The sequence below is a fragment of the Oryzias latipes genome, chromosome 5, assembly GCF_002234675.1.
Source record: "Oryzias latipes chromosome 5, ASM223467v1".
In the NCBI taxonomy this organism is placed as follows: Eukaryota; Metazoa; Chordata; class Actinopteri; order Beloniformes; family Adrianichthyidae; genus Oryzias; species Oryzias latipes.
This window is the reverse complement of record NC_019863.2, coordinates 22,422,441-22,544,336: the sequence shown is the minus strand read 5'-3', so window position 1 is coordinate 22,544,336 and position 121,896 is coordinate 22,422,441. Positions and strand designations below refer to the sequence as shown.

General features: G+C 41.0%; 1 protein-coding gene across 3 annotated transcripts; it reads right to left on the bottom strand.

Moving 5' to 3' along the window:
* Positions 1 to 2,367: 2,367 nt before the first annotated feature.
* On the bottom strand, positions 2,368 to 97,402 carry chl1 (cell adhesion molecule L1 like). 3 transcript variants are annotated; one of them, XM_020703383.2, is made up of 31 exons: positions 96,991 to 97,402; positions 40,569 to 40,751; positions 38,369 to 38,386; positions 32,978 to 33,086; positions 32,687 to 32,877; positions 32,361 to 32,483; positions 30,969 to 31,139; positions 30,762 to 30,785; positions 30,564 to 30,675; positions 30,304 to 30,485; positions 29,345 to 29,476; positions 28,870 to 29,010; positions 27,718 to 27,829; positions 27,427 to 27,593; positions 26,291 to 26,456; positions 25,807 to 25,934; positions 25,504 to 25,605; positions 24,319 to 24,516; positions 24,100 to 24,170; positions 23,235 to 23,457; positions 20,524 to 20,639; positions 20,105 to 20,309; positions 19,895 to 20,017; positions 15,466 to 15,642; positions 14,800 to 14,829; positions 9,948 to 10,019; positions 8,214 to 8,315; positions 7,926 to 8,081; positions 7,504 to 7,635; positions 6,316 to 6,388; positions 2,368 to 4,335 (listed from the first exon to the last, which is right to left on the bottom strand). In XM_020703383.2, exons 2-31 carry the CDS (start codon positions 40,666 to 40,668, stop codon positions 4,131 to 4,133), a joined length of 3,861 nt encoding a protein of 1,286 aa, XP_020559042.2. In that variant the 5' UTR covers positions 40,669 to 40,751; positions 96,991 to 97,402; the 3' UTR covers positions 2,368 to 4,130. The 3 variants fall into 3 exon arrangements, with proteins under 3 accessions (XP_020559042.2, XP_023810865.1, XP_023810866.1); XM_023955097.1 differs by lacking the exons at positions 7,926 to 8,081; positions 8,214 to 8,315 and having other exon boundaries at positions 96,991 to 97,395; XM_023955098.1 differs by lacking the exons at positions 7,926 to 8,081; positions 8,214 to 8,315; positions 9,948 to 10,019; positions 14,800 to 14,829 and having other exon boundaries at positions 96,991 to 97,390.
* Between the last annotated feature and the right edge of the window lie 24,494 nt (positions 97,403 to 121,896).

Sequence of the window (121,896 nt, the reverse complement as noted above, 5' to 3'; positions counted from 1 at the left end):
GGTAAAAAAATACATGGTCATGGTTTGTATTTACATGGGACCAAGCACAAACATTGACGACAATATTTGTTTGTAACATGTATCCTGTGAAGCCCAAAGGCACATTAATCGGATAAACAGCGCTAAGCGGGGCATGGAGCAATTTTTGCAGCCATGTTGAATATATTTTTGCAAAAGGGGGTGCATTTGACACATGGGCCACACTTTGGACATGCTAGGTGTAAAAAGTATCACATATTGGTAAGTGCAATGGTTCAAATCCAGAATTTAGAGTGATCGTCATTCAGTCCACCTATTTTGAGCTTTTCAAACTGATTCAAAACCAGGCGGACACTTCTAGAGTCCTGAAGTTCTTTGACAAACCTACAGAATGTTTACAGGTCTCTAAAAGAAAAAGATAAAACATGTTTATACCACCCTTTTTTTTCTTTTCACTTCCATCTCTCATCCGCCTCCTCCCAGAAAAAGTCGCTGCTCGCAGAGAACAAGGACTGATGGATGAAGCTCTCATACAAAGCGAGCGGCTGACGGGGGGGATGGGGGTGGGGGTTCGTTTCCAGCAGAAGTGCGATGGGTTCTGATCAGTGGCTCACACGTCCCAGACGGCAGAGTGTTTTTCAAAGGGTCTGGTAACTGCTCTGGAAAGTCAGCCGCTCTTCGGGAGCGGAGCTTTAGCTGCCTCTGAAGCCGGATTCCCCTTTTACCTGTCAGGATCAATCCCACATCCGCCGGTTGCATTTCCACCCAGAAACCTGACAGAGACAGTAGTGTTCAAAAGAAAGCGACACGTCTGTAAAGACTCCTAAACCCCCGGTGAGGAAAGGAAAACCATGAAATAAGGTGAATACAATAAACCCGGTAGTCGGGAAGAAGACTGCTCATAAGCTTTTGCTGATGTTTCTTTGTTTGTGAAACTGCTCTCCACCCATTTCTGATTATTAAAAGAAAACAAAGTCTGTCCAAAATCAACCTAAAAAGAAAATTCTGGTTCTAGGGATCTTACCAAGAGGGTTTTTGCAAAAGTATTACTTATTTATTTTTTACTTAAAGGTTTAATTGAAAACTGTTAAGATTTTTCATCAATGTTTTTATGCCAGGATGCAAAAATTTAAGCAGCTTTGGGGACTGTTAGCCCAAATATGAGCAGTTCTCTCAGTGAAACACAGGGGTGGAAGCATCATAATGTGTGATAACGTCTTTTGCTGCTCCAAGGTAACCTTACTTTAGCCACAGTATTGGCATTTTTCAAACAGTAGCTCTTCAATTGTTTACGCAATAACTGTAATACTAATGGATTCTGAGAAAAGCAACCTTTACGTTCCAAATAGGAAGTACAGTATTTTTTGCAGCACAAGTCGTGTTTTGTAGGCGTATCAGTATTTGCTACAAACAACAACAGACAACGCATTGGCTTCTTTGAAACAAATTTTAGCTTCATCATCTGGACAAAAACGAGCGGTAAGAGGTTAACTTTCTCTCTGAACTGATTGCTTTATTTAACCCGTTGTGACGATCAGCATAGCTATCGCTTTCCTTTGCCGCTGCAGTTGATCTAAACTGAAAAAATAACGGGAAGTAAGTGCAAAAAAACTGAATATTTATTTCTTTTGTAAGCGACCATGGTATAAGTGGGATAATGGCCCGCTGAAGTGTGCAATATCAGAAATTAACGCACAGTTCAGGTTTCCACTCCGTGCGTTAATTTTTGATAATGCACACTTTGTCGGCCCTTACTTGACGTGTTCTTGATAATCCTGATTTATCTCTTGTTTAAGCAAGAGAAAAGTGTGAAAATGTTCATGTCTGTCTGAGAAAAGTATATAAAGTATGTAGTTAGTGTTTGACAGCCTCTTACTTCGTGGATATTACCTATCGCAGGCTATTTTTCGACGTTACTCCCACAATAGACAAGGGAAGGGTGTGTTAGACTTCTTCAATTCAGTGGTTTTATCTTCCCCTATTTCTCTTAACAGACCCAGAAATTCTACATCTCAATTAGCTTGTGGCTCGCACATGTGGCAGTTGACATTACTGCCAGTAGATCCATTACAAACACCTGAAGGTTGAAGCCGTGGTCTTGTCGTGCTGCAGGCTACCCTTCCCCCACCCCCGATTGATGTGGTAAAAAGTGAAGCAGCTGTGATCCACTCTTCGCTCCCTTCTTTCAACCTTCAGACCGGATTTTTCATCATTCTCTCCGGCAGCCACGCAGATCAAACACGGCTGCGGCCTCAGATGGAGACTTGACCCCACTTTGACATTTGTTTAAAAGTTACTCGGCATACGGGGGGAAAACTCCAGAGTAAATGAAGACTGCGCTTTTCCTTCGCTCATGCGGCGGGAACAAAGCAAACGCACAAACAGCTGCAGAATATAAGAAAGTAAAACAATTTAATGACATTTAAAAAATAAAATAAAACACAAGGTAACATTTGCAACATGCAGAGACCTAATCTTAACAAATCCTTTTTTTTTATTGATGCTGTTAGACGAAAGGAAGAGCGGCTTTGTCAGCTGACATCAAAGCGTTTAGAGAGGATGTCAGAGTTCAACCCACACTGATTACAAAACTTTTTCATTCATTGTGTACTTTTGACCTTTAAAATTAGCCAACTCCAGTAGATTGCAGAAAATCTAACCAAACACAAACGGCCACAGCCATGTCAGTCATTACATAGAAAAAAAATGACCTGGATTTCTGTGTCGGTACATTCAAAGGAAAAATCGTCCGGTCGGATGTTCTGAAGAACTTCAAGGTCTTACGCTGCCATACAAGTAAATGTAAGAATTTGAGAATATGTCGCGTTCTGAAAACGCTAACCATCATCTAACTAACCAAGACCTTGAAAGTCTCATAAACAAAGGTACAAAAAGAGAACACTTTCCATTTTAAATACAGCATGGCTTCTCCAAGAAAGTGCAAAGATTAGTTTAGTCTGACGGCGTCTCGCTACTTTTTTTTTCATCCTTTCATGCTTCAAAATTCATCCAAAGGGTATCCCACGCTCCTATTCTCATACAAATGATCTGACAACCCATCTTTGCTCTTTTTTTAATATTAAAATGTAAAAGTTTTGAAAAGGAAAAAACATTTTTTTAGGATTATCTAAACAGGGATTTTCAAATTAGGACCAAAGGAACAAAAGCAAAGTGTTATTTAACCCAGGTCTTTTATTTATTTATTTTTTTATCAGGGATGCAAGACAACTGATTTTGATGCAATTCTTAGTCTTGACACTAGATGGAGGCAGTGTGCCAAGTGTTTTTTTTTTTTTTTGACAGCAAAACTAGCTCTGTTTTGTTTTTAAAACAATTTAAAAGAAAATTACTGTATGAAATATACACTTTTGCCATTCTAAATTCTTGCGATATGTGCCAATCATGACTTTTCTGCCATTTTCAATGATTTAATTTGAAAAAACGTACATTATAACAAAGATGAAAATATTCACAAAATTCTAGACATTTTTGCAAATGTTCTCATTGAAGCGTTACAGAAAACCGAGTAAATTCAGAAACAATTTTTTAAAAAACTTTTTTTTAAGTTGCTGCAAAGACTTTACATTTCAGAACTGACACTAAAAAAGATCTTCAATTAAACTGTTGCAGCAATAAATGTGAATATTAAAGTCCACCATGTGGTGTTTCAGTGACAACAGTTTTTCCCTGATCCATCAGATCTCAACGTTTTTTTTCACGAGTAAACAATGGATGCACAGAATTAGGAACCAACACTTCCTGTAAACCCAGTGATATATGAAGGCTCTTATTTTTCCACTGGAAAAATAATAGATTAGTAAGTAAACCGTCATCGGCATAGAATGAGAGTCAGATAAAACAGGTCTGTAAGTTGGAAAATCCAAGCCGCTTGTGTGCGACCAAAACACAGAAATAAAAACTAAAACAATGGAGAAACAAACACAGAAAACTCTACATTTAATGCAACAATAATATATATATAAAAAAAGACACTCAGCACGTAGAATATACATCATATATACACTGTATTTAGTAATGGTCACTGTGTTGAAATATGACAAAAAGAGCTGTATAAACTGAGAGGCAGTTGGCAACGATCCACTACGTTCAGTGTCTATTTTTCTTTTCTGTCTGGAGAAACGACAAACTCGTCACGCGGGAGTTTGAGCCGTCGCTTTGATTTCCGCCGATGCCCTTTTCTCCTTCTTCGCCGCATACTCGCCAATGAAGGAGCCGTCCTCGTTGAACTGTGCGTCGTCGTCACCGTAGTCCACCAGGCTGTCCCCACTGTCCTCCGCCTTGAGCCCCCCGCTCAGCGAATGCTGGCTGCCCTTCAGGGGCTTCTCATCGTTGTCACTGCGGGGTGGGGGAGGGGCAAGGAGGCAAAGGGTATTTTAAGGGTCATCTCATTTCACCAGCGGCCTGGCTCCTCTCCTGAAAGATCCCTGTGTCTACGATCGCCGACTTTACAGTTTCGTCCGTTCTCTCAAACAATGGAAAACAAAAACATTGAACTGCTGAAAATATATTCTGCCCTTTTTCTCTGAGGCTTTTGCTAGTGTCACTTTGGTTTTAATTGGATTACTGAGAATACAAACAGCAGATGATGGGAAGCTTCAATGTAACAGCTGTTGCCTTGAAGATTCGTGACTCTTATTTTACTCCCATAGACTAATTTAAGAGGGAAGCTAACAAGAAATTTAGCTTTTTTTTCCTGTAAAGAACACCAAAAACAACGGCAGGATTCAATATGTGCTTTTTCTTTACAATTTTTCAAAAGCTTAAAGACCTTCTCCGGTCATCTTTTATCAAATTTTAAAAGGATTCCAATTGTACGGGGTACGGTAACTCTCAAAAAGACAAGAATATATATATACAAACGTATGCAAAAATATATGAATACAGAGTTTAGTTTTCCGTTTAACATGTCTGTTTTGAATATGATCCGTCTTAGTCTTGAATACGGAATTTCCCATTAAGTTGCTGTCAAAAATACATCATGGGGTCAGAGGCATATACATCGAGTTCGGTAACATTGACACAACAAAGTGTGCATGCATATCGAGGCTCATATATTTATAACTAAATGAAGATAGAACTTTATAGACTATTATTGATCCTATAGCTGGGAAACCATCTTGTTACCATAGCTCTGTTGAAAAATAATATTGGCAATAATAACGCATTTTGTTATTGCCAGGCCACAAGAGCGAATCGCGGGAACAATAATCGTTTCAGACCCACGAACGGTAGAAAATATCCAAAAAAGAGCAGCATGTAAGCATGCCACTTATTAGGAGTAAAAAAGTCCATGTTCGTCAAAAAACAGACAAGAGATTGATGAAACAAAATATTAAAAACACCCAAGCAGGTGGCAAGGGGGAGGTTTCCTGACTCCCTGCTGCTGCCGCTCTCCCGCCAGCCAGCTAGCCTTATAAAAACCTCAAAATAGATAAATGTGACACGTTAGCCGTGTCAGCGTACTCACAATAACAGCCAACCAAACAGTGCCGTGTCTCTCTTCAAATCACTGTGACATCAGTGACTACAACTAGAAAGTATCCATATAAAAGGGTGCTATGGATTATAAAGTGCATTGTCCTTCTTGGAAATCAGTTAAGGCTTTTAAGTCGGCCCTTCAGTGTGAAAAATACTGTGCTTTTCTATGTATTGACAGTTACTTTGAAATTTAAAAAAATACATACAACTAATTCAGATTTTGATATAACACGCTAAAAGAGAAAATGTTAACATTTCTTTTTCTGTTGGGTTTTTAATGAAATGTTTTGGATTTGATGTTCTGCATCACCTTTAATATATTTTACTGAGTCAATGTAAATTGCCTTTGTAAATGGCAAGCAACTGCCATAAAAACAGAACATGAAAAACGTTTTCTGGACTTGCAACAGTCTTTAAACCAACAAAAATGTAAACTTTTTCTCCAAAATGCAGCTGAATTTATAATTCAGCTTCGTCTTTCTCACAACTGTGGAGATCTGAGTCACGAGGAGAAGTGAAGCACCAAGGGAACAAGTTCTGCCTTTTCTCCAGGAGGGCAGCTCTCTTCTTTGAGGCACATTCACAAACACGACACGGAATCTAAATCTACGACTGCACTACTCTGACAACGCTTATGTGTGAACAGCGGGGATGAACCACCGCTGTTCACACTGCTCAGTTACCCTGTCCATCAAATGTCGCCAGCAGACGAGGTATGAGACTCTGCGTGAACCTCCAGGATTCTGGGAGGTCTTTTAAGCGAGAAGAGAAAAGGCAAAGAGGAGTTACTGTTAGGAACCTACCCTGTGGGCTGCAGTGAGGGGTTGAGGGGGTTACCTGTATTCGCAGAAAGTGTCGTCATTTATTCCCTGGGACTCCACGTCTGGGTGGAGGTCTTCTTTTTCTTTGACTATGCAGAAAATGAAAGAAAATCAGCGTCAACTCCACCTTAGACCTGAAATATGAACCAATGGCAGAACTTGACATACAATTTTCCAGAAGAGTTGGAAAACCGGAGGATTAAGAACTGTTTGGTTGGATGTCCCAGGTAGGGATGGGTACTGAAAGTTGTTACCAAGTTGGTACTGGTACCAAGGTATATAGCGGTCCCTGTATTGACAGTGTGTAATGAGTGGTTTCACTGCCATAAACCACCTGTAATCCTACTTGACAGATTTCATCCTACCATTACCGTAGAAAAACGGGATTTCGGTGGACATGTCAATCACTAGTGTTGTATTCAGTTTTGCTGATGCTTTCCAGCATCTGTGGATGGGTTCATATAAAATTGCAGCGATTACATTTCTTCTTCATGATCGATTTTCATACAGTTTGCACTTCCGTGTTTTGAAAAAGACAATACCCATACATAACTATCAATTTCGAGTCCCTGATAGGTAAAAGTTCAACTTTTTTAACTTTCATCGCATGTTCGACGTCTGCATGTTTTGTACGTAGAGCCTGAAAACGCAAGTTTTGAATCCAAGGATTGTGCATTTACACATTTACATAGACTTTTCATTAAAAGTAGTCGCTTGAACGCATGTTGCCTAAGCTGGTGTGAACGCAGCTACACAAACTACATCAACGTTTTGCTGCTTTATTGACAAAAAACAAAACCTGAAAGATCCAAATGCTGCAGAACTACAACATGGTATAGAAATTGAAGCATCAACTTGTATTAGCTTTCTTTTTTTTTTATTGAGTGTGACCGTTAATTGTAGAATCTACAGCAAGCCAATGAGAAAACCCAATAGCAACGCATCATCTCTGCTCCTGCATCATCTGCATTCTGGCTTGTTTTCTGAAGCAGGAATGCTTAACATACAGGCAGAAACGCTCCTCTCCTTCATGTCGACATTTGCATTAAAGTCATTTTGTGGCTGCGGGACAAAAACCTATTCCTGAAATGACTTCTGGGATCATTTTTTCCAGACAAATGAGCCTCAGATCGGAAACAGAATGACACTGCGGGCAGGTATTAGTATTCAGACCAGGTGGTGGGCCTGTTAGTGGAGCACGTACCTGAATACTTTCCGCCTTTGTTCCTGTTGACGAAGCAGGCGATCAGGACGACGAGTGTGAGGAGAGCGATGGCGCTCATCAGGCCGATGAACCAACCCTGGCTGGATATTCCTGTGTGGACGCTGGCGAGACCTGCGGAGAGCGAAGCCCGGTGACTTTGACTCGCCTTGGCCTTTTCATCCCAACATCTGATTAAATGTTTACATCGATAAAGCCGCTCTGACGCGGCTCGAACGCTCTCGGATTAATATTAAACAGCTAATCCGGCTTGTCTAATTAATCAAGCAAGGAACGCTGAACAAATGTAATTCCTGGTGTGGTGAATTAAATTCGACTGACGCTGTGAAGGACACTCTGAGGGAGGAGGGAGAGGACTACTACTTTTCTACTCCCCTTTCTGCTGAAGTTTGTCTCCTGCTCACCTTTGGTCATGAAAACGTCCTCAAATATACTCGCGTTATCAAACCAGCTGTAAAGAATGAAGCGCACAGAGTACTCAGAGTGGGGCTCGAGTCCCTCAATGATGTAGAAGGTCTTAGAGGTGTTCAGAGCCTCTGATATCTGCCAGCGACCCTCACCTGTGCAGAGGGGGCGAGTCACGGTTGTGCAGAAATGGGTGAAAAGACGACAACAAAGCTGCAGTGCTGATTGAACTACTTCTTCTACTCCACAACAGGCAGGGAATGAAAGGAGAGGTCAGAGGAGCTTACGTTTGTTCGCGTACGCGATATGAAAGAGAGCGTGCTCTCCCCCGAAAATCCAGCTGATGTTGGCAGAGGTGTCGGCAGCGGCTGAGCTAACGTTCAGCAGAGCTGGCATTGACGCGTTAATGAGACAAGATGGGGAGAAGAGGTGTTAGAGAGGGAAGCGATGAAAGATGTTCTCGCCGCTCTGTGGAGGTTGTGAGGAATGCGTCAATGAGTTCTGAAAGGGCAGGCGCTGGTGCACAATTGCGCCAGCAATGTTGATATGGAGCTTAAGCCCAAATCACCATGGCAACTGTGATAACGCTCCTCCCTGCAGGCTGACTTGACGTAAAGAATTACAGTTAATGCATCTTTCGAAGAACTGTCCCAGTTTATAATGAATAGATAGTATATAAAAAGTAAACTTCAAATACACTGCCTCACATTTAGTATAGACCAAGTATACTTGTGGTACATAGACTAGTTTTAGCCAAGAGAGGATTGTGTCTTGAACTTTACAAGTCCTGGCCTGCAGGTAAAATCTATGAAGTTCTATAAGGTTGAGGGTTTTTAGACGATGAAGGACTATTAGGGTAAAGTTTGTAAACCTAAATACTTCACATCTGTTGGTGGCAGAAGAATGATGGTATGGGGACGCTTCTGCTTTACTAATGCAATGAGCTAAAGCATGAATGTGGGGGGAATGAAGATTTTTTTAAAAATTCAATTACAAATGATTTCAGGCATGAAAGGGTTAAAGCCTACTTTAAGAGAATTTGTTCGCGAATGATGCATCACTCAATAAGCCTATTGATTTATGATTCTAATTTGAACCAAGAACTCATAAATGTGCTCATGTTGCGGCAGATGTACATCATTAACGTGGAGAACGTGTGTTTTCACGGCAGGCTCTGTAAAGCAGGCAGAAACTTTATTTCAGCATTGCCAGCATGCACATCCTGCTGTGAGTCTGCAGCTCAGGTGCTGGATATTCTTTTAGGTGATAACTCTGATCGCAACAACACCTGCGCCTGAGTCATCCACCCCGACGTGTGGCTCACACTCTGCCACTGATCCTGATGGACGAGCCTGAGACTCTGCTGTCCTCCTTTGCTGAACCTGTGACGGAAAGCAGTGCTTGCTTTCCTCACCCCGTAATTATCCGTGGTTGGAAGCAGCTGCTCGGCCAGCAGGGGGCTGCAGATGTTCTTTCAGAGCTGAGAGGGCTTTTGTATAGAAGGACAAAACACTGATACGGAATCCTTCATCAACCTTCACTTATCTAAGTGTGGTATAAATATCACCCCCTTTATGTCGCCGCCCCCTCCAAGCAGCTTTCTCCCGCCGCAGAGCCACCATGCCGCCCACCCCGTTGAAGATTTACAGGGAAATCTCAGGTGACTGCTGGGTCAATACGCTGGCGTGCGTGCCGGTGGAACCAGGGCCCAACAAATCAATCACTTCCAATTAGACGTATTTGTCGTGTTCAGGTGACTGCGCTCTGTCGAATTGGGATATAGATCTCGTATTGTAGATTTCCCTGCGGTGCAGCAGAGATATTAAACCAGCTAACAGTAAAGAACAGCTGTTCCCTTTCATTTTAAACCTTTAAACAGAAAATAACTCAAGAGTTTAAGTTTTTTTTTTTTTCTTCCAACGGGAAACCACCTGAGCTTTAGGAGCGGGACATAAAAGCACGTTTGTCGTCTTTTCTCACATCCATGTGTTTTTTTGTGGGAAGATGTGCTCCAGCTCTACCTATTGTGGATCGAGTGGGTTTGGTCACTCGTGACTTTGGACTGCTTGGAGGTGAGGTGGGAGATGTCATGCCTAAAAGAAAGACACACCCTCTGGTTATCACTTTTAAGTAAAAAATTAGGGCTGGGAGGATCTACAGTCTACTGTTAGCACACATGCTTCTCACAACTACAGTTAGTGGCTATACATCTACTTAGAAACAACCTTAACATCTGTTTACATCTGTCGCTCCTCTCTGATGGCGTCTTGAGCAGAGCTATACGATTTGAGGAAAACCTGCGATATTGGCTATTAGCGATGGATATTGCGATGATGATATGACTTGCAATTCATAAACAAATAGGAAAACAACAAATAAATAATTTCCGTTTCACTACAACAGTTTTATTTAAATAAAACTCAACATACCTTAAACTATACTCAAAATGATCCATGTCAACTAAAGAAGCAGGAATCTAACTGAAAAGGCTCCATTTGATTGATCAGCGACATGAAGACTGTCCATCTGATTGGTCAAATGTGCAAAGGGCTCTCTTTGTATTGTTAAATACTTCAAACATAAGATTGCTTTAGCATGTCTAACCATTTATCGCTGTTTTTTTGCGATGGGCGTATCGCACAGGCTGATTTTGCAATGAGGGTAAACTTTCGATTTATTTTGCAGGCCTGGTCTTAAGACTCAAACTGTGAATATTATTCCTGCCTGAGAATAGGCGTTTCACCCCCAGACAGTAGTTGGCAGTGTTCACCCTTTTTATAAAAAAGGTATTATATTGACATCAGAGTGCGACAAAAGCTTAACCCTCCATCACTGCAGCTTTAGCTCTAGAGACGACATTCTTTAGACTACCAGATCAACTGTTATCAACTGTTTACGCATTTAATGTAATTCCAGCGGATTCTAATTGAGAAAGCCGCCTTGCGTTGATAAAGCCTTTTATAGTAGTGATGTGTTTACACAATCAGTGTTAATCAGGTGATTCTATCGCGGAGAAAAGCTGCTTTGCTTCAATACGCAAAACTTAACATTATTAATATGTTACATATTGGTGGAAAGTCGATATGCATGATTCATGCTGATTCATGATAAGCGCGTAAAAGGTCAAAGAGTTACAATATATATAAGAGCATTTGTTATTTAGATATAGTCCCCCACATCTCCAGTGTTAAAGGGTTAAATAAAGAACAGATGTGATGGACAAGCATGGAGTAGGTTGTCTGGCACATGTTAAGATAAGGCTTTATTATAAACTGTTCAGGAAATTGACAGATCACTCGTGTCACATGACCAAATTCTTTGTATCACGCCATTTGGAACCATGCCTCTTCAGCTCTGCCGCCATTTTTGGTAAACCTGATGCCATCTAATTTTATGAGTTGTGCCCTAACAGGACTATCCCAAAGCTGTGGGGACTAAACTCAGAATAAGTACAAATTCTGTTTTAAAGTTAGGCAATTTTATAAAATGGAGAGTGAACACCTGACAGGCTTTTTGATGTAGTGACATGATCATGGTTTAATCTAAAAGTCAAAGGCCAATCTTCTCCTTTAATTAAGACACAAATTAGAACAGACGTTAATTAGGAGTGAAAGTGAGTCATACCATAGCAGCCATACCAAGTTGCTGCTGAAGTGAAAAGCTGCTAACTTTGTGAATTTGCTCTTTTTAAATGTACTTATACAACATCTTGAACAGATATTTCTTTGATTTTATTTTGTTTCTTTTTTGTGCTGTAAATTATTGACAAATTTTCTATTTTTGGGGAAATTTGGAGGATTTAAATTATATTTAACTTAAGAAGAACAAAAGTAAAAAGAAAGATGTGTGGCATGTCTGGAGACTTCCTACTTGGTTCTTAATTTATTACCTCAGCTTGAGTCCGACAGAAATCGCTGCTTCCGCTGTCATTTGCACAAAAGTCAACATTCGTTTACAGCTGCTAATGAGTCAAGATTAATATGAATTTTTAATGAGGTTACTCATTAGCAGTGCTATTAGAGAGGAAGCCACAAAGTTTACGTGTGAGGAAGCTGACATTTTTCTAATGGAGGGAGGCACGGAGGGCTCTCAGCAGATGACGAGGTTGATTATTTGCAGACGAGCATCCAGAGCCGCTGCAAGCCTCTCAGCTCTATCATGCAAAACCACTCCTCTAAACCTGAAGCATGCAAATACTAACTAGGAAAAACAAAAAGAGCAGAACATGTCATACCAACATCAACATCAATCGCTATGGGATTGTCCTACAAACTCACTTTGAATATGTGGTGCTGCTAAAAATGCCCCTGATTTCTCTAGTTTGGTTTGCTTTCACACACTGATATCAAGAGAGACGGGAAGTGCACTAAACTAAAAATGATCAGTTGAGCATTATTTATTTTCACATTTTTTTCACGTTTAATACATTGTTTGAGGTATCAAAGATTCCAAAATTATTAGCAGCTTTTATATGAAAACAAGTGTTTTTCTAGCTTTGTATAGTAATAATAGATAAGGTTTGAAGTCAAGTGGATCAGTCAGCAGGGTTTCCCCCTAAAAATGACCCAATTACTGTGTAATAAAGATCACGTGTAAAAGCGCTGGCTATTGGAAGAGTTTGAAATTTTACATATTTATTTACAAACCATTGACTGTGTTTGATAGGGCTGGATTCATCAAATCAAATAATCTATCTGAATCGATCCAAGCTCAATAAACCAATAATCGATCCATAAAAGTAGAGATTGCTAACGTATACAGTGATCCCTTGCTATATCACGGTTTACTTTTCACGGTTTCGCTACTTCACGGATTTGGATTGTGCATTGTGTTCTGCATTCTGATTGGCTAAAAAGTCACTCAGCGAGTAGCTCAAGAATGGGACCCTTTGATGAGCCGTTCATTACAGTTCTCCAACATAATCGATGGTGGCATGTCGGTGTATAAGGATCTTATAGCAAAGAAGAAAAAAGAGCGACAACAACTGCCTATCACTATGTTCCTCTCTCGAACAAACACACCTGCAGCTGCACCGCGGGCTTCAGAAGGAAAAAACGCTGCAGAGGATGCAGCGGCTCAGTATGAAGAGCAGTGAAAAAGTAGACCGGTGTCACTATCTGTCCCACTGTACTTTTTTATTTTTTTCATAATCATTTTAAATTTTCCTCCGTTTAATCCACTCGGGTCGCGGTGGGCGGGGCTAATCTCCGCAATTTAAAGCCTTCTGTTCTTATCGATGATTGAAATTATTATTTGACAGCACACTACAGAAGTTATTTGTTGAAAAAACGTTTCTAAAGTACTTTTATTCTTTAAAAAAACAATTGATTTAGCCTGTTAAATGGTTTGTTCTTTCTTTTCAATGTATAATAGTGTATTTCATTGTATAATAATTGTAAAAAAAATAAAGGTTTCTACTTCACGGGTTTTGCTTATCACGGGTTCTATTTGGAACGTAACCCCCGCGATAATCAAGGGATCACTGTAATGGAATTTCCCATTGGACGGCTAATGCTAATGCTTGTTTAGCCTAAACATACATTGTAGACTAAATGAACAGCTTTATATACTGACAGCCATGAATTTTCCAAACTCCTTTAAGGTAACATTTTTTTTAAAGTAATCATTTGTAGTCTATAGCACCGTTTTTTGCTCAAATCTCGTAGAATAAAGTGTAATACTACAGCGGGAATTCCATCTAGTAGCCATACTGAAACGTCCTCCAGGAGAGGCAAAATAATTATTTTTGTTATACGAGCCGGTTTAAAACCTTAACAATGTTAATAATCTACACATTTTTGTTGGAGCTTCTCCTTTGAGAAACCATGGAACACTATATGGTGTTAGCAATCTCATTGGATGATTATTTTACGAATACATTTTACAGTTTGTGATTTGTATCAGATAAATATGGATATCTTAAAAACATATGTAGATTATTAATGTATTTCTATCAAAATATGTCTAAATATATATAAACAGAGAGCATTACAAATTTACTTGAATAGAATCGACGTGGGGTGATCGACAGAATGGAAAAAAAAAGGAAATCATGAATCAAATCGATTCTGAAAATTATTGGTGATACCTAGCTGCCCATGTTGTCCAAGTCCTGCACCTAACCACGGCCAATGCTCCCATCAAATACTATTTGAATCCACTTCACATCTCTGCTGTTTCAGCATCTGTTGGAACTTACACTTATTTTCCCCAATTAGTTCTTTTTTCCCCCATGGAAAGTCTCTTTGCATTCACACTGAAGTGAACCAGACTAAAATTCACTTGCGGTTAACGATAAACCCTTGTTCCCAAGAAGATAGCAGTATTTTCCACACTATAAGACACACTTAAAAGCCTTATAAAAATCCATTCCATCACGAACAAGGTTGGGAGTTAGCGTAGCTACAGCAACGTTTGTTTTAGCGGTATCAGTCTGGTTTTTTGTTGTTGTAAACAAGGTTTGGAGTTACAGGTATTGTGAATATGCTAATGTGGCTAATGTAACGTGTCACAAACAAGTTCTACAGTTACTATGAATGCAGTTAATAAAGTCTGACTGACAGACTTATCTCTAACTTCTTTTGTCTTGCTTACTGCGCCTTATAGTTCGGTGGGCCTTATATATGACATAGGTTTGTAAATTGACATTCAATGACGGTGCGCCTGATAATCCGATGAGCCATATTGTGCAGAAAATATGGTACCAGACTTCTTTTTAGTCCACAATGGAGTTGAGGTGAGCGTTACAACTGCAAAACAATGCAAACCCTGGACTTAAAGAGGACGTAAACGTTTTGGCGTGAAAGCTCGGTGGTTAAGAGGTCCTTTGTTGGTATGACATGGCCTTTACTGCACAAACACACATCTACATACTGAGGCCAATAGTGGAAGCCAAAGCGGAAGCTGCAGGACAAAAATGAAAGGAAAAAGAAGGACAGAGGACAAGCAGACAGACAGACACATTCATGAGACACGCTGCATGATCAAAGCCAAATCTCAAAGCGACGCACAATTTAGAGGCATCAGAGCGCAGTGAGTATTAAGAGGTGCACAGTGCATTCATGGAGAGAGCGAAGGCTTTCGGGCCAGAAAATGCAAACACGCAACAGCTGCACAAAATTGCGAGTCATTACACAAAAAGACGAGTCATTCTCGCTGTGATCATGTTCATGCAGATCAGCGATTGCACTATCAAGAGAGAGAGAGAGAAGATTCCTCCAGCAAACAGGAAATTATTGCTGAGCGCTCAGATGCTGCAGAAAGATCTCTTCCAGGTGACTGTTTATTAAAAACAGTTATTTATGCTGTCAGAATCTGCCTCTGTGCTGCTTTTGCAGTCATCAGAAACCAGCTCCCCTCTGTATTCCGTGTTCAATAATTCATGGCCCCGGTGTGTAAAGACTGAGTGCGTTTGCAGAGATTACATGCTGGCTTTTTATGATTATTCATTTAGCATGAAATACAGTTTGAGGGGACATGCGGATAACAGAGCACTCGCCGTTATGAAGCTGCGTTCTTCTTGACGTTAAATGGACTCACTTGTTTCCAAGGTTGTGCTCTCCAAGCTGACGATGGATCCGCAGCCCATGCTGGTGCAGGAGCGCAGCTGGAACCTGTATTTGCTCAAAGGCTCCAGGTCCCGCAGGTGCCACCTGGTAGTGTCGGGTTTGCTGATGTTCACCCTCTGGAGAGGCCCCGCCTCCTCTGTGTCGTTGACTGGCGCAAAACGAAAAGACCAATAGTTATGTCGAAAGTATTCCACTATGACGGGACGTGATCATAACCCATGATACCAGAGATGTTTTGGGTAAATTCTTCACAATAACTGGTATTTGTCCAAAAGATAGATTGCAGGAGGTCGGTGTCCTGAGGGGCTCCCAGACTGATGAGCACCTTCTCAGAATTACCAACTAGCCTCAGAAACCCTGCGGTGGTTATAAAAACATCTGCTCATAGCTTCACAGAGGCTGGGTTGTGATCAAAGTCTTTAAAAATCAATAAACATGGACCTTAGAGTCTTTGCATCGTCTACTCCCATCCCAGGGAAACAAGGAAACTTGCACAAAAAAGTACTTACTCTTACAGAGTAGTAAAGACTGGAAGGGAGGTTAGGAAATGTGATCTGCTGTTTTCTAGGAAAAATGGTCAAAGAAATGGTCGGTTTTCTACGTTCAGGTGATCATGTCTGCCAAGCATCTGGAGAGCTGTTAGTGAACAGGCACGGTAAACAGTGTGGGTCCTTGGGAATACCCTTGGTTCTACTGCCTAACAATGTAGCTACAAGGGAATCCAAGTCTGGGTCCCCCTGTGCTGGTCCCCAGCCCGGATCAAATACAGAGTTGGGTGAGGCAGAAATCTCTGCCAAACCACAATCAGTGAATCTAATTTGCTGTGGCAACGCCTGAAGGGATATGCCCATAAATCCTAACATGAATGCATCAGTGCTGATCAAAAATGATAACATTAAACATTTAAAAACAAGGATGTTTACAAACCCTTTGTAGAGTACTGAAGATATCAAGTAAGTGAATTCCTAAAAAGGTGGTTCTGGCGATGTTTCGTTAAGTTTGCTTTTTTACATGTGCAAAAGTGACATACTTCGCAGTGAGGATGATGATTTTGGATTACTTTTGATGGCCTCAATCTACCCACACTTCTAATCCCATAATTCGTGATTGATCAGTCAATCCTGATAAAGTGATCTGGATATTGTGCACCCCTGTTCTCAGAGAACTACACAGAGCAGGCTCGATCCACCCTGCTCCATTGTTTGGGTGAACCAGTATTTAAATCTAGTACAGTTTTCTGTGAAAAACTCTTCAGTTTGGCATCCATTTCCTTGAAAAAGTGCTCAACACCGCAGGTGTTATCGGTGACACCTACATAACGTGTTCTTTGACATACCGTAAATTTTTGACGGTTTTCGCAATCAACTTGAATGAGTTGTTTCTGATTTACAAATGTAAAAGAGTTCTGTAATAGCTCGGAGCTGCTTTTCACAGCGACAGACGCCTCATTTACATTGATCGCGTACATCCGCTGCATATCAGTGCTCTAGAATCGGCAGGAATTATGTTATTTACATCAACAGTTGAAGAGTTACAGTAGTGGAAAGAATGTAAACACAGACACTCTGGTGTTTAAGGGGTTAGAGCAGCCTAAATCAATAATTCAGAAAATACTGACACAAGACTGAAAAGACATCTTGCAAAGAACAAACACCAAGGAGCTCTGGAAAGATGCTGCCTTTAGATCGACGTCTTCGAAGCGTCCCATCCCCCTCCAGAGGACTTTGGCCTGACAGTTTGATCACATGATCTTATAGAGTGAACTGGCTCAAGGCTGTAAACTTTGGCACTTTTCTTCACAGCAAACAAGAGCATTTCCAAATATTCATCAGCTGAGTGGCGGCAAATATGGCTGGCCTTGTGAAGAATCCCACCCGCCAAGAATCTGCAACACCGAGAACAGCCCGAGAGCGAAAGCAGAGTGAACTGAAGCCAAGGTCATTTCCAGCTCTGATGTTGGGAACATTTCAGTCCAGTGTGTTACAAACGAAGCCACTATGCCGTCAAGTCTCTAAACTCTGCATAATGATGCAAATGGGATATTTCTGCTTTAACGCTGCAAACCCTGAAGTTCTCTTTTCTTGGGAGGATATTGAAGTCAGTTTAGGACTTCACTTGTGTCGCTGCTGATAGAGTTACAGCTGGCTGGATTATCCGCACATTTTGCACATGACTCCCATCAAGAGGACTTTCATTAAAAAAATTAAAAAAAGAAGTCACACTTCAAAGAGTCCTTCAACTTAATTGCTACGGCGCACCGGAACGTCCTCCCACTGAAATGCGGCGAGAAGCTTGGCCCTCCTGTGCAGCCACCAAATCAAACTCAATTAGCCAGGAAATGCAGCGCCAAGACATTATTGGAAGTCGGTCATTATCTTTGTTATGACTTTTACTTAAGTACGGGGGGGGGTAGAAAAAAAGTAGGTGTTCTGTGATGGCGTCCCCGGAGAGCGTGATACAATCCGACCTGCTCTGTTAGAGCGGACAGCGTTCTTAGTCAGCAGCGTGCGTGATCGTAAAGCAAAGGCCGACATATTTCCTTTCGTTTGACTCGTGCTCAACAGCCGTTTGTCTTTCCATCTCAAGGTTTATGGGTTAAACAATCTGCTGCAGGACAAAGATTCATCTGTTGTCCTCTGCTCAAAAGAAGGAAACCATCATTTTTACCCTGGATTCTAACTCACCATGTGTCAGTAAACATGTAAACTTTGTTCTAATATGTTCACGCTGCAGGAACTCGTGGTATGTTGAGGTCATTGACTGCATATGAGAACTGGACCCATAGAAAATGTCTCACTTCTGGCTTAAGCAAAATGAAGTCAATTCAGTTTCCATTTTTTTTTTGTGATACGGAGTCATGCTAAAGCTAACACGCTAACGACGGACCGGTACAGAATCAAACATGGGGCAGGTCAACTAATTCTTTGTGATTCATTGGCTAATGAATCTGTCAATCAAACTCATCAGCAAAACAGGCGTTCTCGCTTTCAGCCACTTGAATGGCTTCTTAGATTTTCTATAAGCTTTCAGACAGGTGACAAAAAAAGCCCCGCCCATCTGTGATTCTGTACCGGTCGGTCGTTAGCGTGTTAGCTTTAGCATGGCTCCTGTAGGTTCATTGCCTTCAGTCTTCAAAAATTACTGGCTTGCGCAACTTTCCAGTGGACTTGGAAACAAAGCAACAGTGGTTGAATGCAGTTGGCATTGAATGCAGAGAACTGGTGATGGGATTTGCAATGAAAGTTTCACTCAGGACAGATGCTAATACTTTATCCTTATTAGCTATGATGCTAGCGTCATCCGACACCGGTCCCTACTACGTTTTTTTTTTTTTTTAATTTGTCTGAATTAAAGTATTATATTTCTTTTACATATGTAAAATCATGTATGTTTAGTCTGTTTTAATGTTATAAAGTTCTTTTTACAAGCTTTATGATTTGTGGTTGTTTGTAGTAAAAACATTCCACACTTTAGATGAGGTGCTGCATTCAATTAATAAACTGTTAACAAAGTTAATTAATACATTTGTTAAGCTTATCAGCAGTTTAGTAATATGGGCCTTGAAGATAATGGTCTGACTTCAGATGTTAATAAATCTTATTAACACTTTCAAGTAATAAATCTAAAATGCTAATAAATATCTTACTAGCATCTTACACATTAATAAAGCCTATTAACTTGTTAAGTTAGTTATTTAAACCTTTAAGCTTATGAACACTTTGGCTTATGTGAGACATCTCTAATGCTAATAAATGTCTTACTAGAATCCCAAACAATAATAATACTTCTTAAATTGTTAACAATGGTTGTTAAACCAAAGTGTCTCCGTGGCGTCATGGCGACTTGTCGGCATCATTTGTAGTTTTAAATGCTGAATGAATAATGTATATTTAGATTATATCCATTTAGGTTAAAGAATTAAACTGTATCATATCTTTTACATATCCATGTTTATTTGTTATATATCAATTTGTGGATCATGTATCAAGATGCGTATCAAATCATGTGAGACGGAAAGAGGCACTACCCTACTTTAAAGACTTTATCAAGGTAGAGAAGCTATACATGGGTATATACAGTACCACATACCACATCATTTTAGAGTAGAGCAGTGTGTTGAGCAGCTGCACACAGTAACATGACAATAAAGACATGTTCATAGCATTTATAAATTACTTTTATGCTATGATTACACAGCTCTTTTGAGCAATAGTGTTCAAATTCGGCCAAAGTTGTTATTTGGTTTATATCGTGATATATATTGTTATCACCTGATATGAAAAAGAATCTACATCATTATAAAAAATAAAAATATATATCGCCCAGCCGTAATTGAAGACAAAGAAAAAAAAATATGCCTGAACTGATTGGGAATCAATGTAAAGCATAGGGATACATACTGAGCTGATACTCCAGGAGGTACCCAGTAAGAATCCCGTTTGGCTCCAGGGGAGGGGTCCAGGCCAGAGATATGGACCGCTTTTGAACATCCGCCACCCTAAAAACAGGGATTTTCTCAGGGACTATGGGGCGGAGAAAATCAGATGTTAGTGGTTGGCTTTACGTTTCCCCGCTATCCTCTCATTTTCCCTGCAGTTCTGGGAACCCACCTCCCTCTAGGGTTTTAAAGTTGACGGCTTTGCTGCCCGGACCGTTTCCTCGCCCGTTGAAGGACATCACGATGAGGCTGTACTCGGAGAAGGGCACCAGGCCCGACACTGTGCCGTGGCTCCGGCTGCCTGGGAAGGCCGCCGTGTGTCTTTCTCCTTGGCTTTGCTTTGAGTGCAGCAGGCTGCGCATACGCCACCAGTTTACCTACAAGCGGGCGACACAAACGAGTCACGTCTTACATATGTATTTGAGCAGAGGGGGGCTGTCGTGGGTCACTTTGGGAGGTGCGAGCAGGGAAAACAATGAGCTGGTCAGCAGAGGAGACAGAGTGGGGCAGCAGAAGCGCGCCCTAAGAGCGAGGTCAGGCCTCCGTTTAAACTGTGTCTGAAAGCAAAGTTGCTTTTCTCTCTGGTTTTACCCTGTAGCCTCCCAGGTGTCCGTGCAGCTTGTCCTTGGGTACTTGTTTCCAGGTAACATTGACCATTGAGCTGTTCATCACTTCCACGGCAACGTCGTCGGGCGCAGCTGAGGGAACTGCAGACACGAACATGCAATCAACAGAGAGACCAGACTGTGTGAGATGGTAATCACCCCCTTTATCTGAATGCATTTTTTGTATATTTGCCACACATACTTGATCTCAATGAGCAAAAACACCATTTGAAATAATTGTGTTTAAGAAATATTGTCCAATGAATGGTTTATTTTTGAATGTACGCCATATATAAGGCGCATGAAGCGAGACAAAGGAGTCAGTTAAGTCCGTCAGTCAGACTTTATTAAGTCACCTTTTTTAAGAGAAGTTAAAGCTTTTAAAGGGCCCCTTGTAGCGCAGAAAATACAGCAATTTGAAGTTCTGTCAAAGAAATGTTGGCAGTTTTGAAACTGCACAGAACCACAGTGAGTTATTCCCCCACATGAAGACCATTTAAGAACAGAGTTCACAGCTCCACAGTGTTAAAGAGGCTTTTGGACCGAAAGAGATTCACAGGAAACTTTGAGGAGAAAGACACAGCTGAGCAACAACAATGTTTCAAATTTAACAAAAAACATCCAAGTTTGTCCAATTTGTTTTGGTGAGTATTTTCATGTTCGCTGTGGCAACCCCTGATGGGAAAAGCCGAAAGAGAAACAACATTTGTGGGTAAATTTACTTTGTCGTGCAGGTTGCAGATGTTCTACCGTTCTTTTATAATGTTGCAATGTTAAACCTGACAGTCACTTTACTTTTGCTTGAATGTCACTTTTGCTATTTGGAGGTCTTTTTTGCTGCGGCAGACATTATGGGATAAATAAAGTCTTATCTTATCAAAATGTTTGGTCAATTAAGTGGACAGAAAGAGGAACTTTCTGGGAGATCTGTGTCCTGTTACACCTAGAGTCAGACTAAGACACTGAAGGAAGAACAACAGTCAAACACGGTGGAGGGAGTATACTAGTGTGGGGCAGCTTTACAGCAAATCCCAACAAAGATTTTCTTCTAAAACTTGTAAACTCAGGGATTTCACCTGCACAATGATTCAAACTAGGGATGTCCCAGTCAGGTTTTTCTGGCCCCTACTTGATTTTGAGTGTGTGCCGATCCAGAGGCCGATATTTTTGTAACACAAAGAAATGAACAAATAATAATATAATTATAATAATGGATTGAATTTTCTAGATGCGCAAATCGTAATCGAGTTTTTTATTTAGAAGGAAAGACCATTTTTTAAACAAAATGAAGGCAAGTTTAGACAATTTCAAAGCGTTCATGGTGTGAATCACTTCGGTGTGGCAAATGTGCAAAAATAAACTCAAAAGAATAAGAGAGGGGCGGTTTATTTAAAGACAAACCATTAAAAACCAAACATTCTGAAGGGATCGTCAACTAAAGCTAGAGCTATGAATGATAAAGGGAACTGAACTATTGTTCCAGAACGTCACGTCTGACAAAGGACAGGCAGAAAACGGGTCACAACCTGAGCGGACCTCCTGAGGACAAGTCCAGAAGAAAGCTACGGCAAAGAAGAAAGATCAGCTGTTTGTTTGAGAAAGTCTGGATCCTTCACTTCAACTCTACAGAGGCTCACACAAGTTACGGCACAGAGGAGGATCATGGGACATGCGGGAAAAACGTATCACAGTTCTGACTAAAATTTGCCCAAATAAGCATTTCTGAACTTTTTGCTGATTTTTTAGAACCTAAAAAGGTAGTGTGTAACCACTGCAGGATAAGAATTTGAACTAAACCTAAACTTTTTTTTTAAATGTACGGATGTTTAATCCTATAACACCAAACTTCAGCTCTAGTGTTGACATCCTTTGAATTACCGTAACTCTTCAAGTGTAGTTCCAGCGGGTTCGAAGCAGAGACTAGCAGCCTTTCGCTTACGCAATCAATGCAAATCCACCGATTCTGTCACAGAGAAAAGCAGCTTTGCAAATCGCCGCTGTGGTGGTGCCAGACATCATCAGTAAGCAGGTCGGTCTGAGTCATCGTTTCTATGGCAACCACTCTTGACAATCAGGAGTGAGCTTGTTGGACGTTACTACAGTAAAGTGTTGCAGATCTGTGCAAAGCCGCTTTTCTCCTCGTCAGAATCATCTGATTCGTGTTTCCTGCAGAAACGGTCAAAGACTTGCGCTGAGTCAGAGTGTGTCGTATTTAGGCGTCGCCAGCAACATCTTCTATGTTAAATACTTATTTTTTTGTGTCGATTTGGAGAATGGAAGAAAGAAAACTGTTAAACTTAGTCATTTCTTTTGACATTTGTCAATCAAAGTGACCACATTGAAAGAGTGCAAACTAATTTAGAGTAATTACAGTTTTATAGTCCCAACTGAGTTTTTAGTTCCGTTTCTGCAGCTGAAACAAAAAACTAAATGTTGTGATGTCATATTTTATCTAAATGTTTAGGAAGTGTTTGTATATGTATTTTATTGTATATGTATCTGAGCTTCTTTTTCCATCACGGCTAAGGAACTACAGATAAACACCAGCCTTTGGCTAATTCTGTCTTTTTTAACCATCTGTAATGTGTCGTTAAATAAAGTAATATTATTATTGACAAATGGTGGGAGTCATATCAACTGATGTGATGCTGCAGATCTTTCATTGGAAGGAGCGCTTCACAGAAACAAAAAACTCACAGTCTTCTCCGGAGTATCCTGTCACCATCTTGGGCTCAGGGCCCCAGCCCTGGTGGTTCTTGGCTTGGATCTTGATCTCGTACGGCACAAACGTGGGCGTGTTCCTGACCACGAACGAGTGGCGCTTCACCGTGTGCTCCTTCCACTCGTCCTCAACGTCTTGCCGCCTGTAGCTCACCTTGTACTCCAAACCGGGGCCGTTGTGCTCGATGGGCGACAGAGGCTGAAATAGAGCGGAGCAGCAGAGAGGAAAGTTTGATGGAGCCAACAGGAATTTTCAAGTTTTGTCTTATATCACAGCTTCTGCAGGATCTAAATGACAAGTCGGGCCGTGGGCTGTACACGGAACAGTGAGAGAAGCTTCAGCCCGGCGTCTAATGACACAGCAGAACCAGAAACTTCTGCTCCGATTCATCTCCTGCAGATGAAAACACCTTCTTCTCCTCACAAAAGTCAGGTTGCGAGAAGCAGAGACAGGGCTCTTATGCACAAAAGCCAAATCATTAGCAGGGTTCTTGGGAGACGTAACTGTGGCAGCGACGCCAGGCAGCATGAAAGGGAAGGAGGCGTCACTCAACGGTGAAGGGTAAGAAAAAGCCCCTTTTTGGTTTTTTTTAATCAGATGAAATGCAAGAGAGCATCTCTTCTGAAGATGTAAGCTGCAGAATGGAATCGATTTCAAAAGTAGGCCCCTTCGATTTCCTAAGTTATTGGTAATTTCAAATGAAACATTCATTTCTGCCTTCAAAGAGAGCTTTCGTGTGCGCTGAAAACAGCAGAGGAAGTCGATAATTCTCTGTAAATGGGGGCTGCACAGCGATATTTGCAGACAGAAGATAATAAAAGAGAAAACTCCTGCTCTTACCTCCCAGTTGATATCCATTTCATGTGGCAAATGACCTTCGATTTTGATATTTTCAGGGTTCTTGTCCGGGGCTGCACAAAAGAGGAAATATGGATTTTTGTCGGCGTTGTCGGAGAAGAAGGAGGCGCGTCAGCCAGAGAGCAGCTTTTTCAACAAGAGTGGATTCAATCCAAAGGCAGCTGAGAGTTATCAAAACCCATCATCTCTGAGCCTCCAAACCTGCAGGGGGGGTCAGGTATCGCTCCGTGGGCTTGCTGGGCGGCCCCGCCCCTACGGCGTTGACGGCGTAGACGCGGAAGCGGTAGCCGACGTGGCCGTGGAGGTCGAGGACGGCGGAGTTGTGGTTGCCCGGCACTCGCTGCAGATCTCTCCAGCTGCCCGGCTGCCACTTGTTTTCTTCAAACTCGATGACGAACTCTGCGCAGAAAATCCCAATCACATATCACAATTTTTGCTGAGTCAGAACTTCCCGACACCACTTCATACACGGTCCATCTAGATTAGACTCCTGTAATTCTCAACTACCAGGCTGTTGTATAACTCTATAAAAAGCCTTCAGCTGCTGCAAAATGCTGCAGGCGAGGTTTTAATGAGAACTGGTAGAAAAGATCATGTTTCACCAGTTTTAGCTTCTTCTTATGATTAGCTTCCTGTTAAAAGCTCAATTCTTGTATTAATAATTACAGCTTTAAACCCTCTTATTTCCAAAACCTCGTAGTTCCATCTTTCCCAAACGGAACACTTTGCTCCCATTCTGCAGGACCACTGCTTTTTTCCTTGAATTTTTCAAATAAAACCCCCGTTTTTTGGTTGAGCCGTCAACCTGCTTCCGTTTAGGTGGCAGATACCATCTCTTATTCTACTCTCACACACATTTTTCTCGCTTCAAATTCGCAACGCTCTCTGTTTTTAAGTCAAACTTGCGGCTCGACGCTTGTCCAAATATATGTTCATAAATGTGATGCTCCTGAGGCGTGAGGGAGGAGCAACTGTCAAAAGCAACAACCCTAAAACATCATAGCTCTCGAGAAGTTCTGTATGGAAGAATGGACCAAAATAGCAGCTACCTGAAGTTCAGACCTGATGCTGACCTACAGAAAATGTAAGAACTCTCCTTGCCAACAAGGGTTACATTACAAAGTATTAAGGCAAGCTTTTGTTTTATCAATTACACCATTAAAAAACTATTTCTTACCTTCAATCTCTCACAGTTTAAGAGTATCTATGATAAACACTACAGACTTCTCAACTTTGTTTCGGTGTGTTCAGGCGTGTTTTTTTTCAGGTTTGTGTTGTATTCTCATGTGGGGTGTTGAGATGACATCGGTTGTGACTTGGTGCTTCAGCTTGAACTGAGCTGAAGTGTGTGAGCCCCGTTTCTATCTTCTGGGGGCGTGCACGTACCTGTGATGGAGCTGTTGTGGTCTTCTCCCGGGACCCACCGCAGCTTCACACTTCTGTTCTTACGCTCAGACAGGACAACACTCTGGGGCGCATCGGGGACGTCTAAAATAATCACAATGGGAACATCAAACCATCAATCTCTGCAGTCGGAAAAGGCCGAGTTAGCCACTGAATCGGCCCGGGCTCAGAGGATGTGGAACGAGCCGGGACGCTGCACAAACAAAGGCAGGCTCTGGGTTTCCCCGATGTCACGCTGCCATCCTTTTGGCCTGGGGAGCAAATTGAAGCCAAGAGTGAACTCACCCAAAACGATGAGCCGGGCTGACGCCGCGTCACTGTCCACCGGAGTCTTAGCCACACATCTGTACTCGCCCTGGTCTCTGTGGCTCACGTTGACGATGTGCAGAACGCCTTCCTCGAGGAAGTATCTGCTGACAGAAACAATCAGACGCCATTCTTTCCAACCCCGTCTGCTCTTTTTCAAAGCGTTTATTATCATATGCACAATAAAGAAACGGGTTTCCCTGCACAAAGAAATTCTTTCTTTGCCGTCTGCTCCGAATGCCAAAAAGTATAGAGGAAACTGAAACAATTCACACACAAAATACACACAAAAACACAAGATGTCGAGTGGCAATTCTAAAAGTGCAAATGTGCAAAAGTGACAATAACAGTAGCGAACAATGAGGATGTGCAAAGGTGCAGATCATTGTTTCAGACTCCTGTCAGCTGTTAAGGAGTCTGATGGCATTTTGTCTTATGAACAAAAATCGGGTTTTTATCCTACCTCGAATGCTCGGTGTTGTTGGGGGAAATCTCCTCGTCATCTTTTTGCCAAAGGAGCTCAAAGTCGCCTCTGAAGGACTCATCGAACTCTACCAGGCAGGAGAGCTGAGCATCCGTGCCAATCAAGATAGATTGGTCCTGAGGAGGCGCCACTATTTTGGTGGGATCTTAAAAAGGAAGTAAAATGCCGCTGAGATGATGCTTCAAAACTAAAATTGATGTTTCAGGGTTTTTTTGGTAGAGGTGAATTGATTTTTCAATCTTTAATACTTGCAAAGATTTAAAATCTTGTTTCTAGAAACGTCAGATTTGTGACTAGGGTTGAAGTTGTTTTAACTTCTCTTTGCTCTACACCTTCCAGGACTTTTCTTAAAATCAGCACAACTGAGAATTTGTGTCTCCTTAAGAGCCAGGATCTATTAAATGAAGACATTTTTATTATTAAATGAGTCAGTTTCATTGTGCTCCATTCTGAATGACAATAGAAAAACTTGATTTAAAGACTCGACAAAAAAACTCAATTTTCCCTGGAAGTTTTGGTTTAATTTTAAGAATACTCTCTTTAAGTTCAATAAATGTAAACTAGTTAGACTGGCAATCATTGTTTTTATTTTGAAAACAAAAACTTAGATTTCTAGAATCCTTACATTCTAAAAAATAAGATTTTAGATTTTTAGATTTTATGACAATTTTATTTTTATTTAGTTCATATTTTATTCTAAAATGAGTTATTTCCATTTTCTCCACAAATTTTTAGTCACTAATCAAAATGAACGACAAATAAGTACATTGATCTCAAGAAATACAGACCATTTGCTTAGAACTATGAAAAAATACTAAATATTGGGCTGTAATAACATTTAAGTAATTCTAACAGTTGCCTTTATTCGCTTTTTTAATGCTTGTTTGTAGATTTTGACATCCTTTTATAGATTTTCTTAAGCAACAATGACTTGTCTGTTTACCTACTACCTCTTTTTTTTTTAAAGGTTAGTGTATTTTTCTTGTTTCCTTCTTTGTGCAGTGCAAAGACTCGTACGTCGAGTCGTGCAGCTTACATCATCCTTACAAAAACCTCACGATACACTTGCCACACACAACTGTACGTACTATTATCATAATGTCCGAAAAATGTACCTTTTACATAAAGCATGGCGTCGATTGCTGAGGTTCCCTCTAAATTTTTGGCCAAACACGTATATTGGCCCGTGTCGCCTTTCTCGATGGTGTGGATCTCCAGTGACCCGTTGTCGTGAACCGTAAACCTGGGTCCCGTAACCAACTCAGAAGAGTCGTCTTTGCTCCTAAAGTTTCAAAACATTGACAGATAATTCATTACATTTTGACCTTAAACCAAAGTTAGGAGATGGCTTCATCCAAACAGTTTGCTGCTCCCTGCTGGAGACGGGAGGAAAGAACTAAACTAACCAAAAGATGGTGGAAGGGGGAGAGCTGAAGACTTTGCAGTGCATCATCACGCCCTGATCCTCCACAGCAGAGTACTCCTGTCCATCGCTGGTCAGAATGATCGGGTACAGATCTGCAGAATCACATTTGGTATTCAGATGCAGCTCTTCACCAAAAACAAAGAAAATCAGTTTATTTTTAAACTTGATCAAACAAGAAAAGCCATTTGTCGTGGGTTAAATGAGGTGACTTTCATTGTGTCTCCATTCAGGCCTCCTGTTTTGTCAGTATAAAAAAAGTCTGTCAGCTAGTCTGGAATGAGAAAATAAGGAAGGAGCTGCAGGCTTATCAGGTGTAGCCAAAGCCTCCTATTTAAATTCTGTCTTGTTTCTAATTGTTTCCTAAAGCAGCAGCAGCAGCAGCGTATGTCCAGCCGCTGTGTTAGCAGCAAAAACTCCCCACAGTCAGACACAAACACTGAATGGAGGAAGTTTTATCTGCTCCTGTATGGCGGCACATGTTTGTCCTCTGACCCTGTGTTACGTCCCTCTTCAGGGAGGAGGGAGAAAATGTGCAACCGGGCGGGGTTAAGGTTGGCAGCACAGCCCTTTATTTGGTGGCACATAAAAATCAAAGGGAACTAAAGGAAAATAATCAACAAAAGGTGGAATAAATAATGGGATACCTTAAATTCTCAGGCTTTGTAGCTATAAAATTATGACAGAAAGGCAAAACTCAAGATTACTCCAAATGCAAACAAAAGACCACAAGAGTAAATGTAACAAAAGGACAAAACCAGAATCAAACTAAGGGGGAAACCAGAGGCTTTCCCGAGCTAAGGCGAGGCAGACAGCCGGGGCAGGCCGAAAGAACAAATCCCCACTCAGGAATGCAGCCGCCGCTGGAGCAGAGGATCCTGGGAGCTTTTAAAGCTTCCCTCCAAGCCAGGTGATTGGAAGCAGCCTCAATCAGCTCTGCAGGGGGGGCGGAGTCTGCAGCTGGGCAGGAGCAGACCTCGTATCACCCTGATGTCCATATGCGACGCGGGGCAACGCTGTTCGCTTTTCGGCTAACGCGGCCTGTCGCTGTGTGAGCAGGAAAGCGGGCTGCCATTTCCTCGTGAGACTGGAAGACCGAGGAAGTGGAGCGCAGGCAGGGAGGGCTTTCACTCACTCATGATCATGATGTTTGCGTTGGTCAAAATCTTCCCGTGCTTGTTAGAGGCCTCGCACTGATACACTGCGCTGTCCGACGGTTGGCCGTTTTGTATGATGATGGTGTCGTCAAATATCTTCCTGTTGGCTGACAGGGTCTCTGCAAGGAATGGATGTTTCAGATCAGCGTCACAAAAAGCTCAAGTTTACTTAAAAACCCACTGCTGTCATCTTTTGATCTGTTTTCAAAGCGTTCCCAGTGTTTTAAGTATGATTATGCAACGATCTAATAAGTCTTTTAAACCTGAGATTTAGATTTTTTTGTTTATAACAGCATGTTTCCTTTACAGTTTTCATTTAATTCAAACAAAATGTTGCTCTCAATATTCGGAAAAATATTCAACATTGTTGAGCATTTTGAAACTGTGAGCAACAAACATGTTTAACATTCACAATGAGCAGAAGATCCTTCATTTGTTAGAAGGGGTCCTGACCCTGCAGAGGCACGCCGTTGACACTCCACGTTGTGACGGGCTGGGGGCTCCCGCTGACCGAGCACTTGATGACCACGTCAGCGCCGATCATGCTGAGCTGGCTCTGCGGCTCCACCAGAAACTCTGGAGGCTCTGAGGACACACAGACAGACGGCGGGGCGTCATCGCACACATTTTCCTCACATTCCAGCGGAAACGATGCCGTTTACCATCTGTGGCGAGCCACGCGGGTCAGAGCGACCGCCAGAGGAGCTCAGACCAGAACGGAGAGAGACGGGCTTCAATAGAGACATCTGTGGCTGCAGTCTGCACCGGTTAGAAACCTAGACGCTATTGATGATGGGATATGAGCTTCTGCCAGTGACGCCGGCAGCTTTTACTTATAAACAAACTCCGATCATAACTTTTAAATCAACACGGTGGGCTATTAATTATGATTATGCAGTTTTACGACAAAATCCAAAAACGTGTCGTTTTTTAGGCCATTTTTAGGAGTTCATTAAGAATTTGCACCGGAGTTGTAGGTGGAGCAACTCCGCCCCCTGAGAGCTCTCTGTTTACATGCTCTCCTGCTAGCCTAGTCCCTCGCACGCCCAAGCTCACCTTTACTTACCCGTGTAACAGAAATGGCGGGCAATATTGGAGCTAACCAGCCGTAGAGTTTTGATGCAGATGTCTGCTCAGACCTTAAGAAAAGTTGGAGGGATTTTTCTTTTTTGGTTCTAAATGTTTGCCTCCTTTTTCTTAGCTTCTTTGGAATCATCCAAACATGGAGAGTTTATTTTCCAGACGGAGGTTTTTTTATATCCTCAAATCTTCTTTTATTCCTACATTTGTCCAGTTTCCCTTGTCATTTTTTAGAAACACAACAAATGAACAAATGCGAGGGTTGCACAAAACTAGAGCGTGTTCCACTTCGTGTTTAATAGAGAAGTGGAGATCAGATTCAAGTTTGTTACCTTCAACAGTAACGGTGAAGTAGTGGACCACTTCTCCCAGCGGGTTCTTGGCTTTGCACATGTACTTCCCGCCGACGTCCTGCTCGTCTCCTGGGACAACCAGAACTTTCCCGTGATTCTCCAGTCTAAATTTTTCAGGACGTCCGTGACCCATCTTCTCCCATTCCACTTTTGGAGTTGGACTGAGAAAGATCCAAATATTTTATGCAATATTTCAAAATCTACATTCAAATGTCTCTAATACTACGCCTTTAACTTACATTCCTTCTGCAATGCACTCCAGCTTCAGGTCTTCTCCTTTGACCAGCACTGCTTCTGATCTGACACCAGGGGGCGTCAGAAGAGAGGGTTTCCTCTGCAGGATGGAGTTTGCTGCAACAAAACAACAGGATCAGCCACAAACAGGGAGATCTCCAAACAGATTATGGTCTGACCACGGAAATGCGTCCTGAACTCACCGCCGTCAGGACTCTCACTTTTCCCTGACATGGAGGTGGATGACACACAAACACAGACACACGAAAAAAAAACAAAAAAAAAAAAACAGGCAGTGTGGGTGAATGAAACAGAAAAACGGGACGCCGAGATGCTTTGATGCTCTACGGTGAGCGCGGAACGAGACGTGATCTGAGCTGGCGCTGGAGGCGGATCCAGTCCGTACGTACTCGGGCTGACGACGACGGACATGGCGCTCTTCTGAACGATGGTGCGGATCTTGGGGAAGGCGGCGAAGCAGCAGTAGTCCCTTCTGCTGTCCTTCTCCTCGACGTGAGAGAAGTAGAGGTCGCCGTTCAAGCCCATGGAGACGCGGTCGTCCTGCTCGATGTGCTGCAGGTCTGAGCGCAAGAGAGCGGCGTTTATTTCAGGGAAACAGAAGTTCAATGTTGTAAATTCTCAAAACCTAAAGGTTTTAATGAACTTTACAACTAGAATTCTGGCAGAATTGGTGATATTTCTTTTAGTTTTCTTTCATTTATGTAAACTAAAGTCTCTTAAGATAATATTTTATCCACAAGAGAGGACTAATGACCCTGAGAACTACTTCACAAAATAAGTTTATTTCAAATATGATGCCTCCTACATATATCTAAAGCCCGTGTGTCAAACTGAAGGCCACATCCTGTGATTATATCCGGCCCGTGAGATCATTTTATATTGCTGGTATCAACGTCCGGCGTTATGTAGCGCTGGTAAAAGATTGATTACTGATCAGGGAGGCAGGTGAGCCAGTGCCTCACCTATACATGCTTACAATCATGAGCCACGTATGATAAAAGCCTCAAAATCTTGCGTTTCTACGGTTTCAGTGTTGGCTTCCAGGTGAAGCAGCCCTCGAAAAGTCATTTTTGAGTTGATTTATGCAGGAATGATGTTCCTGTCTGTGTTTAGTCATAGTCATGTTTAAAAAGTTCTAAAAAATAAAATAAAAATGTACCTCTAGCGTAAAAATGTTTATCCTGCCCGGCCCCCGACCTAAAGTGTGTTTTACATTTTGGCCCCTTGTGGGATTGAGTTCAACACCCCTGATCTAAAGAGTTGGGACCAAAGGCAGAAAATACCTAAAGTGGGCATTTCCAATGAAAAGTCTATGTAAACGTGTTTGTTGGGCTTCAAAACTCTCAGCTTTCTCCATAGCTACTCAGGTTTCTGTGACTGTTTTGGAGCTCTGCTTACTTACTTACTTACTGTGGCCATTGAACGTGCGTTGCAAGTTAAACCGGTCTAACCTTGACCAATCAGAGACTTGGTCAACTGGGAAGTTTATCCATCTTCTATTCTTCTGTTCGCATTTCACTGTTCAATTTAGCATAAAGTGTTTATCTCCGTTGGCAACTGTATAAAGGACCGAAAACAAAACATTTTTTTGCACTCTGCCCTTTATTTATATATGTCTGAAATGGCTTTTTGAATAAAGTTCAATTTGAAAAATACATAAAAATTGCTTGATTTGACTTAAAGTAGGTATTTTGACTGATCTGTAAAGTTTAAAAGGATGGACTCAAAGTAAAGATGAATTTGTCAAAATACAACCAAACACAGCATGAGGTTTTACTCACACATGGTCATCCAGTAGATCTGCAGGGGGGGGATGCCTTTAGGTGGGTCACACTTAAGGATAAACGGTTGACCTTCGTCCACCTTGAATGGATCAAATCCCTCTTTTGGGAACTTGGGAATTTCTGGGGAGGAAAAACAAAAAACAAAAAAAAGGGTCAGTGCTGCAGCTACTTTGTTCCAGAAGGTGGCAGCAAAGCCATTTCAGAATAAAAGCACAGCAGCCCGGTCCACAGGAACAGAGCTACAGTCTGTCAGGTTTGGTTGAATGGATGTTTTTCAATCACAAAACTGATTCCAGAACCCAGCTGCGCCTCAGGTTACTCACTCGGCACCATGAACCCAATCTCCTGAGAGACTGCAGTCCCCAGCTTGTTGAAGGCGAAGCAGCGGTACGTTCCCTGGTACTCTGTCAGGTTTCCATTATTGGGTATCACAAAGGTCCCAGAATTCTCCTCTTTCCTCAGGAGGGGGTCCAGGGAGGGGTCAAATTCCTGGCCGTTCTTTGTCCACCTGAACCTGAGTAAGAAAAGCTCTTTCAGAAAGGACAGTTTTTTGTGTTGTTGTGGTTTCTTTTTTTTGCTGCTGATAAGCTGCGATCTGTTTGGGGGGGGCTCACTCTGGCTCGGGATTCCCTTTAGCTTCACACGTCACGGCGAAGCTCTCTTCGGGGGGCAGGGCGATGACGGCGCCGGGAGACTGAGCCGTGATGGTGGGCAACTGCTCGACTGGACAACAAATGCACAAAGAGTCGTCACAAACCAGGCCTCACAAGTATTTCACATTTACGCAGGTGACCCAAACCCGCCCAGCCTCTGAGAGTCTAGGACAGGCAAAACATTTTTAGGATTAACGGCTCCTTTAATGTGGAATGAACAAAACCTCTGACATTAGGTGCATGGGTAGCATAAACACATCGGATGCTGCATGTAAACATTTAATGACTTTTCTTTAAGTTCGTTCGTTTTTTTTTTTTTTATCTGCCGTTTTGTTCCAATCATTACCATAAAGAGGAAAAACAAAAAGGCGATTTCTATGCTTTTTTCATTTAAAAAAATCTGAATTTCAAAATAAAAGTTGCCTGTGTTTCTGCCCTGTTTAGCTTTAAAGACTTACTCCGATCAAAAATTGCGTTTTTGGTGTTTTTAACATGTTCTTCTGATGATGATAATAATAATAATGGGTTGGATTTTTCTGCACTTTTCCAGACACTAAACGGTTACAATGTGTGTCCATTAAGATGCTGATGTTGCCACAGCTGCCCTGGGGCAGGCGGACCGGGGCGTGGCTTCAAGGACATGCCTACGACCCCTCTGACCATCACCGGGACATTAGCATGCAATCACACACCTGTGATGGAGAACATGTGCTGGGCGGGCCACAAGCCCCCTGCTCCCCTCCATGTTCTGGCTCTAAACTGTACAGCTGGATAGCTCCAACACTGCTCGCCATTTTTTGTTGCAGCTGTAATGTTTGGGGTTGTGAGGGGCTGTAAGCTAGCAGAAGAGCGTGTGATCACTGCGCTCTCAGCAAAGGGGGGGCCGGGTGGCTCCACGTCAATAGCCCCGCCCTCAACTAAGCTTTAATGATAAAAATAAGAAATGGGAATGATCCTGTTTAAGAACTGATTCACTGTGACGCATGAAATGTTTTTTTTTTTCTCTTATAAACCTGACCTGAGTTTGATAACAGTTTAATTTTGGTCAAAATAAAATATAAGCACACATACAGGAGCTTCACATGCTGTAGTTTGAACTAAAAGTATAGTTGTGTTCATGACTTCCTTTAATCCACAGTGTCATAGTCTGCAAGTCCCAAAACACATCTTTTGTAGAAAACATCCTAAATGACATCACAGAAGCAGGAGATGCAGACTTGTTTGATTCCTTTGAGTTTAACATCCTGAGTCATTCTATGGTTCATTGCCTCACAGCATTCATCATTTACAAAACAAGAGATCCTTTGAAAAATCGGTTTCTCCAACAGAAAAGCTAAAGCGCAAGAGGAGGTCCTTCCTCTGAACAACTCTTGAGAAAGTGCTAATAATCAAAATTCAAGATTATTACATGGATTCAGGACATCAGTTTAACACTTTATTTTGATATTTTTATTGGCAGTTGAATGGATTTTATTGTCTTTTATTGGCATCTTTCTATCCAAAAATGGATTGAAAGCCTTCTATTGCCTTGCAACCCATATTTGTTTTTTTTTGTGTTGAAGTTCCTCTTTTTGTGTTACTGTAGTTTTTCCTCTGCTGGATGAGATGAGTTACCAAAATAAAAGCCTAAAAAAAGGTATCTATCCTTAAAAAAATTAAAATCCCTTTCATTTTTCTTAATATTTCTAAGCTTTGCCGGGCATTGACTCAAGATATGTTGAGGTCATTGACTGTATATGAGAACTGGACGAAGTGAGTGACATCACCCGTAGAAAATTACTGATAGGTCCGAGGTTGACCTGGTGTAAAGGGCAAGGCATGTTCAATTGGCACACGTTTTGCACTAATAGCCGGGAAACAATCATAAAAACTTGCGAAGCGACACGTAAATGTGTTTTCAATTTAAAGGCCCAAAACATGCATCTCCATAGACTTTTCATTGGAAATGGCAGCCTGAAGGTGCATTGTTAGCGGCTGTGTGAATGTAGCTTAAGTCAACATTTCAATGGCAGCCACTTTCACCAATCAGGAGTGGGCTTGTTGGAAGACCACACCCCTATTATTTGAAAGCGGGGTACACAAATGCTCGGCGTGGAGGCACGGCATACTTTTGTTGAAACATCTGATTGGCCTGTTTATAACTTGAAAAAGTTGCCCTACAGAAAAAAGATGAAAATACCTAAAATTTAAAAAAAAAAGTAGCAGAGCAAGAATGTTTATTCTGACAAATACAATGACAGAGTAATAGCTGTTTATTTCTGACAAAAAGTCAGAAATTGGATTTTGGCTTAATGCATCCAGCATTTGGGAGGGGGAGGAGTCACTCCTTCCAGTTCTCATATCCACCTAATGGTTCAGGGTTTTCAATGTTCTGGTCTAAGTTTAGATATAATGATTTAAATGTTTTGTTTCAAGGAGTTTTTTTACATCATGATCATCACACTGTTGCAGAATAGTTCTGCTCATCAGAACACCTCTGGGAAAATGACCCTCAGCGTCAAACAGGACCAGTGAGATCGTCAGGTTTAGAACAACTCATGCTGCATGTGTGACGCTGAAAAAGTGAAAGACGGATAAACAAAGACAGCTGAAAGTCTGGGTGGGCGTTCTGAAGACACCGTTTAACGTCTCGGTTCACGTGAACTCTGCGTGACCGTGACGGTTGTGACACCGTAGAGAATCTGTTCCCTGGACGCTCTTCATCTCAGAGGTGGAACGCATTTTAGAGACAGCTCGGTGAAAAAAACAAAGTGGCATTCTCGCAAGTTTTTCTCGTCAACTGTTGCGGGGGTTGAGAGCTGGCAGTGGATTGGGTGTGGCTAATTACAGCAGTTCACTGGAATCCTTTAATTGATTCTTCAGAGAGGAGTTGGCTGCGCAGACGTCACCAAAGATGAAAAGTCTTGTCTGCGTTTTTGGTTAATTAATTCAAGATTTTACCTGGAAGAGTTGATGAAACTGAGATCTAATTAACCCCCGTGAAGAATGTTGTTTGATGCCGTCCTCCTGAGAGATGAGGAGCTTCTGATCATTAAAAGCGTGAAAAAGCTTAAATTGTGCGAGCTCTGACAGAAACGACGTTTCAGAATAAAAGTTTTTCGGATTAAAAAGAGTTGCTGCTCAGAATATCCCAGTTTAGTCGTGAATTTTTAAAGTCAACACCAACGTGTGTGTCTCACAGTAAAATCAAACAGAAACTAGGGTTTTAGAGAAGAATTAAAACATCTGAAGAATCTCTCTAATAATGTTTGATGTCCATTTTTTTTCAAAAATACTAAAACTCCAGACCTACTTCTAAAAAAAAATCTATTTATCAGCGTTTACCTCCTTATTTAATCTAAAAAGTTTTAAGAGAAATTCAACTTTTTTGTGTATTTTCTTTCCATGTCGAGAGGACATGACGTCTAGTCAGACAGTGATGGTGTACCACATGGTTCTGTATTTGGCCCCCAAACCTTTTTTGTTTTTAACAGTCAACATACTCCAGGAGCAAATGATATTACATACTGCAAAAAGATATAAAAGTTAGGGTTTTTATTTAGAAATGTGAACTGAAAATGAGTTCATCACATCCTTGTTTGGTATCAACTCAGTTTTAACTTATTAAATCTAACCAGGAGATTCTATTTAGTTTTTGAAACTACATATATGACTTAACTGAATAAATATCTGGAAGATTTAAAGATTAAAGTCTTTAGCTAGATTTAGATTAGGCTAAAGTGTTTGTTTTTTCATTTTAATTTGACATCCCCTAAAAATGAATTTATTTATGTATCCACTTGTTTTTCACCAGAATTTAACTGCACATTACGGAAATGTTAAAGTCGTCAAACATCAGTCCTTCCTTCTAATATATTATTTTGTTTATGAATCCTTCCTGTTTGTAGCTTTGACAACAGGAAAGTGTCGGTAAAGATTCTCATTTTTAAATTAAAAATAATTGTTTTTGTATAGATGGGGAAAAAAAGACTCGATTATGTTCTAAAACATTGACTTTGTTTTAAATCCAGTCAACAATTTAAATATAAAATATAAGGAATGTGAAATAAAAAGTATTAGAAAATTGATTATTGAATTGATCAACAATGTGACATCATATGACTCTCTCCTAGCATGGCAGAGAAGCCGTACTGGATTCTGGAGTCTGGAAAATGTTCATCTTAAGTGTTTTTCAGGGTTTCCACTGAAAGGCTAAACAACAAAGGCAGGTGTTGCAACATGTCAGTGACATACTGCTGTCAGTTTAGATTAAAAGACTGAAAGTGTTCTGGCTTTTTTTTTTTTTGAGGTGTTGCTGTGTCTTTATTTACCATCTACTGTAACTGTAGTCAGCAAAACCTTGAGGATAGAAAAACTGTGGACACCATTTTCAGGATTTGTTGTTAAATGATCCAAAATAAAAGTGATAGTTATGTTTTCTTCACTGCTGAGGTTACCCAGGAAGTTGACAAAAAACCTGACCATGATATTGTTTAAAATGACAAATATCTTTTCTTTCTTTCAAAATTTTTGTTTTTATCTGTTATGTTTTGTTGAATTTGAATTCTTGTTCTAAAAGGTAAAAATGATTTTGATTAAATAAATATTATTTTAATTTTCTACATCCAGACAATACACACAAAGCTATTTAAACAGAGTATAATAATTAGTAAGAATCGTAGTTTGATCTGTGAATAGTTGGTTTTAATAAGTGAACCGAATTGGATCCCCATTTGAGTAGCAACAACCCTTTGAATTTCACCCAAAACTCCTGTTGTAAGATCCTTATTATGTATTTTTTATCCATTGGCTTGATTGGACAATAACTGGAATGACTGGAATAAAACAATCTGAACTGATCTTATTACCTGTGTTGATTGTAATTTCACTGAATCCTTGTAAACTAGATGTAAAAAGACAATGTTATGGCCAGTTCGCCACCGTTATACGTGATGAGTCATGTTAAACAGAATGATTGGGAATGAAGACAAAGCAAAGGTGATGTTTCAACCTATCTGAAGATGGAGTTGTTACAGATCATTGACTGTATATAAGAACTGGACTGAGTGAGTGTGATTTCATCCATAGAAAATGGCTTACTTGCTGCTTTCATGAAATATAGTCAATTCAGTCGCCATTTTTATGTGATATGGATGCTGCCATGTTGGCGCCAGAAGACGTCAGTAAGTAGTGATTGGTCTAAGTCTACGTTTCTATGGCAACTGCTCTCGCCAGTTAGGAGTGAGCTTTTTGGAGTCGCTCCAGTTCCTGTATACAGCCAATGTTACTGATGAAGATCAAGACAGCTGGTTCTGCTGAGTCTGGTGAACAGTTTTAGCTAAAAACAAAACACCACTGGTGACGTGAACTTACTGTTTGCGTGAGTTAAAACTACAAAATCCACAGCAGCAGCAAAAAGGGGGAAAAAACAAAAGAAAACAAACATTCAGTAGAGGGAAAACTCATCATGTCACAAAATATTCTCCAGAAAACCTAAAAGAATTAAAAACATTAGACAGAATAAAATCATTTTTGACAGCGAAGCCTCTAAAGTAGCTGCGTCTGAAGAAAAGCTGTTTCTTTTTCTCCTTATCAAACCCTGAGAGAAATTTCTGAATAATTTAGAGGTTTTAGACGCGTTTCCAAGGAAACTGGGATCCAACATACAGATTCCAGACAAAAAGAAATAAAACCCAAACTCAAAGGCGATAATGGCTGTAAATATGTTCAATTCACACACTGACAGAGGACGGCTTTGTGGTGGATTCATGTCTCTTTGCAGTATAGATTACATTACAGACTATTTTTGCAATAAACCAACTAAAACAGAGCAACAGCTTAAATATTTCACTCCTTTAACTGCCTTTTCTTCTTCAAGCAAACATCACGATGTTTGAGGTCCTCAGGCGCTTTAATATTCACACAACAGACGTCAAGTTAGACCCAAAAATCTCCTCAGAAGACAGTTTTTCTTTTTTTTATCAGCTTAAACCTAAAACATTTCGTGACATTTTTTCTTTTTTTCTTTTTCGATCTGAGACTTTCTAAAGCAGATCAATCAAGCAAATCAGATAACCAGCAGTTTGGGGAAGGAGCTTTTCTTTTCTCATCCTCGGTTGTCCATCGTTATTATTTGATACTGCTCTACATAATTGAATATGAAGATGCAGGCTGCAAATGATTAATATTCCTTTCAGAAATGGGAAGCAAAAGTCAAACTATTTACTTGATGGTATCTTTTTTTCGCTTAAGCCCAATTTTGTATTTCTTCTTTGGGTAACAGACGGTAGAAAAGACTTTCAGTTCAATACTCAGATTAGTGATTTGACTTTTACTTGAAGACCCACTCCGATGATATTTTGACCTCTTTTAAAAGCATTATCAGTGGTCTTCTGAGTACCGTATTATGAAAGTCGCTCTTTTGTTTGGTGTTTTTGTCAATGCATTAACGTAACAGACTGTTTTTTAAGTGTTCCTAGCATTGTTGGGAGTTAGGGTAGTCCCAGTAATGTTTGTTTTAGTATTATTACTCTGTTTTTCTGCATTGCAAACAAGTTACAGGTATTGTAAATACACTACCCTTGGCTAGGACATCATTTCTGCAGGGCGACAGTAGAAATTTACATCCAAATTGTGGACGGAACTATTAGAGCGGAGCAATCCTGCTCCCTCTCTCCCTCCCCATTGCTGAGAGCTCTCTGTTTACACTCCTTCCCACTAGCTTACAGCCCCTCACACGCCCACCCCAACTGTTTTGTTACTGGTGCAACAAAATGGCGAGCAATATTGGAGCTATCCAGCCGTATAGCTTTGAGCCAGACGCCAGCTCGGACGAGGAAAACAAAGACGTACATGGATTATTTGTCTACAAGAGGCTGCTTTACTGTAGAATGGGACGGAGCGAGGGACTTGTGGCTCGCCCAGCGTATTTTTTATGACAAATAAACTCTTTTTCAAACAATTTATTCATCTGCTCCTGATTTACAACAATTTAAATAAACAAACAAAAATGCAATTTTGAGCCTAATTTTCTTAATGTCTGTCCTCCATCACCAGAGGAACATGTTAAAAGCACCATTTTCATTAGAATGGGTCTTCAAGCTTATATAGACTTTAAAATAAACGTTTTTACTTGATTTTCTCTTGAACAATATTCCTTTAGCTTAACAGACTTATATCTCAGCAGAACTTTATACCACCTCTTCATGTTATTGCAATGCTACAAAGCATTTTTGTCTACATTTTTGTTGAACTGTCTTGTTTTATGTGTTGCAGAACGTAACAGTAAACTTTTTAATGGGCTAGAGTTAAAGAAGAAAAAAAAAGACTTTAAAAAAAATAAAACGATTGATAAATAAATACATTTAACTCAAAATTATTTTGATTTTTTCCTGTTGGTAAAATTCTTTTATGTCTACAAAGAAAATATTGCCATTTTTGGAGTAAAAATATTAGTGTATATTAACTAAATGTCCCCCAGTAAGTTTTTTTGTCACACAAATTTAGATTTTCTGCATCTGTAAGCCGTCTTCCTGTGCCTGCTTGGAAACATGAGAGCGGCCGCTGCACTGACCTTCCAGTGGGATGTCCATCGCTGCAGCTGAAGGAAAGGCAAAAAAACAGTTGACAGCAGTCAACAGTGCCACAAATCCTGAGCCTCTTTGCTGTGTCATGATGGATTTTGGACGTTCTCAGTAAACAGGTGCCTTCCTCCGTGTCCTCAGTTCATTTCTCTGTTGGGCTGCAGATCCCGTACCTGTGGAGGAAACAGATGGAGGCTCCCATGAATCCGCCCACGCGCCAGCAGACCGAAAGACGAACCCCAAACACGACAAATCCCCCGTGACTCCCAGCCTGACAGCTCCGTGCTCAGCCAGGCGGCATCACACACACACAGTCAATGGAGCCTGCTTGGTTTATAAAGGTTATATTCTCGTTAAACCCCAAACCTTTCTCACGAAGCCTCAAAAATGTTGGTTTGAAGTTTAAAAACAATCACAGATTAAACGATCAGGAACCCTGCAGGAACACAACTTCTGTAACTGAAGCACAAGAGGAAATGAGAAAAACATTCAAAAAAGGACCAAAAGAAGCTCAAAAAATGCATCAAAAAGGAAATGAAAAAGGAAACGAGTTACCATGGAGCTCAGCTAAGAACAGAGTTTTAGTCCATTGTCAGCTGCAGACTTTATTATCAACACACGGTATTGTTCAATCTCTGTTTTTGTATATGAATAACAAACCAAAGAAGTCTTTGAGGAGAAGTGACCCTGAGGAAATCCATCAGTCAGCATCTGATGAACAGACATGAGATCCAACCAGCAAAGCACATGGACAACCCAACAAGTAGATCTAGAAACTATTTGAAAAAATAACAATGTTATGTTTGTTGTGTTGTCTTTTTCCTATTTTATCAATCAGATGTGACAATACAATTAATAGTGAAATAAACCCATTTGTGTTTAAAGAACTGGATTATTGAACATTTGTATGACTTGCTATAGTTTGGTGATTCGGTATTTGATTATGATTGGCCCGTTTTCAAACTTGCGTCACATAGAAGGCGCACCGATTTATGAGGCAGAATAAAGGAAAGAAATGAATCAGAGATAAGTTCATCAATCAGTCAGACTTCATTACCAGGTTCACTGTAACTCTAGAACTACACGTTAGCAACGTTAGAGGAAGCATATTTACAATACCTGGAACTCCCAACCCTCTTTGCAAGACGTAAATAAACCGACTCATACCGCTCAGACAAACGTTACTGACTACACTGACACAGACCGCTACACGTTAGCCTCAACCCCGTCAAGATGCAGCCGGTCCTCTCCAAAGCCCGCATCATGTGACTTTACACAACATTGATCGTCTGCTTCAGACGTGGCATGGATGGCCTGATGCAAGTGCACTCAAACATGACTAGAATGTCTGGTCCAAAGACAGCGCCCTAAAAAAAAGGTCAAAGGCCATGTCCTTTTATAGCTCAATGTGACAATAGTTTCACTAAGGGTGAAAAGCAACCTTCTGCAGATGCATTCAAAAGCCGTTGCCGTTGCCAGGGCAACAGGATGTGGTGGGTCAAGTAATTGTCCTAGTTTGGGTAAAACTTTGAATGTATTCCGTGGATTAAATGCGTTTGTTGCGGCAAATTAAACCACATATTACAAAACAACAACAATAACCTTCCTAATGTGCATTTCTAATGAAGCTGAATAGATTTTGGTTTGGTTTTAAAAATTACACAATAACCATCAAAGTGGGTCTGCACATTCCTGATAAAAGCAACCGGGAAAAAAGCATTAAAAACACATTTTCTTTTATTACCACCAACAGGTTTATGAGCAAAAAGTCATAAAACTTACAGATTTGGGAGCTCGAGGGAGCAGCATTGAGGCCGCTGAAAGTATTCCCAGTTTTAGGACTTGGGTCTGGAACGTAATGAGCTGAGAGCTTGGGAGGGAAAGGAGCAGTATGTGGGGACGGACTGGAAAGCCGGTGGGGCTGCTAGTTCATTAGTCGTCGGTGACCCAGCCTAGCAGGTCACAAAGGAGTAATTAGTTCAACAGCTAACATGGTCGGTAAGAGGGACGCAGAGGAATAAAGCCCAGAAAGGAAAGGTTTGGAGATGTAAGTGCTTTCAGGTCTGCAGGGACTGCTGAGATGCATGTAAAACACCAGAGTTTGGTAGAACCACAAGTATGTAACTGCGCTTACTGTAGTGTTTTTGGGGAATCCAATTAGTGTCAACGAGTTTGCGTGTGTGTGTGTGTGTGTGTGTGTGTGTGTGTGTGTGTGTGTGTGTGCGGTATTCAGTAGAAAATAACTGCCTTTTAGAGTCCACTCTTTTCTAATCTTCTTGTTGTTGGACAGAAACACAGAGGTCAGGCTACTCTTCACACCGACTCCCCCACCTCCCCATAACTGTCTGCTTTCATGTGAACTATTTTTAATGCTAAACTTCCAAAGGAGCGCCTCAGGCTCATCTCGCTTCCAGAATTTTCCCAGAAAAAGGTGATTTATCGCTGCGAAAACGGATTCAAATGAAAAAGCGGCGTCTGCAAATTAATTGCTTTGTGCTTTATTGGCTCCTTAAGAACAAAAGGGGGAGGTGGGGAGGGGGTCCCAACTCTTACATGGGAGTGTTTCTCATTATCCCTGTTGCCCCGGCCAAAAGTCCTGTTACCTTCTTAACACCAAATGTAATCCGGTGGATTAAAGGGGTTTAAACTGTGTTTAATCGTTCCCCGTCTGATTGTTTTCTAAAGCTTAAACATTTATTGGGGAACGACGAAACCATCTGTTGGGGGTGGGGGGCTCTGGGAGCTGAACTGCAGATATAATGTCAGCGTTCAACTCAGAGGGCATGGTGCATGTATTGTCTTTTTGCAAAAAGACAGATTTACAGACTGCAGGCTGTTCCTCGTCTTGGGCTTTTTGAGGAACCATCACAGAGATTGATGGAGAAAGACGGTGACGTTTGAGCCCCGGCCTGATTCTGCCAAAGCCTGGCGGGGGGGGGGGGGGGGGGGGGGACTTATCTGAATGAATAGCTTTTATTGTCACATGTACAGCTTTTACACTGACATACGAGATGACCGCTCACCGCTTTTTTTTATTTCTTTTTGAACTTTATTCCACCTGACAAAACTGCATGATTGATTGGAAACCTTACCAAGAAAAAAATGAGAGAACAATTAAAACGGGAGTTTCTACACTAAATTTAGCCATAAATCTTTTTTTTTCTTTAAGAGAAGGAATTATCCAGAAGAACAGAAAACAGACAAAAAAGGTAATAAAAGAGACGAGGGGGAAAAACACAAAGGTCTGTCACTACAGCAGCCAAAACCTGACAAACAGACACTAACAGGTGCTGTGTTCCTTGTCTATTTTACAGTTCACCTTTCCCAGTCTTATTGATTGCGAAGGTTTTTCAGTGAAATTTTGAATGTTTATTTATTTATTTTTTACAGCCCACTGCATGCTGCGTCCTGATTGGCTGTCAATCAATCTCCTCAATGTCGTGTCTCTCCTGCATAGAATCTGTTCAGTTTGCTCAATCGTCAGAAATCTTTGTGATCAGATTTTTGTTTTCAGTCTATAATACTGGACATATAGTTCTATGAAGGTTTGACCTTTGAGAGTTTAAACAAGAGAAAAGTGTCTACAAAGTGTGTAGTGAGGAGTTTTACAGCCTTAAAACATCGGTAATCCTACTTTGTGGATTTCACCTATTGCGTGTTATTTTTAGAACGTAACCCCCACGATAGAAATAGAAATATAGTTATTGTCATTGTACATGTACAACGAAATCACAGTGCAATTTTTCCGGTGGAATAAAAAAAAAGTCAAATAAAAAACTAAAACTGCGAAATAAGACAATATAAGATAAAATCTAAAAAATATACAAAAATATAAAAAGGAGGTTACACCTTCTCTAGCTATTGCACGCTTCCCTAATAAATTAACTTTACTTAGCAGCGTTTAAGGCCACGATGGCTCTCGGATAGAAGCTGTTTTTTAATCTGTTTGTTCTTGTTTTGATTGTCCTTTATCTTCTGCCTGAAGGCAGCAGTTCAAACGGAGAATGTCCGGGGTGTGATTGATCCAGCAGAATGTTCTGAGCCTTTTTTAGGCGGCGGGAACTGTACAGTTCTTCCAGGGATGGGAGAGGGACAAAGGACAAAGGACTACAGGATTGACTCCAACTAGAATCAACTTTAAACTAAAACTGTCAACAAGTTAGACTGCAAGAACTTTGTACAGACAATAAAAGAGCAGAAAAGAACGTAAATGACGGGGAATCGTTCCACCATAACAGGATTTTGTTTTTGTCCATTTCATAAAATGAAAACAATTTTGAGCTCAATTTTTTATGTCCTCCATAATAAGAAAAAATGTTTAAAAAAAAAACAACAACATGAGTTTCATTGGAGTGGGTCGTTGAGAAGAGCTGCGGCCAAAAATTACGACCAAAAAAGAAAAATCATCAGAACGTAGAGTTGCCGGTGAGTCTACCACACCAGCCGGTTTCATGAAGGTGCATCCAGCCGCGTGCAAGCAGGAAGCAGCGGGAAGGGCTTCTACTTCTGTTGTTTTTAATATTATTATTTACCAGCGCTTGTCGACGTGTGTGACGAGTGGGACGAGGCTCAGTGTGAAATGCTGTAGTGGTGTTAAGCCCACAAGTCTTCTTTAGCAATTGGTTATTTCACCTTAGTGATCACGTTTACAACGGTTGGCATTTTAGTGTTACGAAAAAGACGTGAACTACACGTGCAACTGACCCGGGCAATCAATGAACACCCGTTTTTTCCTGTAGAGCCTGTGACTGGACTTAAAAACGTGCGTCGCGACGCATGACTGCGAGAGTTCTGGATGTGAAAGCCCAAAGTTCTGGTTGACGGATGTTTGCATAAACCTTTCATTGAAAGTGGTCGCTTGAACGCAAGTGGAGGCGGCCGGTGTGGAGGCGCCTTGAAAGCTGAAGCTCGGAATCACAACGATGAAACGGTGAGAAAATGGTTTTTCTTTTGTTGAGAAATAAATTAAAAAAACAAATATGAAGAGTTGATATTTTGACACTGAAAATCATTTGTTTTTCGGACAAACACCACTCTTTGCTCAGCTACTGAGCTACACTCGATGCTGCAGATTATTGTCAGTTTAAATAACAAACAACAGAAACAACAAAGAAGCCGTCAAAGTTCTTCTTGCTGCTGACTGAAACTCTGGAGTCTGAGGGGGTTCATTCTTCCTGCTTCAGGAGATTTTCGTTTGTGTTTTCCTTTCCGCTTGGCACGGCGGTTCGGCTTACATAACCGCGCACACACATCACCTTTTGCTTTTTCATGTCAGACGTTTGGAGCAGAGCAGCTTCAACTCCAAAAATGGGCAGCTGCAGCAGCAGTGTTTATCTCCTCCATGCTGGAAAACCACTGAACTGTCAGATGATGTGAGGTTCTTCATCTCTTCCCGAGTGTGATTCTCAAAATACCAGAGAACCTCATGGAGTGAGCTTTTCTCCAGAAGTTTTACAGCTGTTTGCTGAGATTTACTTTACTCTGTTGCCTTTTGTGACTGATTCTCAGAGGCGCCATTTCCTATTTTTTTAAACAAACCTTAAGTTATTTCACCTGCATAATGTTGCGTTTCAACCAATCGTTGCAAACACAAGTTACTTTCTGATGGAAAGTAACTTGTAACAGGCCGTTACAAACTCTGTGATAGAACAGATAATAGGAAACCAATACTGGACCAGATTTTTACCAAGCACTGAGCCGCTGTCGTCACCACCACCACCCCGTTAAATTTGCGCCCCGGACAATTGCCCGACTTGTCTTTCAATACCCTATTTTCATTGACAGTTGTGCGGTGGAATACATGGAAAATTAGGCAAAACATATGAAAAAAAAATATGGTACTTCACGAATTTCGTTGTGCTATCTTAGATGACCCCACCCTCCCATTGATGTGTTCTCCCTACCATGACAAAGGTGGATAAAGGTGGAAAGATTTCATGTAATCCATGGACACCAGTGAAGATCACAAATCATTGAAGAAAAAAGGGTTCAGCGCACTGTCTAGTGGGTCTAAATGACCCAACTCCCAATGTTAATGCAAGCTTTTTTCCTTTTAACGTAACTCCTGCGAAAAACAAGAAACCACTGCAACTTTTTAGCAGGCCGTAAAGTTTAAGAAACACAAAATGTTCTCCTTCATCAGTGTTTAAAACCCTTTATCTAATCTATAACCATGTCTAGATTTTTTTGAGGCCTATTATATCAACTTCTAAATGCTACAGTTGACATGAAAGATCAGGCAATAAAGGACCAGTTGAGTTCCTGAAATCAAAGCCACTTAGCAGTCAGTTGAGCTTCCACCCTCCCCTGTCCTGAACGCTCAGCCATTCAAAGTTCACTACAGTTTTGCTGTTCACTTGGCACCATCTGCTCCTCTCCCACACAAAGACAAAGGGCGGAGACATGCGCGCCTACTGTAGTTTAATGTGCACGCCTCTAACAGGATTAAGCAGATCCTTGTCTTGTCAGGCTGGATTAAAATATTTCCTTTACTAAAGACCTGCGACATGAAGATGGCGGCTCCACCCCTCCGCCGCCTTCACAGCTCTCTCTCATTGACTTCCATTAGAGCAGAACAATTAAAACACCACCGAGCCGATTAACTCCATTTACTCACTGGCTCCCGTGTTTTCTGTTTGTAACAAGTGCACCTCTTTTTTTTTTTCAGGAAATCGCTTGAAGCTTTTAGAATTTAGTTTCTGTTGACTTTGAAGCTAATCATGTTTTGACCTTTCAAATGAGTATTTTCCAAAAGGGTTCCATTCTTTTTCATCTATTATTAAAACATTAGAGGCATTGAGAGATGTAAAGTGGGTCGTCATATTTCACATATTTTGCTTGTCTGGCTCCAATTTGATTTCATTGACTCATGACGGCATAAATATTTCAGGAGACTGAAGAAATTGTTGGATGTATGAGGGAATGAGCAGGGATGCAGGTGGGCGAAGCTGAAGGCGCAGGAGTAAAGAGAGGCTGGGAGGGGCGAGGAAGCGGACGTAGATGGAGAGGCATGGCTCACAGGGCTCAGGCTTCGTGACCCCTTTGTTCTCAATGAAGTGAAGATGAAGAACCTTCACGACCCTGCATGAACTCTCCGCACTACAGGGATAACTGCACACCCATAAAACCTTCAGCAACCTACACAGATTTATGTTGGGTAGACAACAAAAATTTTCTATTATGTCATTCCCAATATGCAATTTTCAATTCAATTCAATTCAAATGTATTTATACAGCCCAATTATACAACAATAGCTGTCTCAATGGGCTTCATACCGGAAACTGTAAAAGAAAAGAAAATCATTCATAAAATACAATAGATAACAGACTAAGCTAAACTGGGCATCCCTGACTTTAGACCCTCCTTCTCGAATTTTCAATCATGTATTGAAGTTTCTGTTCCAAAAATGCCAACTGTCATTTCATTCATTCATTATTTAATAAATGTTTGTGTCATCAAACAGCTAGAATTGACAGACTCAACTCTTTTTCGCCGTTCCAACACTTTTTCGCCGTTCTTCCTGAGAAACACGGGGCCGTTCCCTTCTCCGCCATAGGGCCTCCTCTAGATTGAGCGTGCCCATGGCGTTTCACTAGAAAGTCGTCTGGGAGACATTTGCCAGATGTTCAAACGAGCGACAAATACCTCTTTGGGATGCTTGAGTTTTTCATTTTACATATAAATTTACACTTCAACTACAACTCAGAGCATGTGGCCATAGGTGACAGTAAACCTACCAAACAAACGTGTGAACAGAATGCAGAGATCCTGAAAGTTTTCCACCAAATGACTAATCAGAATCAGAATCAGAAATACTTTATTGATCCCACACAGAAATTTGGCTTAGTCAACACAGCCCTTACGGCTAGATGCAGCCAAAAAAATGTGTTAACTTGTACAGGGTGCGGAGGTGGTCAGTGAGAAAAAAACGTTCATGTATTTTTCTTTTCTTTTACAGGCAAGCTGCGAGCAACAGGTGATACCGAACACTTGTACAAGACGAGTAAAAGTAAGGGTGAAGTATGTAACACATAGGTGTGTATTACACTTTTTTATGTTTTTCGACCTCCACGAATCCTGTGGATTGCGCAAGGGACCCTCGAGTGCTGTTCACGTGATAAATGCAAGCTCCTTTTGTGTCCTGTACAGGTTTGCCCTTTTATATTGCCCACAGATAGCCTATATGTGGCTGCAAGGACTTGTTATGACTAATGCTTTACAAACAACCAGAACTAGAGTGTGGCCTTAGGGCACTGTGCAAGTAAGATATAAGATGCGGCACCTCCTCTCTATGACCCTCCACAATCCCGGACAACCCAAAAACCTGCAGCTTCGGGACAGGTCAACCCCATACAGGCCCATGTGAGTATCGCTTAACTCAATGAGGGCAATGGCCTCAGACTTGAAGTAGGTTATTCTAAAAGCTACTGCTTCATTCTCATCTAAATGAGAAGGAGAAGCTCGACTCATTTTAATTGGCGAGTATGGTCACCTAGACAGTCACATTTGTGGGAAGTCAGGACACAATGCTACAGCCATAGAATAAAAGTTCCACATGACGTTTGATAGAACAGATTCCGCTACATGTCCTGTATGACTGAAAACAGCACAAAGTATAATCATTCCCTTTAAGTTTAGTCTATTAATGGTATTATCTATTTATTCAGAGAGAATATCATTGTGACTCAATCATGCATGAAATCAGAGAACTAAAGACTAGCATGATCAATCTGATTTATCACACTAAATATGCAAGCATGACCAATGACAACATCATCCGTCATGGAGTACTGGATAATTTCATTGATACAAAGATTTAACTGTCCGTAATCATATTCATCAAGTCCAAACAGGAAAAATATTGTTCAATAGGCGTGGCTTCCACCTCATAAACATGTAGTTTGTTGATTCTATAGCTCCTATAGTTTCTCTTTTAATACTGGCTGGATTTTGACAAATATGTGACGCAACAGAACTCTAGCAGTTGGAAAAAAAAAGTGTTTGCTTGAGCAACAAGTTATCAACAAGTTGTCCAGTGGTCACCAGAAAACTGATGTGATTCCAGCAACGTCTGATCCAACCCTTAAACAGAAAGTTGGATTGACGGTTTTAGTTGAGGACAACTGGTGATGGCAATTAAATGGCAATTTTGCTCATATTTTACCTTAAAAGTCCCACTCCAATCATATTTTGGTTTATTTTCAAAGCTTTCCCAGTGTTTTTTTTTAAACTATGATTATGTTCTTTTTTTTCATAGTTTGTGCAGAGCGGCAGGAGTTCATCAGAAACTTGCCATGAAATTATGGGCGGGACTGTTGGCGAAGAAGAAAGCCGCCACTGAGATCCATCCAATCGACCCCTTTATACCCTCTCCCACTAGCTTAGAGACCCTCACAACCCCAAGCCAACATTAGCGTTGCAACAAAAACTAGAGCAATATTGGAGCTATCCAGATGTAGAGATTTGAGCCAGATGGCAGCCCAGGCTAGGGAAACAAAGACGTTCATGAATCCATTTGTCTGCTAGTGGATGCATCAGAATGGAGTGGAGCTGGGAGACTTTGGCCCGCCCATTACAGATGATGCTTTTTTAGACAAAATCTTTTCATCCTGATTTGTCATGATCTGAATAAAAAAAAATTAGCAACGCAATTTTAAGCTTAAATTCTTTTAGGTATGTTATCCATGAGAAAAATGCTCAGACGATGCTCTAAAGGACATTAAAACACCAAAAACAATGTTTATTGGAGTGGTTCTGTAACATATAATCATTTTTATACAGTAACAATAACTGTAATTTGGCATGCTAACTGCTATAGCCTGCAGTGATTTCTTCTTTAGAGGCACAGCAACAAAGCTGAACAGTCAGCGTTTGGCGCCAAGGGTGCAAAAGAACATAAGCACGGCTTTATCTTCTTCTGAAAGCTTTCTGTTTTCATTTCACAAACAAGAGGAAACAAAGACTTTCCTCTAAGCTGGAAGTCATCGCCCTTTTGTCGGTGTGACAGTCTGTCTCAGTACAAAATGATTGAAGAAAAAAAAAGCGGAGAAGATCTTCATCTTCACAACCTCTTTTTCTCTGTGATTGGATTTCCAATTCTAATCTTGAACATAATTTATATGTTTAATGAAACTACTTGGTGACCGCCGAGGCACGTCTGAGCAGAGAGTGTCACATAACAGTGTAATAAATCACGCTGAATGTTAATGCTGTGTCTGCTGAAATGACAGTCACAGCCGTCGGAGTGAGTGCGAGCCGCAGGAAGGGGAAAAGGTTTTACAAAGTGCAGCTGTCCACATCTCAGCCTGGTTTCCTCTCTGATCTGCTCTCTTTGAAGTCTCGCCGGAGCACCGTGCTCAGGACAATAATCACATTAGTGTGTGATCCTCGCCGTGCAGCCGGCTGAGAGATGAATTCATAAGATGGACTGTGGGGACAGGGATATTGGTTTGTGTGAAGTAGCTCGCTCCTCTCTACATTCGTTCACTTCCTCTGACTGATGCGGGTAATTTCCCCCCCCAGACCAAACTGTGCTGCTATGGACATGATGGATGGCTTTTATATCCACCATCACCCCCCCATCAGTCTCCAAAGACTTTTACTTCTGCCAACTATGAAGAAGTTCCGACAGCCCTATAAAGTGTTAAGGACTCCGTTTGTGTAGGATCATCTTCTCTGGTGGTTTTGTAATTCCCATCAGGCTGTGAAACAAACGGTTGCTGCTCAATGAAAGCCGAACATCTGGTCAGCGTTACAGAGTTAGCTGTTTGACAAACCTGCCGGATGTGAACCAGTGTTTAGTTCGGGCGGACACTCACTCCCTATCGGCCTTTTGAATCTGGTCATCACAAAAAACGGTCAGAAAATGAATATCCGGTGTGTCACGTGTTGGATGTAATGTCAGGATCACATTTGACCCCGTCATACGGGTTGGAGATGTCTCTAGCAACTCCTTCACAACACAAACTGAGATACACTTCAACCGTGTCTGCGCTCAGTGTGAATCCGCTGATTCGGACGCAGAGAAAATCAGCCGATATGCAAGAGTTTACCAAGTGAAGCATGAGCCGCCTTTCTTTGCAACAGTATCGGCTGATTTGAGTTAATTGCGTAAACACTTCACTACTGTAAAGTGTTGCAAGGTTGCTTTGGTCCACTTCAGAATCATCTGGAATTACGTTGTTCACAGAAATGGTTGAAGACATACGGTAGTGATAAGAATGTGAGCACTGGTGCTAAAGCTCTGCTGTTATGGGGTTAATGAAGTTGTTCCAATAATATTTAACTGTATGGTATTACATTTTTCTGAGCTCACTGTGACATTAACCCTCAAATTTGGAGCTGTTGTCAGAAGACATGAAGTAACACACTAACACTAACTCTTTGACGGTCTACGCAATTACAGTACCATATTTTTCGGACTAAGTCGCATTTAAGTAAAAGTCGCACTTTTGGAGTAATTTATTTAACAAGAACGGACATTTTATCCTAAAAGGCAAAAATGTAACGAATAACAATATAAAAACGGAATATCTGCACGCTTCTCTACCATAACACATTGATGTTTTCATTAGCTTCATGTAGGCTGACTCTAGTATATATATAGTGTTCGGCAGCAGAGCCACCGCCAGTGTGTGAATGTGTGTGTGACTGGGTGACTGGGTCTGTGACTGTAAAGTGCTTTGGGCCTTGTAGGTAGAAAAGCACTATATAAGTATACGCCATTTACCATGTTAGTGCAACCTAGGCCTGCACAATATACCGCAAATTTATCGTTATCGCAATATCCAGCTCTGCAATATGCATATCGCAAAAGACGGCGAATATCGCAATAAATCGCAAACCCAAAATGTGTTAAAACAATCTTCTAGCAGCTTGAAGCATTTAACGAATCAAATAAATCCCTTTATGTTTTGACCAATCAGATGGACGCCTTCCCATTGTTGACCAATCAGATGGAGTCCTATTATGTTAGATGTTTGTCCCCCGTGTCGACGAGGGTCATTTGGAGTATAATTTTTAAACTGTTGCAATGAAATGGGAATGATGTTTTTGTTTATTTTTCTATTTGTTTATTTACTGCAAATTATATCGTTATCGCAATATTGATCACTAATATCGCAAGTTTTCCTCATATCGTGCAGCCCTAGTTCATACTAGGTCACGTTTAAGTTGTGGGTCTCTATCTTTTTTCTTCATTGTTCATTTATGTTTTGGCCACAGCTATAGGTCTTAAATTTTTCTCCTTTTTGAAAAAGACTTGGATTTTAAGTTATGTTGACTTATTTAATAACACTTGCAGTAAAATGGAAATGTAGGAGACACCAACCTATTATATTCCTGGGCATCTATATAAATTTTTTGTAATCATTCATCATAGTTTTGGCAAGTTCTATGGTAAATATATTTTCTTCTTTTTGAATAAAACTTGCACGTTAATTTAAGTTGTGTTGAATTATTTGAATAAAACTCACACTGAAACCAAAATGTATTGGTATTTTTGCTTTTCTATTTTTCCATTTATCGCAAGTCATACCGTCATCGCAGTTTCAAACACTGATATCGCATATCGCAGATTTTTCTAAAATCGTGCAGGCCTAGTGCAACCTATGAACGAGTGTACAGGTAATCAGAGCATGGAGAGCGTGCTAACAAGTCAACTAAACTCTTTACATCACTACAAATCACTAAATCTATTGAATTCTTTATCGTTCATATCACTTTTGGAACAATTCCACCAAGCCTGGTGTAAGACTGAGCGGTGCTTCTTCAAAAGCACGTCAGCAGTACTGACGACAGTGACAGCGGCCTCTAGTGGCTGTTGCCTTTTTATTTTTTTAAATCACATAAGTCCCACCTGAGTACAAGTCCCATCCCCGGCCAAGCAATGAAAATAAAACAACAACTTTTCCAACGAATTCTGATCGAGAGGGTCGCATATCAGTACAATGCTGCTTAACTCACCTTTCAGAATCTGTTAAAGTTGCGTTAATTGCTTGAATGGTTGAAGAATTACAGAAGAATAAAGATCATTTGTTCTTTTCTGTTGCAAATGATGGATCTGGATTTAAAGGGCTACATGTGAGACAGAATTTTTGGTTATAAACCAATTTTTTTTTCATTTAACTTGTCTTTTTTTTGTAATTACAAGGAGACATACTTTTAATGAACCAGAAGTGCTTTGATTGGAATTTCTGAACGTCACCGTTTTCAATTTTTTCTGCATGAATATGACCTACCTGCCTCAAGCAGTTTGAAATGCAAGGAGAAGATTCAGCAAAGAAAAACTACAAGATGATCCAGCATCCATGCAGCAACAGCTCACTTCCATCTTCAAAGTTTCTTGGTGGCTGCAGAGTCGGACAAACTTTCAGTAAATCACTTCGCCAAAGTGTGCTGGAAGAGAAAGGGAGCTCTGATTAAATGGCCTCGTCAGACCGGAAAAGTAATTGAGCTAAACTGCGCCAGGAGACGTACTGAGTGATGCTTCAGCTCACAGTCATCAGGCTGATGTTCGTTTTGGCGGACATTCAACAAAGACGGAGATCCACTCATGTGGACAGAATCTGAACCCGTTTGTCAGACGTTCATGAGAACAGTACGACTCAGGAGCTTCTTCTCAACAAATGAAGCACGCATCTGACCATCATACATTCAAACAGTACCTCTCTACTCCATCTTGTTTGTCCAGAAGGCATTTTCAAATATTTGTGCACAGCAAAAACTGAATTTTAAAAAAGTAAAAAGACAATTGTTTCAAGAAAAATAGTCTTTTCTGTCTTGGAAGAAAAATAATCTTACTAAAAAAGTATTTTAAAAGAAAAATAATCTTAGTTTTCAAAAAAAAGTCTCCATATTTTCTTAAAATAAGAATTCTTGATAGGACTATATTTCTTAACCCGTTGGCTGAAATTTGTTCACATTTTAAGAATTTACGACTCATAAAAACCGAGGGCCTGTTTTTGCAGTGTGCCTCTTCAGATCACACCAAGGATAGCACAACCGTACCGTACGGTATGTTACACCATTGAACTGAATCGTGGGGAAAGTGAACTGTTGAATCCTTACTGCATACATGTGCGTATTTGAAAGTGTCAAAAACGTGAGCTACATTTAATATATTTAAGATTGTTTTATTAGATTACACCAGCCACAGCATAAGCCAACTGAAAGGTTATTCCTTATTGTTACTGGCTTATTAGCTAAATAAAAAATTGTATTATATCATTGATTCGGAAAAAAAACAGGACCAAAAAATGAAAGTTTGAACTGAATCGTGGGGAAAGTGAATGGTTGCATCTGTAGTTCACACCTTCCAAATTGAGATACCTATCAGGCCTAACAATTTTAATGTCAATGCAAAGATGTGAACAGACTTCCTGTGGCGCGTTTTGGGCATGGTGCGGTGGTTTGGCAAATATCTGAACTGTGAAAAATTTGCGTCATGTCAATCAATCAGGAACTTGGCTTTGGGCTGTGGTCTGCTGATGACGCAATCAGAGGGTGGATTCCAAAACCAACACGGGGTAGAATCTGATCATTCACTTTCTGAATTCTTTTATATTTTTCTTAATTGCATTGAGACAATAATAAGGTTGAGGTTTGAGAAGGTTGCGTCAGGAAGGGCATCCGGCGTAAAAACAGTGCCAAGTTTTCCATGCGACTTGTTCGCTGTGGCGACCCCTGATGGGAAAAAGCCAAAAGAGAAACAACATTGAGACAATAATAAACTAATTTTTTTTTTCCCTCCTTGGATTTTTGCGGGACAGTAAGTCATCAAACTGGGTCACAGAGAGACACCGTCACGCTGAAAGTGTCCGTCATTTAGATGCAGCTCCTGCAGTAGAACAGTAGAATCTCAACGTACTTTGAGAATCTCTGAAGGATCTCATGAACCCAGACATGGAGACGTGATTACCCACGCTTTTCGTGAGCTCTTCAAAATAAATCAACCTGATCTCTTGACAACATCTGTGTGTCCCATACACTGACATATACAGTCAATGCTTCTATGTAGCGATGAAGCTTAAAGACCTTCGACTGTAGCTCCTTTTTGATAGGTTTATGAACATGTTTGGACAGGCATCGAGCAACGAAATTGGAGTGGGTCAAGTGAGGCAGCAGACATGAATTTGACACGGAGATTCCCATTTAAAAACCAGGATTCTTTGCCAACTGCATGATACAGCTGACAAACTGATCTAAAAAAATGATCACCATTGATTTAGTCTCTGTTTGCTCAAAAGTATGAGTGTATTATCTGTGGAAGGAGTTCAGATCTGCTTTTGTTATTGCAGGGGAAACATGAAGAAAACTTGGTTTTTACTTAAATGTACTCCCTTGACGCTCCATTTCTACAACAACCACCCCCAAAATAAAAAGTGTATAAGAATCCCGTATTGCGTTCAATAGTTACTTTAAAATGCAGCAAAACAAAACAAAAAAACTCACTGGTTCTGTGTAAAGCAGAGACTCCAGAGTGCTGCAGGGCTTTGCAGAGATTCACATGCTGCAAGTTACTCACAATTTTCTCCTCTGATCTGAGCACTGGACCCCATGAGAAAGCCCCCTTTTCTCCCGGTGGTAAAATCCAGAATAAAAAGAAACGTGACTGGAGAGGTCTTTTGACTTCTGCTGAGCTGCACTGCGTTGTGTCAAAGCGGCTGGAGAGTGGGACGGACAGACGCACCGCAGTCACATATGCTGCCAAAGCCTCTAGCTTGGCACAGAAGCTCATTAAGCCACTGACAATCATTCCCACAAAGCCCAGACCAAACGCTTTTCAGGGGGTGTGCAAAAAAGCACAGCAGAGGACTGAAAGTTGATCGCCTCCTCCACCGCCGCCGCAGCATCAGAAAACATTGTGCGGTGCACCTGTACATCAAGGAAAGGGTGTCTTTTTACATGAGCGCCACACAGAGTGGAAGCTCAGGCCCCCCCCTGCTGTGAGAAAATCTGTTGAGTTTTGATCCAGCTTGCTGAGTCAGAGTAAATCTGCTTAATTGCTAATACTGTTGAAGATGGAGTGACAAAAAACCAACTCCCAGCATTGTTTAGTGTTTGATCAGCTTCAGGAGAGCGGAGACTGTGACACATCAGGGGGAATCCGAATGTCCATGGAAGGGTGGGAATAGGAAAAAACAATAAAAAGAAGGGGGCGGGGACGGAGCAGGCAGTCCGGATGATGTATGATGTGAGTATAGACAGAGGCTTGGGCTTCAACCGCAAAAAAAAGAGCAGAAAATAAGAGGGGGGGAGGGGGTCATGCTTGAATTATGCTGATGTGGGACGGATGTGAGGTGAGAAACCGAGCGAAGGCTAGGCTGCTCGAACAGAACGCACAGCTGAAATGACAGGGTTGTTATCGCGGGGGGATGGGGGGGGCAAAGATTCTGGCAGCTGTAATGAGACCGTACACCTTTCCCAACATACAAGCACTCAGCACCATGTCAGAACGCTTAAGCATTTTCAGGAATGAACCCATCTCTATGCAGTCATTCATGTTTCTTTGTCTGGTACAGATATTTGGATAGTTTGATCTGCCAGTAGCCATTTTCTTTAAATGACAGGGGTCAGAAAAAATGTTTGATAAAAAAAAGGGTATTTACAATAAAACAAAAAGATTCTTCTTATTTAAGTCACAAAAAGTCTTAAAAACAAATGAAAAGTCACAAATTGTTTGGTTTTCAGTATTTCTATCAACAGTGACAGTTGAGTTCGGCCTACGGCTTCATGAAAACAACCCTAACCTGCCAGGTTTGGTTGCCTGTGGGGGAAAAATGCGCAAACCTGTACAAGGCACACAGGCGGCTCGCACAAAATCTCAAATTCGGAGACCAGTGGGTGACTCGGCAGAATGAAAATTTTCATGCATATTTTCCTACGGGCATGTTGGGGGCGACAGGTCATGGTGAGAACTTGTACAACACCCAAGGGTGCGACACAGGTGAGACAGGCAGGTTGTACAGATTTTTCCTTTCCCCCCCCCCCCCCCCCCCAACACCCGCAAGTGCTGTTAACGTGATAAATGAAGGCTCCTTGTGCGCCCCGTACAGGTTCGCCAATTTTTCCCTCACAGACAGCCATTAGAGAAATTGTGACTAATGCAGCGATTGCTCTGACTATTTTATTCCATGACTTCATGTTGAAATCTATGACTTCATAATCTTAATGATTTCATGTTTATTATTCATGTACTGGTATGAAGCCCATGGAGACAACTATTGTTGTAATATTAGGCTATACAGATAGATTTGAATTGAAGGTCATTGTACGACAGTGGTCACCTGTACATCATAAGTGAGTGCGTCCTACATTAACCTTATGAATACTTAATGCTACACTCACCACACACGTGACAATCTTACGTTTCAATTTCAACAACTCTCAAGGACACTGATCTGCATCTGCTATGTTGATTTCTAAAATAGTTATATCTATTTTTGCCTAATAATTAAGTACCGGTAATTCATGTCTTGTGCTTTATTGATACCTAAGGATTCTTAATTCTGTCTGATAGAAGTTATAAACCGGATAATGATAAATAATGTAATAAAATGGTTACGGTAGAACAGGGGTGGGAATATATAAGTTCGCTTCCTTCCACTCCCTTTCAAGCAATATTTCATTTTATGTCTAATTATCCTTAGTTTGATATGTCTTTGTATGAATGTATAACTGCTGATTGTATTGTTTTTGTGTATTATTCTTACTTGATTGCTTAAAATAAACCATTTCAAATCAAATCTAATCAAAATCGAACTGCATTACACACCTGCGCCCCCCTTAAGATGCGCCCACTCCTCTCTACGACCTTCGATGTGCGCGAAGAACTCAAAAACCAGTAGAACCTATACCTAAAGATGATAACATTACCATGGCGGCTAATGATTTTGGTCATTTTATCACAGTAAAGCACATACTTAACCCTTCAACACCTGAGATTTCACTGGCAATCCCTAAATATTATGCGATCATTGAACTACCGTAACTCTTCAACCGCCATCAATGTGAAAACAACAGATTTTCACATGGAAAAAAGTAGCTATAATATTCTTTTGCCATTATGCAAAACTTTTGTTGCATCATGATCTCTATTTTTGGGTTATTACTTCACCACCACACCAGTGCAAAACTGATTTCCTTTGCTTCAGAATCCGCTGAAATTTCATTAATTGCGTAAATGGTTGAAGAGTTAAGATACTCCAAAGAATGTCAATACTGGTGCTAAAGCGCTGGGGTTAAGTGATTAAACTGTTGACAACAAACCTCAAAAAGGCTTTTAGATTTGCTGCGGCACAGTTTTGGAATGAACTCCAGAAAAATTTTAAATTGAAAAGATTGATCTCCCTGGGCTCTTTTAAAAAACTGTAAAAAGAACGTGAGACAAAGCTTTCAAATTGTAAATGCTTTATTTAAAACTGTCTTTTATGATTGAGTGTGAGTGTATATAAGTGTTGTGTGTTATTGTTGTGCTGCTGCCTCTTGGCCAGGACGCTCTTGAAAAAGAGATTTTTAATCTCAATGAGTTTTTATCCTGGTTAAATAAAATAAAGGTGAGAAAAAAGTGGAAGGAAAAGGACTGATCACTTGCAAACGGGAGGTCAAAAAGTACATTTTAATTCAAAATGTGTGACGCTGTTCTAATTACATGGAATCAAAATACAGTATCTGTCTGTTCTCTTCTCTTTCTGATGGATTATACATCTCTGTTGTTGAAGGACACTTTTTACTTTTCTGCTCTTCAACTCTCAGCACCTGCTCAGAGTTTTGTCCAACTTGAGCGTTTTGCTCAGCAAATTGAGTTCAAAAAGCAACAACAAACATAATGGTGGAGGAAAAGATTCAGATCTGTGGAGAGGAATCATGGTGGAGGGTGTGTGTGTGGCGGGGTCTCCTTTCATAATGAATGCAGTCATCCAAAGTCAGTAAGTGAGAGAACACTCACGCCTCTGCAAAGCCCATAAGCCCTCTTTGAGCTACGGCAGGATGGAGCCCCCATTATGGCAGCACAAACAGAAGGAAGCCTTATGAACTTTGCACAAATGCTTAGCGCTCTGGGGCTGGACCGCTCTGGAAGCCGGGCGGCATGGGAAGGTACCGGGGCGAGCTGCCAGTTCCGAAAAGCTTAGACCGCTCTGACAGACCTGACATTGTCCTGGGATCTGCCCCGGAGGGAGCCTCTTCCTCTTTTGGTCTATTGCTGCTTCTGAGTCACGACTTCTGAGGCAAATATTTCTTTTATTACCTTGTTTTTGTCCATTTTTAAAATAAAAGAAATATTTTTACCTAAAAAAAATTTAAAATCAGAATTCTTCCCTTAAACAAGGGCTGCACGAAAACTTGAGATATTAGTGATCAATATTGCCATGACGACAGGACTTGCAATACATGAATAGAATAACAAGAAATACATCATTTCCATTTCAATGTAACAGTTTCATTTAAATCAAAGTCAACATAAATTCTACTGCAACGTATCTCAATAGTGGACACACCTAAGAATAAATGTCTACCTTTGTGGTGGTGGTACTGGCCAAAACTAATAGGGTCGACCATTAAGAACAATGTAGGCTGGTGCGCTTGAATTTTTTAAAAACATGATGCTTTCTCTGTCAATGCATGTGTGTAACCATTTATCACGGTTTACGCCATCTTTTGCAATACTGGCTGATATCCAGATGTTCATAAATTTTCATATTATTGTGCAGGCCAAATTTAGACTAAACCATAAACCACTCTCTGACCTCGGCAGGACCCTCAGCTGAAGTGAGACCCTGCTGAGCCTTTATGAGAGGAGAAAACAACACCGCGCACGTTTGAAATGAAAGCCTGGCTGCTCAGAACGCAGGTGGACGCAGTTAATGTTCTCAAAGCGTTCATCTGATACCTGAAAATCTCCTCAGCCTGTCAGGACAAGATAAATGTTTTAGCTTCTTGGTGGGGGGGGTGGGGGATTGGAGCGAGCTGCGGAGGAGTCATCAATATTCCTGAAGGACGAGCAGGTTGCTGAGAAAGCATCAAGTCTGATTTACTCTTTCCTCCTTATTTGGCATATGTGCAGGTTTCACACAGAGCCAGGCTTTTAATTGAACTCTGGGCTGGCGGCCCGTTTGAGCGAAGAACTTGTCTGTCGGTCGTTCGGTCGGTCTGTCTGTCAGAAACGGTCAATAAGCCTCTAACCTGGCTGTGGCAGACAGCAGCGGGTCAGCCTGCCTCTGGAAGATACCGACTGCTTTGTGCTGCAACTCAATACCACAAGAAATCTATTTCTTTGGGTAGGTTTCTTATCGGTTACCATGGAAACAGGAGCTTTCAAAGTTATTACTTGGGCATTAAGTTTCCTCTGCTATTGCTGCACTACACGGCGGGTTGGCGAGGCGGCATTAATCAGACAAACGAGCTACACCTTCGTCTGAACCCGGGCTTTTCTCAGACGACTTTTGTTCCGGACCTGTGACTGCAAACCAAATACCAGTTCTGGAATAACCCAAATTTATGTCCCATTCTTGGTCTTCTTTGACATTTTAATAGTCCCGTAATTACTTCCAGAACCACAAAGGCCACGGTACCGACCAGATCTGTGAGAAAAGGTGTTAAATTTCCTTTAAAAGACAGTAAACGTGTCATGGTGCTGCGTCTGGAGTGCCTCCAAGCAATTGTAAAGTGGTTAAAGGATTGTTGAAGGACGGGACGCCAGCTTCCCCCCCAACCTGCTGTCCGGCAGCCGTCACAGATGGCGACTTCAGCCGTAGTGGCAGCAGTCAGGGCATCTCTGCTCCCGATTAACGCACCGAATGGCGATGACGAGCCCGAAACCGTCTGCTCAGTCTCTGCTGCACAACCTGTCCACTTTAAAAACACCACAAAAAAACGCTCCAAGTTTTGCTCATTTTAAATACAAATGTGAACAAGAAAAATATCGTGCAGAGGATTCATTTAAAAACATTTCAGCCAGCAAAAAAGAATATAATATGCACACTTAACTAAGAAGACCTTTAAGACGGCTTCAAAAAAGCAAAAGAATCTCCAAATCATCATAAAAACATCTCATTTGAAAATACATCTCCAGTCACAGAAAAAGCATTTGAAGGAGAATAGTTGCAAAAACAATTTTAAACTTGAGCATTTCTAATTTTCAGCAGAACTGAAGTAAAAATGCTGAAAAAAACCTATCTTTATGATAATGGACAATGCTACGATAAATGCTAATTCAAAAAGGAAATTGAGCTTTTTAAAGTCAACTTTATACTCAAAGAGCCTGTGTAAACCCGCGTAAATTCAAGTTTTAGGCTTGTGAGTTCAAAACTCTTGTGTTCACGAATCGCTACTCAATATTTTAGATAGCGACGTATGGATGATGTCCTTTAAGTTTCACGGAAGTGCCAACCGCATGAAAATTGATCATGAAGGAGTAATTAATAATTGCCGTTTGTGCTTGGCCGGAATGATGCGACACCAAGTCTTTCATATATTGGAATAGAGCTGTGAAAGAAAAAGCTTGGAGCAAAATTCGTAAGATATTTCGCACCAAGCCTCACAATTGCTAGTATTGAGTAGCAATCCAGTGTGAAAACCATGTGATAAAAGGACATTAACCTGTGTTCAGCATGTTCTTAAAAGCATGACACATGCCCCGTGTGAACATCGTGTCAAACAGCTGAATGGAGCTCAAACAAAGATTCTTAAAAAATAAATATTTTTAATGTTAAGAATCTTAATTTTGGAATTAAAATTAGTAATAATAATAAAAAAAAGAATAAAAGTAATATTTTAAATTTAAAAAATTGCGCTGCAGACACATAAATCAGAATATTTTGAGTCTGGAGATGATAAATGTGATACAATTGTTCTCATTTCTACCACAAAGTAAATTTTTAAACTTACTTTGGCAATTAATATTTCTGCTCATTTCTAATGTTATCTCTTTAATATTACATTATTAGCTCAACTTCCATAACTCTTCAATGCAATCAACGGAATTAAAGGGTTAACATGAATATGTCAGATGGTACATGAATGTCTAAAGATCAACTCTTTATTGAGAAAGAAAGAAATCTTACAGGAATAACAAGATATAGCAGCACATCACATTTATTTAGTCAATAAAAGTATTTTTGTGGTTCGATGGTGGAACAGCAACAATCAGGTACAGGATCTTTGATGAAGAGTCCCAGAGCTAAAAACCCGATGGGGGTCAGAAAATGAATGATGCATCCGAAGGACAGAAAGAGATGGAGTATAGGGGGGAGGAGGGCTTGTATATCGGCCTTGAATCTGGAGACAAACAGTGGGGAAATTTAAAGGAAGGGAAAACGATATTGATTGGCTGGAAAAGTGGGTAGAGTAGCTGTTGGACCAAAGCAGAAAGGTAGATAATCAAAGTGACAGCAGCCCCAGGTGCTGTGAAGAATAAATCGACTCATTTTGCTCTTTGAAATGATGCTCAGGCTTCACAAGGTTTAACTGCGAATGTTTTCTTTTTAGTCATATAAATAAGCTGTGACTCAAAAGGTTTTTAGAGTGAAGATTATCATATTAGACAGTAAGATCCAAAATTAGCATTAGCCAGTCGGATAATTGTAAACAAATCTTTTGTTTGGCGAATAAAATTTAGGGGGTTATCAGCTATAATCTGATTAAATGTTTGTACACATATAGTCATGTTTCCTAGCCATCCTAGTAGTGAATTATTTCGTGATCCTCTTCTGCTTTCTATAATATTGACATACACAAGGATACGCAACACAAACAAAACGCCGCCTCCTGCGTCGTATCCATTCATGCCAGTCCATAGAGCTTAGAGCAGCAACCTGAAAGTTCAATAAAAAGGGCTCATTTGTAGATGATGAAGTCGCAAGATACTGGTAACACCACAAATCTGAAGCTATGCAAATGTGGTGTTAAATGTGTAACCAGTATGCAAAAACAGCGGTCTATCACCTTCTTGCAACACAGTCTGGTTTATGTCAGACAGTATTTTCTGGACAACAAAGTAACGTTACATGCTATCCATAATCATTTCAAAATCTGGTAGTATTTAAATATACTTCACTGTGTTTGCAACTTTATTAGCAGTGTTTTCAGTGCATTACTGTAGAGGCAGACTCATTATGAGACGCTGCATTCGTGGTTAAACTAAATGTTTAAGGTCTGTATATAATTTGGCCATTAAGAATATGCTCAACCAAGAGATTTAGTTTTTCAAATCAAATGGCCAATTTGGCCGCTTTATCAAAAGTCACATTTTTGCCAATGTTTGAGAGACCGCAGCTAAAAAAAAAAACAATTTAAGTAATGCTACAGTTTAACATGTAAAGAATATTTTCATTTTTCATGGTTTCACTTTTAATGTTATATTAAATAATTTTAAATAGAAGTACAAAATTACTTTAGAAATACAAACTGGTAACTAGGGCTGCACGATATGAGGAAAACTTGCGATATGCGATATTAGAGATTAATATTGCGATAACGATATAATTTGCGGTATATAAAAAAATAGAAAAATGCCAAAAACATCATTCCCATTTCATTAGAAACAGTTTAAAATTACACTCCAAATGACCCTCATTGACATAGGTGACAAACATCTAACATAATAGGCCTCCATCCGATTGGTAAACAATGGGAAGGCGTCCATCTGATTGGTCAAAGCATAAAGGCATTTCTTTGATACGTTAAAAGCGTCAAGCTGCCATAAGATTGTTTTAACACATTTTGGGTTTACCATTTATTGCGATATTCACAGTCTTTTGCGATATGCCTATTGCAGAGCTGGATATTGCGATAACGATAAATTTGCGGTATATTGTGCAGGCCTACTGGTAACCAAGCAAATATAATTCATAAACTACATTAACATTTTAATTTCTTACAAATTGTTGTGAAAAAGGTTTTTACATGCTAGAATACACATTTCCAGAGACATTTTCACACTATTTTCTCTTGTTTACGCTTTCAAAGTTCAAACCTAAATCCAGTATCATGCAATGACACCAAAGATCTGATCGTGTGCGAAGATAACTTTAGCAATTTGTACACGCTGAGTCTCTGTACAGGAAGGATGATTGATTTCCCCATCATGGCATTAATAAAGTATAATTCACTTCAACAGCTGTTTAAAAAATAAAAATAACTAAAGCATGCAAAGTTGCACTGAAAGAAAATCTGCGAAACAGCGAGACCACAAAAGGTAAACGGCAATGTACCGAGGTAAGCCTAACCGAAATGATCTGTTTCCGGCAAGGATGATAGAACAAGCGTATTTACATGATTGTGTCTAATTAATGAACAAACATATTGAGGCCGAGGGGTGAGCGTTGAATATTTGAGTGCTTATAAAAGAGACATTGTTTTTCTCTAGACAATATTTGTCAGACGTTTGAGCTAGTTTAAGCCAAACGTCTGTTGGGGAATGACGATAAGATCATTTAGAGGCAAATTACAGAAAATAGTAATTATTCCAGATATTCCAGGATGGCCCTTTGAGGACCACAATAATGAAGACGAAAGCAGACCTTCTTCTGGTCTGACCTGTGGACAAGTTCAGATCGAGTGTCAACAAAAGCTCAGTTTAATCAGGCGCCCCCCACTCCTGAATCAATAAGCTGTTTCCCTCGGGTCACTTTGAGCTCTGGAAAAGCTCGGACTCCCGGACGATTAAGAATGTGTACACAGCGGAGCGAGAATACAGCAACAAACACGGGTCTAAAATGAATTCATTAAGATGAACGCGGTGTCGCTCAAGCCAAGTGCGTAGGCATGGCAACCAGGCTGGGCACTGCTCTCAGATGCACCCCGGACTCGCTGCCTGGAAATGATTGGAGGCGGGAGTGTGCGCGTGCATCCGTTTGCGAGTGTGCACGTACGGAACACGTCTGCTGAAACCCACTCAAGCGAGTCTCCTTCCAGGGAAGGCACTCAGACATAATTTAATGGAAGGATCTTGCAGGCTTGAAGCTTAATGAGAAGATGATCGTCTTCATCAACAGGAGGCCGCCTGTCAGGAAAACATAGTGCAGAAAATCCACACACAAAAAAAAAAACCAAGAGGGAGAGCTCAGAATGGCCAGAGGGAATCTACCAGGCCTTTTTAAGGAGTGTCCTGCTGGCCCCTCTTCACCTCAGGGTCAGCCCTTCAGGACCGCTGAGGCACATCAACCCTGCTCGGCTAATCCCGCTCTGGAAAATGTCCGTCACACATGGACGCGCACAAGGATGGGGAGGCAGGGCCAATATTGGAGACAAATTAAAGATGTGTGGGTGTGTTTCTGCTCAGACGGGCTTGTCAAAGGGCTGCAGAAGGTTGCAGCCATTCACCGGCGCATAAAAAGAACACTTGACTGTGTGTGTGGGCTTGCAGCGTTTTTCTACAAGTTACTGCGCCTTAGCAACAGCAGGAACATTCTCAATGTTTGCCCCCTCCACCAGACGCGCAGCGTTATAGTGTAGAACATCCATCCAGAGCTGGAACACACCTCTGAGTCGTCTTTACTTTTGTCCAGAAAGCAGAATCTCCATTGTTCTCGTTTTTGGCTTTCTTTGATGGATTGTGTTTCCCAAATTCTGGTTATGAATTATTTTGAGCGCATGTTTCATTAAACAGATAGAAATGATATGATGAAATGATACTTGAGGCTCAGGTAGAAGCTACACATAAAACTTGAAAGCAGTGTAAATAATTCTGTGTGTCTACAGGGTTCTGTTGAGAAAGTGCAGACATTCCTGCGAACGTAGGAACGACGTGAGTAGCTCGATAACTCACGGCAGGGTAGACATTTACGCAGAGAGCCGCACCTGCTGAGAATAACAGGTCCCTGAGTGGAGGCGAGATGGACACAGTAATAGAAGAAGGGGGCCATTTACCTGAACTTTACTAAAGCACAGAAATATTCAGCCATTTAGGAAGCACAGCGGTCCAATCTTATGGGTAAGTCCCAACTGCTTTTATGGCTAGATAAGGGCCGTCTGTGGGCGGAAAACAGGCAAACCTTTACAGGGCAGGCAGGTGGCCCACATGAAATATTGAAGTCGTAGGCTGCTCGGTGAACCTGTAGAGCCAAAAGGTTCATGCATGTTTGTTCTAAGGGCATGCTGCGAGCAACAAGTTGTAGCAAATGTTTATACGACATGCAAGGGTAAAGTAAGGGTGAAGCAGGTGATACGTAACATGTCGTGTAGATTTTTCTTTTTTTTCGTCCAGACTATGCAAGAGGCCGGCAAGTGGTGATAAATTGGGGCCCTCTGTGTGCCTCATACAGGTTTGACATTTTTCACCCGCAGCCAGTCTGTAATCTAACTATGAACAGCAGTTCCGACTGAAGCTGCATTCACACGGAATTTGATTTACACAGCAGGGATGTTGCAAAACACACACGTTTAGAGGTCTGGCGGCACGATTTGAGTGTAGGGCGTGGCTTGGAGGTCTGGCAGCAGTGAGTTTCGGGCATCGATTCGTGGCACAATTTGGGCATTGGGGGGCGCACTGCAATGTTTTCAGAGTTTTAATATCTCACATTTTGTCAAGAAGACGCGACATCAGCCAATCAGGATCTCAGCTTCGACCCATAACATGTTGGTGGCGTGATCAGCGGGTGGAGTCCAAAAGCAACATGGTGGGGAATCTGATCGTTCTGCTCCGGAACTTTATATTTTCTTTTTTTGCATCAAGAAAATAGTGAAAGATTTTCTAATTTTATTCTTTCATTATTTCATTTTTTCCCTCCTTGAACTAACGCGGAATGGAAGTACCGCTGAAGGCGCCGTCATTCAGACACACCTCCAGCAGTAGATGATGAACCTCTGAATGAACTCATGAACCCAGACATGGAGACGTGATTACCGATGCTTTTGTGGGGCTCTTCAAAATAAGTAAACCTGATGTCTCAACATCATCCATGTCTTCAATGCTCTGTAAATGAGATATACTTATTTAGTCCTCATGCAGCAATGAGGTGGAAAGGTTCTCCTCCCACACACCTCTGAAACACATTTTTGGACAAGGGTCCAGCCGGGAAATGTACGCACGTCGAAGGAGAGGCGGCTGACGCTAATCGAACGTGAAGCATTTGCTTTATTAACCCGACTATGGGTACCTCATGGCGGTGCTACCCATAAGTCGTAAGTGCATACTCTTAACAATCATATGTTCCATTTTCAAAAGGGAGCTGACAAATGCATCTGCACTCCCCATAAGATGTGCCTTGAAGCAGGCGCTTCTGCCTATGACCTTTTATGGGCTCAGACAACCCAAAAACCTGCAGGACCTCTACAGGTCATCCCCATCCATGTGTATGTGACTACACCTTTAAAACAGAAAATGTCTGTGTATTTTACTGTTTATTCATTTTTTTTAATGTTTATTTTAAACCAAAAAAACAACAAAAACTTGACTTTGAAAAAATTCAATTATTAAGAGAATTCTTTAGATACTCAAACATTTTCTGATTGTGAAACTTTATGCCAAATATAAATTAGGATTTAAATGTATTTTTTATTTTTTAACCATATTGACTAAGTAAAAGTCCAAACATTGAGACAAACAAAAAGCCCAAACTAAATGCAGTTTTATTTACAAATAACTTACATTTCTTACCATTTCTAGGGGATGCAATCAAAACGTTTCACAATTGAACACAGCTGTAAACCAATGGAAGCAGCTCATAAATGTTGCTATAAAAGCGTGTTCATAATTTTACAGGGGAACCTTCCAGATCTGCCTCTCTCCAGCTTGTCCTTCATTAACTTTGTGCATAAACTTAGTTGCATGAGTGACTTCATTGGAGCGCAGTCAGTGTTTGTTTGAACAAAGTCACAGACGACACAACTGTCAAAGAATCAGCAAAGATGTTTTTGTGTCAAACAATAGAATTACGTTTCTGTTTTGAGTTAAACTGATGTATTTATCTATAATTCACAGGAAGGAGTTATGGTGAACCGCAGCTGTAAATCATGATCTCTGTTGTAATACAAGACTTCGGGCAGATGGTGGCGCTAATGAAAAATACGCAGATCCATCAACCCTAAACAGCAGCAAAGTTAGACTAACGGCTTTTAAACATTATACTACCTGGAACTAAGTACTGTACTACAACTACCCAACGTTTTGATATATTCTACAATGTAAAATGGGAAAATCTTAACACAAAACAAAGCAATTCAGTTTCAAATTGAAGGAAGGCAATATTTTAGGCCATCATTGTCAGTGATAGTTCTCAGTTCTCCAGGTGACGTCTTGAAGTTCGGTCATGACAGTTAAACTTTAAAATGTTCCGTATTGAAAGGTGACACCACTTATCCAAGTGGCTTTATCAATCATGGCATCAATGGCAAAACAAATGAATAAATCCCCTGTAGGGCCTACTTTATTAATCAATCCTGTTTTCATCCTTTAAACCTCAGACCCACTGCCTAAAAATAATAACAATGCCCATAACCAGTCAGATTAGACCCATCCATGCTGCGTCCTCGTGCGATCAGCACACAACTACATATACACACAACTATTTAAATAGAAAGCTACAAAAATACCAATTATGCTTTTACCTTAAGAATATCATTGCCACCCCTTTTTGACCCACTTGGTGTGCTCTTGTTGTATAAAATGACAGTGCCCATTTAAACTTACTTCAAAAATAGATCGAAAAAAGAAAGTTACACTTTAAAGTTGTTTTGGTAAAGTCAATGTTGAGTAGTTTTCGTCTCTTTTTACACCAACATTATCATGCATTTAGTGAAGTATGATGGTGCTGCTTTTGATGTAAAGCTCATAAGAGCAGTCTGTGGTACACCTCCATCTGAAGGCCCCAAAATGCTCCTTTGGGGACAGTGAGGTCTGCATCTTAGCCAAATGTGTGAAGGAAGGCATTTAGTTAAAAAAAAGATAGCCTTTCGCTGAACAGAGAGGGTGGCCTCAGACATAACCTTCCATCTTTTGTCTCCTGACGAGAAGAGCCAGATCATTAACCCTTGAAAGAGCTAATCAGGCATTGAAGCCTAACAACTGTCCTTCATCCTCTCACTCCAGTCGATGAAAAAAAAAAATCTACAATGAATCCCAGCAATCTTTAGCATGGCTTTCAATACACTGACAGATTTATTAGCCAGGCATCAGTCAGGCCTTGGTTTTGGACACCATCAAGTCCAACTCATCTATTAAAAAACTCGTACTTTTTAAAAACTTGCTATGGAACGATCCTGCATAAATACCTTTTCCCCAATATGTTCAAATCTTCAGGAAAGTGGAAATTCAGGAGTCATTGTACTACTGATGACAGTTTAAATGACTGAGTTACCTCTTAACACAATGCATCCGCGTTGAGTCCAGTTGCCACACACAACAACCTCAGTTGTACAGAACAGGTAGCAGAATTCATCGTTTTGACAAATCTGTTAACATATAAGGATCTTTGTGTACCCCCACTCCAAAACTAAAACCACATTATTGCAGATCTCTGCAGGAGACAGATTCAGGTCGATCAATCACATTGAGCCGCAAATGCTGACCTCGCCTGCACTCCCATTTCAATGTTCACGTTCCATTTGTACCGTAATCTTTGACTCACTTCTTTTTACAATCATGGTTAGCTCAGAGAATTGAAGTTCTAAGAGGAAGGGAAGTGAAAGCAAAAGTGTCCAAACCTCAGATGAACAAGCTTATAGATGAGTGAAGAACGTCTGAAGGGGGATTGAGTGGTTAAAGCTCAGAACGACCTCGTGTGTTTATTAAAACTGCTGGTGGAGCAGAATCATTTAGCAGTAATGGTCTGCACTGAGTGCTATTAAATCCAATTTGTGTAATCATAAAATCAAATCCACAAGAGGACGAGGTGAGGGGGGAAATGGGAGATATAGATCTATAGTGTTGGTTTCCAACCTTCATCTACAGGCGGATATTCAGAAAAGCAGCCGGCGTACATTTGTTTGGAGGTTTAGATCATGTCTGTCCAGCTGCGTGTGGTTTGATGAATGCAGGGTTTTCGTTGGACAACAGACAAGCAGGACACAAAGCACAATCACAATCTGAATACGTCTAAAAGGGCTTTTATCATGTTGGGATAATGAAAGCAGCACCAGTGATTAATGATGGGAAGTCGGTGTACAGGCAGTCACATGCAGCATCCGACTGAGAGTTTAGGTGCAGGGCTTTGGTTTATGCCAGGAGGCACAAATATCTGACTGTTCGGCTTTGACCTGGTTTGAAAAACAGACTCAAACCAACAACTACAGTTTTATTATGAGTATTTTGTTAAAACAAAAAGAAATAATTAGAAATGTCACTTAAAATCAATGATTCAAGTTAAAAAATAAAAAACATGGCTAAAATGACAAACATACGTGACACTAAAAGATCCGACTTTATAAGATAATGCAAGATGCCAATTGATTCAAGTACAAGTATGAACAGAGAGTACACAGCATGTACTGTTTTCTTCTGAGTATAAGTTGCTCTGGACTAAAAGTTGCAGCAGCAAAAAATACATTATAAAGAAAAAAAAATTAAATATAAGTCGAACTTTTAGGAGACATTTTTTTAACAAAATACATGAACAGGAGAGGACATTTCATCTTGACAAGCAAATAAAAGAATAGATAATAATAGATCAAATATAAACACGCGTCACTACAGCACACCATTGCTGCTTATTTAGCAGTATATTAACATATTAACAATTATTCAAATAACCATAGCCTGAAGACCACACGCTAACAAGTCAACTAAACTTTTTAAATCACTTCAAATCACTAAATCTGTTGAGTTCTTCATCTTCTGTGTCACTTTAAAAACAATTCCGCCAAGCGCGGCGTAAAACTGAACACTACTACTTCTTCTGCGTTACTGTCAGAAGCAAATATTGATATACACACCTACAGTGCCCTCTAGTGGAACTTTTTTTTTTTTAAACACAAACAAGTCACACTTGAGTTGCATGCCCGGCCAACATGGTAATGCTAATCTGTAAGGGTAATGCTAATCTCTCTCAATCGATTGAAACATGACATTTGAAATGTTTCATCTTACACAACAGTCATCCCTCGTTCATGGACTGAGTTACGTAAAAAAAAAAAAAAAATCCTGATAAACAAAATACGCAAAGAAGGATTTTAGGCTGGAAAACCCCTCTGGACACACTTTTCTCTCGTTTAAACTCTCAAAGTTTAAACCTTTCTAGAAAAATAAGTCCAGTAGAGAGGATTTATGTAATTTTGGCAAACTCAACACATTCTGTAGACGAGACATGGCATGGTGGTGATTGTCAACAGTCTATGGCTAATAAGGGCGTAGAACACGAGTACTTACAGATTATAACCTTAAATGTATAACACTGTAAGCTGAGCAGTTGCAAAAGTACAGTCATGATAAAACATTTTGAACTCAAGCGAAAGACGTTCAGTAAACCAAACATGCAGCTGTAGATCAATGGGAATAAAAACGACACTGTTATTTAGGCCTGCACAATTAATCGCAAATTTATCGTAATTGCAATATCCATATCGCAAAAGTCTGCAAAAATCGCAATAAATGTGCTAAAACAATCTTATGGCAACTTGAACTATTTAATGACTTGAATAAATCACTTTATGCATTTTACCTATCAGATGGAGCTCTTATGTTAGATGTTGCCCTCCTAATTAGACGAGGGTCATTTGGAGAATAATTCAAGGTATTTGACTCTTGTTTAAATTAAACTTTTGCATTGAAATGGAAATGTTTTTGTTGTTTTTGCTATTTGTTCATTTATTGCAAGTTATATCGTCATCGCAATATTGATCACGCATATAGCGAGTTTACCTCATATCGTGCAGCCCTACTGTTATTGGAACCTTATTGTAGCATTTTATCAGCCCTTACAATAGTGTACATTAGGCCTGCACAACACAAAGATAACCTGCGATGTGCAAAATTAATTATCAATATTGTGATGACGATATGACATACATGAACAAATAGTAAAATAAAAAACAATGACATCATTTCCATTTCACTGCAATAGTTTTGTTTAAATAAAATGTCTACATAAATTATACTTCAAATGACCAAGATCTACAGGCGGGCATCTACCATAAAAGGGCTCTTTTCAATTGGACAACGTGAAGGGGTTCATATGATTGGCCAAATGCGTAAACGGCTCCATTTGATTTGTTAAATAATTCAAGCTGCTAAGACATTGTGTCAGTTAACACTTAACGTCACCATTTATTGCAGTTTATGCTGTCTTTTGCACAGGCTGACATGGTGGTGATAAATTTCCGATTTATTGTTCAGGCCTGGTGAAGGGAATATTGTTTCAGGCCACTGAGGGTTGCTGTCGACGGGTGTTTGTCTTCCTAACAGATCTGTTGGAAACAGCTGCTGGCTTTGAGTCATGGTGAGACATATGGGAAGTAAAAATCAACAAGTTTAATGAACTCGCTGGTATTACGACTGTTGACACAGCAGGATGGGACGGTTTCAAGTTTAACAGAAGTTTATCTCCCAAGCTGCCAACGTAACGTAGAGACAATCGTAGCTCTGCAGACGGCCTCCAAACACATTCAGATAAGGAGTAATTACTTTTTTTTCTTTATAAAGCTTTTGCTTAACCCAACCTGGACATTTAATTTTCATTCGCAGAGAAGGTTCTCCAGTTTAGGGAGATATGTTACTAAAAGAAGCAGAGCTAAAGTTGCCTGTGCTCTTTGTAATGTCAAAGTAAACTTTTAACCAGTAAATCAAAGTTCTTCTGTTCAAACAAAAAAGTTCAGCCACTTCAGTGCAATGCTCCAATCAAAGGTTTCAGAGACTGAAGAAACAAAGGAAAGAAACCAGAGTTTGGAGGGACATAACATGCCTGCGTGCGTCTTTTGTCAAGAAAATGGGGCTTCAGATCGCCGGTTTCCAAGGGAACGGGATCTCTTGCTTTCATATTTCTCATGTTCTGTAATTGCTCTTCACGCGGTCCTCAGCCACCACCAGGGGTTGGACTCTGCCATGTCGTGACATGGGAACTCTTATAAACGTGTTAAGAGCCGGAGGCATTAGCATTTTGGACAGCAGTGAATAGGGGCGTTTGTTCCTCTTCCTGTGCCTCCCTGAAAGACTCTATTAAAGGAAGGTTTAGGAATTGCTCTGTTTTGGACATTGGGGAATCTGGAGCAGAGAACATTTAACAGCACATTTTCCAGGGAAACATTTCGTTGACATTTAGCATTTGTGAGCAGACAGTCTTCATCGTTGACTAAGCGACAAAAACACTTTTTAAAAACACGGAACACCATTGGGATCCTTTTAACCCCCCCCCCCATTTTCCGATCCGATTCTGTCACTTCCACCCAATGGCTAAAAGTGGAACTTGATTCCCATTCCGACAGATGGAAGATGTCACAGCGTAGAGCGTACAGCCTCGTGTTTTATTAGCCTGGTAACAGGCCAAGCAGAATGTGCGTTTGCGGTTGGCTCCATTAACGAACCCTTGATGGATCTGCGAGTCCACGTCATGCTGGGCCTCAGCAGGGTGTGTGGTCAGTGTGAAGCAGCCTCTCTGCTGTCTGACATCCTCGCTTTCATCTCAGAGCTTTCAACAGTTTATGTGCTACATGTGGGATGACTGCCTCATCCATAATGCATGCTCCTCTGCTGTGGCCGATGATGAACAATCCTGGCTTGGAAACACCTTCCTGTGAGCAGCTTTGATGCAGTGATTTGATAAGAATGCAGCTCATAGAAAAAAACAAAAACAAATAGTAAAACCTCAGAGGTATTTTTTCTAGTTTCAAACCTTTATGCTTCAGATTCAGTGGATCATAAAAATGATTCACAGTAGTATATATCTGATCCTTTGTTTTGTATAGCATTTTAACAAATTCATGCCAAAAAAGATGAAAGCCAAAGTATTATAAGAAAAAAGCAGTTTTATATAGCTAATAGTTAGTACTTGCATGCAAAATTACCCTTGAAGTTCTTCACACTGAGGAACAGCATACAAAACAATTCCAGCACTGATATCCAAAAACGCAAAGTAAAATTGTTGGTACAATTGGTTACATAAAATGGTTATGTACTTTTTTTATTTATTCAATAGAGACCAAATCAAACAACATAGATCATTACATTGAAACAATCGGATGCCTTTATCACAGAGATAACAGCCATGGCTAGTTCGCAACACCCGTCACAAGAGAAGCTTTTGCAAAAATGGTAAAAGAACAGTAAAAACTGAATACCAGCAATTAAAAAATTAATAAAAAAATGACTATACAATGCACTCAACTGTGCTCATTTACATGCTTCTTATGAACACATAGAATACATTATGCAATGTGGGTGCACTGCTGATCAATATGAACCAAGATTGCAAAAGCACGTTTTTGATGTTTCTTGTGGCATTTTTCTGGTGATGAAGGACATCCAGTATAAAGAAAATTAGCTTAAAATTGCATTTCAGAGTATTTTTTTATTCAAATGACTGTGATTCAGGAGAAGATGGAAAAAGAAAATCGTTGGAAGAACAGCGTTTTTGTTACGTAGAAAATACGCTGGGCAGGCCACAAGCTCCATTCTGATGCATCCACTGCAAAAACTGATCCGTCTACGACGTCTTTGTTTACCTCATTTGCATCTGGGTCAAAACTGTACAACCGCTCCCATATTGCTCGCTGTAACCTAGCAGGAGACAGTGTTAACAGAAAGCTCCTATCAAAAGAGAGGGGAAGGGGGAGTGGGCCTGCTCAGTGCCAACTGGTCCGCCCACGTCTCAGAGGAGAATTACTGATGAACTACTTCCGCTCTACAGAACCTATGTCCCAGAAAACAAAACAGTTTGTGACTTTGTCTGATTTTGAAGAGCACTGGGAACACTTTTACAACAGATCAAAAGATGACCAGAGTGGAAATTTAAAAGCTCAATTCCAATCATTTCTGAAGATAAAATAGAGGAAGAACACAGGAAAAACGTTGACCAATAATATTCCATGACCTAAATCCAAAGCAAATGCTATAGACAATAATAAAACGGTTTTTGGATGGGTACAAAAATATATTACAAATGGGCCAAGAAAAAAAATGAAAATGCTAATTAATGTAAACCAATATGAATTTTTTTATTTGGGTCCATTAGATTATGCAATGAATATAAATAATTCATTGTTCAAAAGGGGGCTTAACCCTATAAAGCCCACTACTTCAAATATTCCTTTTGGAATTTGGATTTTTTTTTACAGACGTTTTGATAAAATCGACAACAACAAAAAATTGCGAAATCCCTTTTCAGGAAAAAAGTGTTCAGAAAAAAAGCACCTTATTTTACTCACTTGTGATTTACGCATTTTAACATGATGTATCTGTATACTTTCAATTCCGCAAGTAATAATTTAAAAATGTTTGGTCAAAAAACAATTTGGTTAGCGCTCTTGCCTCACAGCTAGAAGGCCCTGGTTCAAGTCCCAGCTGGGGGACCTGAACCAGAACATCAATGGGGGACCTTTCTGTGTGGAGTTTCTCCCGCATGCGTGGGTTATCTCTGGCTTCCCACCCACTGTTCAAAAACATGCTTCATAGGTTAACTGGGTATTCTAAATTGTCCCTAGGTGTGAATGTGAGAGTGCGTGGGTGTGTGGTTGTGGACACCCTTCCCTGTGACAGATTGGGGGCCTGTCCAGGGTGCCCCCTGCCTTTGCCCACAAGTGGCAGGGATAGGCTCCAGCAGCCCCGTGACCCCGAAAGGGAATAAACGGAAGTAGATGATGATGAATGAATGAATGACATCAAAGTATTGTTGTTGTTTTTTATTATTTTACTGCAAAAAAAAAAGACTGTGAATTAGTTTAAAACAACCATTTTGGGGGAGAAATTCCAATACATAAAGCAACATTGGTGTCCCCAGCCCCCACTCCATAAGAAGAATTGATTTCATGCGATATGAGTATTGATTACCTAGAAGTAGGACCAGAGCTCAGGCACTGACCTAATGAAAATCTGTGAAGTCCTGCTGGTCAAACCCACAGAGAACCCAAAAGTCAAAAGGATAAACCAAACTAAGCAGGGTAAGATCTTGATCAATCCTGGAAGATCTATCTATCTGAAGCTGACATGGCTTTGCTCCATACCGAGTAAAGCTGTAAAACAATACACCTCAAACTGGAACGTCAATTACCAGCCGTGGGGACAACAGAGAACCACGCTGACTTAATTCCAACAATATACTGAGAATGTCTCCCTTAACTCTCAGGGGCGTGTGAAGTTATGTTGCTGTGAAAGCCTATTGATTGGGAGAGTCTGTATTTTTGGAGGAGGGCAGACTGGGTCTACAAACAGAACAATGACTTCAACGGCTCATTTAAAAATCCATACTGTCACTCCAAAAACCGTTCAAATACGTCCGTTTCTGCAGGGAAATACACACTACATCCATGGAAAGCACATTAAAGATCCACTTTAAGGAAAATTGTGTGTCTGGGGATTCTAACATATTCTTGTGGCATTTTTCTGATTATAGAAAATTAAGCTCAGAATTGCATTTCTGAGTTTTCTTTTATTTCGAATTGTTGTGAATCAGTAGGAGATTAAAAAGAATGCCGTTTGAAAAACAGTGCATTGTATTGTGACATGGAAAATACGCTGGACTAGATCCATGTACGTCTTTGTTTTCCTTGTCTGAGCTGGCATCTAGCTCAAAACTCTACTGCTGGAAAGCTCCAATATTGCTCGCCATCTTTGTAGCACCGATAATGTTAGCCCAGAAATGTGCGGGCCTGTAAGCTACAGAGAAAACAAAAATAAAGAGCTCTCAGCAACGGCGAGGGGAAGGGGGGTGGGGCTGCTCTTCACCAACTGTCCTGCCCACAACTTACAGGCGAATTTCCAATGAACTTTTATTCCTAGAAAACAACAAAGCTTTTTTTTGATTTTGGCTATTAAAAAAATATCTGTAAGGACTATTAGTCATTTGTATACCTAAGACGACATTTTTCACAAAAAACACCGGAAATGTTTTTAATCTACCATATTTTCCGCATTGGTTTATGAGGCACACCATCAATAAATGCTCTATTTTCTAAATGATGTCATGTAAGGCACACCAAACTATAAGGCACGTTACGCGAGACAAAAGAGTGAGAGATTTGTTGATAATTCCGTCAGACTTGTTAGTGACACGATAAATGTTAGCCCCGTTAGAAGCGCTAGCTGTGTTTGCGTATTCACAACCTTAACGTAATAAACCAGACTAATATTGCTAAAACAAACGATACAAAACCCCACCCTCCCCTCCCACACTCTAAATAGTGAAACACGCAAACAAAACACTCTTTCCCAGCCTCTAAAAAAACATTAAGGCTTTAAAGTGCCACCTTGTAGTGTGGAAAATACGCAGCTTAGAAAATAATTGGAGAGGGTTTAATAATAGGGTTTAAAAAATGAACTTTATGAGCGAGCCTCACTTTGACCTTGAATAATTTTCAAATCCTTTATTTTCATTTTTATTATTGATAAGAGCCAAAGATAAAGATAAAAATTTCTCTTCCACTGAAACATTTATGCTGCTCTGCCACATGATTCTTGAGCACTTTTGTTTGAAGAAGCCTCATTTATCCAAATGCAATCTAAAAACACAATTAGGGCCAGCAGATTCCTAACAGGTCGATTTTACAAGCCCCATCCCCCCCCCCCGGTTTAACACAAGCACCACTCGCCTCCCCGCCCCGCCACCCCACACTCTAAATATTGAAACACGCAAACAACACTGTCTTTTCCAGCCTCCAAAGTGAAGATAAACGGGACTAACTCTCTAATTAGTCTCCTTTAATGACTCAAGGGTTGTAAACAGAAGACGTTTCTGGTAATGGATTCATGGTGGAGTCTCTGTAAAGAGGAACCCTGGCTTCATGCGTGTGAATCAGCTGGCGTTGTTCTGGCTCTCGGGAGGCGCCTGAATGTGCCGAGGCAGCAGTAGAATTGGGACGGTCGTTAGGGCGTCCACATCAGCAGATCTATAATGATGCTGCTGTGGACCTGCTGTGTGCTCTACTGGACAGGATGGAGACGTTCTCGCCGCTGCTTTTACTGGATCAAAAGCGGCTCAAAATGCTTCCCATGGAGTTCCACCTTCTTTCCCTTCGCTCTGCTTTCATGCTTTTTCTTTTTTTTTTTTAGATTGCACAAAGAAACTAACATGAAACCCAGCGGGAGACCCTGGTGGCAAAACCCAGCTTTAAACCCCGGGGATGGGGTGAGGGGGGCTTCTTGCTGACAGTGACAGAAATGCAACTCTACACCATCCGTTTAAAGGCCCCACCTCCTGCTTCAACACAGGAAACTGGAGAGAAGAGCAGTCTTGTAAATCAGCTGGTGTGTGTGGAGATGGATAGAGTGTGTATGTGTGTGTAGGGGGGGGGGTGCTTTTGAAACATTTTCAGCACTTACAGAGCAAAAACAACCCCCCCCCTCTCCAATTCCTTTTGGAGCCAGTGGGGGTCTGAGCACCTTAATGGTGTCCCCCTTCATTCAGCTTCATCAGTGTTGGCTCCCATTTCACAAAAGAGGCACACAAACGTGACTCCACTGGCAATGGGCACAGACCCACAAACACCAAACACACACACACACACACACAGTCATCCCTGCACAGCAGACGTCCACTCCATCTGAACATTTTTTCATTCTTCTCTGAATCGGCTTTTCTGCTGTGTTCTCTAGTTCCCATAATGCCGCTTTAATAACTGATAACAAATAAAAATCCTTTTGTCATAGTAAGAGCCCTCTCACTTTGTGCTTATGTAATCTTGAGGCGGCAGATCTAAACATGACAGCTGTCAGGAAAGCACTTAAAAGCGAAGCAAGGAGTCCCCTGGGTAGCCAAAAAACACTGCAACGCAACAACGCACCTGTTTCTGCAGAGACAGGAGGACGTTAGCTTCAGAAACTGAGCTGACCCGGCTGTAGATAAAAGCTAAAGAACTAAAATGTCTATTTTTTAAGTCATCAACAATCACTGAGATTTTAACCAGATTAAGATGTTAAAAAGATTCAATATCATATTTTTTGAACCATTGGGCATATAAAGCACATTAAGTGAGGAAATTTCTTTTTTTATCTACTCTGTAAATAAAGTTCTAAAAAATAAAAATGCTACAAAAATGTCAACAAATGTTTGGTGTGGAGCAGCAGACTCCGTCTATGCTTCTGGGAGAATGAAGTCTATTCAACCATCAGGAACAGAAAAGTCTGCCCTTTCCTGAAACACAACTTCCAGGTTTAATAGCAGTGCTTGAGCACACATTAACCCCCCCTTACGCTGCAGGTGGGAAGCACAGAAAGAGGTTCAGGCGTTTGAAAGGGTTCAGGGTGTTAATTATGGCGCAGAACAAGAGAAGGGCATCAAGCCTTCAGATTCTCCACACCTCTACTGAGGAGTTACACATCTGTAAGTGTAGCTGAAAGTTGAAGAGGAAAGGGGGGTGAGTTACGGCTCGCAGAGGGGCCACAAGGCCCGTAATGTGCAGGTTCAACAGAGGGACCCGAGGAACAAATCTCCCTGGGGGGTTGAGCCACCGACAAGGATCGCCTGGCAGCCGTGACCCGCGCAGAGGCTCCGCACAGTCAGGCAGCTGTGGTGAGCTGAGGTCTGCCGAGATGAGCGACGGGACGTGAACTCATCAACAGCGAGGGAAACGGACACCTCACGCCTGACAGTGTCAATTATCCTCGCCTTGCGTGTCAAGCTGCCATCTCAGGAGCACAGGGGACGCCCAAATTATCCGCGCCCCCCCAGAGTCGGCAGGGGGCTCTTGTTGGACCCGATTTTTGGAAACTGGATTGATCACGGAGGTCACGTTAGCTCGACTTTAGATAAATGCAAGCAATTTTCCAGCTGAAACCTCACACTTAGGCATGGATTATTCACTTTAATGTCGTCTATTTAACGCACAAAAAAGCAATTACTGACATTTCAGTGCCGACTGAAGGAGCAGTGAAGACCCTTAAAGCGGTGAACCGCTGTTTAAGTGGTTTAAAGTTTGGTCTTGAAAGTTAACCAAACAACTGGGGTTGGAAGCTCGTCTCCTCTAAACAGCAGATATACATTTTTTTTAATATTCCAATTAAGGCACAAGAACAGGCGACACGCATGAACGGCTAGAATACGACCTGAGGTTTTCAGAGAAGTCAGGAGCTGTGTGTTCTAACAGCAATTTCACTCAACAGTAACTCAGTTTTGGTTATCACACTTGTAGCAGGGCCAAGAGAATTAGAAGAAAAAGTCGCAGAAGAAAATAAATCATGATGGCATGAAGTCAATTTAAATGCTAATTTGGGCTTAAAACAACAACCTGTCTGTCAGCGGAAGTTGGGGAGATGAGGGTGAATCACGAAGGAGAAGAGCGTTGAGGTTTAAGAGGAGCGACGGAATCCTGATCTGATCGTGATGGAGTGACAGGGTGGGGTAGGTGGGCATGTGTGCCCATCCAGAAAGGGAATATTGCATTCATGTTGTTTCAGAATTCATGTTTTGGTGCTAAACCACCCCAAAAAGAATGAGTGTTCAACACAGCGTAATCAGTAAACTTTCTGCAAAAAAATCCAAATCTTGTTTTGATCCTCTGTACCCCATTAACCTTATATGGTTATAATCTCATACCATGTGTAGTCGCATGCACCCCATTAGGGTGTTTTGGGTTGAGTGGGAGGCTGTAAAGAGGAGCCGCCGGTTCAAGGCGCATCCTAGTGGACCCCGGGTGTAGCCTCCAGGTTTCTTGAGGCTTATTAAAAATGGAAACTACAAATGTTGTGTAGTCAGTGTACTGTCAAGTATTTACAAGACAAATGAAGTTGCACGCACTCATGACATATGGTGCCCTTACGCCCCACTCTAGTCATCTACTCACAACTCCCCCTATGGCTAGGTACTAGCAGTTCAGTTTCCCCATGATTCGGATAAATGATGTAACGTACGGTTCTGTTATAAACTGAGAACTGTCGCATCCCCCTAGACGCAGGCTGTATCTAGCACTAGCCCCATCCACAGGATTGGGGTAGTTTAAAAACTGAAAAATTCGGATGACATGCCTGCATCCAACCCACTTCACCTTTTTATTTTACCCTTGCGAATTGTACAAGTGTTAGCCACGAAGTGTCGGTCCAAACATGCTGTAGGACATAAAAAAGGGTACAGGAACATTTTTCCTGGACCGGCATACCGAGTGGTCTAAAAACTTTTTGCATGTTTTACATGGGTACTATGATTTGACCTCGTTCTTATGTCATTGCTTTATCTTAATCTTTAGCTTTTAAAGCCTCCAATGTTTTTTTTCCCGCAAAATCAGGGGAAAAGAAATTCTGTTTTACTTAAACAACTGTTCATTGGTTTAGGGTCGTTAGATCCTTTAAAACTACTGTTCATTTTCTTTAGCACTCATGCTCATAATAACACCAAAATACATGATTCAAATTTATCAAAAATGTTCCTTTCATATGATGTGTTGATGATCACATTTTTTGGACTATTTAACCTGTGGTGTCAAGTTATTGCCCCTTTGGCTGAAAGCTCTCCAGACGTCACATCAAAGCTGTCTTTCTGCTTTTTTAAAGACTAATGAGACATTAGACTTCCTTAAATCAGCACCAGCCAGACAAAAAAGGGTTTAAGTAGAGATCAAGAGGTTTCTACTGAGACTCATAAATGTTATTTTACAGACCAAGCACTCCCAAAAAACAAGAAATAACAAGCAATTCTTAGGCTTACAGATGCTACTCTGTGAATAAACTATTTGTTTCTTTTGATATCAATGCAATTATTAACTTTAAACAGATGGTTCCCTCTAAAAGTCCCTTCGCTGTTAATTAGCATGAAGCAATTAATCATGTTTTGCCCATTAAACAAAAAATGTCACCAGTATTTACCTTCTTATGAAGCAGAACTTGCACATAATAGATGCTCTACTCTTTCTTTTCCGCATGAGAAATCCTCGGTTCAGGCTGAACAAAAGGGGGTTTTGTTCTTGGTGGGATCAGAGGTGATAGGAAGCCCTCGCAGCTAAATTTCTGCAGTGGAACAAAGCATGGCAGCTATTTTGGGAAGAGTCTTGGACGTGCTGCATGTGAAGCTTTGAGTCGGTTTCCAGTAAGTAACATGTTTTGCTGCACAAACATCCCAGCTGCTCAGTTTTACAGATCGGTCACACTTAAACGACAAAATGATCCCCCTCATTAAGACTTCATAACAAGCCAGAGAAAATTGTTCCAACGTGAAACCCAGAGCACAGTCATAAAAAAAAGGAAATCGGCAAGAACCCTTTATTTCCGTCCAAAAAGATCTGGAGCAGTAAAAATAACGAGGTCAAGAAGGTCTGGTTCATAGCTGGTGGTCTGCGGGTCACAGATGTAAAAAGTGAAGAGCAAAGTTCCCTGAAGCTGATGAACTCATTTGGACTGGTACCAACTTGGCAAGGTCTACCCACTCAACATTTGCTGTGTCTGGGGGTAAGAAGATAGAGAAACAGACATGCTGAGCTCTTCACAGAGACCCTGAAGGACAACGAAAACTTCTACCGACGAGGAACTTTTCAAAACACATGAAAAGCTAAGGACAGATATTGAGGTCTACAAAAAAAAAAAAAAAAACAATTGCAAGAAGCGGAGCGTCTACAGTGACAAACACACCAGACGTGATGCATGTTCAAGAAAGCACTGAACACAGGATCTTGGCGTTTACACTGGACTGTCACTGCTGATACTAGCACATTAACATACAATAGGAAGAGGCACACTGAAGCTGGGCAAAACCTTTCCAGCCTTTTTCTTTTCCAGATCTATTCTGATAAATGAGAGACTTGGTGTCATCATTCTGGATTGGCACAAACCGTGATTATTATTTCATCTTTTATGGTCAATTATCAAACGGTTGACACTATTGTGAATTGAAAAGAGCGTTCGAGTCTGTGATTTTTTCAATTGGTTTAACTTGTAACCTGTATTCCATGACCTCACGTTTTGTACGTAGAGCCCTTTATTTTACAAAACTTGCTTAGTGAGGCCAGAACACTAAAGCTTTGAATGCAAAAGCCCGAAAGGCAAATTTCCACTTACTGCTTAATGTCTAAAATGTTTAAATGTTTAAAGTGTCAGGAGATTCGTTTCAGATTCTGATGGGCTTCGTTGAGCCTCTCTTCTCCTGTTCGGAGGGATCCTGCTGTGTTTGGCTCCAGGGCTTAATAGACCAGCAAAGCGGCTCTCCAAGTGCAGAACAGACTGCACGTTCATGCCACACCAAAATGCATGAAGGTGGACAGTCAACCAGAATATATAGAATCCACCAGAGCACAAGGTGATGTAATGAGGTCCCAGGGGAGGCCTGTAGACGTAGGACCCCCCCACCCCACCCCACCCTACTGCCCAGACTCCCATCACTCACATACTTCCAGACACAGAGGGTTGTTTTCCTCCCATCTATGTAAACTACAGAAGACATAAACATTGGCTAGCATGTTGGCATTGCTAAATATATTTTGAAATATCTATCTAATTTAGTAGTATTGGCAAGCAATTTATTACAAGCAATGAACTGCATTGCTTCTTTACAGATTCTTTTGAATTCTTCAAATCTTGAGTTTAATTATATAAATTAGCATGTTATGTATCTCTTAAGTATGTATCTGACTATTTGTTTTTAACCTTCAACGCCTAAGCCTACCTCAAGTGTTGACATTCATTCGACTACCGTAACCCTTCATCCGTCAACGCAATTAACACGATTCCAGTGGTTTCTGAAGCTGGGAAAAGCAGCCTTGTGCTAATAGGCACAACTTTATAGCAGTTGATTGCTTGCATAGTTAACGTATATCAACTGATTCTATTTGCGGAGAAATGCAGCTTTGTGTTGATATACATACATGCCATAATGACACAAAGCCGATATCTCCTGCCCCCTTTCTCCGCGTCAGAATCAGTTGATTCACATTGATCGAGTTAACGGTCAAAACATTTCAGTAAAAACGTTACAGTAGGTCATAGAACGTGGCGTTGTTCAGGCGTCATCTCCGACATCTCTGGTGGTAAAAGGTTAAGCCTATTACTGCTTTGATTTTTGAAAAAGTTTTACAATGAAGTTACATTTAGAATTTACAAGTTACTGTTCTTGACATTTTAGCACTGTACTTAGCATTTTCACCAGCAAGACGTATTTTAAGCTAACCTAGCTTATTTTACACTAATGTCGAATGCAGCCCACATTCTGCTGGGATACCTTCGTTGTGCAAAATTTTGATTTTGAAATAAAACTTCAAAATTGTTTGGCTTTTCTAACCGTTTTGCTTTTAGCAAATTAAGCTTTTAGTTTATGATTTTTCTCTGCTCTTTATCTTGTCCAGCTCCTAACTTTTTTCGACAGAAATCACTTTAAACTAACTATAAATGTTACAGTAATTATTTTGTATAGCTTTAGCTTTTAGTATAAATTAGATAAGAAAATTCAAACTCATATTTATTATTTGTTAGAATTATCGTTCAAATGTACCAATGAGGGTATTGTATTTTCATTCTTTTTCCTCATTTTTTATGGTGTTTTTACCTTAGATTTCATTTGAAGATCTATTTTGTGTTGCTGTCTTTGCTATTTATTTGTACGCAAAAGAGCTAAACCAGCAGATTTTGTGGTTAAAAAAAAAAAGAAAAAGTAAAGCGATGGGTTGCATGTGGGGGTTCAGCTCCGTCCTCTGTGTCCCCTGCCTGTCAAATCTGTCCTTCCTTGTCTTTGGTGCCCTTCACTTTCATGTCCCACGGGTCCCCTTGTAACCTTATCCAAGCAGCTTTCCACAATACCCTTCACAGAGCACAAAGCCTCCTCTCCCATTCTCCACATTTGTCACTTTTACTCCTGTGCTCTTTGTTCTTCTTACCACCGTTTGCATGAGTTATTCCAAATTGAGCCTGCAATTGAAATGGAAATCAACCCCGTTTTCCTGTGACTATGGGGCAATAACTTCCCCACTCCGTGAGGCACGGCTACCATATTAGTTGCTCCTCAGAGGATCTTATGGTTGCATTGCCCTTTTCACTGGGATTTAGTGTAAACATGGATGTTACAAGGTTTGTATTTCAGCGCTGACATTATAAATCAAAGCAGAGAAGCTAAAGCCACAAGAGCTTAAAAAGAATGAGTTGGAAGCAGACAGAATACAAAAACTTTTCTTTATTGGTTCTGGTTATTGAAGTTTAAGCTGGAGTTCAGCTGATTCAAGTCAAAAAGCCAAATCAGGCTGCAGGCAACTGCAATAATCCAGCAAGTAGGGGTGTTAACTATTCATTTTAACAAAAATTCGATTCATGGGATAATTTGTAGTTGCTAGTATGATTCATTTTGAACGATCCGATGGGATCGGATTCACTGACCTAAAATCAATCCAGGACATCTTTAGCCAAAAATGTAACCAGTGTGACTCAGTGATACAGTGGGGAAAAAAGTATTTAGTCAGACATCATTTGTGCAAGTTCTCCCATTTAAAAAGATAAGAGAGGGCTGTAACTTTCATCATAGAGATACCTACACTATGAGAGACCAAATCAGAAAAGAAAATCCAGAAAAATCCCATTTATTTATAAAATTTATTTTTCCACCATCAATTTTTTGTAAATTATGATGGAAAAAAAGTATTTGCTCAATAACAAAAGTTCAACTTAACACTTTGTTATATCCCATTTGTGAACAATGACAGCAGTCAAACACTTTCTACAAGTCTTCACAAGGTCTTTACGCAAATTTGCTTTTGAAGCTGTTGAAAAATTTCATTGGTTGAGAATTTCGTAGTTTACGTGTATTTTATGTGGTTATTATTACATAATTCTGATGTATACGCAAATTCATGGCTTCCCACGAGCATTCCACGAACGTCTAATGGACATTTTTACGTATGTCCCACCGATACACAACCTCTTTATCGCGTATACAGTGAACATATCACGTTAAAATTATGCAATTGATGCAAAAATTTGAGGCCAGATTTGGTTTTTATGTTAATCTACTTGTTTTTTGTGTGGTTTATATATACTTCTTTCGTGCCTTTAACGCAGTTCATTCATGATACATCTGTGAAAATTTCACTTGAAAGACTAGAACCTCTTACTTTTTCTACATATTTTCATGTATGACCGATTTTCTCTGCAATATGCACAAAATGTAGGCAATGGCTGTGTCACAGCCTTTTAGACAGGTCGATTTGGTGAGATCATAGGAATAGAAATCAATGCATCAAAGTTGATAAAATATTAGTCTCCTACCAGCAAGTGACAACTTTTTTTTACTAAGGAAATTTTAAATTTAGGGCAGAAACGAGAGAGGAGAAAAAAGGATAATGACGGGTGAAACTTCACCTTGTAAAGGTGAGGATGAATTCCGACCTGTGTCCTCCCTCTTGAAGCACTGATCTCACGAGATAACTTTGACCTCACAACAGCTTTGTCCTTCCACATGAACTTAACGGCTGAATTATCTGTGCACGCCATGGAGCCATTGATCACGTCCGTCCAGCTGCTCTGATGATGCAGTGGCCTGTTAAACCAGCAATGAACCACGATTTTCATGATCACAGCTTCTTATCTCTGAACCCCCCACCTCCAAACCAGAGTTCGCATGGAGGGAGTCCTTTCCCGCTCTTCTCTGAAGCAGACCCAAGAGTGATAACGAATCTGGTGAATAAATATTGCCAAAGAGCAGGCAGAGAAATGAATATTTCATGTCACCAAATACATTTCCACAGCGTACGGCCTGAACGGAGCCCCTCCTGCTGTCATCGGTGGGAAACATGAAAGCCTAGGGCTCCTACTAGGCGCTGCCGCAGCACTCTCGGCTCTGCCTGCAGAACACGTAGCGCAGGTTCCCTCCTGTAATTGCTTGTAGTGCTGGAGCCTGAGCTGAACATTAATTAGGGCCCCGTCTCTTGATATAGGCTCCTCACTCTCCTGTCAACCAGCAATGGAACATCTGAGCACGACGACAGATCACAAACGTTGTGGACCACACTCAGAGAAATGCCAGAAAAGCTGGAAAGGACATTTAATCTGATGCAGCTCCTCGTTGCTCTGATCTGATATCATCGTCTGATCATTCTACAGGAGATCACTTTTGAACTGCTGAAAGAGGCGGTGGCCCGACGCTCAGGCGAGCTTCCCCGGGGCTCGCGCGCCGCATCCTGCGTTTCACCGGCTTCAGGGGATCCACTCTCCACAAGAAAAACAGGTCTTCACGCTGGATTACTGTCTGCCCGGAAACACCGCTCTGGAGCTCCCAACTCTCCACCTGAGCCCCCTTCAGCGGAGGCCGCTGCTCATCACCCCGCTGGGAGACCCGGACCTGTGCAGCAGCCCGCGCTCATCGTGGGAGACTCCGTTGTCCAGCATGTCCGGGTCAGAAGGTGCCACACACACTCACTCTCTGGAGCTGTCGTCAATGACATTAAAAACTCTGCTCACCAACTTTCTGTCAAACACCCCTCTGCGGAGACTTTCATCATACATGCAGGCACCAACAACCTGAAACTGCAGCAATCAGAGACTCTGAAAATGGACTTCATCCATCTGATTCACACCATCCAACAGTTAAACATAAACTGCATCATATCTGGACCACTGCCTGCACCCCGTTATGGAGACATCATGTTCTCACGCGTCCGTCAGCTTCACATTTGGTTAAAAACATACTGTCATTCCATAAGCATTCCATACGTTGATAACTTCACAACTTTTTACAATAGACCATACCTCTTCAAATCAGACGGTTTACACCCCAACTATAGTGGTTCCCGTCTTCTCACCATGAACATTGATTTCACCCTCCGTTCTTTCAAAACCATATCCAGCTGACGGTTGAACCAGGACATCCACACCCCTGACTCATCATTCTCTGCCATACAGCATCACATACCAGTCCGCATCACCAATAGACATTCAAATCATTTGCATTCATATCCACGTGCCTCGCGTGTTCGTTGTCTCCGACCAATTCACACATCAGTCACAAAACCCATGACATGCACACATCAGATTTTACCCACAACCATGAAGATGGCTCTTTTAAATGTCAGATCCCTTTTAAATAAGTCTTTTATCATTAATGATCTGATTTTAGACCATGATTTAACCTGTTTGTTTTTAACTGAAACCTGGCTTGGCTCTGATGCACCAGCTATTCTCACTGAGGCTTCTCCACCTAATTTTAACTTTTTATTTTCAATCAGGGGAGGAAAGAAAGGTGGAGGTACAGCATCGATTGCTCACAAAACAATATCATCTGAAAATGTTTTAATTAGTAAATATTGTTCATTTGAGCATCATGCTTTTCTTTTTGGAGACCCACCTGTTTTAACTGTCACAGTATACAGACCACCAACCCCTCCTTCCTGTTTTATCGAGGAATTTTCTGAATTTTTATCATCTCTTCATATTAGGTACAATAGGATTTTAATTACTGGTGATTTTAATTTGCATGTTGACAATTATGATGATATCTATGCCTGTGAGTTTTTAAATCTTCTAAACAGCATGGATTTTCAGCAGCATGTCACACAGCCAACTCACAACAGAGGACACACCCTGGACCTTGTCATTACCTATGGTCTGTCCACTGGGGTGTCCTCTGTTGTTGATTTGGCCATATCAGACCATTATTGTGTGTTTTTTAATGTCACCAGTCAAATCCAGCAGGAAGCGTCAGTGAGAACTGTGAGGAAACGGTATTTAACTCCTGAAGTGGCTGCAAGTTTTATTGATGTTTTTAAGCAAACTCCTGCTCAGATTTTACCTGCACCCTGTGATTTTATTGTTGATCATTTTAATAACAGACTTCAGTCTTCCATAGATGCAGTGGCTCCATTCAAAGCGAAAACAATAAGAGCCACTCCTAAAATGCCATGGAAGACTGACGACATTAAGGGTCTGAAGCAGAACTGCAGGAGAGCAGAGAGGAAATACCGGAAGACGAATTTAATCATTCATAAAGACATTTTAAAACAACAAATCAAAATCTACAATAACTCAGTTAAACGGGCCAGAACCTCTTATTTTTCAAAAATCATTTCAGAAAATAAAAACAACCCCAAATTTCTTTTTAAAACAATTGATATTTTAATAAACAAAGATTTCAACAAGTCCTCCATGCTCGTATCTAATGCTGCATGTGAGGACTTCGCAGACCACTTCATGGGTAAAATCAATGCTATAAGATCAAACATTTCATCCATGCAGTACACGGATCTTAACAGACCTCCAGCATTGTTTTTACCAGAAGAAACACTGGGGAGTTTTGTCCTGGTTGATGCAGAGATGCTTGGTCGAGTTTTATCCCAAGTAAACACTACAACCTGCCTTTTAGATCCCATTCCCACTTCACTTTTTAAAACATTTTATGGATTCTTTGAGTCAGAGCTTTTAAATATAGTAAACTGCTCTCTTCAGACGGGGGTCTTCCCCTCTGCCTGTAAGACGGCGGTGGTGAGGCCCCTTCTGAAGAAGAGTCAATTAGATCCAAAAAATCTGGATAACTATAGACCCGTATCCAACTTACCATTTTTAAGTAAAATAATAGAAAAAAGTGTCGCTACTCAACTGCATGAGTTTTTAAATGCCCAAAAAATTTTAGAAAAATATCAGTCTGGTTTTAGGAAAAGCCATAGTACAGAGACGGCTCTTTTAAAGATCGTTAATGATCTTAGATTAAACTACGACTCACAGAAACTTTCTGTTCTGGTGCTGCTGGATCTTAGTGCCGCTTTTGATACAGTAGATCACCAGATTTTATTAGACAGACTTAGTAGTCTAGTGGGCCTCTCTGGAAATGTTCTTAAGTGGTTTTACTCTTACCTTACAGATCGACACTTTTATGTAAGTATGGATACGTGCTCTTCAAGAATCCATGAAATAAGTTGTGGGGTTCCCCAGGGGTCGATTTTAGGGCCAATACTTTTTAATTTATATATGTTGCCTCTTGGGGATGTCATCAGGAGACACGGCGTTGACTTTCACAGCTATGCTGATGATACACAGCTTTACATCGCCGTGTCTCCTGATGACCTTGAACCTGTCAACACTCTTTTAAACTGCATTTTAGATATAAAGTTGTGGATGGCAGAAAACTTTTTACAGCTCAACCAGGACAAAACTGAAGTATTAATCATCGGTCCTGAAGACAAGAGAGAGATGATTTTACCACATCTTCATAATTTTAAACCTTCTCAATGTGTGAGAAACCTGGGCGTACTTTTTGACTCTGAGCTAGATTTTATCCCACACATTAAAAATGTCGTTAAGACAGGATTTTATCATCTTAAAAACATTGCCAGAGTCCGCCCGTTCCTCTCTCTTGCCAGCACAGAAGTGCTAATGCATGCTTTTATTTTCAGTCGTTTAGATTACTGTAATGCCCTGCTCTCTGGTTTACCCAAAAAGTCTATTTCAAATCTACAGCTATTGCAGAACTCAGCAGCACGAGTTCTGACGAGAACCAGAGGGCGGGAACACATTACACCGATTTTAAAATCGCTGCATTGGCTCCCTGTGCGTTTTAGGATTGATTTTAAAATTCTTTTAATGGTTTATAAGTGTTTTTATGGTCTTGGGCCTTCTTATTTGAATGATATTCTTTTAAAATATGAGCCCTCGCGGACCCTGAGGTCCTCCGGTGCTGGCCTCTTAGTTGTTCCTAAAGTGAGGACCAAAACTTATGGTGAGGCTTCGTTCTGCCATTACGGTCCTCGCCTGTGGAACGGCCTGCCAGAGGGCCTCAGGGCCGCAGAGACTGTAGAGGTTTTTAAGAAGAGGCTCAAGACCCACCTTTATAATTTAGCTTTCAGTTGATTTTAACTGCTAAATTATTCTATTAGTTTTAATATAGGCTATATTCTATACTATACTTCATTTCATTTTATGCATCTTATTCTCAGTTTTTTATTTTATTTTATTTATTTATTTATTTATTTATTTTTTAATAAATCTTATAATTTTAGTATCTTATTGTGATTTTAGCCCCAGTGTTTCTTGTGGGAGTCTTTTCTGCCAGGGTTGCCGGCTTGCCCGGTGGCTGTTGTTGGAGTTCTTGCCCTTGCTGGGGCGGCTGGGGTTTAATTTTGCAGCCTCACGGCTGTGAAGTGGACCCTGGTGTTGTCCCGGTCTGGGTTGGCGCTGTGGCCATGCTCCCGTGGGCGGGCTGGCTCCTGGTATGAAGAGATTCCCAAATGCCGTTTCCTCACAGCAGAGCCAAGCCTTGTTTGTTTGTTTGTTTGCTTGCTTTTTTATTTATTTATTCATTTATTTATTTATTCATTTATTTATTTATTTATTTATTTATTTTAACTTGTATTGGTAGTCAACATTCATTGTCGTGGGTCATGTGCTTTAATGGAGAGGAGTGGGAAGGGTGTAGGGTGGGTTGGGTTTTTACTGTAATGTTGTGTGTTTTTTTTGTTTTTAATGTTAAAGCGCTTCGAGCTGCACGAAATGCATGATAAGCGCTATTTTATAAATAAAGTTTGATTGATTGATTGATTGAACTGATGTTTCATTTCTGTTCTCACAGTGCCTCGGGGGTTTTGCAATCTCTCAAATGGATTCTTTGAGGATTTTCAAAAACATGGCCGTCATGCTGGCCTGGAGAATGAAAGAAAGCCATCCAAGATGGTGATTCATTGCAGAATTTCTTCTGCAGAACCAAAAGGCCAGTCAGTTTTCAAATATCTTTTTAATGACCTTTAACCTTTGTCACCAGAGCTTTAGCCCCGGTGTGGACATTCTTTTGAATACCATGACTCTTTAATCGCATACGCAATAACTTAATTCCTGAAGAACACGTTGCATATTGATTCAAAGCAGATTTGTTACGATATTTCAAAGAGTGGGTATTGTTTAGGGTTTGCCTGCGACATCTCCAGTGTTAAAGGGTTAAACAAGTAAAAAACAAAAGTTAAAACAAAAACTTTCATGTTTTGATATTTATCATAAATTCAAAGGAAATGACCAATGAAAAAACCCTGAAATCTGTCAATTTGATAAGGCCGAGTATGGTGCCATTTACACTCCAAGATTTCACATTTGATAGAACTTTCAGACAAAGAAACGTTTTTTTTTTCCGTGTAAGACTTAGTCTGGTCACCTTTTCATCTTTTTAAAGGGTCTATAATATGCTTACCAACTTTTTGAGCTTTTAAGTGTTACTCATAAAGAATCACAAAGCATTCCTCTAAAAACCTGCTCTCTGAGCACCACGAAAACGAGTACGTTCTAACATTGTGACGTAGACAAGTGAGAACAGCCCCTTCCAGGAAGAGTCTGCGCCACCAGCACCTCCCCCTGGCTAACACAAACACTCGCTTTTTCCGCAAAGATAGGGGTAATCGACTAAAACGCTTTCATTTTAAATGCACAATATGGACATCCATCTTTGCTAAAGTTTGGATGTCGTTTGTTTTTGTGCGGGACACGCAAACACACTGACATGAAATGGGCGGCACCCACAAAGAGCTTAAGGTGGTGCCTCAGAAATCGAGTCATCTTATATAACTTATATGTCTTAAAGGTCTTTTTTGAGCTTCCTGGAACAGGAAAAACTGCTAAATTTACAGTAAGAGATAAAACAAGCACCTGTTTCCTGACATCTTTCAGTTTCCGTCCAGGTGGATGCTACAGAGATAAAGCTGTTCTTTTTTTGCCTTTTTATCTCTGACAAGTGCAAAAGGACAACACAATAACAACACACACAAAGCATGAGTGCATGCAACTGTGCCGCAGGGAAAACACACACCTGTACGCTCAGGTTAAGACAGAACCCCAGTCTCCAGGTGCTGCAAAATTTGGACTGAATCCACAACAGAAAAAACATCAGAGGAGGCTGAAAGCTCAGGTGTTTCTGTCATCTGTTCAATCGGCGAGCAACAAACAGACAAACAACAATCGCCTCAAAGTCTGATTGATCTCAGCAGAGCCGCAGAAATAAGAGAGAGGGTCTTGAACTCACAGTCAACTGGGTTTGAGAGCCAGTTTGCAGAATGAGCGTGTCTGCAGTGTCGAAGGATGCTCTGTTAGCCGCTTTTTTTTAAATCAAAAATGATTAAAGAGAAGTGAAGAAAAGAAAAAGTCCATGAAATGCGGCAGGTCAGGGCTGCATATTAAGTGGTGGGAGGGCAAGGCTTGACACAGGCCGGCTGGGAGATGGTCCACACTCTTGCTTGTCCAATTACTGGCCCTGGCTCAAATTGTTTGGTGAGAAGCATTCGACCTACTTCTGGTCACAAAGCGCCGATGCCCTGAATACAGAAAGGCTGGAGCCATGTGTGATAAGTGCCATTTAAGGCTCTTGTCTTTGGACTCCAAATTGAGTCAAGTCTTCTGCACTGATGGGGGACAGCTTGATCTGTAAATTTTGAGGACTTTGGCGGTTCCAGGAGCCACAAGCACAGCACAAACAAGGTTCAGACATGCAGATGATTAAAGACACTAATAGAACCACTTACCTTCATAAGCCCTTTGTGTGCAACAACAAAAGCTGAAGGGCAGCAACCCAAAAAGTTACAATGAATTATATTTAAGATGGTTTTCTCCTCTAAATGTGGCAAACTCTTTGGTACTACCCAAACGTAATTAATCTGACCAGGATCACGATAGCTGAGAATCGACCACACAGTCGTCGACTCCACCCCTATTGTACTATAACCATGGATACAAGGTAAAATTAAGGTCACTGGAGCAGGTCCAACATTGAGTTTTGTGTGCATGAAATTCAGTGAACAGGTTGGTCATGAATAAACAACTTTTGTGGACATGACCTTTGACCTTTACGGAAAAAGACTCCTTTAAGCAAAGTTTTGATTGCTTACAAACTACTGCAAACTCAAAATAGAGTGGGGGCATCAAAATGCAGTCATCGAGGAAGTGTGCCTTGCATTTTATTTTATTTTTTTATATCGTATCTTATCTACTGCTGATTACATGGATCAGGTGTGTTCAACAACAACAAAAAATGAATGAAGACATCTATGCATGATGACTACAGTTTGACGCCTGTGTCCATACAGATCTGTCCTTTAGACAACACAATCCACAAATACAAGATTGTAAAAATTACTGTAATGTTATTACTCTGGGTTTCTGTGGTGGTCTGCAAAAAAATACTATACAAATGTTGCCCACTTGTGGAACAACCACAAGTTGTCAGTTCAATTAAGAGACCAGAATGACAAGTATCCTCTAAGTCCAAAATCGATTTGTGGTTCATCAAAATTTTAAAAACCTTTAGGTGTAGACGCAATATTCAACCAATGCAAACAATTGGAACGTAATAAAACCTACGGTTGTTTTTTGGCTGTATTGACTGACGGGGAAAGTTACCAAAAACATTTTCCTATCAACTTTTCCAACTTCCAAAGAATGGTAATCCACCAGAAAAACAAGCTGAAGTAGCAGTTGAGCAGCCAGAGCTAAAAGTTTCCTCCATTGTGATTGTACCAACTCCTTCTTGGAGATTACATTGATGAACCACTCCAACAGTGCAGAAAACCTAGACTGATGGACCATAGAAACTGCATATGAAGTTTGTGTTTCTAATAGGGCTGTGACGGTGTGGGATTTTTGATCACCGCGGTGATGAACCAGCAGGGGGCGTGGTGTCGCGGTTAACCGCAGCCCCCCAACAAAAAAACCAAACACACAAAAAAATCCCCCGGCTGCCACGTCGCAAATGAATGCAATTGCAATGCAGTATTCTTTATAAACAAAAAACAGTAACAACTAACTACTTCCTATCTAACTAATGGACTAACTATATAGGTGTTGTAGATAGGGTTGTGCCGATGGACGATATCATCGTCCATCGTGATGGGTGACTGACATCCCGGTTATCGTCACACCCCTAGTTTCTAAAACAGTCTTAATGTAAAACTAAAACTCAACCTTTCCATTGCAAACACACTTTGGTCAAACAGCTCAAAACCGTATGAGTGTTAACCCTTTAAACCTGCTATGTCACCGTGACAACTAAATAAAACACACTTGTTGACATGCCATTACTCTTGGACCATATACGTAATCAACATGAATCCATGGATTCTGATGTGCGAAAAAGCAGCTTTACATGTCAGATGTGCACCGTTATGTTACACATGACAAACTTCAAGCTTTGGATAATGGCAAAGAGCCACTGTCTCCACTTCAGAATCAACTGGAATTATGTTATTTACGTCAACTGTTGAAGTGTTACAAAAGAGTTAGTCAGAAATATGTTAACACTGGTCTTAGAAAGTTAAAGCATAAGAGTTATTTATCTACTTAGGAGTAGCAAATATTTAAAAAGTGGTTGCTAGTCACAAAATCATAAAAATCACATATTTATCAGCCCTAAAAAAAATTGTATGTTTGCAAGAAATCCAATCTGAGGAATGCTCACTGGGAGAGTGCAAGCTTTGATTAATTTATTAATTCATTCATCTATTCTTTTGTTTTTCTGTGGAAAAAGATGTGCCACAAACTGAATACCAGAAAGCACAGACCTATGTGAAGGAAAAACAGAAACCAGCATCAAAGGAATACAAAACAGTAGTAAAGTGCAAAGCATCTGGGTTCCCTGGGATTCCCTCAAAGGCCTCGTCTGCCAGGAGACGCCAACAAAAAAACATAAAAATAAAAACAAGCCAACAGGCAGTATTTTAGTGTGTTTGACGCAGACTACAATACATTTCCATCTCCTGTAAATATTCATATCGTGGGGATCTCTTTGTCAATGAGGCGGAATATGGCTGTTCTGTTAACTGCAACAACAGTGCCATCCACACCCAACCAATTAATGAAAAACGCTGTTGGCTGCCATTCATCTAATGGAAATGTCACTCTAATGTGGTTTTAATCACACAGATTCAAGTCCCATCAGTCACTGCAGTCCTCTGGTATGCAATGTTCATGTTAATGCCTGCATGAAAAAGCTAACTCCAGATAATAGGCAAGTTGTGCTTTTTTTTTTTTTTTTCTTGTACTCCAACATCAGTTTCCCAGATTTCTCTGCAAAAATGTGATTTTGAAAAAATATAGACGATTCCAACTGAAAAACTGAGATTTTAGACCTTTGAAGAAAAATAAGATGAATTAGTTTTGAAATGAGGGGGATCCTTCACCGCTGTTGAGAGCAGTGAGGTGGAAACCAGGCAGAATCATTAGGCTCCCACAGTGGCACCGGTAAAGAAACATGGGGAAAAAAGGCTTTTCTATCAAAAATATAAATGAAATGACTGACAGTTATCAAAGATGGAAGAAAAGGGCAGCTTCCACCCCCCTTAATGAAATACTTAAACCGTGACCGTGTTTGACATGTCTCAACATTTAAATTACTCGTCGCGTGCCGGCTAGCAGGTGCGTTTAAAGCGCGCGTGCGAGAAACAGCTAGCATATCAAGGCAAAAGTGAAAATAATTACACACCTGAGAGGTAGACGATGATGGCTTCTCGCTGAGAAGATGAGGAATGAAGAACCAATAGGTGAAAGTGTCGGAAACTCCGCCGCGCAGCGCAGGTGTGTTGCTCCTCGCGGCAGCTCGCTCTCAAAGTTAACGGCGGTTCCAGCTGAGGCTCGTCGGTAAGCGGAACGCCGCCTCGCCTTGCCGTTGGTCTGATTTGGAGCACCTCTGCTCCTCCTCCCTCCTCCTCTGGATGCTGCCAGAGTCACGTCCTCCCCCCACCCTCTCCTCCTTGCGCGCCTCCGAGAGGAGGAGGAGGGTAAAGGGGGAAAAGTAATAGCACTTTCTTCCTCCTTTTTCTCCTCCACAAAGACGGACGAAAGAAAAGAAGGCAGCCTATCGGTTTGACAAAACCCCATGGCAACGCAGAAAAACCCAACTTCTCCACGTTGTGACCGGGTCAAACCCCCCCCACCTTATACACTATATACCCCCCTCCCAGAAAACAGCGACGGACATGATTGTTCCCAGGCTTAAGAGGGAGCAGGTTTTACAGAGGAAGGTGAAGGAGAGGTGAGGGTATCCAACTCTTCTGAAATGTGAGAGATTACTAGCATTAAATACAAAAAATGTATTTAAAGAATGTACATGTATTTAATAGGGGCGTACCTAGTGGTGTCACGATTAATCGACAAATCAATTTCTATTCCTACAATCCAACCAGATCGATCTGTCTGAGGTCGAATCGGAGTAACCTATAGGCTATCATTAAAAAATAGTTTGTTAACGAGATAAATCAATAATTAAATCACTATTGGAAAATACCATTTGGAGCAATGGTAGGTTTATTTACTTTACTCTAAGATCCAACCAGATCGATCTGTCTGAGACAGGTTGTTAATCAAATCAACCAATAACATTATGAAATTGTTTCAAAATGAAATAAATTGATCATTTCAATATTGGAAAATACTATAGGGACAATAGGTTTATTTTACTATAACATAAAGATAACCAAGTTCCATCACAGCGGACAACACACACGTGATGGCAGCAAAAAATGATCAATCTATCATTACAGTCCGCTGTGTGGAAACACTTTGAATTTTGCAAAAACATACAGTGTGGTGTAATGTTCTAAAAATGTCCGGCTTGTACAGAATTATTGTTGATGTGGAAAAACAACAGGCTGAACTTAGCACTAAAATGTGAATGGATTTGCCATTAATTCTGGTTTACTTGCTTGTTTGTGCACATATTTAATTTACACTTGATTATGTCAAAAGAAATACAAGGAATCTGTAAAACTACACTTGCACTGTTCAGTACCGAGGTATTTATCTCTGAGTCTCACTGGTTGAGGTTTTGGATAAAGATGTTGTGGATCGATTTTAGGTCAGCGACCAATATTAATTATGAATCGTGGTTAATGGCGTATACTTGTGTAGCACTTTTCTACCTTCCTCAAAGGCCCAAGGCGCTTTACAGTCATAGTCCCATTCACACAATGATGGCGGCTGCGCTGCCGAACACTGGCGCCAACCTTCCACCAGAGGCAAGGTGGGGCTCAGTGTCTTGCCATCGGACACTTCGACACATGGGGGGGGGGGGGGGGCGCGGCGGGGGCAAGCCTGCAATCTACCGGTCAGAGATTGACTGCCCTATCATTGTACCATGGCCATCCCCTCATATCAGCAACCACAAATTATGATATGAATCAAATCGCTGTACAGTGATCCCTCGCTATAACGCGGTTTACTTTTCACGGGTTTGCTACTTCACGGATTTGCATCATGCATTATGTTCTGCATTCTGATTGGCTAAAAAGTCACTCCGCTTCTTCTCTACCTGTGCATCAATAATGTTGCAGTTTAATATGTACAGGTACGTAAAACAGCTGGCCAAATTTACAATATGTACGTGCAAATTCTCACGCAATTTTCGAGTTTCTCTAAAACCCATAGAAAAAGAGCGACGACAACAACTGCCTATCATTATGTTCTTCTCTCGAACAAACGCATCTGCAACGCGGGCTTCAAGAGAAGAAAACACTGCAGAGTGGAGTCAGGATGCAGCGGCTCAGTCTGTAGATCAGTGAAATACAGCTGAGTCTATTTGTCCCACTGTACTTTGTATTTTTTTCATAATCATTTTAAATTTTCTCCAGTTTAATCCAATTATTCGGGTCGCGGTGGGCGGGGCTAATCTGTGCAATTTGAAGCCTTCCGTTCACATTGATGATTCAAATTATTATTATTAGACAGTACAGTACAGAAGTTATTTGTTTAAAAAAACGTTTCTAAAGTACTTTGATTTGTGATACAAATGGCTCAGGTGGTTGAGCGGGTCGTCCAATGATCGAAGGGTTGGCGGTTCGATCCCCGCTCCCACCAGCCAAAAATGTCGTTGTGTCCTTGGGCAAGACACTTCACCCTCCTTGCCTCCAGTGTGGCTCCACTGGTGTGTGAATGCGCATGAATGATCCTGGTGATGGTCAGAGGGGCCGTAGGCGCGAAATGGCAGCCACGCCTCTGTCAGTCTGCCCCAGGGCAGCTGTGGCTACAACCGTAGCTTACCATCACCAAGTATGAATGAGGAGTGAATGAATAATAGACACAATGTAAGCGCTTTGGGTGTCTTGAAAAGCGCAGATAAATCCAATCCATTATTATTATTATTATTAATAATTGTAAAAAAAAATAGAGGTTTCTACTTCACGGATTTTGCCTATCACGGGTTGTTTTTGGAACGTAACCCCCGCGAAAAACAAGGGTTTACTGTATGAATAAATTTGTAGCTTTGGAGACCTATACAAAGTCCACCGGAGACAACAGTTTTTACATGGATTTGGTCCTTCTGGGCCTGAGCACTAAACAGAACAATCACACCAGATAAAGAAACTGGACTTTGGATGTCAAGTTTTCTTGGTCTATTTACAGACCTCTGTACTTTACAGAAGTCTGAGTGTCCAAGTCAAGGTTGTAGAGGACAGGACAGAAATAAAACACAAGAACACCACATTACAAACTGCAGCGTTGACTTCTATTAAAATGGAAAGTAAGGAGAGCCAAGTTAGAAAAGGCCTGAAGCAGAACTTCCCAACCCCAATCGTCCTGCTATAATCCCTGCCCTATTTGCTGCTAAATGCCTGGATCAGGTGTGTTCTTTAAACCAAAAGCTGGGATCACCTACTCAAGCTAATCAGCACAGCGCCTTGCAGGGATTTGAGGGAAAAGCGTAGATTGGGCTACTTCATAAAGACCAAGGTTGAGCAGCTGTGGTCACTAGATAGAAAAGACTAAGTGTATCATTGGATGACTCCCTGCAGTCTGGAGCTTTTCGCAGACTGTAACTAACAGCATGGCTTAGGGTCATCCAGGCCAAACAGTCTTAATAATAAAATTTAAAAAAATCAAGTCTGAACTGATGCAGAAAGTTTGTTCCACAAGAGAAACCCCTAAAATATGAAGACTCACTTTTCAGAGCACCATGTAATACTGCACATGCTGTATATTGTGCCAATAGACATGCCAAGTCTATTGGTAACATATGTAACTGAGATATTTAAGTCCCAGTTAATGGAATGAAAATGGTTGACATTCTTAGTGATTTGATAATTTGTTATTTCACCAAATTTTCTCTGAGAGACAGGATTCAACCTTTAAATACAGCATATGAAAATTATTTAAAATATTTGTATTGCACTATGGCTCAACCATTTTGAATACTTAAGTCAAACTTTTAGTTTTAATCATTCTAAATTTATTTTTACAATCTTAACTACATGCAGATACAATTGAAACAAAGCTTAAAGATCCACTCCAATCAAAATCGTGTTTTTAGCATTTTAAACATGTTCTTTTAGCATTTTCCTTTCGATGGAGTACGAATAAAAGAGTTTAAAATGAAAACTGTTTATTTTGAGTATTTCTTTATTCAAATCGTGATGAATCAGGAGCAGATGATAAAATCCGGTTTAAGAAAGCTCTCAGTTGTGGGGCGTAAAATCTCATAAGGGGCAGGCCAAAGTCTCCCTGCTCCCTTCCATTCTGATTAGGGGTGCAACGCATCATGGCGGATCTCTGATCCACGCGGATCACTAGCCACGGTTCAGTACACACGTGCCGTGGATTGAAGACACTCACTTTCCGTTTGAAGTTTCTGGAGCCCAGCAACAATGAGGGCGGGCCCTGGATAGTTGGCCAGACCATCTCAAAACCACACAGAGACAAACAACCACACACACTCACAGTCACACCTATAATTTATAATTACCAATCAACCAGTGAAGCATGTTTTTGGACTGTGGGAAGAAGCCGGACTGCCTGGAGAAAACCCACGCATGCAGGAGAACTTGGACACTCCACACAGAAAAGACCCAGTGGGATTTTAACTAGAGCCATCTCACTGTGAGGCAAGAGAGCTTCAACAATATCATTTCGAACATTTATTTCAAATTATTTCAGGGAAGGAGACATTCTGTGGGCATCTGTGGTTCAAAGTTGAAGAAGACGTTTCCCAGCCATAGGGTTGGATTTCTAGTCAGTCCAGTCATTTGTTGAGTTGCCAATGGGCGAGACATTGAACCCTTAGTTGAAAGTAAGTGGGATGGCCACTGCCTCATTGGTGTGTGAATAAGTAGATGTGAAACAGTTTAAAAGTGCTATGAGTAGGCAATAAAGCATCAAGTCCAAACTACTTTCTATTTGAAATATATCATCTCATAGTTCTTTCAGACTTTATAGGATCCCTTTTGATGAAATCTTAGCAGCCTTTATTTTTTCATTTTAGTCTTCAGAAAGATTGAAATACTCACCATAGTTCTTAAATTGCAACAGGTGTTGATCCCTCAAGTCTTTTGCCCTTCGTTCCTGGGGTCATTCCCAGGTCTACATGACAAAAGAGGAAATACTTCTGAAAAATGTCAGGTCAAAATGGTACATGGTGTATACTTACAGTATACATTTCTGTGGAGGCCCAAAGGGCTTTACAGTCACAGTTCCATTCACCCATACACACACACATTCACACACTCCTGGCGACTCCACTGCTAACCACCAGGAGCAATGTAGGGTTCAATCTCTTGCCCAAGGACCATTTAACACATGGGCAGACAAGGTAAACTAAACCTGGGATCTTCCAATCAAAGGTCGACCGATCCACTTCTACACCACTGCCGTTCATGTAATCAGGATTTGTGAAACAGAAAAAAAAATTGAATGTAGGGAATATTAGGGAAGGGCTCATCAGTTTACCTTGCTCCCTCAAAACAATAAGATATTACTGTTTAACCCTTGTGCTATCCTAGGCACTTTACCATTGGAAGTTGGGTCATCTAGACCCACTAGACAGTGCGCTGAACCTTTTTTCTTCAATGATTTGTGATCTTCACTGGTGATTACATGAAATCTTTCCACCTTTATCCACCTTTGTCATGGTAGGGAGAAAACGTCAATGTAAGGGTGGGGTCATCTACGATAGCATAAGGGTTAAAACTTTAAGTCAAATGTTCTTTGAATTACTTTAACTCTTCAACTGTTTATGCAATGTATGCAATTCCAACAGATTCTGACATGCAGGAAAGCCGCTTTACGTTGATATACAACACTTTACAACGGTGAAGTGCTTATGCAATTAACACAAAAAGACTGATTCTGAAGCAGAGAAATGTGTCTTTCTGCAAATATGAAACACTTTCCACAGGTATTTTAGTGCAAAGCTGCTTTTGTGCGCGTCGGAATTAGTTGCTTTATGTTAATTGTGTGAACAGATGAGTTAAAGTAGACCTAAAAGCTTTTGTTATTTAGCTGTCACCACTGTTTGTGGAGTTAACTCTTTTACACTGAAACTTTAGCTTCAGAATCTGCTGGAATTATATTTATTAGAGCTGGAGCTGGAGCTCCACTGTTCAGATTATTTTAACTTCTTTAACTTTTCAACCGTTTATGCAAAAAAGTTAAGCAGATTCTGAAGCAGAGAAAGGCAGCCTTGTGCTAATACACAATCAACATAAATCCGTTGCTTCTGTCGCGGGGAAAAAAGCAGCTTTGCGTCGTCATGCAACATCTTGAGAACCTAAAGAGTTCCTCAACGGCACAAAGCTGCTATGAAAAGTCGCTTTTATCTGCGTGAAAATTAACTGGTTCACATTAATCCTGTAAACAGTCAAGATTTAAGGTATGTCAAAGAGTGTGTGATTTTGATATGACGGGCGACTTTCCTAGTGTTTAAAGAGTTAAATAAGCATATTGTTCACTAAAGACATAAAAGAAAATGTTTTAGTAGCTTTTAGTAGCCCACTGAAGGCTTTCGTCCCAGAAAATACTTCAATGGAATTTATAATAAAAGATATATAACATATATAAAATGTGTTTTGAGGTGGTACTGAAAATAAAAGCCATAAAAATGACCTCAGATTCTTCAATCTCTCAATGGTCAGCTACAGTATATTATGGATGGCAGCACATCAACAGTTGCTCTTCTTGTGTCAACCCGAGGCGCATACCACCTTTATCATAACGTCAGCTCTGGCTCCGCAGACTAATGGTGTCTGTGGGGATCTGTGACAGCAGCACCTCTGACAGAAAAAGATCATTAAGAACTCTTTGCATCGATGGAGCGAGCAGGAAAGGTCAGCGAGAAATCAATGTATCCAATCAGATGCAGACAGAGGAGGGGTTTTTATTTTTTATTTTTTTCTACCTGGAAATGATAGAGCAGAAAGAGCGTCCCATCACTGCCAGGAATCTAAGAGGTTGGCGTGTGGTCATTCCTGACTCACTGGGTCATTTGGTGATGTACATCCCAGTGGAATATTCTGCCTTTGACTTATCTGTGGTAAAGATATAAAGAGGACAGAAGACAAGATTTAAATCACAGAAAGTCTAAATAAGACATCATTTAATCTATTTTTACCTTTAACACAGGAGATGTTGAATTAGAAGCTAAACTATGCTAAACAGTTTAAATATATATAAATTCAAAGCCTAAGTAGTTGGAAAAAACGATGTGAAACAGCTAAAAATGCCAAACAAATCTGGATTCCATGGCTAACCAAAATGTATCCCAGCAGAAGTTGGACTTAGTCCTACATTCGCATAAAATAAGATATGTTGGCTCAAAACGTGTAGTGCTGGAAACAATGCTAAGTTAAATGCTACAATGTCAATTAATGTTAATGTTATGGTGCTAGCTTGCAGCCCCTCACACCCCCAACCTAACATTGCTGGTGCAAAAAAAAAAGGCAAGCATTATTTGAACTAGCTGTACAGTTTGGAGCCAGATGCTAACATCTATGACACTCATCTTCAAATTGCAACTTCTTTTTTTAATCATCTCTCTACTCCTCACATGCACTTGAGCATGAGCGGACCAGGGCAGATCAGGAGCTTAAAAATCTCAGTTTTTTCTCAATTTATTATACAAATTTCTTAACATCTCCTCTGTGAGAAAATAGTAGGTACATTTTGCTTGAATAAATAATAACATAAAATAACAGACTTAAGCTTTAGTTTTAACAAAATAATTGTGAAAATAAAAACTCTAAAACTGTTAAATATCATTGTAAGAAATTATCATTGTAAGAAAAGAAAAGGCTTTTCCTGTTGATTTTATTTCATTTTGCCTGACAACTTGTGTAATTACTCTTTTATCCCTAAATTAATGTCTCATTACGTAAAACACACCTTATACTTGATCTCAAATAAGTTCAGGATACCAGTTTTAATGTTTATTCTCTTAAGACTCCACATTTCCTCACCTCTGCGTCATCCAAATCAAATTAACAGGATCTCCATGTTCCACAAAGATGGGAAATGCACAGATTGACCAGAATACAAATAACTTGATTTTGGGTTTCATTATTGCCATGAATGGATTAAACGTTGATTTAGTGAGCAATAAAAGGAAAACGATACCTTTGCGAGGTGCTCTGTGTTATAGTAAGTGCTCTCATCCGATCTGATTAGATTTAGAATACCATCTGTTTCCTTTTTGTCCATCAGGAAGACATATATACAGGTTAAATGAGATACACTAGCACAATGCCTAACTCCTTGTTAACCTTTAAGAGATTTGTGTAATGAGCTGTAATTTTATGTAAACTGATTAACTTTGCAGTTTGTCCCCCAAATTAAAAATTTCCTACTTTGAATATAATTTCCTAAATCTTTTCATAAAGATCTTCTAGGTGGGTTTGCACACAGATATTTAAAAAAAGAGTTCCAATTTGTTCAATGAAAACTTGAGGCAACAAGTAATTAAGATGTTTAATTTATGTTTGACATTTCTTCCAATAAGGCTTTGAGTATTTACAGTCTTTAATTACAGCCTATGTTTATTTTCACAGCAATCTGGCTGTTAGAACAGGGCACCACTTTTATTTTGAAACATATCAGAGTCTTTCCATCCATCTTCTGTTCCTGTGCAGGGTGTGGGGGGCAACAGAAGCATGAATCAACTCCAGCATGACATTTAGCAAAAACAATACATGCAGAAGATCTCACAATGAACAATTATAACCACAGACTTCAACTGCCTTGGGGAGATATGAAACAGAATGGAAACAGCTGCAGTGATTACCAACTAACCTGATAAGAATTCTCAGATACAGTTCTCGCTCCAAAAATACATTCCTTTTTTTTTTTTTTTTTTTAACTTGTCCTGTCCAACAGCTGGACAGGCAGATGACAGCTGAGGGCCTCTTGTGTTGGACATATTTTACTTTAACAATAGGGGTTATTAATCTTCAGACAAACCAAAGGTATGTCTGAATAAACCCCTTTTGTAATTGAGGCAAAACTTTATTAATTTCAACCATGTTTGAAAATCTTTGGTCCTTAGGTATTCTCTACAAACTAGTCTGAATACCTAAGGACCAAAGATGTGTGTGTGTGTGTCTGATATAGCAATTGTCTTTTGCTATATCAAACTACTGGAAATTACATTGAGAACCATTTGACACTGTTGGTAGGAAGGATGGACAACCCAAACACAGAATAGAACACGGAGACTGGAAAAATCCAGTGTCAGTGAAATGGTAGTCAATGGAGCACCAGGATCTCTAAGGAGTGCACAGGACTGGGAAGACACAAGGATTTAGAGAGGGCAATGTCCACTTATTGAAAAGAGAAGTCTTACTTTAATCAGCTCTGAATAAAAAAAAACTGTGGAGAACTCAATAAGTAAGCAGGTTGGCATATCCCTAGATGTCCAAGGCAGGGATGGTAGAAGGGTTCGAAAGGCAACAGATAGATGAATCCGCACTCCTCTTGAAATGTATCCAGTAAGTTTATCTGAAGATCTATGACACAGTCATTTGTGATCTAAGGGATACCCCTAGATGAAACAATAGATCAAAAGTTCAGGAGCGATGTGGTGTTCAATGTCTTGCCCAAAAACACTTCAAAACATGGGCAGGCATGACGGGATCCAAACCTATGATCTTAGGATCAGAGGTGGACTTTTTCCGCAATCCACTATGCCCTAAAAACTTAACCAATCTATAGGTTCTTTCATCCCCTCCTAACAGATCCTTACACTCAACAACCTACAATCTTTTTTCTTTAACCCTTGTGCTATCCTAGGCACTTTAACGTTGGGAGTTGGGTCATCTAGACCCACTAGACAGTGCGCTGAACCTTTTTTCTTCAGTGATTTGTGATCTTCACTGGTGTCCATGGATTACATGAAATCTTTCCACCTTTATCCACCTTTGTCATGGTAGGGAGAACTCGTCAATGTAAGGGTGGGGTCATCTAAGATAACACAAGGGATAAGGCTCCTTTCAGTGTCTATTTTCTATGTACTGTCTACAATGACACAGTACACAGTACATGGTCTACTGTTTCTACACCCTCTCCACAATCACACAAACCTGTAGGATGGTTCCCGATCAACTGAAGTTTTTTGTTTAATGCTTTACTTACCATCCTTTGTGACATTACTATCTGATCTCTGTTCATTCGTATATTTGTCATCTTCAATAACTTCTCTTGTATGATACAGAGGATGTCCTTTCTTATCTCTTACTAAGGAAGAGCAATAGGGCTGATGAAGAGTTAAGGAAATATGGCAAGTCCAGAGTCAAAAAGCTGCTGGAAGTTTTGCTGTACAACAAAGTAGTGACGTGCTTAAACTTAGTGAACATTTCATGTCAAACTTGCATGATACTAATTTATCAAAGATTCTAGTGTCATAACAGTAAGTTGTTTTTTTTACTCAGACCCAAGATCTCCAGATGACACGCTAACATTCAAAAGACATTTTTCCTAAAAAAGAAACGTATTACTAAACACTTAAAGTGCAGCAGCTGTTGACATTTAGCCAATGTTTTAGAATGCTTGTTGTTTTACAATTTCCCTGGCTAGATCTCAAAAGTAGGTCAAATGGTGCCAAATGTATTGAGTTATTTTGTGTTTTTATAATGAGAACACAATGAACAGTTCTGTCATTTTCTTTACAAAATTTTTTCTTTGCTTTCAAAGTCCCTCCAAATAATTGTCGCCCTGCTGTTGGCGTTTATCGCATTGCCTCACAAGAGGAAAATTTTGGACCGTAAATGAGACTGCGGCTCGGGTGTGCGGCTGCAGCATTGCTGCCATCTTTGAGTAAAATATAAGACAGCTTTTTTAGGCCTGTGTATGGATGGTAGGCTATGCATATATAAAACTTTTTTAAAGGAGCTGTGTACCTGCACAGTAGTGGAGTGGTTCTCATCTCACAATGAGAAAGTCCTGGTTCAAGTCTCAGTTGGGTCCTTTCTTTGTGGAGTTTGGACGCTTTTTCCTTCTATGGTACAAAACCATAGCTAATGGGGTGACCGGTGACTCTGAAATAGTCTCTTAGGTGTGTGAATGTGAGTGTCTCTATGTGGCTAGATGATGGACTGTCCAGAGTGTACCACCCAATAGTAACTCGGCTTCCAAACCCAATGACTTCAACTGGGAAACAGCAGGTTAAAAAAAATGTATGGATAGATAAGTTGCACACCAGAAAGACATTGGCCTTGGGCCCCATTCAGTCTTTTGGCCAGGCCTTGGACACCCCTGGTTCAGAACATTATTTTGATCCAGAGGCATGAAAGAATATGCACATATTTATTAGGCCCAGACATGCAAAAGGTGGTTAACACTGGACCTCAAGCAATATGGTGGGGTGATGATTATTGACAAATCCTGTTCTTGTTGTTGCTCTGTTTGAATTGTTTACACTATGAAGTGCTCTTTTTTATGTAAATTACCATTTTTGATATGTTGTCTCGTTGTTAAAGAATTTGTAAATTTATATTCTCTCTGCAGCATTTCTCAAGCTATACCTCAACCCTAATTGCAGCACATGAGTAAAACCAAGACATGAAGTCATGACACCACCCCCAACTAGACGGGGGCCGGGCCTCATTATGTGACAGCAAAAGTGAAATTTCCAACGGAGACTGAGCGAGGGGGGCAAGAATGAGCTGGTGCCGTCAGCAGAGAGCCTGAAAACAGAGGGTACCTCTGTCAAAGATGTCAGAGTTCACGGGCGTAGCATGACTGAATGCGCGCACGCACACACACACACACACACACACAAACACCCCCCATAGCTTTGCTTCCGTCTTGTTTCTTCCTGACGTGATTCCCCCCCGTTCTCCCACCCTCTCCTTGTGTATCCTGGAATATCACTGTGAATTTCACTGCGGGGCACAAAGCCCCCTCGTTGGTGTCTGCGGAGCTGCATAATGAGAATAAATGAGCTGGAAGTAAATATGCAGGCTGCGTTGTGCCTCACCTCCATACCAGGCGGCCTATAGGCTTTCATCAAAAAATTAAGATGGATGGTGTTGCCAAGAACTCATAACAATACAGTGCTGTGTTTTATTTATTCAAGCTGGAATTCAACAGCTTTGTCTTCATGCTGTATTCTTATACTGATATTTACTCTAATGGAACAGCATCCAATAATCCAATGTTTAAAGTGTCATTTGAGCTGCCATTTTACACTGGCAAACAGCTAACATGTGGTTTCATCGCAGCGGTGGGAAAATGGGTAGCGCACCTTGTGTCGCAGCAGTCCGCCACCAGCTACTCCTCCCCCAGCCTCTTTCAGCTCAGTCGGTGGCTTTATTACTGGGATGCAGACCACCTAAGTCAGCAAAGAGAAAGATCGACGATAAATAAAATTCATGACACCCCTATGTTCTGGAGGGTGGATTTTATAGAGAAGAGCATTTCTCATGATGGTTTAACACCGACAACTACCAGCTCTGACTTTATAAAACAAGATATGAATCTGTTTTTGTTAGGATTTTAGATGTTTTTTTCACTAAAAAAGGAGCTGTCTGTCAATGAGAACAAGGTCAAATACTGTATTTTCCACTCTATTAGTCACTTAAAATCTTGATTTTTATTCAAAAACGTGCGCTTTATAATCTGGACCTCCAATAGATTAATTCTGGTTGTGTTACTTCTGTCGAAGGGATTTTGAGAGGTACATGGCACGATGTCAAAATGTTTGGTTGGATGATATTATAAATACGTTAATGCTGTTATTGTGTATTGGTGTTGGACTGTCTTATTTTCATGTGTTACCAAAAAGGTTGGGAGTTATTGTAGAAAATAGTAACGTTTAGTTTAGCGGAATCAGTCTGTTTTTGTATATGTTGGAAACAGGGTTGAGAGTCATGGTTATCGTGAATATGCCAATGTTGCTAATGCTTCTGATGCGGCTAATGTGTAGCGGTGCCGGACTGTGTGTTTTTTTACAGGTTACTAACTAGGTTTGGAGTTTGCGTAATCACAGTTAGATTTGGTGGTATCAGTCTGTTTCTTTACGTGTTTTGAACAAGGTTGGGAGTTATAGGTATTGTAAACATGCTAACGTGGCTAACCCTTCTAACGTGGGTAATGTGTTGCGTGTTACAAACAAGTTCAGCAGTTTCTGTACACATAGTTAATAAAGTCTTACTCAATTATCTCTGACTTTTTGTCTCACTTAATGCACCTTATAGTTTGGTCCGCCTTATACAATACTTAAGTCTAAAAATAGACCATTCATTGATGGTTTGCCTCATAATCTGGTATAAGTAGCGCAAACAGTACTTTTTAGCACTTGAAAGACATTCAGATAACACTTCAAGATTGCTTGGAATGGTGTGAAAACTTTGTTTGGATCCAAGGACTAAACAGGGATTCATCTTGGTGGTCATGATTACACAAAGTGCCTGAGCTGCAACAGCACAAAACCAAATTGACCTTTTATTTTTTTATCATTTTTATTTTTATTTTTTGCATGCAACCTGTGTTTAACTGAGTATTTATTAAATGGAAAGAAAACATATTTTTTTCCCATTAAGTTTTTCTGTTTGACAGCATCATTCATGTCAGAGTTTCTACATGTCAGAGCATCTTAACCCTTTTGCTATCCTATGACCCCACCTTTACATTGATGTGTAATCCCTGCCATGACAAAGATGGATAAAGATGAAGAGGATTTCATGTCATCCATGGACACCAGTGAAGATCACAAATCATTGAAGAAAAAAGGTTCAGAGCACTGTCTAGTGGGTCTAGATGACCCAACTCCCAATGTTAAAGTGCCTAGGATAGCACAAGGATTAAAAAACAAAGTAAAAAGTGTTACAGACACAACAATGTCCTACACCCATGATTGTTCTGTTTCTAAGTGATCAGGCACAGACTCCACAAATACAACATCAATACCACAAAGTGGTTCCAAATCTGAGCAAGGCTTTTACAGATTATTTTCAGCTCAAAGCATCTGCACCAGTGAGGAAATAACACTGTTGAAAATAAAAGTATTAGTTACAAAATTTCTCTGGTAACGGACCAATCCAACTAATAATTCTTTCTAGTATGCTGTTACTGAATGTTAAACATGCAGCGTTACAAAGAAATGATTTAATAAACTCTGTAAACCAGATGCACCACCAGCGCTGTAGTGCCATAAAGTGACTGTCTGTCAGAAGAGGAAATCGGGTTAACAGTATGATAAGTGATTCTAATTTACGGTGGCCCAGAAGGGTCACAACACAACATATTATCTTACCACACTACACATTAACTCACAACACAACACATTAACTTACCACACTACACATTAACTTACAACACAACACAATAACTTACCTCACAACACACCGTACTAATTGGCTGTCTGGAGCTGCTCCATGAAAAGTTTGCATTTTCCAGGTGGAGACATAACTACATCAATTCAGTGAGGTCAAAGACAAGAACATGCACGTAAAGTGAATATTATGTCTAAAGTTTTATGGGATTTTAAGTTATTTTCCATTTCTATTTTACACAAATCAATTGACTTATGAAATGATTTAGAAAGATTTACTGTATATTTTGACAACTTTTCTTCCCTACATAAACGCAAATATTTACTTTTCCTTGTAACTAGTTACTTTTACTATACAGTAATTAAGTTAAGTTTCAGGTCAAATCATGAATATAACTAGTATCTTTTTAAAGTTACGTTTCCAAAACTGATTTGCGCAAACTTTAAAGTGGGTCCCCATCAAAATCGTTTAATAGCCACATGTTTTCTACATAGAACTGTTGTAGAAACTTGTAAAAGTACATGCGAGAGCGAGAGTCTTGAACGCGGAAGCCCAAAACGCACGCTTCCACATGCGTTTACTTAAAGTTTTCATTGGAGGTGGTCACCTGAACGCGCATCTCCGGGGGTGGTGCGAACGTAGCTTGAGGCATATTGTGTCTTTAAATTTTAGAATAATTGAAGTGAAGGCAGGCAGGTTTGAACCGCTTCTTTGCCTTTATCAATAAATTAAATCATAAATCATGAGTCAAAAATGATGTATGTTTCTTTGGATTAGTTCTTTTTTAAAACAGTGTGTTCATCAAGCTGAAATATTGCCAAAAACATAAAAATCTTTGACAGTAGTATGATCTGCAAAGGAACGGGTTGTGAGAGAATGATGGGAATCTGCCGTTGTTTACAACTAGTGATTTTTGTCGGAGTTTGTGCCAAGAAGTCTTCTGGTTTTGTATTTTCTCATTCATTTGAAGTGTAAAAGAGCATCTGCACGGAGCACCACTCTAAGTCTGCAATTAATTCCAGCAGCAGGTTGGGCGAGGGCGTCTCCAGAAGCAGGTTGCTCTTTGCGTAGGCAGCCCCCGTCCCCTAACCGCCCCCCCCGCGCCCCCAGAGAGGCAACAGAGCCTCATCATGTCTTCGTGGAATCATTTCCTCTTTATGAAGAAGACAGGAGCATCCTCTCTAGCAATAAAGCCCGGGAGGTGTCTGGTGACGCTGTTGCCATAGTAATCCAAATATTGCTGGTATGAAATCTGTAATGAGGCGCCAGACTGGAGCCAAACAGCCGTCAATCATCCAACAAAGGAAGGAAATGGGGGAAAGAGCCATCTGAAGAAGGTGAGTCTTTTCTAGAGGTAAGGTTTTCGCAGGCATCTGTGACGTTAAAGACATACTTGTGGGATTTTTCTCATGATGAAGGACATTTATTGAGAAAATTATGCTTATAATTGCATCTCTAAGTTTTTCTTTGTTTAATTTTTTGGGAATCAGAAGCAGACGAAGAAATGCCGTTTGAGAAAATGTGATGTCGAAAATAAACTGGGCGGGCCATAAGCTCCCTGCTCCGCACCATTCTGATATATCCACTCATGGGCTGGATAGCTCAGATATTGCTCGGCATTTTTCTTGCACCGCTAATGATAGATTAGGGGTGTGAAGAGCTATAGGCTAGCGGGAGAGCGTGTAAACAGAGAGCTCTCAGCAACAGGGAAAGGAAGGGGGAGCGGGGTTAAAGTGATCCAACGGTCCCACCCACAACTCAGAGGTGAATTTCTGTCGCCCTGGAAAAACTATGTCCTAAAAAACGACACTGGTTTTTTAAATAGCTTGAAAAATAGATTAAAAGACGCTAGTGGGGCTTTAAAAAAACACAAAGGAGCAGAAATTGGACAACAAACCAGACCACCAAACAAGGACAAGTCCAGGCCGCTCCCATCCCCTCGTGAAAGAATTCTCCATGAGATAATTAAATTTCCCCGTGCTAGGATGCAACACAATGATTGTGTGATCATGCAAATAATTGCTTGTCTGCTTCACAGAGACACTCAAGCTCACGTTCGCCCATAGCAGAGTTTCTGTGTTCGTGCATAGTGGAGAGGGACATTAGGGTCAATCTGTACTCGGATAAGGAAGACTTACAGCAGCTTTGCACCCCTGCCACCCCCCACCCCCCCTGAGGCAGTGTGTTGAAATGTGAGGGTGTGAACCATCCACCAGTGTTACCCTTGCTTCCACACCTCTCCAGGGAGGTGCATAAGAAGCTAATAGAATTGAGCCCACGGGATAACAGGGGTGTTATTTTGTCTGTTTCAATTAAGGGTGTTGGGGGGTCTGTCTGAGAGGGAGGGGTGGGCTGCTTGTAAGCAGAGGCTTCCCTCAGGGGAGCAGCAGGAGAGGTAGCATCCAGCAAAATGGCTTTAAAATGCTCTAAACTCAAATCAATAGTTTGGATCTACGACTTGGATCGATCGAGACTGAAATGATGGCTGAAAGTTGTGGAGTTGAAAAATGACGCTTCGTTAACGTTTTTTTCCCCCCACCGTAAATATCTGCGGCTTTAAATCTTGTGTGATCTTAACCTTCTGTTGTCGTACAGGTCAAGAAGTACTCACCCTACCAAAGCCCCAATATAAAACAACTTTATTGAATTTTAAATTCAAAATCCATTGTGTTTCATGAAATAACCTGTTACTTATGAATTCAACTCAGTTTAGGTCATCCTTTTATTACATTTCAGATCAGCCGAATCAGGTGTGTGTGTGTGCGTGTGTGTGTGTGTGTGTGTATGTGTATGTGAGGTATGTGTGGGTGTGAGTTGGTATTTAGCACATGCTGCTGTGTTTGTGTAGGTACTCTGGATGTGTCAGTAGGTTTGCACAGACATTTGTAAGTGTAAGTGTGCGTATGTGCATGTGTGTTTTTGGTTTGCGCGTGTAAATGTATAAGTGTGTGACTGTGTGTGTTGATGGAAATGTAGAGGTATCAGACTCTGAATTCTGCAGGAAATTTGGTCAAAGCCTCTGTTAAGATTCAAAATAGTATTTAAATAAATTCATAGTTGAATTTCTGACATTAGCTTATTCCAGAACAGTTCAGCTGAAACAGCAGCTTATTGCAAAAATGGGCTTTTTTGCTGCATTTAATATAAATTAATTTCCTTTTTTGTTGTGAAAATCACTTTTTGTTAATTTCAGAAAAATAAAACATTTGCCAATTTTGAAAAAAAAAAAAAACTCCCCAAAATACTGGCACACATAAGTCTTTTCCTCCCATGATCAAATGCAGCAAACTTAACGTAACTTTATTTAAAAGTTAAATAAATTATTGCATAGTCTTTTTAAATCAGATTTGGATTTTTGTCTCTTTTTCCAAAAGGAACCAGGTCACCAAACAAACTTGTGACATTAACTTTCATCCCTCTGGTGTACTCATGTCTATATTCTGCTCTTATTCTTTTTCTCTCTTTTCTTTTTTTCCTACATTCTTATTAGCAGATCGATTGACAAAAAGAGGCACGAGCGTTTGTGAAGAGATGACGTCATCTGGAAATGATGCAGCAGATCTTTAGCCCAGATTCTGGACTGTTTCGAGTTGAAGTCTGCTGTAATGGTTACATTAAAATCAAGCAAACATGTTTTATGCAGGTTGTCTGCGACACAAATGATTTACAGGGGGAAAAAAACATCAGAAATTTCCATCAGGGACTTATAAATAAATCTAAAACACACAAATTAAATAAGGAAGAAAAAAAGGGACAAATTATGTCAGAACAGAGAAAAAATTAAAAAAAAATTTTAGAGACTGCAGGAAACATTGTGGCAACACTATCAAAACCATCAAAATGAATTATTTTGAAGACCTACTTCAATAAAACTAAAGTTACAGTTTTTGGTGTTGTTAATATGGTGTTGTGGCATTTTTCTGATGAAGGACATATAGAAAGAAAATAGCTTAAAATTGCATTTCTGAGTATTTCTTCATTCAAATCGTTGTGAATCAAAAAACAGATAAAAGATGCAATTTGAAAAATAATTGCATTTGTCGTTGTTTACCTTTCGGCATTTCCCTTTTGGGGTCACCACAATGAGTCAGCTTTTACTGATTTTCTTTATACGCCTGATACTATTCCTGACACAACCCTGTATGGACACAACCCCCTATGTGGGTTCCCATGTCATGGCTAGCGAAGCTAGGCAGACCCAGAAGCTGGAACCCGGAAGGAGGACAGGAGGTGAGTGAAATTAATGGGTTTTATTTGCTCCAGTGTTGTAATAGTTTGCTGTGGCGGGTAGGCAACGAGTCTGGAGAGTTGTCGTGGTTCTGTAGCCTGACTTGAGGTTCGGCGGCTGCTCGTGACGTGGCTGGAGGTTCGGCTGTGGCTCGAGCGGAGGCGTGACGTTTGGGCAAGACTCCGTGACGAGGTAGGTGGTCCAGAATGATGATCCACTCGGGTAGGAACTGATTCGGGCGTCCACTCGTGGGCATGAAGGTCCTGGAGACAAGATAAGGTGTGTAAGGCTAGAGCAAGAGATACATGGCATGAAACTGTGATAAGACCAGATTAGCACCATCAGGGGCAACGAACTGGCGATGAATGATGATCCAGGAGCTCCTTAAGTAGGTCTGGCAGGGTGATGAGTTGAGTGGGCGCAGCTGGGATGAATCAGTGGCCAAGCAGAGAGGGGAGGGGGAGGAGCCGACAGAGGCACCATGACAGTACCCCCCCCTCAACGACCGCCTCCAGGCGGACCAGGACGGCGATCAGGATGGGCCCGGAAAAAATCCTCAATGAGGGACGGGTCCAGAATGAGAGAGCGGGAGATCCAAGATCGCTCCTCAGGACCATAACCCTCCCAATCAACCAGGAACTGGTGCCCGCGGCCCCGGCGACGGATGTCCAGAATACGGCTGACCGTGAAGGCCGGGGCGCCGTCGATGACCCGGGCGGGCGGCGGGGAAGCGGACGGCGGGCACAGAGGACTGTCCTGTATGGGTTTGATTTGGGAGATGTGGAATGAGGGGTGTACCTTCAGTGCTCGTGGCAGACGGAGGCGGACACATGTAGGATTGATGATCCTTTCAATGGTGTAGGGTCCGATGAACCGTGGAGCCAGTTTCCGGGAGGTGGCTTGAAGGGGAATGTTGCGAGCAGTGAGCCACACCCTTTGACCAGGCTGGTAAGTGGGTCCCACCACCCTGTGTCGATTGGCGATGCGGCAGTTGCTCTCCTTGGTGCGGAGGAGAGCAGCTGTGGTCTGTTGCCAGATGCGTTGGCAACGCTGGAGATGTTCCTGGACTGATGGTACCGCCAAATCGAGTTCCTGGGACGGAAACAGAGGTGGTGAGTACCCGAGGGCGGCTTCGAACGGTGACACCCCAGTGGCGGAAGAGGTGTGAGTATTGTGGGCATACTCGATCCACACCAAGTACTGGGACCAGTCCTTGTCGTTCTGTGCCGCCAGGCAACGTAACGCTGCCTCCAGTTCCTGGTTGGCCCTCTCCGCTTGACAGTTAGACTGGAGGTGATAGCCGGAAGTGAGGCTGACCGTGGCCCCCAGAGCGGAGCAAAAGGCCTTCCAGACTTGAGAGACAAACTGGGGACCACGGTCAGAAACAATGTCCAAGGGAATGCCATGATGACGGAATACTTGGTTGACCAGGAATTGAGCAGTATCCGTGGCAGAAGGTAACCGGGTCAGGGGGATGAAGTGTGCCATTTTAGAAAAACGGTCAACGACGGTGAGGATGATAGAATTACCCTGGGACGGAGGTAAACCGGTGACAAAGTCCAAGGCGATGTGTGACCAAGGACGGCTGGGGGTGAGTAAGGGTTGCAGTAATCCGACCGGAGCGGAGTTAGAGGCCTTAGAGCGGGCGCAGATGGTACAGGCTGCCACAAACTCTCTGACGTCCTTTTCCATGGAAGGCCAGAAGAATCTTCTTCGGAGGAGATGCAGTGTTCTTTGGACGCCTCCGTGACAGGACAACCGAGAGGAGTGTCCCCAAGAAATGACTTCTGACCTGAGTGAGGTGGGGACAAATAGAGTGCCGTTAGGACATGGAGCATGATCAGGTTCCTCACCTTGGGCTTGGAGGACCCGGTTTTCAATATCCCAGGTGAGGGCGCCTATGATGCAGGTAGAAGGAAACATGGTGGTGGTGGTGTTTTCCGTAGTACAGTACTTGCGAGAAAGCGCGTCAGGCTTGACGTTACGGGTTCCAGGACGGTAGGTTATGGTGAACCGAAATCTGTCAAAAAACAGACACCAACGAGCCTGACGTGAATTTAATCTCTTGGCTGTTCTCAGGTAGGCGAGATTCTTATGGTCGGTCCAGACGATGAATGGATGTTCAGCCCCCTCCAGCCAGTGCCGCCACTCCTCCAGAGCCAGTTTTATCGCCAGCAGTTCACGGTTTCCCACGTCGTAATTCTGTTCAGCTGACGACAACTTTTTAGAAAAGAAGGCACATGGTTTGAGTTTACCTGTCTTTAGTTCCTTCTGGGATAAGACAGCACCGACCCCAGAGTCCGAGGCATCTACCTCCACGATAAACTGACGTGAGGGGTCTGGTTGAATCAAGATGGGGGCTGTGACGAACAGTTTCTTGAGGTGGTCGAAGGCCTGTTGAGCTTCTTGAGTCCATTGGAAATTTTGGTGGGTAGAAGTGAGGCGAGTGAGAGGAGCAGCTATGCTACTATAATTTCTGATAAAGCGTCTATAGAAATTAGCAAAGCCCAAAAATTGTTGCAGTTTCTTACGGTTGTTAGGAGGCTCCCAATTAGCAACAGCCTCAATCTTGGAGGGGTCGGGTCGTATGCGACCAGCCTCAATGATGTACCCCAAAAACTGCACAGAATTTACATGGAATTCGCATTTCTCAGCCTTGACAAAAAGTTTGTTTTCTAACAGTCGGGTAAGTACTTGACGTACGTGTTGCTCATGTTGGGTTTGGTTGCTAGAGTAAATGAGGATGTCATCAAGATATACGAAAACGAAACGGTTGAGAAAATCTCTGAGGACGTCATTAACTAGTCTTTGGAAGACTGCCGGGGCGTTAGTCAACCCAAAAGGCATAACTAAGTATTCATAATGTCCTAGTGGAGTATTGAAGGCAGTCTTCCATTCGTCCCCCTCCTTTACACGGACCAGGTGATAGGCATTGCGGAGATCCAGTTTCGTGAAGACGTGAGCTTCTTGGACAGAGTCAAACACAGAAGAGATGAGTGGCAGAGAGTATTTATCCTTTATGGTTATTTGGTTGAGTTCCCGGTAGTCAATGCAGGGGCGAAGAGATTTATCCTTCTTTTCAACGAAAAAAAACCCCTGCTCCTACGGGGGATGACGAGGGACGGATGTGGCCTAGAGCCAGCGCCTCCTGAATGTAACTTTCCATAGAAAGTTTTTCAGGCCCGGAAAGGTTGAAAAGTCTCCCCTTAGGTAAGGTGGAACCAGGTAGTAAGTTAATTTCACAATCATAGGGGCGATGTGGAGGTAAAGCACTGGCTTTGGTTTTGCAAAAAACGTCTTGTAAGTCGTGATAGCATGCAGGGACCTTATCCAGATTCATCTTGAGATTAAATTCTGTGGGGTGAGGGCGAGCAGAAGGTATAGCAGACGAGAGACAGTTAGCTAAACAGTAGGCGCTCCAGTTAATGACATGACCAAGGCTCCAATTGAATTGAGGGTTGTGCAATTTTAACCATGAGAACCCAAGGACTATAGGAGTGTGAGTGGACTGTGTGATAAAAAATTGAATAAATTCTCTGTGATTACCAGATGCGAGTAGCTGAACGGGTTTGGTGCGATGCGTGATCCGGGAGAGGTGTTGACCTCCTAAGCCAGAGGCTTCGATGGGAGTTTCCAAGGGTTCTGTGGGGAGACAAAGTTCAGTAACAAGATTTTGATCAATAAAGCTCTGTTCGGCTCCGGAGTCAATAAGGGCCTTGAAGCTATGGATTTTGGTTCTGTTGAATAACTTGACAGGAATGTACAGAAAATTAGGAGTAGCTTGCGTGGTGGAATTGTCCCTCTGTGTCCTGTTACATGGGAAGGAGGCTCGGGAGTTTGAACGCAGGGTGCATTGAGTCACTAAGTGTCCTTGAGTACCACAATAAAAACATGAACCCTCTTCTTTGCGCCTTTGACGTTCTTCTGCAGAAAGTTTAGAATGACCTATCTGTATAGGCTCCTCAGATGTTTTGGGGTTGGCAATGGACTCTGTTCTGGGGGGTGACTGGAACGTGGTGATAGAGATGGCAGGATTACTGGTGGGTTTTCTTAAGTTCTGTTGACGATCGTGGAGTCGCTCTCTGAGCCGGATATCCGAGCGAAGAGCTGCAGACACCAGGTCTTCAAAAGCATTAGCTTCAGGCTGGGTGCAAAGATGATCTTTAATTGATTCATTTAAGGATTGATAAAATATGTCCTTTAATGCTAGATCAGGCCAGCCTGCTTCTACTGCCAGAATGCGGAAATCTATGACGTGATCTCTGACAGTTCGGTTACACTGTTTAAGACTTAAGAGTCTTCGGGTTGCTTCCTCCTGTTTTCGTGGTTGATCAAAAATCAGACGAAATTCATTCAGGAAATGTTCATAGCTAAGGTGAGTGATGGGATTAGCTGAGACAAAGGCTTGAGCCCACTGCAGGGCTTTGTTGCGGAGTGAGTTTATGATGAGAGTGATTTTACTATGATCTGAGTGATAGTACCTGGGAGCTTGCTGGAATATAAGCTGACATTGAAGTAAAAAGCCGCCACAGGCTTCAACGTCGCCTAGAAACGGTTCGGGTTGTAGCCGGAAGTTTTCCCGTGTGTTGTCTGAACCGGAAGCGGAAGCAACGTTGTTGCCGGAAGATAGAATGGATGGTCCTGTAGCAGTGTTGGCATATTGCTCGGTTAGCTCAGTAAGAGTTTGAGTGGTACCTTTGATACGTGTGATAAGATCCTCTTGGATAGAAGTGATACGAGCTATGGCACTGGAGAGCAGTTCCAGAAATAGTCCTTGCTGGGAGACAGTTTGACGGAGATCGTCCGGGTCAGCTGGGTCGGGAAGTTGGCCAGTTCGTTCTATCATGGCTAGCGAAGCTAGGCAGACCCAGAAGCTGGAACCCGGAAGGAGGACAGGAGGTGAGTGAAATTAATGGGTTTTATTTGCTCCAGTGTTGTAATAGTTTGCTGTGGCGGGTAGGCAACGAGTCTGGAGAGTTGTCGTGGTTCTGTAGCCTGACTTGAGGTTCGGCGGCTGCTCATGACGTGGCTGGAGGTTCGGCTGTGGCTCGAGCTGAGGCGTGACGTTTGGGCAAGACTCCGTGACGAGGTAGGTGGTCCAGAATGATGATCCACTCGGGTAGGAACTGATTCGGGCGTCCACTCGTGGGCATGAAGGTCCTGGAGACAAGATAAGGTGTGTAAGGCTAGAGCAAGAGATACATGGCATGAAACTGTGATAAGACCAGATTAGCACCATCAGGGGCAACGAACTGGCGATGAATGATGATCCAGGAGCTCCTTAAGTAGGTCTGGCAGGGTGATGAGTTGAGTGGGCGCAGCTGGGATGAATCAGTGGCCAAGCAGAGAGGGGAGGGGGAGGAGCCGACAGAGGCACCATGACATCTCAGCCGGGAAAGGGGGCAGGCTTACACCTTCCCACAACTCAAAGGCAAACTTCTTCTGCTGCTTCACAGAAACTATGCCCTTGAAAACGTCACAGTTTTCTTCACGTTTTGGCTTAACCCTTGTGCTATCCTAGGCACTTTAACATTTGTGCTATCCTAGGCACTTTAACGTTGGGAGTTGGGTCATCTAGACCCACTAGACAGTGCTCTGAACCTTTTTTCTTCAATGATTTGTGATCTTCACTGGTGTCTATGGATTACATGAAATCTTTCCACCTTTATCCACCTTTGTCATGGTAGGGAGAACACATCAATGTAAGGGTGGGGTCATCTAAGATCGCACAAGGGTTAAAAGGGGACAATCCTAATCATAATTTAAAAACCACTGGGAAAACTTTGAAAAAAGAATAAAAGATGATTGAAGTGGGACTTTAACACAATCATTGAATGGATTCCTGAATTACATCAAGTCCCAAGTCTGGATACCATGATCAGCTTTTGTAGCATTTTGACTTACTTGCATTCTTTTGCCATCATGTTTTTTTTTTCTCTGTCTGAAAGTTAATGAAACTGCATAAAATCAATTAAGAATCGTTTTTTATCCACTTTTCTTTAACAGTAAAGTGTCTCAAACATGTTCTGCTTTGGACAGTGTGTATCTCTGTTGTGAATTAGTGGCCAGAGTTTAACTTCCAGTCTGAGTCATTTTGATGAGGACATCATTGAAGCTGTGATCTATGGGAGTCAACCCCTCCCCAAAGGATGTTGGAGAGCAGTAAAAATGCATCTGTGAAGCCTCGTTTTTTTTCTCTCCTGAGTAAACAGTGACAGAAAACACACAGACGCTTCTGAAAAGTTCATCTGAAAGCCTCCAGAGAAACTGGCAGACATTCCCTGTCCTCTGAAGGGTGGAAAACTGAAAGCAGTCACATCAATTTTTTTTTCTTTCAACACAACTTAATGATCAGCATGTTGTCGTGACATTTAAAGTGACATTTCCAGCTAATGATAAAATCAATTCAACAGTGAAAAAACACTTCATTGGGAATTACTCTGTCCTAAAAGCAGAGGATGTGCAGAAAAAGACACATTTTGCTGGAAAACATCCAAAAAGTCAAACACAAACAAGAACAGGAAAAGTTAGGATTTGCTATTTTTTGCCTTTTTTTTGCCTTTTTTGCATGCCCTGTGAAAGTTGGCCATTTATCTCCCATACAGCCCATATTCACCCATAAAAGCAGTCAGTCGTG

What these genes read in the sequence shown, in the direction of transcription:
- chl1 (XM_020703383.2), bottom strand. Translation starts at nt 40,668, where the DNA reads ATGACACAGCAAAGAGGCTCAGGATTTGTGGCACTGTTGACTGCTGTC. An exon ending in GACACCTGGGAGGCTACAGG is followed by an intron (nt 20,310 to 20,523) that starts GTAAAACCAGAG and finishes GCCCGCTTGTAG; the next exon opens with GTAAACTGGTGGCGTATGCG. An exon ending in CCTCCTGGAGTATCAGCTCA is followed by an intron (nt 15,643 to 19,894) that starts GTATGTATCCCT and finishes GTTTTGCGCCAG; the next exon opens with TCAACGACACAGAGGAGGCG.